Source organism: Thermobia domestica, chromosome 8 (genome assembly GCF_964235325.1).
Source record: "Thermobia domestica chromosome 8, izTheDome1.hap1.1, whole genome shotgun sequence".
Lineage (NCBI taxonomy): Eukaryota > Metazoa > Arthropoda > Insecta > Zygentoma > Lepismatidae > Thermobia > Thermobia domestica.
Window position 1 is genome coordinate 287,924,920 of NC_137461.1, and position 144,179 is coordinate 288,069,098.

Below are 144,179 nucleotides of genomic sequence, written 5' to 3' on the forward strand. Positions count from 1 at the left end.
AATACTATCAACAGAGCTGCCTTGCTTATGGATACACTGCGCATTAAGTGCTCCAGGGTAGTGACGACATTAAGTGACGTCATGTCCTGTTGCTGTGGTTATGTCAACTTAAGAACTCCCGACAATAATATAAGAAATGGTAGCCATTGCTGCCATTGCGTAATGAATTCGTTTTATGTAGGAAATATTTTTTTAAAAAATATGCGCAGAAAAACATTCATTGAATTAGACATTCTCTCCCCTCCCCCACTATAGTACCACGTCCATATGCAAATCATTTTTGCTGCACACATCATGTATACGAACAAGAATTATGCTTCTAGACCACTTCAGTGAAATATATCTTGTGTTATACGGGACCGTCCCGAAAATAAATGTAAATTAACCAAATTTGATCCCCTCTTCCTCTATAAACAACAAGTACACATACAGGTTACTATCATGTAGGGGACTACTTCGCATTGCTTCACATACCAATTTTTATGGATGTACCACACAGAGGGGAAGAATACCCGCCAAAACCTGATGAAAAAAAAATTGATGAAAAAAAAAATCATCCTCCCTCTCTCGGCCGTACATACGTACCCCGTATATACATAAAATGCAAGTGACGGAAAGCTTTATCTCTCAAAAATACTTTGGTACCAAATCACCTTTCTAGCTTAATTAAGGACTGAGCTATTGATGTTTGTTGTAAAAATAAATGTAATTTACGTCAAAAAACTGAAACTCCAAAAATTGGCTAACTTTGTCCCCTCCCTGCTCCCCATAATAAGCAAGAAGTACAAATCAGGGTTGGCAAAAACCATGGTTTTTATTGAAAAAAAAAATTGCTCTATATATTCATATCATATATGGACAGAAATAAGTTTGTTTCGCCTTGATGTTATTATGCAACTACCGGGTTATGCTGGAAGGGATCACATAAGCTTAAAGCGGAATAAAAATCGTTTCTCGAGTTACATCCCAGAGAAATTGTCCTCCATTTGAACTCGGAACCAGGACTAATTGGCCACAAATGCGATACGTCTGCCGACTCACTCACGAAGGAATCCTGATAAAAATACGTTGTACTGATCTTTACATGCTTCTTAATATAACTGTCAAGAGTCATTTCAGAAGGACAAAAAGATAAACAGTTGCACAAGTGAAAGCATTATACAGAATTACATATGGACAATTTCAAAGTACTACGGAGTACAGAAGAACTAATTTAGTTCGAGTTAGTTAACAGCAACTTTTATTGGTCCAAATTAAAGAAATACAACGACTTAATTTGCATATTAGTAAGAAAAGTGAATAAAGATACGAATTATTTGAGTCCACTTTGGCTCAGACTCATTTATACATAAATAAATAAATACCAAAGAGACTTCTCATTTCACTAAATGTCTCTCGTGGGGTCTGACCCCCCTCCCCCCACACAAAAAGTACGGCATTTCGATGTATTTTATCAATAGTAAACATTAAAACGAAACAATATTTAGAATTTTTCTTTGATTGCAATTAAATAAAAACAATAATAACAACTACAAAAAATCACAAAACAAACATTTATAAACTTATATATATATATATATATATATATATATATATATATATATATATATATATATATATATATATATAAGTTGCTTATGCAGTATAATCTTTTTGAGTAATGAATGGGGAATTTAGGTCTGAATATAATACGAATAATATACGGGAGTGAAACGTGATAACCCACAAACGTGTGTTCATCAAGATTTTACAAACACTTACACTTTTAGGAACATTTTTCGTTTTTTGGTTTAAACCAGCCAACCCTGGTACAAAAACACGATATTACCATGTAGTAACCTACTTCATTGCTTCATGTAACAATTTTTATGAATCTATCCCCCAAGAGGGGGAACGGCCCCGAAAAAACTGTTGAAAACAAAACAAAACAAAACAAAAAAAACACGATATTTACCCTCCTCCCACATACATAAAATGCACACCAGGAAAGTTGCATCTTTGAGGAATAAATTAGTACCAAAACCATCTTCCAGCCTTAATTTGAGGTTTAAGACTGAGCCATTGAGGTTTAAAGCCCTGACACAGCAGTTGAGTCAATGGGAGTTTAAAGATGAAGAATGCAGACGACCAGTAGAACGTAACACAAAGAAACTAAACTACATATTCTGTGAACGGAGATCGGGAAAATCCCGATTTTTTCTCCAGAATTGAACATTTGGGCGGATCGAGATTAGGGAAGTTCCCGAAATTTGATATAGCGGTTGAATATAGATGGCAAGCAGTACCTAAGAGTGTAAAAATGTAATATATATGCTTATGTAGATTATTGTTTTAAACAAAATAAACGTTTTAAACATGTTTTTTTCTTGTTTAAAACAAAGTACTTTGTTTTAAACGTTAAAAACGTTTTAAACAAAAAAAACATGTTTTAAACATAAAAAAACGTTTTTTATGATTTTTTTTTAAAAAAAAAAACATGTTTTTTTTCAACCCTGTTAAATATAGAGTTTTAACGCTAAAAAGAAATCAAAATTTCACTTTCAATTGGATGTAAGAATTTCTTCCTGTTCCACTCACTCGTATAGTGAAGACTGACATGAATTCCTAAGCTTCATCCGAAATTCCAGAAAATTTGTTCGGCAGAAATCGTTATTGTTGACCTTAATTTAACAGTTTAGTCTGATACAAATATTTCGTGAGCCACAAAAAAGTCCCTCAGGACTCACCAGTGGGTCGCGACCTATTTATTGAGATTCGCTGCAATATATTATTGTTTTGATGAGAATCAAAGTGTTGGAGCCCAGGAGAAGAAATAGTTTCACCAGAAGGAGAATGGCAAATGCTATTGCGAAGCAATCGGCATAAAAAGTCCAGATAGAGGAGAGGGAGGAGTCACAATGCAGGTTAGAACAGAACTGTCGCCGGGTGTTACGACGAGTTTGCGTGGGAATATGGGTTGTGGTGGCTTGGGTGCTTTGATAGGTCAAGTTGGCATGGGATCGACCAATTAAGGTTAGTAGAATATGGTCAAACCAGGGCCGGTTCTAGACATTTTTTAAGTGTAAGCAAACAACATTTAGGCACCCCCACCTAAAGAAAAGTAAAAAGTTGTAATGGACAAAAATCTTCAAATAATTGTTACAATTGCAAATTTCTTCAATATCTGTAGTCTCCCTGGGAATATTGACGAAAAATGGCGAAAGTATAACAAATTGACTGTAGATAAATACTCAACAAAGTTCCAATTATAATAATAATATTTAATATTAAATAAACACAAGATAGGCCCTATATACCTAAGATGTAAAACTTTATTTTCACAAGTACAATTGAAACATGAAGTCGAAACAAAATAAAACTCGCTTTAAGTCTAACCACGGGCGGGTCCAGGACGGACTTCTGGGGGGGGGGGGGGGCTGGGTTGTAATACTGCTACTTAGAGCTACTGTTAAAGAGCTTCGAACTCTGGGATGGGTTTTATTTATATATATAAAATAAGAAAGTGCCCTCTTCTGGGGGGGGGGGCGATAGCCCACCTTGGATCCGCCACTGAGTCTAACATTAACACAGGTTGGATTTTAACAAAGAGGTATGCTCTTATACCTCATTAAAATCATATTTACATAATATTTTCGAGAGATACGATTATGGTAATTAGCTTAATTTCTCGTTTTGTTCGTTACTGAAAAGTTCATGTTATTAACACACACTTCTAGCTTTTAATTTGACAGAATCTCTTATTATTGCATCCGTATCCATTTTATTGAGTGTTATTTTCAATGGCCATCGAAGCTAATACATTTAATGGTTCTTGAGATGTGTGCCTTAATACATATTTAGCCTAATTTGTCTTCGATCCAGTAGCGGAACTTAAAAATCAGGTCCCCCGCAAAAATTCTTTTTGGGCTCTTTAGGCCTATGAAACAGTTCACTTCTTTCATGTCTCTTTCCAACATTTGAAAATAGGGCAATGAGTAACACCATGTAAACATAAGCAGTAGCGCATCCAAGAATTTTCTTAGTAGCCTACAATATGCAAAATAATTTTGTATATTTGCTCCCTTGAAATTGTTCTAATTTTCTTAAAAAATAAAAGTTCTGGGGGATTCAGACTCTCGGACCACCTCCGTCGGTGCACCCTGAACACATGTAACTAATAACCGAAACTCTACTTTGCATTAGGCTATTACCAAGTGTTGAACAATATCGCTTCATCTAAATTTAATACGAAGAGAATGGATTGATAATGATTGTTACATTGTTATAATAAAACGAGCTATAATGTATACGGTGCTTTGATTGGCAATGAGAGTTCTGAGGGGAAAAAAAAAAAAGGTGTTACTTATATTCCTAATGACCTTTCGATTACAATTTCAATTTCGATTATAGTTATTCTTTTGAGCTATATACGCATACACTGTGTGGGAACTAATTGTATTCAAGCACATTTTGAAATACTTTAAATTTAACTCACACCCGTAACCGAAGAAGCCTATCTATTCCATTTTAATTTAACAATTAAATTACGGCAATCAAGTAAAATAAACTTAGTTTCAAAATTTTGTTGACTTGCAAATGCTTCGTTAACAGTTACTGGTATTGACAACTCACCCACCTCAACATTTCTATGATTATCATTTTCGAAATTTTGTCCAGTGGTCCAAAGAAACTTTTTCGAAGTCCTAAGGTTCAACTCTTCGTACTTTTCCAATCAGAACTCCGGTTTCTTGTAGCACCAAAACTATTGCTGTTTTTTTTTTTTCTGTTTATTAAAAGATAAAACTATTACCTGAAAGAAAAGGTTGTGAGGAGAAAAAAATAACATTTGATTTATTTCTGATTCGTTTGTTGTGTAACAGAGGTTACAAGTAATTTGAGATCAGTGACTGAACTACTCCTGAGGTACTATATTGTAATACTCGGTTTATGTTACTACAATAATTATTTACATCATACATACAACTGTAGGCAGTCTATTAACTTATATATACTGTGCTGTTCGTCTTATACTTGTACCAAACAAGATAAAGACTTGCAAGACCAGATATAATATGTCTGTAATCTAGTCGTCGGTGTAAAGAAAAGTGTGGATTACATAGCACAAGTAAGAAAACCAGTCTATTTATAAATGATACCAAGCTCAGGATTTCCACTCAAGAGCAATACAAAATATTGTGCAACGAAGTTGGAAAGTACTAAAAACTATAGAATATAAGATACAAAATAACTTCACGTAACGGAAAAAAGACAAACGTAACTGTTACGGTACTTGCGTAAAATAATTAACAAAAATAAATATACTCCATCAAGTTTAAGGCCAGTTTTAGACGAAAGCATTTATCGTAGCAGATGTGCTGCCAAAAATCTCGTATAATATTGTATGGCATGAAAAGTATATTGTGCTTTTACATGGTAGCATTTTGATAAGCATTTTGTCATGACGTAGCAAACAAATCACTGGAGAAGAGCGCAATTATGGCTCCAAACTAAAAACAGATATTTCAGTCACTATTTCTTCTAAAGCCCGTTTTTGCATGTGGTTATTATGATACAAAGGACTTTTAACGGTGCAGTTATACTATACAGATCCATAGATTTTAAAATTTACAGAAGAAATTTCTATTGTTTTAATAGAGTAGTGTATAAGTAATGAAAATATGGTGTGCACTTACATCTGAGATGCGTATTTATGTGGAAATATAGAAATTAAAGTCGAACCTGAAATGCACATAATTTTCAATAAGCTGCCATAAAATTTTGGCAGGTCTGTAACTTCCCCATTTTGTATCGAAAACAGAACCCAACCATCCCCATCGGGGCTTCTAACCCATTCCCACTACTTACTTCTCCTACTACTACTAGTACTACTACTACTATTATTCTTACTACTACTACTACTACTACTACTGCTGCTTACTACTACTACTTACTCCTCCTCCTCCTCCTCTTACTACTACTACTACTACTTATACTATGGATCCGTATAGTAAAAATACATGTTACCACCTGTTAAAGTGAACCTGCACCGGAGAATGCAAGAGCGCACCAATAAATGAAACGAGAAAGTTTTTTAAAAATGAATTTCAGTATATATCCGTATAGTGAAACTGCACGCTTTAACTTTGTACTAACAAGGATGTTCCTTATACTTTTTTAATCAACATAATAATAGTATCCCTACTCTAACTTTTTTCTTTACTACAATTCAATTTCCCACACATCGCTTCCTTTTAACACACCACGGCGCTGCAATCGGAGCAGAAATGCTGGGAAAAATGCTACGAAATAGAGCAGGTTCTATCGACAAGAAATGCCATAGGATATGCCATGGCATGGGAAATGCTATAGAATTTGCCACTTTACACGGTAGGATATCGATGATACGATTTTTGCTACGAGAAATGCTACGATAAATGCTTCCGTCTAAAACTAACCTTAAAGTTTGTTTCTAGAAGATTGAGTACTTTGATTTTAATCAAATATTCTCGTTTCATATACATCAACTGGATGGAAAAATTTGTACAGTATCCAGTTGTGTATTATCTTCAGTTATGTAAGAGGTAAAATTTTGTCTATTTGCTCGTAGCTAACATACTTTTCATTATGTTCATCATGCTGAAACAATGAACCACACAATTTTAGAAATGCCACCTGAACTTAATCATCTTCACATCCAGTCTTACAGATGTCTGCATACTTATAGGCAGCTTTACTTGTACCGCCACACTTGAAACCAAAGAAATGCCACCTGAACTTCATCATCTTCACATCCAGTGTTACAGATGTCTGCATACTTATAGGCAGCTTTACTTGTACACCGCCATACTTGAAACCAAAGAAATTAGGGATGGTACCGAGACCGAGACTAGTCTCGGTCTCGTCTCGGTCTCGTCTCGAATTATCGAGACGAGACCGAGACCGAGACGGACTTTTTTATACCGAGACGAGACCGAGACCGAGACGGACTTTTAAAAACCGAGACGAGACCGAGACCGAGACAGACCTCTATAAATCGAGACGAGACCGAGACGAGACTTAGGTCAGTCTCGAAAGTCTCGGTCTCGTCTCGAATATTGATATTGATAGATACTAAAATTGCCTTCACTCAAAATTTGTTTCGTTGCTGTGTTAGATAATATGAGAGCGGTCGACTGATGTACATTGGCGTATTTAGGGGGTGGTTATCGGGCTCAAACCCCTCCCGAAATAAATTTGTGATAATTTTTTGCATTGCACGTACAACGCAAATGTTTCTTACTGGTTCCTCAAGCCTCTCCAGAAACTAAATCCACTGCTGATGCAAATAGAATTCTCTCTCTCTCTCTCTCTCTCTCTCTCTCTCTCTATATATATATATATATATATATATATATATATATATATATATATATATATATATATATATATGGTCGCGGTGCCGCCCAGGTCCGCCCTGCATAGGTTCCCGGGGCCCAACTTTAATTTTAAATGGAAGCAAGGGGTGAGTGGTACCTCGTTCGATAGATCTTGAAAAACTAAAAAGCGTTGTGGTAAAAGATCTTTCATATCGGGCACTGTATTCAAAATGGCTGACAAGACATGTTGCCTCTATCAGATACAGTTAAAACGTGCTGTACCACTAATATGAAAACGGTTGAACATAAATGAACCGAACAAAAACTCAAATAGAAAATGTCATGTGGCACATCGATTGATATTGTCGCGGAGGCTTCCAGGGCCACCCTTCGTGGGGGCCCAGGGCGCAACCTCAAAATTGTAAATGGAAACATGGGGTGAGTGATACCTCGTTCAACATATCTTTAAAAACTGAATAAAGATTTTTCAGAGCTGTTGCAAAAGATTTTTCATATGGGTCACCGTTTTCAAAATGACCACCAAGACATGGTACCTGCATCAGGTAAAACGTCCAGTATCACTAATATGAAAACACCAGAACAAATATTCGAATAGGAAATCACAGAGGGTATTTATCATTCTATAGCTCGGGAATGTTGCAACAGCCGAAAAGATGATTAGAGTGAAAGTGCCATAATGGAAAGGAAGAAATTTAACTCCTAGAAATTTATCCTAACCTCACTCCGTAAGTGAGTGAAGCGGGAAGGATCGGTGAAATTGCAAATGAGAGCCTTAGTTTTTGCAAATTGTATCTACGAAACAAAGGTATTTGAAATGTGTTTTAATAAGAGATAAATGTCTCTGTAATGGGATAAAGTATGTAAAATTCTTGTTAAATGGTACCTTCCATCTTGATTGCAGGCAATGGTTTGATGCAAAAATGAATCAACTGAAATGCGAAACCAATTTGTCGAACAATGCAATTTTAGAACAATGTTTACAAACGTTGGTTTTGTTCAACAGTCGTCTGCACATGATATTGGTTCGCTTCTTTTCCTTTATGTCTTCTTGCATGTGATAGAATATGAATTTCACTGAGATGTCCACAGTTACATTCCGAATAACTTTCAACGGTAATTTCAGTTGTGATCCTTAGTAACGAAACGGTACATACTGATGCAGATATGTTCCAAAAATCTTGCACGCATTGCGTTAAATTATCAGGGGCGAAGGGGCGGGCAAAATGTTGTTAAACTTGAATTTCGCCGTATTTTTTTCACCTTATTTCACTTTATTTTTATTCATTATAGTACCAGTCATTTGTACACGCAAGTGTTTCAGACAAACCATATCTATTGCAAATAAAAGTGAGGTTCTCATTTGAGATTTTACCATTCATTCCCGCTTCACCCACTTACGGACAGAGATCGGAAAGATAATTTTCTATCATTTCCTCTTTTGCATAATGTTAATTATACTTCAATAATCTTTTTCTCCGTTGCATTATACTCGAGCCGTGGAATGGTAAATACCCTCTTTCCTATACGAGTTTTATTCTGTTCATTTATCTCCAACTATTTTCATATTAGGGGGCTAGTGGTACTGGACGTTTTATCTGATACAGGCACCATGTCTTGGCGGCCATTTTGAAAACGGTGACCCATATGAAAAATCTTTTGATACAATACTGTTTAGTGTTTCAAAATTTATCCAACAACGTATCACTTGACCCATATTTCGGTTCAAAATTTCTAAGTTTGGCCCCCTTGAAAGGCAGCCGTGGAGCACTGCGAGAACATTAATCGACGCGCCCCATGCCTTTCCTCTTTCACTTTCTGACTGTTCGTTTACCTTCAACTGTTTTCATATTAGTGGTACTGGACGTTTTATCAGATACAGACACCATATCATATTGGCCATCTTGAATACGGTGACCAATATGAAAAATCTTTTACCACAACGCTTTTTACTTTTTAAAGATCTATGGAACGAGGTATTACTCGCCCCATGTTTCCATTTAAAATTTTAAAGTTTGGCCCTGGTACCCCATGAAGGGTGGCCCCGGGAGGCGCCGCGACAACACCATTCGGTGTGCCCCATGGCATTTCCTATTTGACTTTTTCTTCGGTTCATTTATGTTCAACCGTTTTCGAATATCTCCGTGGAAAGATTAAATATATACATATATCCGTGGACCCAGTATATGATCAAGGGAAGGGCTAAACCATGGTTTGCCGCTTTATCCAGTGTAAAGGAAGTAGGATTGAAACTCATTTTATCCAGTGTATACCTGAGCGTTAAGGGGAGCTATAGTCCCTATAGCCCTCCCGTATGATCTGCGAAATATATATATATATATATATATATATATATATATATATATATATATATATATATATATACTAAAAATGCTGAAATTTTGTACCAAGTTGGGAAATTCTTCTAGATACTCTGCAATATCACTAGATAAACAATGTTGCTAAAAGCAAAATAAAGTTGTATTTTCTCAAATTGCGCTACGTAAAGTATTACATATTTCTAATTTAGTTATTTAACAAAACCACAATAGCCCATACATTATTTAGTGTAACAAAGGACAACACAGTATCATTAACATCAACATTTTGGAAATCTATATATATAAAAGAGAACGCACAAATCCTTTGTGAACTCATCACGCTAATACGGCTGAACCAATTTCTTTCATTTTTGGGGGGTTATTAGGATTTGGACCCTAGATGGTTTTTATCATATCACTTTAATTTTTAATTACCAGTGTCTTGAGATAATTGACCATTCAAGTGTCCATACGTACAAATCCTTTGTTATTAGTTCATCATAGGTAAAAATAAACGTATTTATATGCAACCCGCATGACCATGTGACTCGGCGGGTTAACATAAATGACAGGTGATATAATGTTAACATTTACTGGAATCTACTATGGTTTTTATCATATCACTTGAAAGCGAAAAAGTAAAAATTATCTAATTAACAAGGTTTATTGCGTTCCGGGGTGACCGCAGCGAAGCGGGGTGAACGCTGCTAGTCTCTAATAAATGGCATGGACGGTGCAATGCGCATCAACTGTATCTTAGCTTCAAATACTGTGATCATGGTATAATATATTTCGAATGAATGAGGGAACAAAGTTACAAGAAACGAAAAATTTAAATGTTTCTAAAGACTTTACTTCGAAAACGCGCTGACATATCACGTCTCATCATGCAGATGCTTCCAAAAGACTTAAATGCTTATAACGCCATTTACAACAACTATTATTTCACATCGTTTCAGAGATACCAAACACATTGGTAGTGATTGTTATACTGCTTAAAATGACGTATTTGTATTAAATTTTTATAATGATTATTGCTTTCCTTTGCTTCTATAACATTACAACAATAGTTTTTGGTGGTTTTAATTACAACAAGTCGCAGTTACATTATTTTAAGCAGCGTTGCCCACTTAAATAAATTGCTAAATATTATTCTAAATATGTACAAATAACGTAGATGAACTGCAAGATATTTTAAAATTACTCGTAGTTTGTTTTATGGTGCAAGAATGCTTTCAAGAGAAGACGTGTTTCATAGTCTTTGGGCTACTTATAATGTTAATGTTTAAGTCTTCGTTCCAGCAATACATGTAAATGCAAATTGTAACTGAAATTAAATGTAACTGATACATTTTCAGTAACACTAGTTGTTTCCCCTAAGCCTTAGGCCTGGTGTACACTTCAGATTAAGACCGTGTTTAATTAAAAGTTCTAATTACACACTAAATACATTTCACTTGCTTTAGTTTGACCACCGATCACATCAAACTCGACCCATACCACATAGCTATATGCAATTATTTAAGGACTTACAGTTAGTAATACACAGTGTTCACTTTTGTTTTGTTTTGTTTTAGTTTAACGTCCCACAGTTATGCTAGGGCGGCTAAAGGAGACGTGGAGCTAATGATTATAAGTGGAATCCGAACCACTTCGGTCGTTCAACTTTACCCCTACCGGAAATCGAACTCGAGACCACGCGAACCGAAATCAAGAGTGCTAGCCGCTAGACCAAATAGGGGATCTCACATTATGTTGATTTAAATCATTCAGTCAGTGCTGCCAGATTCGAAGATTAAAAAGTAGCGTGTCTGTACTCCGAAAGTAGCGAATTCAAACTATTTGTAGCCTAAATATATAGATATGAATACTGATGATGCTAATGAAATAATTTAATATGAGCTGGAAAATGTGCTGGACGTATTGCAAGAAGAAATTATGATCGACGGACGAAAACAATTCTAGACTGGACACCACAAGACAAAAACAGCCTAGGAAACCCTCGCATACAAGAAGGTGTGACGAAATCAAGAGCCACTGAGGAGTAACCTGGAAAAGAATTGCCCAAGTTAGATAGTTGTGAAGACTTGGAAAGACCTTCATCCAGCAATGGATTGATAATGGTTGATTATGATGGTGGTGATGATTTTATTATATCTAAACCTCGGAGGTAAACTAAACCAAGTCATAATTTCGTGATTTTACAGAAGCGAAAAACTGGTTCCTCAACTAAGACTATCTATATAACTTTTACTAGGTAAGGTAGGGTAAAAATGGATCCAAAATTTAATGAAAGTCGTAGAACGAAAAAAAGTATTTTTGACTATTCAATCCATCATGTTGCAGCAAAACTACGAAAATTAACACAAAAGTAAACTAGAAAGTTAAGAATCACTTGTTTTGGCGAGCGAGAAAAAAATAGATACAGATAACTCGAATTACCTATATACTTATATAATATGTATGTCCATGTTTCGCAAGTAATTTTTAATCAATATAAAATTTCAACTTAAGGAAAGCAAGATTAGTTTTCTCGAATAAAGATTGCATGCACCATTGAGAGCTCAGGAATAAGATTATTCTATGTTACGGCACTGGATATGTGCTTACGTAATGCATTACGACCTTATGAACTTGTATAATAAACAGAATGCACTTAAAATGAGACGCGAATTATGCGAAACATCGGACTTTGAATCTAACTTGTTTTGTGATCCAACTCGAGACCTCACATAGCAAAGATGAGTGTAATAGCTCCCACCACAAGGTTCAGGCCGTTCGTGTTATAAAGTGTCAATTAAACACGGAGATGTGAAATGGTAATAAAGCATTTCATCAATTTCAAACAAAATACGTATATTGTACTAATAATTTACCCTATTTGTTAAGATAATGAACGTTATATTCTGTTTTTAAAATGACAGTCAAAGCAGAATGTATTGAATAATAAATGAGAAATTGTAAAGTTTCAATTTCGGTACGATTAAATACATTCGTGCTGCTATGTGTTACGTTATCCGTTAAGAGGTATTGAACAATTCTGATTCAAAGGAAGGAAATAAACTACTGTATAGTACTGGAGTTAATTTAATAGAGTTTAATTGTATAGGCAGTTCTGACGCTATATGAGACAAAGTCTATTGCTGAAAGTGAAATATGGGTTCTATTAGGGTTTTAGGGTGATATACCCACTGATCGTGGAACCTGGAATATGCGCATGGAAAGCATTAGCACTAGCAAATTAGCTATGAAGAGGTACACCATATCATAATTCTAAGTCAAAATGAAAGGAAAAAATAAGCGGAAACGACAGACTGTACGAGAATAATACTTTCACTATTTTAATTTCACACTATTTATTTCGAGACTTTCGAGACTTTCGAGACGAGACCGAGACTTGGTACTCGAGACCGAGACCGAGATCGAGACAAGCATCTGTTGACCGAGACGAGACCGAGACCGAGACGGTGATTTTTTACTCGAGACGAGACCGAGACCGTTATTTATCAACCGAGACGAGACCGAGACTGTACAAAGTCTCGTCTCGTCTCGTCTCGATACCATCCCTAAAAGAAATGCCACCTGAACTTCACCATCTTTACATCCAGTCTGACAGGTGCCTGTATACTTATAGGCAGCTTTACTTGTACCACCACACTTGAAACCAAAGAAATGGCACCTGAACTTCATCATCTTCACATGCAGTCTGACAGATGCCTGTATGCTTACAGGCAGCATTACTTGTACCGCCACACTTGGAACCAATCAGAACATAAGTTCCTGGCTCATTATTATGTGCTGCAGGTTTTTCAATTGATAGCCCAGGGAATAGCTCGTTTGTATGCTGGACAATATGCGACTATCATAATCGTCATCAATGTAAACATCTCTATAGCTTAAAAGCCTTGGAGATGTTTGTATGGCTGGTTGCTTCGTCGACCCCAAAGAAACATGTATTTTGATTAAGTTGGACGTTGGGGTAAGACCAACGAAAATATTATTTTCATCCATTTTGTCAAAGTGATGGAAGTCCTGTATTCCAATAATATCAGTAGCTAACATCCAACGTTTGTTCAGGTGGAGGCAAGCCATTTCTTCAACATCAGCTTGAGACACGAAAAGCATATTAACAGTTTTAGACAAATTGACATCATGTTCATAGAAATCTTGTGCAGAATTAATTTGTGAGGCTTTATTATTACGTTCTGAAGGATTTATGTAACTAACAAACCTATAGTTTCAATTGTACATGAATTTACATCATTCTTTTGTGTAACGGAGGTTACATCATGTCAGTGTCAATTCAAGACAAGTAACCTCCGTTACACCTTTTAAAAAGGAAATATTTTATATATAAACCAGTTATTGTAGATGAAATATTAGTTATGTCTTCATTATTACTCTCCATAGGTTTGGTGCAAATAACACACTTATGTTCCATTTTACTTGAATTTATCAATATTTGTTGTAACGGAGGTTACATCGTGGTGTTACTCATCAGAACCTGTACTCATCAAAGTTTAACATAATACCTGCCTTGACGATAGTCATTGCTTTCTTGAAAACTACAAGTGTGCTTCTTTCGTTCCTCCCCAAAATATGTTACTTTACTTCGTCCACTAAATTCATATAAACTATCCAAATTCATCATGTCTGAACGAAACTTTGATAATGCGCGAACAGTTTCATTAAGTGATACAAATATATAACAAAGAGGTATAATAAATACAGAAATAAGTTGTTTTTATACAATATAAGAATGATCAATTCCAGTGTGACAGGATTATTCTTCAGATTTCATATATACATTTCTCGTGAAATTCCCACTTTTCGTGGAACGGCTATTTCTTTTACAAAGCTGTTTAAAGTTTTACTTTTCGTTTAAAAAAATCTCCGAGACCGTATGGAACAGAGAAACTATAGTTACTAGCTGGACATGAGCAGGAATTTATTTCGGAAGGTTCAAATTCAATATGAGGATAAATTATATTAAAATTTGTTAAATAACCTGTAAAATAAGAGTAAATTTACAGAAAATGTGGGATTTCTCAGGATCCGGACCTCTACGACCCACCTTTGTGTACGTTTCTGTTTACTGGCAATTTACAAAGTATCAAGGTATATTTATTATAGATTTAGTATATGCACTAGATGTTGCATAAGCAGCTACCCTCAGCCGACCTCAAATTGACTGACATTTTTCTTATGCTAATTTGAGAGTCGAAGACAAGACCACAATAAATAAGGATGTTATAATATAGAGGATCTGCCCATATGTATCTTCATCCTATTAACTCAATGAAGCCAGGAAACAACCGAGTATCGGGACGTGTGATTGGCTACTTTTATTTCCCCCATGCCTTGATTGTTGGCTCAAAACATTGCGACCTTATTGGGCAGAGTGAGCAGAGTAAGGGTTGCGAAACCGTGACGTATGGCTTCAAGATTTTGTTGTATACGCAGGTCCTCTATTTTATAACATCCCTGATAATAAAATCAACAGAGCTGCCAACCGCACAACAATGTATCTACCTATAACATAATTTGATCGCTGGTCACATTCCGTCACGGTTTGCGTCAACGTAAACAAAATTTGTTATGATTACGGATTAAAATCTATACATGAGGTTAGGACATAAAGTGGTTGCGAGATGTCGCATGTTCCTTTAAGAGTAATTTTCAGTTAGTCGATTCAATTGAACTGACGTCACTTTCAACTCAGTCGACTGTGTAAAGAGGATTTCGACTGAAGCGCCTGTTGGTCGAAGGCGACAAATCGACTAACTAAATTGAAAGATGTTCTGTTTTCTGTAGTACATTAAATAAGTTCGACCAGAGAAGGCGACTAGGTTGCCTAGTGGAAGTACTTCACTAGGGTACATGCAGTTTCACGAGGAGGTGAAAAGTTTCTGGCTTTTATCCCTTTAAATTGAAGTAAGCAAATAAAATGGTTGGCATTTCAAAGCCTCATATCTTAGTATGTTACTGTTAAAATCAATTGAATCTTAATTGTACAACATCTATCATTGCAGGTAGAAGGAGAGATGGAAGAGACACGAGGAAATTTCATGTCACCTTAGCTGAGGGCCGTTATGAAGTTTTTATGGCTCCAGGGAAAGTTTGCACAGGAAATTCATATGGAGATATGCCAAATACTGGGAGAGGAATGTCCCTCATAGAGTCATGTAAAATCCTGAATATCACGTTTTAAGACTGGCCATTTCACGGTGGAAAATGAGCCCCGACACGGATGCCCATCAACCTCAACAGACCAGGAAACATTCGATGCTGTTCTTGCGCTGATTCTTAAAGACCGTCGAAAATCCGCCAAAAAGATTTCTCAGATACTGGACATATCCAGAGAGCGAGTTGATTATATTATTACCACAGTTCTAAACATGAGCAAGCTTTCAGCGAAATGGGTGCCGAAACTTTTGTGTTCGGATCAAACGAAGGAAAATGTCGAAGCATCAGTAGCCACCTTGATGCATATCAGTAGCCACCTTCCCCGGCCCAAAAAGTTCAGTACCCAGAAATCGGCCAAATAAGGCCTAGCGTCCGTTTTCTGGGGGAAAGATGAGAATATAATGGTGGACTACCTACCGGAGAGTATTATGCTAGTCTTCTAGACCAGCTGAAAGAGGCAATTAAGAGGAAACGCCGTGGAAAGCTCATAAAAGGGATCATGATGTTGCATGATAATGCACCCGTACACAAGTCCAGCATTATTGCTGTCAAATTGACTAATTGGTCTACCACCCACTTTACTCCCAGACCTAGCGTTTTCTGACAATTCATTGACACCAAACCTCATCGTGAACGCAACTGCGAAATAGATAAAGCAATGTTAATCTACCCTTAGAAGTACTACGATAGACACATACATTACTTCCCTAACAGTACAATTACCTGGCAGGGATATACCTATCATGTTCCCTCAGGTACAAGGGAATGTGTCCAATATGTGCCTTATGCACCTCTGAGAGAAAAATCACATGGATGGCTAGTGATTGTTACAGTCTATGCCCGCCCCTAGGCACATGTCTGACATGTACCTGAGGAACGTGCCTAGTATGTTCCAGGTATGTTCCCCATGCCGTGCCAAGTGACGGGTAACTAAAAGGTAGCTGAGACCTAAATGGCACATGTCTAGCACATCTTGTGCTGTTAGGGTTACGTCAAAATAAAATAATAATAAAGTAGCGGTAGCAGACCGTGATGTAATATACATACTCTTTTCACTCAGACGTAAAAAAACAGGATCCATGTTTACAAGCTTTATAGCTCTAAAATTATCTCTTTCATTCGTCTGTTCTGTAATGCCTTCCTGGAGCCTGAATAAAAAAAAATCGTCACAAAATGTTCCCGTAGCTTCATAAACGCCCTTATTGGCATTCTTTATCTTTTCTCAAAGACTGCATATCACCTCAACTTAGGAATATGATCCTTGTGAAATCTATGAATATTGTAGTAGTAGTGGCCCGCGTTGGCGCGAATGACTCATCCTCACTCTCTTTTATGACCGGGGTGAAAGGTCAATGACCTGGCCCGGGGTCAATGACCTAGGGGTACCTAGGACCACCCCCTCTAAATTTTGGCAGGGGTACCTTGGCCCACCCCCTAAATTTTGGCAGGGGTACATAGGACCACCCCCCTTAAATTTCGGAAATTGCCAAATCTAAAAATTTGGTATGGTAGCCTAGGACCACAGTATGTACCTCTATCAGTATTGGGTGTCTATGTCGTTCCCTTTTATGGGTAAAAAATTGCCAAAAATTCAAATTTCGGGGGTTTTTGACCTAATTTATCCCCTTTGATGAGGTATTATTACCCTATATAGTTATATGGGCGTATACAGGGGTCCATTAGCTTTCATAACATATGGGTATATTAATGCACCCCTTGAAAAATTTGGGAGGGGTACCTTGGCCCACCCCTTAAATTTTGGAAATTGCCCAATTTCAACATGCGGTATCATAGTACAGGACCCTAATATGTATCATGATAAATTTGGGTGGTCCACATCGTCCCCTTCTAGGGGTACAAAATTGCCAAAAATATAAACGTAAGCAATACGTTATACCACGTGTTTGGTTTTTCGGCCTAATTTATCTCCTTGGATGAGGTCCTATTACCTTATATAGTTATATGGTCATGTATAGGGGTCCATTCCCTTTCATAAGACATAGGTATATTAATGCACCCCTTGAAAAATTTGGGAGGGGTACCTTGGCCCACCCCTTAAATTTGGAAATTGCCAAATCTAAAAATTGGGTGTGGTAGCCTAGGACCATAGTATGTACCTCTATCAGTATTGGGGGTCTATGTCGTTCCCTTTCATGTGTAAAAAAATTGCCAAAAATTCAAATTTCGGGGGTTTTTGACCTAATTTATCCCCTTTGATGAGGTGTTATTACCTTATATGGTTATATGGGCGTATACAGGGGTCCATTCCCTTTCATAACATATGGATATATTAATGCACCCCTTGAAAAATTTGGGAGGGGTACCTTGGCCCACCCCTTAAATTTTGGAAATTGCCCATTTTCAACATTGGGTATTATAGTACAGGACTCTAATATGTATCATGATAAATTTGGGTGCTCCACCTCGTTCCCTTCTAGGGGTACAAAATTGCCAAAATATAAACGTAAGCAATACGTTATACCACGTGTTTGGTTTTTGGTCGATTTTATCCCCTTTGATGAGGTGTTATTATTCTATATAGTTATATGGTCATGTATAGGGGTCCATTACCTTTCATAAGATATGGGTATATTTGTGCACTCCTTTAAAAATTTGGGAGGGGTACCTTGGCCCACCCCTTAAATTTTGGAAATTGCCCAATTTAAAACATTTGGTATTATAGTACCGGACCCTAACATGTATTATGATAAATTTGGGTGGTCCACTTCGTTCCCTTTTAGGGGTACAAAATTGTCAAAATATAAACGTAAGCAATACGTTGTACCACGTGTTTGGTCTTTTGGCCCAATTTATCCTCTTGGATGAGGTTCTATTACCTTATATGGTTATATGGTTATGTATAGGGGTCCATTACCTTTCATAAGATATGGGTATATTTGTGCACCCCTTTAAAAATTTGGGAGGGGTACTTTGGCCCACCCCTTAAATTTTAGAAATTGCTCATTTTATATATTTGGTATTATAGTACTGGACCCTAACATGTATTATTATGATAAATTTGAGTGGTTCACCTCGTTCCCTTTTAGGGGTACAAAATTGCCAAATTTTACTACAACCACGTGTTTGGTATTTTGGTTCAATTTATCCCCTTGGATGAGGTCCTATTACCTTATATGATTATATGGTTATGTATATTGGACCATTCCCTATTATAAGACATGGGTATATTGATGCACCCCGGGAGGGGTACCTTGGCCCACCTCTTTATTTTGGAAATTGCCCAATTTAAACATTTGGTATAATAGTATAAGACCCTAATATATATTACTATAAATTTGGGTGGTCCATCTTGTTCCCTTTCATGGGTACGAAATTGCCAAATTTTAGTACAACCACATGTTTCGTTTTTGACCTAATTTATTCCCTTGGATGATGTCCTATTACCTAATATGATTATATGGTCTTGTATAGGGTCCATTTTCTATCATAAGACATAGGTACATTGATGCACCCCGGGAGGTGTACCACAGCCAATCCCTTAAATTTTGGAAATTTTTCAATTTAAGCATTCGCTATCATAGTGCATGACCTTAATATGTATCATGATAAATTTGGGTGGTCCACCTTGTTCCCTTTCATGAGTAAAAAAAAAAATTGCCAAAATATAAAGATAAGCAATATGTTGTATCACGTGTTTGGTTTTTTGGCCCAATTTATCCCGTTTGATGCGGTCTTATTACCGTATATGTTTATATGGTCATGTATATAGGTTCATTTCATAAGACATGAGTACATTGATGCACCCTTTAAAAATTTGGGAGGGGTATCTTGACTCATCCACTCAGTTTTAGAAATTGTTTAATATAAGCATTTGGTATCTTCGTACAGGTCTTCAATATGTACCACTATAAATTTGGATGGTCCACATCGTTCCCTTTCATGGGTAAAGAACTACCAAAAATCAAATTTCGGAGGTTATTGACCCCTATTTAATACGTTATATGGTTTATTACCTCTATATGTTTATGTTCTCTTTTAAATTTGGGAATTATCAAATAACAAAATTCGGTAAACGTTTTCTAGGACCCATTGGTATTCCTCTTATGACCAAATATTCAAAATTTAAAGGTTATTGACCGGCTTTATTATTGAATAAGTACAGGATTTATTACTTTTTCATAAGACACAGGTGTATTTGTGTACCAATCTTAAATTTTGGGAGGGGTACATTTCTTATTGTCATATCAATAATTGGTAATTGTTCTTTGGGTAAATCATTATGATCACGTGATCAGTTATTGACCTATGATGGGATTAGGAGTCCAGGACATTGGTACATTTAAACTTTGTAGGATAATTTGAGAATGCGTCATTGGTATTGATTATTACACCCAAATATAAACGTAAGCAATACGATGTACCACGTGATTGATCTTGATGAGGTAGTGTACAGGGATACATAGCTAACCTTATTGAATCTTATGACTCATAGTCTTAAGGGAATATATGCTACAACACTGGCAAAGTTATTGTTGATGCAATTTGATTGGTTGATCACTTTCTTTCGTGCAATCTGATTGGCTGATCACTATCTTTCGTGCAATCTGATTGGTTGCTGATTTTCAAATCTTTGCTGCATTCAGTTTTAAGTTTTGTTTAACATTTAAAAATCTTGGTTTCGTTCAACATTTTGCACTCACTGATAAATATGATCAAAACCGTTATTTTAACTATTCGATTAACAAATAAACGGTTTTGATCATATTTATCAGTGAGTGCAAAATGTTGAACGAAACCAAGATTTTTAAATGTTAAACAAAACTTAAAACTGAATGCAGCAAAGATTTGAAAATCAGCAACCAATCAGATTGCACGAAAGATAGTGATCAGCCAATCAGATTGCACGAAAGAAAGTGATCAACCAATCAAATTGCATCAACAATAACTTTGCCAGTGTTGTAGCATATATTCCCTTAAGACTATGAGTCATAAGATTCAATAAGGTTAGCTATGTATCCCTGTACACTACCTCATCAAGATCAATCACGTGGTACATCGTATTGCTTACGTTTATATTTGGGTGTAATAATCAATACCAATGACGCATTCTCAAATTATCCTACAAAGTTTAAATGTACCAATGTCCTGGACTCCTAATCCCATCATAGGTCAATAACTGATCACGTGATCATAATGATTTACCCAAAGAACAATTACCAATTATTGATATGACAATAAGAAATGTACCCCTCCCAAAATTTAAGATTGGTACACAAATACACCTGTGTCTTATGAAAAAGTAATAAATCCTGTACTTATTCAATAATAAAGCCGGTCAATAACCTTTAAATTTTGAATATTTGGTCATAAGAGGAATACCAATGGGTCCTAGAAAACGTTTACCGAATTTTGTTATTTGATAATTCCCAAATTTAAAAGAGAACATAAACATATAGAGGTAATAAACCATATAACGTATTAAATAGGGGTCAATAACCTCCGAAATTTGATTTTTGGTAGTTCTTTACCCATGAAAGGGAACGATGTGGACCATCCAAATTTATAGTGGTACATATTGAAGACCTGTACGAAGATACCAAATGCTTATATTAAACAATTTCTAAAACTGAGTGGATGAGTCAAGATACCCCTCCCAAATTTTTAAAGGGTGCATCAATGTACTCATGTCTTATGAAATGAACCTATATACATGACCATATAAACATATACGGTAATAAGACCGCATCAAACGGGATAAATTGGGCCAAAAAACCAAACACGTGATACAACATATTGCTTATCTTTATATTTTGGCAATTTTTTTTTTACTCATGAAAGGGAACAAGGTGGACCACCCAAATTTATCATGATACATATTAAGGTCATGCACTATGATAGCGAATGCTTAAATTGAAAAATTTCCAAAATTTAAGGGATTGGCTGTGGTACACCTCCCGGGGTGCATCAATGTACCTATGTCTTATGATAGAAAATGGACCCTATACAAGACCATATAATCATATTAGGTAATAGGACATCATCCAAGGGAATAAATTAGGTCAAAAACGAAACATGTGGTTGTACTAAAATTTGGCAATTTCGTACCCATGAAAGGGAACAAGATGGACCACCCAAATTTATAGTAATATATATTAGGGTCTTATACTATTATACCAAATGTTTAAATTGGGCAATTTCCAAAATAAAGAGGTGGGCCAAGGTACCCCTCCCGGGGTGCATCAATATACCCATGTCTTATAATAGGGAATGGTCCAATATACATAACCATATAATCATATAAGGTAATAGGACCTCATCCAAGGGGATAAATTGAACCAAAATACCAAACACGTGGTTGTAGTAAAATTTGGCAATTTTGTACCCCTAAAAGGGAACGAGGTGAACCACTCAAATTTATCATAATAATACATGTTAGGGTCCAGTACTATAATACCAAATATATAAAATGAGCAATTTCTAAAATTTAAGGGGTGGGCCAAAGTACCCCTCCCAAATTTTTAAAGGGGTGCACAAATATACCCATATCTTATGAAAGGTAATGGACCCCTATACATAACCATATAACCATATAAGGTAATAGAACCTCATCCAAGAGGATAAATTGGGCCAAAAGACCAAACACGTGGTACAACGTATTGCTTACGTTTATATTTTGACAATTTTGTACCCCTAAAAGGGAACGAAGTGGACCACCCAAATTTATCATAATACATGTTAGGGTCCGGTACTATAATACCAAATGTTTTAAATTGGGCAATTTCCAAAATTTAAGGGGTGGGCCAAGGTACCCCTCCCAAATTTTTAAAGGAGTGCACAAATATACCCATATCTTATGAAAGGTAATGGACCCCTATACATGACCATATAACTATATAGAATAATAACACCTCATCAAAGGGGATAAAATCGACCAAAAACCAAACACGTGGTATAACGTATTGCTTACGTTTATATTTTGGCAATTTTGTACCCCTAGAAGGGAACGAGGTGGAGCACCCAAATTTATCATGATACATATTAGAGTCCTGTACTATAATACCCAATGTTGAAAATGGGCAATTTCCAAAATTTAAGGGGTGGGCCAAGGTACCCCTCCCAAATTTTTCAAGGGGTGCATTAATATATCCATATGTTATGAAAGGGAATGGACCCCTGTATACGCCCATATAACCATATAAGGTAATAACACCTCATCAAAGGGGATAAATTAGGTCAAAAACCCCCGAAATTTGAATTTTTGGCAATTTTTTTACACATGAAAGGGAACGACATAGACCCCCAATACTGATAGAGGTACATACTATGGTCCTAGGCTACCACACCCAATTTTTAGATTTGGCAATTTCCAAATTTAAGGGGTGGGCCAAGGTACCCCTCCCAAATTTTTCAAGGGGTGCATTAATATACCTATGTCTTATGAAAGGGAATGGACCCCTATACATGACCATATAACTATATAAGGTAATAGGACCTCATCCAAGGAGATAAATTAGGCCGAAAAACCAAACACGTGGTATAACGTATTGCTTACGTTTATATTTTTGGCAATTTTGTACCCCTAGAAGGGGACGATGTGGACCACCCAAATTTATCATGATACATATTAGGGTCCTGTACTATGATACCGCATGTTGAAATTGGGCAATTTCCAAAATTTAAGGGGTGGGCCAAGGTACCCCTCCCAAATTTTTCAAGGGGTGCATTAATATACCCATATGTTATGAAAGCTAATGGACCCCTGTATACGCCCATATAACTATATAGGGTAATAATACCTCATCAAAGGGGATAAATTAGGTCAAAAACCCCCGAAATTTGAATTTTTGGCAATTTTTTACCCATAAAAGGGAACGACATAGACACCCAATACTGATAGAGGTACATACTGTGGTCCTAGGCTACCATACCAAATTTTTAGATTTGGCAATTTCCGAAATTTAAGGGGGGTGGTCCTATGTACCCCTGCCAAAATTTAGGGGGTGGGCCAAGGTACCCCTGCCAAAATTTAGAGGGGGTGGTCCTAGGTACCCCTAGGTCATTGACCCCGGGCCAGGTCATTGACCTTTCACCCCGGTCATAAAAGAGAGTGAGGATGAGTCATTCGCGCCAACGCGGGCCACTACTACTATTGTCAACCACGGCAGTAGGTTTGTTCTTTCCAAAGTCTGTATTGCGGGCGCAGAGCTCTAAAAACTACTGACAGAAATGAGTGTTATTCAATTATTAATTTAATTTGGTTTCCAGTAATTGCAAGCAAATATTCCAGGGGTGTCATTTTGAACAGGACAGGAGGATGTAATTCCTCTTCTCTTTTGACTCTTCTCATATTGTTTAATCAAATGTATAGTAAAACACTGATACAAAAAGTAAGACCCTTATGTTGGCGGACAATCTTCTCTCCCATGAACAAAATCCAAAATGACGCTGCTTTTAGCAACAAGCTTATAGAGTTACGATAAGACATTACAATGTAGAGCGCTTACATTTGCTTTCAAGAGTCGAAGGGTTGATCCCAAGTCATGTACCTTCATAGTGGACGACATTGAGAGATATATATTCAGATATGGAGACAGAGAGGGATGATTTACATATATAAGTTTAGAATTGGAGTAAAATGATCGGACAGCATTCATACTATGACGAAATTTTTGATTTTGTGAAACAGAGGAAGGAAATTTTCTGAACTGTAAGGATCATATCATGCAGTTGTTGAATGAAGGTGGAGAACTTGTTTTAGAGCATCAAATGATTGTGAAGGGAGAGAAAGATCTTAAGATCTGTCAGGCACGTAGCCAAGGGGTGGGTTCGGGGGGTCCGGACCCCCGCTTCGGATCCAGAAATGAAAAACATTAAGGAAGGATAAGACAAAAAGATCCGAGAAAAAGATGAATCAGCGTCAAAAATATAAAGCTACAGCAAGTGTTTGGTTACTCTTTGTTATGAGGAGCTTTGTGTGGAGGAAACGGGGAAGATCAAATTAATAATTGATATTATTGTAACGGAGCATACCGGATTCCATCTATCTCAATGGATAACACAGACTCTCAGGTTGAACTTAAAAATGCCCAGAATCACCAATAATATAAGCTATTTTGAATTTCGTGGCAGCACTAATCCATTTTATAAGATGTCTTTACTCCCGAAAAAGATCTCATTGCTATCCTTGACGGCATTAAATGAAAATAAGAAAAAGAAGAAGAAAGAAGGCAAGTAGAACAGAGTTCAAATGACTTCGGAAGACTACGTATATCTTTTTCAATACTTTTTAATATTCTTTTACTCAAGATTTCTTCATAGTTTTTTTATTATTAAAATACTTACTAACTTATCCTCATTTTATTGTCCTAAGAAACCAATATGGGTATGTTGCCAGTAAAATAGTTTAGATTGATAGATCCCCTGGTGTGTATCCACAGTATTTCATGTTGCAGCCCTCCCATTATGAAATCCTGGCTAAACGAACGAATATAGGTTGCCAGTAAAATAGTTTAGAATGATCGAAGCCCTGGTGTGATAACCACAGTATTTCGTCACGGACCCCCCTATTGCAAAATCCTGGCTACGTGCCTGGATCTGTGGAATTAAGATTTTAATCGGTTTGAATACCGATCGTCATTATTTTTTTTTAGCTACGCTCATGCTGTGCATTCCAGAAGTTCAATTTTGAATTAAATGTAGTCTGTCTTGCATTCTTTGAAGAAGGGAAAGAAAGACATTAAAGACATTTACAAAACTATGGGAACATTTTGAGACAATTTTTTTTATTCATGCTCTAAAAAGTCAGTTCAGTACAAACGAATGAAAGAGATGGTTTTAGAGATATAAAGCTCGTAAGCCTAAACATTGTTCCTGTTTTTTTTTTTTTTCGTTTGAATGGAAAGAGTATATTACGTCACACAGCCTGCTTTATACAATGAGTGAGTTGAAGGGGGCGGGTTGGATTGAATACCAGGAGCATGAGGTCGATCGAAACGTGTGTTTCTAAATCTTAAGCACACGGCGCAAGATTTTGTAAGTAATTGGACTTAAATTTTTGTAAAATTTTCTACGCCGCGAAATGAACCAGAGGTCAGTTTCAGCAGGACCTCATATAGTTCTGATTCCCTTAAGTTGTAGGGCTCGCTTCATGCAGTGCCGCTTCTGAAGGGAACGCCAAACTTAAAGCAGATCAAATCCAAATCTGTGAGTGTTGACACCCTCTCCGAAGCAAAATCTGAAATGACGCTACTGGTTTCAATTAATGATTTAGGATTTAGATTTATGGACTTTCGGCATCTATGGCCATTTAACCCGTCATGTTTTGACGGATCGGTGAGCACACTATCCGGTGAAAAGGAAGAAAGGAAACGGCCTGGGACCTATAAGTTAGGTACCACCCCAGCATTTGCCTGGCGTGAATGAGGAAAACCCAGGGAAATATTCAGTGTGTCTGGTCTGAAAAAACGTTTTACACTTTTTCGACCGAGCGGCCCCACGGGAATCGAACCCAGGATCACTCGCAAGGATAGCGAGAGTTGGTTTTAATTAAAGTTGTATTCGGAAGGAAATGGTGGTATTGGAAGCTGAAAAGAATATTTTATTGTCATTACGTTTTACAAGTAATATGCAACGTCCAATAGGAGTAAGTAATAGGACTAAGTGATATTGCTTATAGAAGATTTATGTTACTAGGAAAATTTTGAGGAGGTGACTTTATATTACTTTCTGTTTCTCACGAAACGGGAAATATCCCGTCTACCACTGTGATAAAACGAGTCATTGGAGAGCTTTATACTATGTGTTTTGCCACTGTGGTGCGATATCTGTCACGTGAGCAGAAAATGGTTTGTGACGTCTAGTAGGTTAAGTTGTATGAGTTTTATGTTCCATTATTGTGATTTATTTATTTTCACTTTAAATACTTTTTATCGAATTAACTTATGCAGTTTCTTTAATGCTTCGGACATTGTGCCAAGGTGATTACAGTGCGTATCAATGTTATGGAATGACATAATCTTTATCATAAAGTGGAGCGATATTTGCAGGTAATTATGAATGTTTTCTGAGTTTGTGTATACTTCCTTTGTCTAGGGGTCAAACTAGACATTTTGCATGTTGCTATTATTGTTGTCATTGACTGATTACATACTGTGAAAATTGGTATTTCATTTGGGTGATCAATAAACATTGAAGACGTGGATTCAATGATTGGCCATGTGAAGGACATTGGCAGATTGTAAATTTATTGTCTTAATTACGTAATCTCATAGCAAAATGCGTAATTTTAGATTATCAAATCGAGATTAGAAGCAAGGATCAGTATAGACTTACAAACTATGGTACCTCTTTGTATTTCGGATAGAAAGAGATGAAAGGGCTGATTTCCCCGAAAGCATTTAATGACCTAATCCAAAGGAAATTCCATTTTTAATTTATAATTTTTATTAGTTTATGTCATAGATAAAGTATGTTGAACAGTATTTTGCTTGCTATGCATATGCCACTTATTTGATGGAGGAATTCCAACAATTTTCGTAGTAAGGAACACCACCAGCACAAACACACCAGTTGTATGAAGAGCGACTATATGGCATGATAGTTAACAAAAGTGTATCCTGATCCATCTTAGTACATGAAAGGGCATTGTATAGCTAGATATACAGAAAGCATCTCATTAACGTTATAAGTAAATCTTCGTTTACGGACCCACCATTACTGACGCGCCTCCTGCCCCTGCAGATTTCCAACTTCGTCAGTTGAGCCGGATTTATGGAAAACGAGCTAATAGTGACTATCTCGCACCAGATTTATTGAGTAATCATCATAAAATCAAATCTGGAACTAGAGAAGGTAATGTAATGGAAAATAGGTAAGCAAATTTCGGGAATTTTAAGGCTTCACAAGAAAGTACTGGAGTATCTAATAATTTGTCATTGCGACTGGAAGTGCTGAACAGTAACGCGAAGAGAAAATTGGGGAGGCTCTAGGATTATTCTCGAGGCGAGAAAGACAGAATTTTGATAATTAGATTGGAAACGAAAGAAAGAGTTCTTTCAATTGAAGCGGATACGACCAGTTTCACACTTTTTCGAGACGAGATAGTTTCAATTCGTGTCTCACAAGCAACCTCAGTTAATGTAAATCGAGAATTGTTAGACTTAGGGTTGGTGTTTATTTCTGCAGCTATGAGGCATATGCACTATTATTACTACTTAAAAAAAATTGAACTAACTGTAAAAATATAAAAATTTACAGGAGAAATGGAGTAGTGGAACGCTTTCAAGTGTTCAAATTCAGATCTTATCTTCGGCAACATTGTCGTCTACGCTCATACTCACCGTCACTGAAGTGCCTGTTCCGTACAGATGCAAACGCACCCAATCGGCTACTTTCTGCGCTGACTCAGTTGATGCAATTGGTGTTTTTTAGTGGCAGCGTAGCACAGTTTGGTTGTGTTTTGGAATACATGTTAAGAATAATCCGTTAAATTTTTAAAAAATTCCGTGAATATTGACAATATGCGTGCAAACATATAGGCCCTGGAAATAATTACTTACTCTTCTACTATATGCAATTCATCACGAAATTCACTCGTAGTAATATTGGAAATGTTTTCTTAGGGTGAGTTGCATTCATCGCTGCGTATTTACTTTACGAGGACTTCGCCTGACTGTTATAAATATGCATTCGGACTAAGCATAAAAATGGTTTGTTTCACTCGAGCAGATGGTTCTCTTAAATAGAAAATTTATAGGTAAAAATCGATGTGAAACATTTTCCGTGAAGGAATGAGAGTGTGAATATAAGTAATTACTGTCAGTGCACAGCATATTCAAATGAATTTTAAGTGATATTGAAAGGATTGTATGTGTAAGTGTGCTTCAACTAACCTCGTTTATACGTATACCCTCCGTCGCTGACGCGCCTACTTCCTACGGACACACTCCCTCTCTACCGTTCGGACCCCTGCTGCTGCGCTCTGACTCGGTTATATAGCGTTCTCCTTTTTAGTGACCATCTAGCACGAGTTGGTTCGTGTTTTACGCACTACTCTTAATGCCGTATTTCGCAGTGTATTTATACTGAGCCCTCCTAAAGTCAATCTGCAAGTAGTAATGGAGCTCCTGATTTAGCGTATGCTCTGCTAAAAGAAATACAAAGCTCTAACCCGGGATGTATGTAAGCAAAATTTTACTAGCCCAAGAAAAAAAAAAATACTAGCCCACATCCCACAATGGAAATCATTTACTTACCTTCTGTATTTTAATAGTTATATTAAAAACTCTCTCGCACCGATGAACCAGTCGTCCCGGGCGAGTGGTTATTTGCATCTCTGCTCTAACCTGACCTGAAAACGTAAGAAATGTGTCAAAATATGGTAGAACCGTCTGCTCGAGTAATGCTAAATGACTGCGAAAGTACTAACCAACTTGTGCTTGTTGGACACTAAAAGCGAGAATGCTATCTAACCGCGTCACGAGAGGAGCGTAGCATGGGGGCCGTGGGGTTTGCGCGGGGATGCGTCCACAGGGAGCAGACGATTCAGTGACGGATTGTGTGCGATAAACGAGGATAGTGCAAAAACCTTAATATAACATATGTTAGTGCACTTGTAATGTTTCACACTTGTAACGCTATACTTGTAAACATAAAATATAGGCTTTGTACATCGTGTAGGAACACTCCATCGTTGGAAATTAGTATATATTCGTGTTTCATGTGCATTCATTCATTTTAATCTTAGTATAAGGGGCACGGTGGCTCAGTGGTAGGGCGCTTACCTATGGTGCGTAGGGTCCATGGTTCAATCCCCATCCAAGTGAATTTGTGGCTGGACAACATAGTATTCGTGTTTTTTTCTCGGGGTACTCCTGTTTCCTCCTTTATTATCATTCCACCAATTGTTCCACCTTTCTTTACTTGCATTCCTAAAGGGCATAATCATGGAACGTTAAACTGAAAAAAAAAAAAAAAATCATATAACCCAAGTATAGGCCTAGCAATAGTTTCATACTTGTAACCATGAAGTACATGTTTCCTACATTGTCAAATATTCTCCCGACTGTGGAGTTTAAGGTTGGTTTAAAGGGACAAGTTTTGCCGATAGATGGAACTACAGTCTTCGTATCCCTCTCATGTTTTTTTTTTATCTTTCACGAAAATTCACGATTTCTCTTACAATTTTCAACCTACAGACTTCAAATTTTTAGAAAAGGAACTTCATAATTTATAGAAGGCAATAATCCGTGCTGATATTTTATTTAGAATTTTCTTCATTGTTGAAATGGCTTGATTGTTGAAATGGATATCCGAACCTTTAACAATCGAACTGTTTCAACAATGAAGAAAATTCTAAATAAAAAATTGGCACTGATTGTTCCCTTTAATAGGTTATGAAGTTTCCTCTCTAAAAATTTGAAGTTGGTAGGTTGAAATTTATAACAGAAAATTGTAAATTTTCGTGAATGGTGAAAAATACATGGGAGAGATACAAAGATTGCAATGACATCTATCGGCAAAACTTACACTAACCTTAATGTCGTACAGATTCCTCTTTCATGTGCATTCACTCATGTTAACCGTAAAATTACATTTTTTATGACGGATTATCCTTAATTAGTTCCGGAAATAGTTCCTTTGAAATATTTGCTACACAAAGAACTTGGGAAATGAAGTTACTGTTTGTGACAAAAATGAGGACGATAGATGTCAGTTTGTGTTGTGTTAAAGCCAACTTTAAATCAATAATTTTGAATGTATAAACCGTAAATAAAAATTCAGTAAATGTTCACATATGATTTATTTCAAGTTGATTTAGTTTGTTTTTCTTAACTCATTGAACACGGAAAAAGAATAGAATGTCATTTATGTGGTGTGTGGTTATTGTATAACAGCTTCTCAGATAGCAATGTAAAAAATGTATGTGTATCACTTTGTACACAATGTTAACATACTACATAATGCTGATGCACATAATTCTCTTATTCTAACTGACAATTTTTCGCTAGCATCAAGATTTCGGATTTGGATATGGAGAGCTGTAAATTTCCATGTTTACGACCAGGGAGAATATCCATTCTTCCGCCATATAAAAGCTGAGGATCTCGAATTCTCAGTAGGAGTTTCAGGAGAGTTTTAGGAGAATAACCAGCTAGAAGCCGTCTTAGACAAGCGGAGTCTTACACTAAGTCCTACTGGCAGTAATTAGGCCTCAAGACTTCAAAAAATTCATGTAGTAACCATGTCCAGATTCCAGTAGTTCATTAATAGAAATGTTAGTGAGAGAGAGATTTATGTGGTGTCACATTCACTTAACAGAATTTTACTATTATTGGGTGTTTCTTATGAATCGTTGAACAATAAGGCATAAAATTTTGGTATATGGTACAGAATAGGAACATCCTTACCTGCAAACATCATGGAAATTGCATTGTGATGGGGTGGGGGGAAACTGCATTGTTTATTTTCAATCGTTCCACATGGAATTCCGAGGGGACGTTTTCAGAGAACGTAATGACACTGTGTACAACTTGTTTAGTTCCATAAGTTTAGGAAATTTAACTCCGAATAAGTGAAGAAATGGAGGGCACACGCGGCATGAAGGATTTTTTAGAACTGGATTTGGGACAACGTTTCGAATAGTGAAAGTTCCGGAACTCGTTGCCACAGGGTTAGATATGTTTACAATGTTTTCGAGCGAAATACGGGTTGATACTGCAGCTAGTGTACTGTATAGTGTGTTAGTTATTACTGGAAGATAAGGGTGGCCCATTTTAATCTTTCCACGAAAATATCTCGAAAACTGTTGAACATAAATAAACCTAACAAAAACTCAAATAGGAAAAGCCATTGGGCACATCGAATGGTGGTGGTGTGGTGCCCCCACCCTTCATGGGGGCCCAGGGCCCAACTCTAAAATTTTAAATAGACACTTGGGGTGAGTGAACCTTTCGATACATCTTTAAAAAGTAAATAGCGTTGTGGCAAAAGATTTTTCATATCGGACATCGCATTCAAAGTGACCGCCAAGACATAATGTCTGTATCAGATAAAACGTCCAGTACCACTAATATGAAAATGGTTGAACATAAATGAACACGAACAAACACTTGAATAGGAAATGCCATGAGGTGCATCGAGTGGTATTGTCGCGGTGCCCCCCAGGGCCGCCCTTGATGGGAGCCCAATTTCAAAATTTTAAATGGAAACATAGGGCGAATGATACCAAGTTCGGTAAATCTTTAAAAGCTAAAGAGCGTTGTGGCAAAAGGTTGTTCATATGAGTCGCTGTTTTCAAAATGACCAAAACATGGCTGCCTGTATCAGATAAAACGTCTAGTGCTCGTAGAATGAAAACGGTTAAAGATGAATGATCCGAACAAAAATTCGAGTAGGAAATCACAGAGGGTATTTATCATTCCGCGGCTCGAGGATGTTTCAACAGAGAAAAAGATGATTAGAGTAAAAGTGCCATTATGCAAAGCAGGAAATCTAATTCCTAGAAAATTATCGCTCTGAACGGTGAAATTTCAAATGAGAACCTTAGGTTTTTGCAAATTGAATCTTCGCTAGAAAATGGTCTGGAATGTTTAAGAGATAGATGTGTCTATAATGAGAAAAAGTAGGTAAAATTCGTATTAAGCAGTACCTTCCATTTTTTGTGCAGACAATGATTTGATTAAAAATGAATCAACTGAAATGCGAAACAAAATTGTCGAACACTGCAGTTTTAGAACAATATGTACAAACTTTGGTTTTGTTCAACTATCATCTGCACAATATTGGTTTGATTCTTTTCCTTCCGTGTCTTCTTGCATGTCTGACCAGTAGTGACAATTATGGGGCTGTTGAAGCCGCCAGTATTTCGGAATGTTGCTTCGTCAGAAAATATGGCATATCTCAAAAACCTGAAACATTTCTATGCATATCACGTGCCCACTGACAAAACTCTAAACGGCGTAATATGTCGTTTGAAGTAAGAACTCGAGTTAAAGTGAAATGATATGCACGATATTTAACCTTTTTCAAGAGTCTGAGGGGAATTATTCTAAGTATCCCTATTTCCCTTTTAATTAATCGGCCACCAATATGAGGAGTGTGAATTGCTGCTAAAATTGCTATCATTCGTGTATCATCATTATAGTTGCGAGTCGAACTTTCACACGTCAGGCGTCCCTCACGGGCTCTTACTTCAATATTTCGAATAACTGTATGATTCGGTGACCGTCGATTAGGGTATTCAGTTTGTAAAAAGAGCGACTTCACGATAATTTTTGCGAAATTCACCCAAAATAAAGAGCATATCGACAATTTCGTTTGGAGTGTTATCAGTCATATTTGTTCTTTTACGACAATATATTAAAGAAAGTCAATAAAATGAAAGTAAGTTGTAATAATATGTAATAATACGTAGAGATAGCAAGAAAAATAATAAGAAATAGAGTTCGACATACATTTACATTTGTAACTAATCTAAACATGTATTCTATTTGTTAGGTCGGAAAGATGCTTTTCTAAAAATTAGATTTCCTCTTTGTACTACGTCACTTTTACTTTAATCATCTTGTTCTCTGTTACATCATTCTCGAGTCGCAGAATGATAAGTACCTTCCGTGATTTCCTATACGAGTTTTATTCTGTTAATTATTCTCCAGTTGTTTTCATGTTAGTGGTACTGGACGTTTATCTGATACAGGCAACATGTCTTGTGGGTCATTTTGAATACGGTGACCCATATGTAAAATCTTTTAAATTTTTTGCCACAACACTTTTTAGTGTTTGAAGATCTATCGAACAACGAGGTATCACTCGACCAATGTTTCCATTTAAAGTTTCGAAATTCGACTTTGGGCTCCCATGAAGGCGGCCCTGGGGGTCACCCCGACATCATCATTCGACGTGCCTCATATAATTTTCCTGTTTCACTTTTTGTTCTGTTCATTTATCTCCGACCGTTTTCATATTATTGGTACTGGACGTTTTATTATAATACAGGCACCATGTCTTGGCGGCCATTTGAATACGGTGACTCATACGAAAAGTATTTTACCACAACGTTGTTTAGTTTTTAAAGGTCTATCATGAGGTATCACTCGCCCCATGTTTCTATTTAAAATTTTAAAGTTGGGCCCTGGGATCCCACTGCGGGGACCACGACATCATTTGATGTGCCCCATGGCATTTCCTGTTTTAGTTTTTGTTCAGTTCATTTATGCTCAACCGTTTTCGAGATATTTCCTTGGATAGATTAAAATGGGCCATCCTGTATATCAGTAACAGATTTTTATATCGCACGATTCCTCCATAGGTGTCAATTAGGGATGAACAAAATTTTATATATATATATATATATATATATATATATAAACCGGAAACTAGTTTCTAGACAAACACATCCAGTTTTCTGCAAAACTCGTTCAACTTCTCACTAAAACAGTTTTTTATCTTTTTTTTTTAATTACTGAAATCGATGTGATTTTCGCTGAAGCCGGTATCTTTTTCTTGTCCCTGTAGCAGGGTTGGCTGGTTTAAACCAAAAAACGAAAAATGTTCGTAAAAGTGCAAGTGTTTGTAAAATCTTGATGAACACACATTTGTGGGTTATCACGTTTCACTCCCGTATATTATTCGTATTATATTCAAACCTAAATTCCCCATTCATTACTCAAAAAGATTATAGTACAAAAGCAACTTTTGTTCTTTTTATAAGTTTATGAAGGTTTTGTGATTTTTTTTTATAGTTTGTTGTTATTGTTATGTAATTGCAATCAAAGAAAAATTCAAAATATTGTTTCGTTTCAGTAATGTTTACTATTGATAAAATACATGAAAATGCCGTACTTTTTGTGTGTGTGTGGGGGGGGGAAGGGGTCATACAAACCCCACGAGAGGCATTTAGTGAAATGAGAAGTATCTTTGGTATCTATTTATGTATAAATGTGTCTGAGCCAAAGTGGTCTCAAATAATTCGTACCTTTATTCACTTTTCTTACTTAAGTCGTGTGTTAACTAACTTGGACTAAATTAGTTCTTCTGTACTCTGCAGTGTTTTGAAATTGTCCATATGTAATTTCTGTATAATGGTTTCACTTCTGCAACTGTTTATCTTTTTGTTCTTCTGAAATGACTTCACAGTTATATTAACAAGTAGGCCTACGTAAAGATCAGTACAACGTATTTTTATCAGGAGTCCTTCGTGAGTGAGTCGACAGACGTATCGCATTTGTGGCCAATTAGTCCTGGTTCCGAGTTCAAATGGAGGACAGTTTCTCTCGGATGTTAAGTCGAGAAGCGGTTTGGATTCCGCTTTAACCTTATGTGACCCCTTCCAGCATAACCCGGTTGTTGCATAATGACACCAAGGCGAAACAAGCTTATTTCTGTCCATATATGATATGAATATATAGAGCAAATTATTGATACAAAAAAAAAAAAAAAAAAAAAAAATTAAAAAAAAATAAATTAAAAAAATAAATAAAAACTGGTTTAAACAAAAAAACTTTTTTTTCAATAAAACCATGGTTTTTGCCAACCCTGCCCTGTAATACTCATTTTCTAACAAGTTAATGAAGAAGAAGAAGAAAGTTTGTTTGAGGACAACCGGATTTTGGTAGAAAACCGAACAGTTTTGAAAACCCGGTTTTTGTGCCAGCCACTAAACTCCAGGACTGGGCCGAGAATCCAACTGGGATCTCAGACTTAAGGGTCTTCACTACAGCGAAATTAAACCACCGCTAATTTTAGAGTTTTTCTGTAATATCTTCAAAATAAATTAAAATATTCGAAAAGCAGGAACGTAGTGAACTAGGCAATACAATTTTGCATGTGATACCGTTATCACTACTAATCTATCTGCTTTCGATTTGAAACTGTAGCATTTTTTGCGGTTTCTGTAAATAGCGGTATGCCAAAAGCAGATAGTTGAGTTGTGGTAAAGGTATCAAATGCAAAATCGTATTGTCTAGTTCACTACGTTTCTGCTTTTTTGAATATTTTTATTTGTTTTCAAGATATTACAGAAAAACTCGAAAATTAGCGGTAGTTTAATTTTGCGGTAGTGAGAACCCTTAATGTGCCGATGCATTAACCAGTATGCTACCCAGACGTTCCTTCAACAGCCGTACATTCTATCGCTCTTGATACCGGTGCTCAGCTACAGAGACCACATGCATCGTACCACTATTTCTGTTGTGCTTGGACTTTTCAGTGTCTACATTACAGAACACACCTATCGTTGAATTCAAGGTTGGCTGGTTTAAAAATAAATAAATAAAAGTAAGAATAATACAGAACGTGTGAACTTCGTGGTGAAATTTTTTAAAATCTTTTCTCATACATCACGAACACAGGAAACGTGAATGAAAGTTACTTATTGAAAAGTATTTGCTGTATATGTAGGCCTATGAGTGATTCGAAGCCAGTGTACTTAGATTATTCGTATCTTTATTTACTTCTTTTATTGATATGCAAATTAAATTTAATCTTCCGTAGTCTAAATTGCGAATTTATTTTAATAATGTATGTAACTCTGTCTGGTGAAATCACTTTTTTTCTTTCTTTCTTTTGGTCCTTATAAAGTGACTCCTAAAATATCGACAAGTACGTAACACCAATATAGCGTATTTCTACCAGGTATAAATCGGTAGACTCGTCGCCTTTATAGTCAAGGTGTTCGACCCTAACATCAATCTGCGTTAATAGAAGTAGTTTCACTGCTCAATAACGACTCTAATATTTTAACCCACACTGTTGATCGAGAGATGGTTTTGAATACTATTTTTCAAGCATTTACACGTTTTTTAGTTCGATTGATAATGATGCCGGATACTATTAATTACTTGTGTATGCACAGTTATTGTATAGTTCACGTCTTATTGTGTTAATAGCGCAGGTGTAATGCAAGCAGTTTCGAATTCTTTATGATTTGAAGATTGACATACTGTATCCAAACACTAAATGTAGCCGGTCCCTTAAGCGATAGAACGTTTTCTTTCACTTCGTAAGATCACAGATTCGTTATCAAGCCATTTGAGTTTTGAGTGGATAACTTTGTGTCTGTATTTCTTCTCGGAGTCTTTCTGACTGTTTCGCATTACTCCAACGTAAATTCCAGCCCCCTCATCATGATATTTTCTTTGGTTTATAGAACATAATTTTGAATGATTGCTCTTCAACGTTTTACAGTGTTCGTAGGTTTCTTGTTTTAATGTCTGTCGATGTCATGTTTGTAACTGTTTCTTACCTCTTGCAGGCTGGAATTCCAATAGATCCATCATTAACTGTTTTTGTCTATTCTGTAAAGAAAATTAGCCTAAAGAATTCCCGGACCAAACTAATTTCAAAGAACACTTGTTACTCTTTTAGCACTTCCATTACGATTATTATCTCTCCACTTAATATATCGAAGAAAGAAAGAAAGAAAAAAAAAAAAAAAAAAAAAAAACTTTTTGTGTCGATTTTGCTCTCAAGTTTTAAGCAAAAGTTCTGCTAGAACTGTAGCAAGTGTTCTGTGAAACTAATTTAGTTCGGGAATTCTTTGGGCAAAATTTCTTTACAGGACAGACAAAACTAGTTAATGATGGAAGTATAGGAATTCCAGCCTACAAGAGGTGAAGGAACGGTTGCGAACATGATTTTCAGGCAAGTCGAAATATCAGCATGAACTAAAAAGAAGAATAACAAGAATGCAAAGGTAAGCACATTACTATACGAGGGACATTCAAAAAGTTCCCGGAATGTTGTACTTTTGGCATTGGTATGATACAATCACAATAAATCTTGTACAGCACAGTCGGTAGGTTGCCGAATAGTGAATATGACAAGTGTGAACAGGTCATAACAGTCAGTTTACGAGTAGTCAGGGTGTCTATCGGTCACGAAAGTCACGAATGTCACGAAAAAGTCACGAAATCAGAAAATGGTCATGAAAGTCACGAAATTTAGCTTTTGGGTCACGATTTTTTTAAACTGTACAAATGTAAGTGCAGATTGAAAAATTTTGTGCTATAAAATGTCAAATTTCAATAACAGAAATGTCTATCGTCGGCTTTAGACGCTACCAAATCGCAAGCAAAGTACGTTTCAATCGCATGAAGGAAAATTCGACCTACTTCGCACCCAAATTCGCTCTTGAAAATACTAGGAAATTTTATGATTTGGTAAAGAAAAGGTCACGAAAAAGTCACGAAATTTCATTTTGGAATTTTAGTAGACACCCTGGTAGTGTACCTAAACGGAGAAATATGTGGTGGGTGATCAGTTGGTGCATTGTCGCAGTTCGAGCAACGCGCAAACATCTAGTTTTTATGCAAATTGGGAACATCTGCTTCAGATACCTACTTTTTGATAGCCTCAAAGTCAGTTTACGGTGACAATCTTTTAAGGAAAACAGCGTCGGTACCCGTTTCGTCACTGTAGAAGATATCAAAACCAACACAATGGCAGGAGCGGTGGAGGAAGTGAATGTATTCCGAAGGTGATTGAGTAAATGTGTAATTATATTGTGGTAGTGAAGAGCTACATTAAAATTTGACTGCCCCTCGTATATTAAGATGAATCCTTTAGCTTCTGTCAGTAATTAGAATCCTTCAGCACTGGTATTTTATGAAAGGAGACCTACGTCTCCGAAATACTACTTCGGTTGTTATTCTAAGCATGGTGGTCCCCTGCAGGGATCAAATTCGGGACCACACACATCCCGAACATGAAACTCTACAAGTTATAACAGCAAAACCAAATATATATTTGTTATCGTGATATACGTCATTTCCTGCATGTATAGGGCATATGAGTATGTTGTGTGTATATGTGTAAAGGAGAGCGGATATCTGATGCCAGTAGTTTACTCTAAATCCAAAGTGAGCTAGTTTGAAGTGGATATTTGTGTGCATGTGTGGTTTGTGACGTGCCTGACATTGTTTACTACTACGTTTTTGTGTCGTATTTTCATAGTGCTTATTTGTTCTGTGGTTCGTAACGTAACTTAACGATTTATTTATATACTGTTATTCATAGTTATTACGAGGAGAATACCTTTAAAATTTTGAAGAAGAAAATATTTGCGTTTGTTGTTAAAAAAAATAAATAAAATAAAGAACTGACCTGATATTGACGTGAAATTCTGTGTAGTAGAAACATGAGATTTTCGGCATACTATACATATTCTCCCTATGCCTCGACTAGAGATACAAGGACTTGGAAGAAAATGAGCTTTTTGTGAAAAAGAAATCGAAGTTATTGTTGTGCGTTATTCTTTTTTAATGGAAATATTGGCTTTTATATATATATATATATATATATAAAATCAAAGTTTCGGTTTAAAGATACAACAGTAGTTTGTATCATTTCTGTTTGTCTTTTTTGTTATCTGAAAAAATAATTACTGTTTTCTGAAAAGTCAGTGGAGAGCTTTTGTGAACTGGACATTGAATCTCTGGGTTTCATAGGCCATGAAGTTAGTTATTTAGTATTCTGATTTAAAAATAAATAAATAAATAAATAAAAATTAAAAAAAACGGAGTAAAGGAATGGCACGATGTGTTCTCCAACTCCAACGTATTGTTTGAAGTTAGTTTGTAGAATCCAAGAGTAAATTATTACAATAAATTTATTCCATATTAAAGATGAATAGTTTTGGCGATTACAGAAAATATAATAGAATGTATCCATAAAATTATCAGGAATAACTTCAACATAAACTGAACAACAGTTAATCGTATGCTTCTAGGACTGAAGGAGCTCATGTGGTTCGGATTCCACGTTAATCAGTAGGTTCCGTCTTGTATAGCCTCGCTGCTGGAAGGTACGTTAAAGTCCACTCCGCTTCTAGACAAGCCATACAGAAGCTAATCCGTTTGAATTGGAATGAATTGAAGTTGGTGCTTACCTAAGATGTTCCACTCTGCCATCATCATTCACTGGTATGGAATGTTGCATAACATTGCAGTTTCCACTGCAATAGACTTCGTTGCGGCTGTAGTGTGGATATTGTCATACTCCTGCTTGCAGACTTCCAGATAACATTTACCGTACGAACTCGTAGTTTGAGAGTCCAAAAACAGAATAATATCTCTACTCTAAACTAGAATATCCTCGAACGGAATAGCATGGATCTCAATTGCAACAGCCATGTTGGTAGAACACCAGGGATGTTTTGGCTGTGTAACATGAAAGTTTGCCTTGGTACAGTTCCACACGATGGTTGTCATCGCTTCATAATGCTCGTATTTCGTCTGATAGTGGTAATAAGCAGCATTGATTTTGACTTTTTTTTTTCTCTTACGAATCTTGAGCTTCCCTTTATAGCAAAAGGCAACAACAATGATATTTTGTATTCACACATAAATTTACATCGGTCCTTTTCATGAACACCTCTTTGAGTGGTGGCTAGAACCTTTCCACAGTCACTTCGGTAGATCTGTCCTTCGTTCGTTCTTTTAACAAATTTCCAGCGGCCATCAGATAGAGGGCGATCGTACAGCGTCTTGCCTTTGATCTTTTACTCCACAATATGCCATGGTGTTAACACATCCACACTTACCTTGCGGACAATTCGCAGCCTCAATTTCGCGGTTGGCACGATTCACTGTTGATTGAGTTCTGTGTAATAATTTGGCCACAACATGCTGTTGTATTGGATTCTGACGAACCGTCATACCATGAATCTTTATTGACACCCTCTTTCAGCGGTATTCCATCCTACCGCAAAAAATTGTTATGACTCTAGTCCGGGTATGCAAACAATGCTGGAGTTAGCATGAAAAAGAGCTGTGACGTACCGTACCCTACTCAAAAGCTTTTTTTAATTTTTTTTTTATTTTTCTATTTTTTCTTAAATTCTGCTACACAGCAGCTTAGAGACTGATACCTGTGTATCCAGATTGTGTGCCGGGGAGGGAGCATACGCTGAACAAATATTTACAACGCATTTATAAAAGTCTTCAAAAATTTGTGGATGAGAAAATTCTTTCGTACGCTATTCCCAGCGTTTTTATGTTCAGATGTGTTGTCACGGACTATCGGTTGAAAAAAAGACAGACAAAAGAAACGGTTCTGTGAATAAAATAACTTCTTCAGCGGTTTAAGCTTACATCATTCCTAAAATAATGTCCTCATCCTCGAATTCGTATATGAAAGGTGCTTATAATCGTACTTTCTTTGTTCAAAGTTCTCTCTGTAAGCTTGAATTTTTTGCAACTCAAGAAACACGAATAACTAGGTATATATATATATATATAACTTCGAGACTTTAATAAGATTCTGGTTACTAAACTCAAATAGCACAAATGATATATTGAGCGGCATAACTTAATCTTGCAAGCAAACAGATAGTAGTACTGTAGTTCGAAAGTAATTGAAGTTACCAGCCTCGGATCGGACTACAATTTATAAATTCAGTATGAAATCGTTTTGTTAATTGTGGTCTCTAGTGCAGAACGACAAAGCTTGTATTGAAGAAATAAAACATAAAGCCTAAAGAGTTACTTTTTCTGTTATTTTTATTGCTTTTTTTTTTTCCTCATCTGTAACATCAATATATTGCTGCTATCTCTAAGCCTTGTAAGTGTTGGTAGGTGTGGAATGAGGCCACAGGTGTTAAGTGTTTGAGGTAATGACACATGCATATGAATTGGTTGCTAGAGAATAAACTGTGTAAACAGTTAGTTTATATAATGGAAATAGATTCGAATGGATTGAGTGAAATCTAGATGTATGTGGAATATTATGAAGATAATTAACAGAGTTGCGGTTGTTACAGATTAAGAATAAAGGTATAGAATAATTCAGTAATAGGTGTGTATATTTTCTAATAGTTTTAACATTGGCGCAGTCGATTTCGAACAACGCTATTTAACTCAGATATTATGGCATCTTTTTCGTTTTCAGAGCAAGATCAGAGACATGATATTTTGGTGAGCAACTTAGAAATCACGTACAGCAAATGGGCGCATCGCTTTAAATTTCATTCTATGAAACAGAAAGAGAACCAGAATGTCATGCAGTTTGCAACGGAGCTCCAGAAGGCTGTTTCCGCGTGTTCATTGGAAAAATATCAAGAGCTTGCATTATGTAATCAATTGATTTTTGGATTATTAAGCAACCGAATACGAAGTTTGTTACTTTGTAAGGACAATTTAACGTTTCAGGAAGCAGTACAAATGGCTTGTGATTTGGAGCTTTCTAATGCGCAAGTTACGTTTAAGCAAGTGCAGAATAATCAACAGGGGGTAACAACTGTTTGTCAACGGTGTTTACAAGTAAATACAAATCAAAGAAGGAAGTTTCCATGCAGAAGGTGCAACAAATTTCATGCTTTCCGTAACTGTCCTGCATATGGAAAACAATGTTTTTCATGTCACGGAAATAATCATTTCTCGTACGCCTGTAGATACAAAACTTTTTCGAATAGTGCACAGCAGATACAGCAGTTTCAAACAAACATAGTGCAAGGGAGTGACGATAATACTGGTCAAGTTAGTGATACCGACATCACTTCTAAAATATTTTTGCCAGAAAACAAGAATGATGTACATTTACAACAAAGAACGGAGCATTCTATTTTTGGTTTGGATGTCAAGGAAACAGAAGTAAAAAACGATGTTAAAAGTTTTGAACAGGACAGTTCAGTAATCAGCCACAAAGAAGGCAATCAAGAAATAAATAATCCAGAGGTAATTGAAGAATTACAGTCTAAAGAAGAGGGCGAAGTACAAGACAAGGATGGAGATATTACAAAGTATGAGAAGAAAATTAGAAAGAAAGGAAAGAAGAGTAAGAAATTACAGGAAAACCAAAAGACACCAAATAATCCTGAAAGCAAGTATAGTTCGGTGGAGGTGATTAACAAGCAGGATACGGTAGACGAGATTTTCAAAGGAACAAACGAAATGGCAGAGGAGGGGGAAAGGAAAGAAGAAAGAGAAGAAAACATAGGGCTAGTAAGTTGTAACTGTAAATTCGAATTGATGCGATGTTTGGCAGATGAATTGAAAAAGAGAGATGACGTTTTGGAACAAGTTAAAAAACGAAATGGAACAATAGAGCAATTGGTTATTGGTGAATTAAAGAAACGTGAAGAAGGACTAGATCAGTTGCGAGCTGATATGGTAAAAATAAAGAAACAGCTGGATGTACATGCAATGAAGATTGAGAATTTGGAACACAAGGTTGACTCGTGGTACATGCATTTAGACAATAGATTGAAAGAAGCGAATGTACGGTGAAAAGAGTTATGGAACAGAAATGAACTCATTAGTTTTGTTAAGTTTATCTGTGATGCAGAATGTAATTGGAATTAGGTGCTGTTAGGTTACCTATTCTATTACATATTCAAGGAATATTAAATGAGTGCATAGAAGATAAAGTCTATTTACGTAAAGAGGGGAGAGTGTTGGTAGGTGTGGAATGAGGCCACAGGCTGTTAAGTGTTTGAGGTAATGACACATGCATATGAATTGGTTGCTAGAGAATAAACTGTGTAAACAGTTAGTTTATATAATGGAAATAGATTCGAATGGATTGAGTGAAATCTAGATGTACGTGGAATATTATGAAGATAATTAACAGAGTTGCGGTTGTTACAGATTAAGAATAAAGGTATAGAATAATTCAGTAATAGGTGTGTATATTTTCTAATAGTTTTAACAGTAAGTTACCGGATTTTGAATGATGTGATACCAAGAACGGACAGTCAGTTTCCTGTAAGAATTATCTTCCATGAATTTTGGCCACTCACATGCTGTCAAATGAAGGGTAAACAGATAGTAGATGGTCCAGGTAGCACAGAGGACGTTTGAAAACGTAGTTCCTGCAGTTTTATCGTAATATGTAGAAGTTACCTGATGAAAACAGTGGAACTGTTCACACCATGCGTCACAATTGATTCATATGGAAACCATTTCAGCACTAATATGGCCTCAGCATCCCAGAATACAAATGCCAAGTATTTTCTATGTATGAAGCAAGTTAGAGGTTTATACTGAGGGCTGCTGCTTCAGGAGTGTCAAATAATAGAAGAAAAATATTCATAAACAAACACTGAAAAAAAAAAAAAAAAAAAAAAGAACCGTCATAGAATTCCAAAAGCTCTTTGTGACGCGTTCTTGTTTTCGTGTTTGTTAGGTGAGATCGTGTGGCACTCACTTTTGAGCATAGATGTTTCTCCATTTTCAGACCTTTCGTGCTTATGCCATGGATTGTCGCCGTCCCTGCTTCTGTTTTGTGCGGAATTGTTCAAGTGCAAAATATTTTTTATGTATAATGATTTCGGAAACTTCTCAAAGGGGCAGGATTTGAGAGATGTTCGTGGCGATCTGAGGCCCGTGAGAAACTCATATTGTAATTACAGTGAAAACTTAAATAGCGTCCCACATTGTGAGCAGCGTTGTGATTTTGCTGTTTCAGCGACATCTATCGTCTTTATCAACTCGATTATCCTTTGTGCTTGATGCGGTTGAAACGGAAATCAAGATATTACTTAAAATTGGGATTTTATCAGGTAGGTTCTTTTGTAGTAAGTTCTTCTTCTTTTTCAAAGTAAAATATTATAAACTAGAAACACTACAGTAAAAGTTTAAAAAATATTTATGAATAGTGCAGTTGTTCTTAAATAACGTAATTTTATATTTTACCTAATTGGCATAATCGTATGATATGTACAATTGTAGTTTCATAAATTTTCACAAGTATCTCAAAACAAAAACTTTCACGTAAGAGCCCCCTGCCCTTCCTCTCCCGCCCTGAAATGATCCTCATAGTGAGGTTCTTGGAAAACCACGAGAGTTCTATTTATGAGAGAGACTTCTTATTATCTCGAACCACGTTTTCCCGAAAATTACTTCTTGTAGGATTCAATTGAGACTGTAGTTTAGGTAACCGATCTCGGTCTTGTCCGTTTGGATCTGCACACTTGTTCTTTCTAATTTACCAGGAGATAATTATCCGTCATTTTGGTGGTGATGAAAATTACCATCTCTCCTATACATTAAAAAAAAAAAAAAGAAAAAAGTTCTTGCTAACAAAATCATTATATTTGCTGGATTTTCACGATTATTTGGATTTTTATTTGAACATTTCCTATGTCAAAAAAAAGATTGACTGCAGTTTAAGATCCCTCAAACGTACGGAGTGTATACAAAACAGGTCCTAGTGCTTAAAGTGGATCCGAATCACTTCTAAGAGTTTCTTTTTGAGGGAAAGACATTTACCGGAAATCTAAGTCAGATCCACACGCATAGAAAGTATACGTGTATGAACCACATAGCCACGAAACGTACAGTGTTAATTAAAAAAAAAAAAAGGCATTACGAGACAAGTATCAGTAAAAGAACAACATACTTACTTAATTAAAATACTCTTTAATTCCGTTTTATACCTTCTTTCGTCAGTAATGTTATAGTAATAAAATACAAGTTGTATGTTTTCGGACTTCCTTTTTATGTAATGCAAGATCACTATGCTGATTCGAAAACTTATATAAGAGGGTAGCAATTATTTTCACTTTTTTGTTTGTTTGTTTAATAGGCGAATTAACTATCAACCATGTGTCTGTAAGATAATATTGGAATGCAAAATAATCTGCTACTGCAAATAAGGAAATTAGATAATGAAAATAATCTAAGTACTAAGAAGGAATCAGTCAGTGATTTGGTATAGATTATGTTTGCAATTATTAAACTTTTTTTTTTTTTTTTAATGAAAGAAGAAACGTAAATAGGTATAGAATTTAAAAATACACACACACACATGAAGAGAGGGAGTTCGTATCGCAGTGAACTTTTAACTGAAACAGTATCAAGATTGTAGTCCACGTCAATGGGGAAAGTATGTTATCACACTTCCATTGTTTACCTATACAACACAGCTAATGTAGTGCTTTTTAGCAAAACAAGATAGGATTTATTACTGAAAAGAAGAAATTGAGAATGTGAGTGTGAAAGTATTGCAGGGAAGAGGTGTCCAGATACCCATGGGCCTTCTTTCTGTGTTCGATTCCCGGTGGGAACTTTTCCTTTAGGTCCACCTTTCACAAAACCTTGTTGCTGAAGAAGGACGTTAAACTTCAAATCAACCAATTGTAAAATGAACTGAAATCTTTGACATTCATCCCACGATTATGCCCTGTAGGCTAAGGGAGACAGAAGATGGGTGAAAGTGAATGATAAGAAAGAATTGGTGGAATGGTAATGTAGGAAGAAACGGAATAACCTCGGGGAAAACTCACGGACACAAGGTTGTTATCCACAAACTGTCTCCCATGCATGGGATCGAACCTGGAGTCCCTAGCACCAGATGAGCGTTCTGCTACTGAGTCACTGAGTCTCCTTAATCAGTCAATTGTGTTGTACTTCAAGATCTCAAGAGTGGATGGAGCGTATTTGTGTAATGTATCGATTAACCCACTGGCATGGTTAAGTTAATGATCCGAGTTTAATTCTCGATCCAGATAGAGATTACGGAATGTGCACGTACAGATTATACGATGGAAGGAAAATTCCGGTGATTCCTCCATTTTTTGATAATACGTTGAGAATATTTCTTAACATTTTCACTGTGATACATCTTAAATCTAAGATTACGTCTACAATTTTTTCTTTAAATGGAAAAAAAATCAGCTTAATTTTTTTCAGTGTTGCCAAATTATATTTTTCAGTATCTTCCCGATAAGGGTTATTCATTCAGCTATGTAATGCTGCAGCAGGGTAACTTTGAAATTCGTAGAAGCATGTACAGTCAGCGACAAAAGTTTTTTTCCCGTTCGATGAAATTAGTTTCGTAAATAATTTCAAAATGGAAGGACAATTTGAGTATAGTTTTCAATAAATTAAAAAGAATGTAATTTTCTGAACGTTTCAGCCATACTACCGTTATTCCGAAAATAAATTTTACCCAACGGAAAGAACTTTTGTAGCTGACTGTACAACGGAACTTGGCACTCTTTTTTAGTTGATATTGATTGAACCATATATTTCCGTTAATTAAGTATCTATCTACTAATTAGGTTAAGTAATTGACGTGCTTGACAAATTGGCGAGTTTTCAATTGAAGCAAGTGCGTAAGTTTGGTGAGTTAGGATAAAATATTATTATTATTCAGGGTGGCCACTCACCTGGAAAACCTGGAAAACCGGGAAAAGTCAGGGATTTTTTTAATTCTGGAAAAGTCAGGGAATTTTGATGAAAAACATGGAATTTTTACTCGGGAGAAAATTTACGTTCTGCTGTATTCCTAGCCGTTTAGCCGGTTTATTTATATACAAAATAGCTTTGGTCGCTGGGGGCTTCGCCCCCAGATTTCTCCTTCCTTCCAAGTTTCGTTTATTTAGCTCTGCTGGTTTGGGCTGCTCATACTTTCTTCATATTCTTTTGTCATTTAGTGCTGCCCATGAATTGAGCTGGAGCGAAATCGGGACCATTTTGTAATTAACACACTTGTTTAGTTCGATGGCTGCTTGATTTCCAGAATTCGCTCGGGGCTGCGCCCCTGCATCCCGTTTTGGTGGTCACGTGATTAATATAAAGGCTGAACGATAGTTGAGTATTTCTGCCGGAAGAGTTCCGAATGTGTGTCGAATTCCACAAAATGTGTGGAATTTTGGTTAATGCGTGTATTTCTATGTGGAATCAAAAACTGTGTGGATTCCACATGCATTTGCACTCAGTGGCGGCAGTACTTTTTGCGCCACACGATTAATTGGCCATGCTTTTTTACAGATATTTGACCTTTTGACCACCAATTTGAAGTAATGGCATTCCCCTCCCCCTAGTTTTTACACCCAATTCCGCTACTGCATGTACTATTGTTCTAAAAAAAAAAAAAAAAAAAAAATCAGCTTCAAACAAATTTTTCTGATTTCTTAAAAGCACATTTTAATAGTGCTCATTTACTTCAGTTCCGTTGTTTTGTTACACAATATTTCCCATCTATGTCGACCTGTTCCCCGGTTGCATAACCACCGCACGCCACTGCTGGCACGACAAAACCTTTGGGACCCGGACCTACCTAAAGTTGTTAATGCCGGCTTTCTAGACCGAAGTCCGCTACTTCTTAATACAGGTAGCTCCATAATTGTCCTCTCCATTCATTTGTGACGTCAAAGAACGATAGCATAACCTTGTACTGCAATATGACAGAGGTTGCTAATAAGCACACCTGGTGAAGGTATTGTATATTTGTTGTTAAATCCGGAGAAATATTTGATTGCAAATTAACGAATAATAAGTAGATAATGAGTAGAACAGTTTCTTGATTTGAATTTTGCAATTTTAAACCGATTTTATGTAAATTCTGTAATGGTGTTTTTCCAAGAAAATAAATTTAAGAATTATTGACTACTTATTTTTTAAACATATATTTGTTTAAAAAAGAAATGAAAATTTCAGTCAAGGGAGTTGAGGATTGTCGCAGGGTGCGGGCTCCACCTCCATTGGCCATTTCCTAGTATGGGCCTGGATCAAAATACCATGTTTTCGAGTAATTCTTTTTCTTAACACATGGACTTCTTTGCCGTATAACTCACATGATTTGTGTTTAATAATGGTTTACGGGTTTGCAGGGCCGGCGACAGGGGAGGGGGAATAGGGGACAAATGCCCGGGGGCCTGGAATCACAAAAGAATAATTAAAAGCAATAATTTTACTGGAATTTAGGGGTTCGTGTCCCTGAGTTCTGGAAAACCGGGAAAATTTCTGGAAAAGTCAGGGAATTTTGAAATTCCAAATGAGTGGCCACCCTGTTGTTGTTATTATTATTATTATTATTATTATTATTATTATTATTATTATTATTATTATTATTATTATTATTATTATTTGAATCAGTTCATTGAAACAGTCATGCTTTCCTGTACACGATTTGTACCATTTCAGATGTCTTCCATACGTCGTTATCTTGTCAGTTGTATTAATATGGCATACTTGGAGCTAATTATCTCTATTCACGTGACAGGAATATTTGCCTTTCCCATAGATATTCTGCAAGTCAAATCGGATTGCTTTGGTGCGTCCGTACGAAACGAGATAACTTGTCTTAAAACTTATTTCTGCGAGGCAGCCATTTTGCTTTGCGGAGATTTGATTATCATTCTCGAGAAAGACATTGGTGTTTTCTGTAGTCTTCAGAGTAAGAAAGAAGGAAGAGGCTTGTTGAGCATGATGCAAGCAAGTAGACGGATGTCATTAAGCCAGTTGTTAGGAGAAGCTGGAGACAGGACTTCTGTAAACTTGGTATGTGTTTCATTATCTTGACAGTACAGGGACATAGGTTTGATTCGAGATCAGGTCAGTTTTATAGCGAGTAATGGCATGTATGTTGTTTGTGTGTGGAAGAAAGTGGAGGGAGAGAAAAAGGAAAAGGAGGGGAATAATGAAGTTTCTTATTTTCAGCACTTCCATTTTTTTTAAATCTCTCCCTTGAGCTTAAGACGTGATTAAAATGTAATTATAAAATTCCTAGTAACATGTGACTCCTCTGATGTTAAACATGTGAAGAGATCCAACAGGTATGAAAGAAAGTACCAAGACATACTTTAAGAACGTCTCAGCGTTTTTATCAGGAAATGGAATCAAAATTTGGAATTCGTGTCATTCAGTTTTAGAACATTATTGTGAAAAGCCCTGATACTAGTCCAATGGATTTCTCTGGCCTTGGTCTGTCGAAGAGCCATCTCTAGCGTTGGCGTTCGCGCTCCCTCGCTACTCACTAGAAACCTTGCAGGAAGGAGTGAGACTGAATTTCTTTAGTAGTCGCCAAAGTTTGCTCCAATCAAGCGATAATCCACAGTGCTGGGAATCCAATAGAACATCATTGGTATTGGCGGCAAAGCTGCTCGCAAAATGAGTAACTTTCAAAATCGATAAATATAAACCGAACAATCTACTGCAGTGTTGAATTCCGACTTTTGTTCAAGAGGGGGGAATAACAATTTAAGGGGGGCTCTGTTCTAGATCGCAGTAGAGCAGCAGGAATCTGCCGCAACAAAACTCGCGATTTGTTATTGTCTGGTCGGTTGAAATAACCAACATATTGCCATTTTTCCCTAACTAACGTTGTAAAGCGTTTGTGAGCATCAGTATCTAATTTTCAAGTTTTTATTTAACTTCGACTTTATACGAGAACGCGGTTTATTAATTAGAACAATTAGATTGGGTAAAAGAAGAAACTTATTGATTGTCTTTAAAAAAAAAAGAAAAAAATCTTTGCTTTTAAGACTCTTTTATATTCTAAAAAATTATACAGGAAAAAGCAAATATTTCAATGCATGTGGATAGATATTCTAGGGGGGCTCATTCCCCCCTTGAACATGTCTGAATTCACCACTGATCTACTGTAACGACGATGGGAGCAATTAAGGGGGTGGCAACTAACATGCAACTGCTCTCGTGCTCTGTAGGGCTAATGAGTTTAGTAGTTGATTTTTTTTTTTTTTGGTTAATTTTGAATATTACTAAGTTGTGTTACAATTGGTAATATATTTCTTCGATTGTACTACTTTGTTCCAGTTTCCTTTATCAGTTATATATATATATATATATATATATAGTAATCTCAACATACTAGTTACACGCAAGCTCGCAACATCTCAACATGCTACTGCTCCGTATCACAACAAAAGGCAGGGCGGCTCAGTAGTTGAGCGCTTACCTCTGGTGTGTGGGATTCCTGGTTCGATCACCGCCCAAATAAATCTGTGGTGGACAACATCGTATCCGTAGTTTTTCTCGGGTTACTCCTATTTCCCTCCCACATTCTCATTCCATCATCATTCATTTGTTTCCTTTGGCCCTTCAGGGCATATCTGTGAGACGTTAAACCAAAAGCTTTCATTTCATTTTTTTTTTTTTTTGCACCACAACAACAAGTCTCAAACAAATGAATTTAAAAAAAAAAATAGCTTCCCATGACTGAAAGTATTTGAGAACAAGATCCTGAGACAAATATTCGGACCCAAGAGGAACGGGAATGGAGAATGGCGGAAACTTCATAACGAGAAACTACATAATTTATACGGTTTACCACACATTGTTAGGGTCGTGAAGTCTAGGAGGCTTAGGTGGGCGGGTTATGTAGCTAGAATGGAAGAAAGTAGAAACGCTTTCAAAGTCTTGACTGGAAGACCAATCGGAAAACGACCATTAGGAAGACCTAGGCGCAGATGGGAGAACAGTATTAAGATGGATCTCGCAGATTGGAATACAAAGTAGAAACTGGATGCAGTTAGCTAAGGATAGAAGTCAGTGGAGAGCTTTTGTGAACGCGGCATTGAAACTCCGGGTTCCATAGGCCATAGAGTGAGTTAGTTAGTCCCATGATTATGTTCCGAGACTTAGGGAGACTGATGGTGATGATAAACGAAATAGTAGAGTGAAGAAACCCACGGCACTGTAAATGTCAACCACACAGGCCACCTAGCTTGAACTAAAATCGAACAGTAGTGGCGTGTCGCGTTATAATTCATTAACTGAAAATCAACGAAAACGTCAAAAAGCGCCCCATACCGAAAGGGTTAAATCTATGTAATCTTACCATAAGTACTGTCCCGAAGTTTTAAGTACATCGACACAAAATAGTTAAAGATATTTTAATATCCTAAGAACATGAGCTACATGGATGCATTATGAATCAAAATCACAATCAAAATGGCCACCGTTAGCATGCACACAGTCCTTAAATCTTTGTAGCCATTCATCAGTTGCATTACGCAACAAATCTACTGGAAAATCTGCAGCCACCTTCCGAGGAGACCGCCGTAAACTTTCAATATTGGGATGTCTCTTTTTGCGAGCCATGTCAAGACGGTTTAGATCCGGACTTGCAGAAGGCCAATCTGAAGTGGAAATTAAGTCCGGAACATTTGCCTCCAGCCACTGCTGGGTTGTCTGTGCATTGTATGCTGGGGCTGAGTCCTGGTGGGAAACTCCAGTTCCGTCCATGGAAGAGGGTATTGATGATTCGTGACTAGTTTCTCAAGCACTGTTTCCTGGTGCACTTTGGCTGACGTTTAGACTCTCTATTCACAGAAAGGGAGCTCTGTTGTGCCTTCGAAGCTCACACCCCACCATCCATGACTGAGGCAGGATGCTGACCTCTCTGGACCCTTGGAGCCTTTTCACCAGCGTCTCTAGAGGATGTGGCATGTATCTTGTCATTTTGAGCATTGATAATCTCTTCAACATTAAAAATATTTTTATCAGTGAAAAGTATTCGAGGGTGCCCATTTGCTGCGTAACGCTTAAGTAAGCGCTTTGCTTTTAGGAGCCTTTGGCCTTTCAGTTCATTTATCAGATGATGTTCTTTGCGTTGTTTGTAAGCATCGAGTCTAAGGTCACTACTTATTATTCGAGACATAGATATTTTCGATATCTAGCTCACGAACCATAATTGACTGTTTCCTAACTGGATTTCGTCTGTTACAACCTTTCACAGTTCCAGTCTCAACAAAGCGCTGGATAGTGCGGTAAACTTTTTATTATTATTATTATTATTGTTATTATTATTATTATTATTATTATTATTATTATTATTATTATTATTAATTTGCAGCTTCTGGAGAGTTTTGAAAATTTTCCCCGGTGATTCGCCTACCTTGTGCAACTCCATCACAGCCATACGATTTTCGTACTCGCCCTATTCCATCGTGAACACTTTCAATTGACACCTTTACACTTCTTCAGCTCTCCCAGCAATGACTCACACTTTACATTACTGCTCTTGACGTCCCTCGCTTGTACGGGTAGGGGGGGGGGCGTACAGACACCCTTAAAATATGGGACAGTATTTATGATAACGCTAGGGTATATTTAATTTTGTACACTGCTTCTAACCTTTGGCTCGCACTCTATTGAATATTAGACTAAAATGTAAATGAATATCTTAAATTTGAGGAAAACAAATACTTTTGAATCTAAATTTACAATAATTCTCATCCGTTATTTGTTACATTAGCAATCGTCTGTTAATACTTCTTTTGAATCTTATGTTCTTAATTCCTGTTATTCAAATCGAAGTAAGTAATATCACATTCACGTTAAGTTTGTGGACTCCTGTTTATAAAATAAGGTTGTGTCGGCTGTTGAATGAAGTGTATCGGTAAAAAATTAAAAGTTTATCGCAGCAGGCTAATGGAACAAAACTTAACTAACGTGCTTTTGTATTATATATATGACTTACCACGCTAGGTTAGTTTCTACTCTTAGTTCGTTTGAAACTGCTTTGACATCGGAGCTGTTCTGTCATGATTAATACAAGATCCTGGTCTATCAAAGATGGGTAATTTAAACACCATAACAAATAACTTTGAGCGAGAAAGGTTAAATGAACACTTTCAATAACAACAGCTGCTTAGATTTTTTTTTTTTTTTTTATGATCACGTGTCGAGTTCGACAATGATGAGGTTCATTATCTCAGTTGATGCTGAGCCTTCAGAACTGAAAAACCTCTTTTGTTGCTGCATAGTTAACTTTCGTGTTTTGGGCGCGCAAGATGCAGGTTCGATTCCCGGTGGGAGCTCGTGGTTTGGATCTCACATTAAGCTATAGATCCACATGTAGCGTTGGTGTCGAAAAGGGATAGTAAATATATATATATATATATATATATATATATATATATATATATATATATATATATATATATATATATTGTAGTTATGGTTGTTTTTTCATGGTTTTAGAATCGTCTGACCTTGGTGTGTTAAAGTCTTTTGTTTGAAAAAGTATCACTTCTTGTTGCTTGTAGATAATGCCAGTTCTTGTCTGCGTGTGACTCAGTCGCCTGAAGAGTCTAGCTTTATGAAAACTTAGCATGTTTTTTGCAAAGCAACTATTAAGTCGACCAATAGGTTGTTTCTATAGAATATAAATAATGATAAGAAAAAGGAGGCTATTCTGACGTTACATTTCACTTTTGTATCTAGAAGCGTTTTGTTTGTTTGTTTTGTGTTCAGTGTTTGAGAATTCCGGTCAGTTGAACTTTGTCTGAGGAAACAGCTAATAAAAGAAACAGGACACACAAAAGTGGTCATTCTTTTGAACGAAATTTATTTTAAACCTTAATTGACTCTCATGTCATTATTAACTAAACAGAAAAAAAAAATCATAGTACAGGACTAGCATAAATGATTCATTCATTTTGAAAAGGGCATATTTTCAAAAGTGTTACACGTACACACATGAAATATATATGAAAAGAAGTTTATACACCCTCTACAAATGTTCAATATGTGTCCCTTTGGTGACACGACACTCGTTCAGACTATATTCGAGCTTATTCATACATTTTGTAACATAGTCCTGTCAATTGTTTGCACTGTTAACACTGATGCGTTCTTTGAGCTCGACTAAGGATTGCGGTAGTGGGGATACGTAAACAAGGGCCTTAACGGTACCCCCACTGGAAGAAGTCGCAGGGCGTTAAATCAGGGGATCTGGGAGGCCAGGGGAACAAAACTAGGTCATTCTCACCAATACGTCCAATCCAGCGATGCGAAAGTTTATTAAGGATTGCGGTAGTGTGAATAGCTACGTAAACAAGGGCCTTAACGTACTTCCACTGGAAGAAGGCGCAGGGCGTTAAATCAGGAGATCTGGGAGGCCAGGGGAACAAAGCTAGGTCATTCTAACCAATACGTCCAATCCAGCGATGCGGAAGCTCATCATTTAGGTAGTCACGAACTGGGAGGGGGACTCGTGCTGACACCTGGAATACATAATATAAATTTCGTGACTTTGTGGTTCTTTTCATATATCTTTCATGCGTTTACATATAATAATCTTTTCAAAACAAATGAACCATTTATGTTAACCCTGTATATTTAATTTTCAATAACCCTCCATGTAGCGTAAATTGAATTGCAATAAAGGGTGCACAACTCATTGAGCTACTACAAAAGATGTAAATGTGAAGCCATAATTTACTGCTTTAACATGTGTGTACTGTTCTGACGATATTCTCTAACACTTGCTGGAGCGTTGCACGTGAAATGTTGTCCACAGTTCATTGAATGTTGGTCTGTAGTACTTCCAAAGTAAAATGGGATGTGCTTCTGCATAACATGCCGCGGTGATTTCGTAACTTAAAACTCCTTACGTGTTCTTCCAGAATGGTAATTCTTTCTCCCATTGTGTATACCGTGCTGCTGTGGCACAAGGTCCTTGCCTCAATTATAGCCAGCTGTTATGGAATAATCCTTATAATAAGCATGTCTTAGTCTGTGCGTAGCGCTCCTGATCGTAGATAGTCACTCTAATAGATGTCTCTGCTTGCGCTGCCTGCCTTATGCGAATAGATGTCGCTAGGGTGGTGGTAATTCGCAGATTTAATTGCGACTTAAAAACTACATTGTTTCATTGCAGATTTAATTGCAATTAGAAAACTACATTGTTTCATTGCAAATTTAATTGCAACTTAAAAACTACATTGTTTCGTTGCAGATTTAATCGCAACTTAAAAACCAAATTGTTTCATTGCAGATTTAGTTGCAACTGAGAAACTACATTGTTTCATTGTAGATTTAATTGCAACTTAAAAACTAGTTTCGTTGCAGATTTAATTGCAACTTAAAAACTATATTGTTTCATTGTAGATTTAATTGCAACTTAAAAACTACATTGTTTCAATTTATTTAGGGTAACGTGGGGCAATTAGGGCAACAAAGCGTAAACCTTACATTTTAACTGCACTACGGAAGTTGTGAACAAGAACACCAGAGAGTAAAAACGACTGTTATATTTATTTCATTCTACAGAAACAAATAAAAACAATTTAAGTATGAAAATTTTACAAACATACCTTAAAGCTCTTAGACCTGAATTTATTTAAATCATGTGCAGTCCCTGCTTATTGCGGAAAATGTAAATAGCCTATATTGTCAGCTACATTAAGAGATTTGCTAAAAACACAACGTAGCGACGTCTCCGACAAAATCTGAATCAGGGTATATTGGATGATGTTTATATGAATGTTCATTTTCATTGTCTTCTGTTATAAATGGTCTATATTCATTTAGGATAAAGAGGGCCAAAAAATCCACTTTTATTACCTAAACATTAAAAAAAGAAAAAAAACATGCAAGTATCTATATCACATAGTTTACAAAGACATCTAAATCAGAGTTCCAATAAGGATTGTTTTGATTCATTTTCGTCTTCAAATTTTATATTCTTGCTAGAAGAGAACGCTAATTGCTAGTTTTTCGATAATTACTCCATAAATAACAAAATGAGACAATTATCACCCGTGGTAAATGATGTAATCTATTGTAACAACTGATGTGATATTTTTTTATAGTGCTTTGGAACATGGCAAAACCATTACATTTTTAAAAACTTTTATTTTTTGGCTAGATTAAAAATTAACATCAGACAATATGTTATAAAATTCCCGTCTCAGCAGGTAATTTTTTTTTATTGCTTGCAGCTGCTACTAAAATGTTAAAAAAAAAAAAAAAACAGTTGTGTTTGTCCTGCGTAGATGTTATGCCAAAGAACATATATTACTGAATTAAGTTTTAAAATTGAAACACTTAGAAATTATAAGCCCGTGCCAAAAGTCCCGCGCTTCATCCTATTTGAAAATCGAAGTATAATTTTAGGTTATTGGTCTGCTCGGCTTGTGGGAACAACAATAAAAACTGCTACAATACTAGTGATAAATATTTGCGTAAGTGACTTTTGATCACACTGTATTTAGTATAAAATAGACCATGATAAATGTAGCATGGGGATAACATTGTAGAAATCGAAAACTAGGTTTATATGGATTTTTCACAGTCAAAACCATTATTTTCTTAAGTATAACATGATGTACACAAAATAATAATTAACTGTAACACGTAATAATCAGTGGTAGTGTTCATCTCTGGTGCCAGGGGTCCATGTTTCGATCCCAGGCCTTCCGAGCTTAGTGTGGAGACTCATCCAGTCTATTGATTTTTCTCTGTATTTTCCGTTTCCTCCTACCAGTAGGATTATTCTAACTTTTGAAGTGAAAATTTGTCTCGCTATAATTCTGGCACATGCTATGACAGTAGAAAATTGCCATCTTACCATACAGGATGTTCCAAAAGTTTGCAAACTTATCCATATACGAGGGTCATTTAATTTGAAGTGGCAACATAGTTGTGAAATGGAATGTAGTGAATCACTCACCTCAAGAAGCTTACAGTCCTTCGATGTAGTCTCCGCCAACCTGTCGAACCCTTCGCCAGATGTCTGGTAACCGTTGAATACCTGTCAAAGCGCCACTTTGTGAGAGAGTGTTGACAGTGCACTCTAAGGTACGAACAATGCTCGGAATGTCTCTGAAACGTTTGCCCCTGAGAGGTTCTTTCATTTTTGAGAAAATTTCAAAATCGCAGGAGCTCATATCCGGGGAGTATGACGGATGCTCCAATACCTCCCAACCCCATCGTCGTAACAGAGCCTGTACTAAATTGGCTATATGGCATCTGGCATTGTCGTCTAGGAGAATTGGTCCAGACTCCAAGAAGTGTAGACTTTTGCGCCGTAATGGTGGTCGTAAATAATGACTCAGGTATGAAGCATTGACGGTAAGGCCCGGTGGAACTTGATGTGACAGGATAATACCTTCGTGGTCATATGACATTATTATCATCAGCTTCACGTTTGCTGGCTCTTGTCTAAGCTTTTTCGGTCGTGGAGATTCTGGGTGGCGTCATTCACTCGACTGACGTTTCAATTCAGGCTCGTAGGATCTTCCTCACGTTTCGTCATTTGCAATATTGCGGTGCAAGAAGTCATCACCTTCCTCATTGTAACGTTGAAGGTGTAGGCGCACACATTTCCACCTATGCCAGGGGTACCCATCTGGCTGCAATTTTTCTGATGCCAAGATCTTATGCTAGCATGCGGAGCACTGATCCGGAAGAAATGTTCAGCTCCTGCGTCAATTCACTGCAAGTCCAGCGCGGATCACCGTCAAGCCGTGTCCGTAGTCCTGCAAGATGAATTTATTACGTAGCCGTTCGCATATGCCCTCCACCGTGCATTTTGTCTGTTGACTGTCGTCCCGCCTGAAATGCTGTAACCCATCTCGCCACTGTCCGATACGGTAGAGCAGCTTCACCACAGGCCTCTACTAATCCTCTGTAAATCGTCCTAGCATTAAGCCCTCGTGCCACCTGGAATTTGATAAACACACGCTATTCTGCACGCGTGAACATTGCGTGAGGGCGGTATTTCACACAACAATCACTTTAACAATGTCTACTCGCCACACACACCGTAATATGGGACCGCAGCAGGGTTTAACAGACTCGTACACATCCACGAAGTACACTACGTTCATCATTTGTCTCTTGTCCACACGACACTCCCAATCATAACAGTGTTGCCAGTTCTAGTTAAATGACCCTCGTAAATTCGTCAGTGTACAAAATGTTAAAACCTGTGGGTAAAGTACGGGGGAAGAAGAAGAAAAAACAACACAACCATGAAGACCTCGGCGGCCTTATTAAAAATCGCCATCTTAGACTTGGGTCAACTTCCTTAAATTGCCATCATACAATTTTCTGGTAGCGCGTGGTCTGAGAAAGCGGAATTATTTTTCCTCTGCCTTTATTTGTAACAAAATACATCGAATTTTTGTTCTTAATTTTGTTATTTCTCAAATAATCTAAGTGTAGGACACAATATTATCATTTAACAAAAAAAAAAAAAAAAAAAAAAAATCGTATGCCAGTTAATAGATGTCACTCAGCAGAATAAAATGATGCACGTGAGTAAATCCTCATCCGTTGTTTCCGAGAAAATCGAGAATTTGTTTTTATTTTTGTAGAAGTTTAAAAAGTGATAGTGGACAGTCAGCGATAAAAGTTCTTTCAGTTTGGTGAAACTTACGGTGGAAATAACGGTGATATGGTTGGTATTCTGGGAATAACGGTGGTGGTAACGTACAGAAAATTAATTCCTTTTCATTTACTGAAAACCACTCAAATGTCCCACCAGGGGTCGCGGTGGCTCAGTGGTAGAGCGTTCACCTCTGGTGCATGAGGTCTGGTTCGATCCCAGCTCGCGCCAAGTGAGCTTGTGGTGGACAAACACCATGTGCGTGGGCTTTCTCGGAGTTCTCCCGTTTCCTCCCATTCTTCATTCCACCATTCCCTTCATTTCTCATCATCACCATCTTCTTTAGCCTAACCGGCATAAGCGTGGAACGTAAAACTTAGATTTGATTCAATTTTGAGCATAAACGCAACAAACGTCTAGTGTTGTCAGATCTGGAAATTAAAGAGCACTAAAACAACAGTTGAACTAGTGTTGAACGTGTTAGTTTTAGTAAAACTATTGTTCATTGTAAACAGAATACTCAACAAACAAATCTTTTTATTGTATTATACAGAGTATTTTAAAACAACACCGACAACGTTTGGGAGGTGATTCCTGACACCAAGGTAAGACCAAAATATAGACCAACCTGGGTGCACATATGTTTCCTTTCGGAGTTATAGGCTGCCGAAAACATGAAAAAACGAACTTTAAAGGTCCATAGCTCCAAAACTGAGACTACCATAGTCGGATCAAGACTTCACTTCGGAACTGATATGCGCGCTATCCAAAAATACATATTTCAGAATCCTAAAGTACTCACGCGACAACTTTTATAGAGGGAGTTTGGGTACGGGCATATAATTTGAAGTACTCACCAACTGTCTTTGTAAAAATTATTGGGGAAGTACCGCAGGATTCTGAAACATGTATATTTGGCTAGGGCACATACTAGTTCTTAAGTGAAGTCTTAACCTGACTATGGTAGGTCCCATAGTTTTGGAGCTCTGGACCTTTTTTTTTTTTTTTCGGCAGCCTATAGTTGCGAAAGGAAGCATTCGTGCATCCAGGTTGGTATATACTTTTTGTCTTATCGTGGTCTCAGGAATCACCTCCCAAACATTGTCGGTGTTGTTTTGAAACTCCTTGTATCACGAGCGGATCCAGGGAGGGGCGATCGGGGCGATTGTCCCCCCTAGAAGAGGAGCCTTTCCTATTTTATATATAAATAAAACCCTTCTCAGAGTTTGGAGCTCTTAAAAGTAGCTCTAAGTAGCAAAGTTACAACCCATCGCTCCCCCTCAGAAGTCCGTCCTGGATCCGCCCCTGATCTGTATAAAACTAATAATTTGTGATTTCATATACGAAAATAAGAAAGTAGTTATAGCCTGCAGATAATTTAAAGCAGGGTGGAAAAAAATCATGATTTTTTTTCAAAAAAATCATTTTGTTGATTTTTTTGATTTAAATCAAATCTTTTCCTTCGTATAATACAAGTCGCGAACTGAAGAAAAAACATTAGGAATTAGTATTAAATGTTAATTATGCTATTTAAGTGAAAGTATTGGGTTTTAATTTTTAATTAATTCCCAATCGTTAACCTATTTCAATCCCAAACAATGTTTCTTAAGAATTAAGGAAAAAGTACAGCAATGTATATCAACATGACACTTTTCTTTTCACGAAAGTTACTGATATTTGGCAGGGGCATATTTTTAAACATTTGGAACTAGCTAGCGGCACGAAATACATATAAAGTACATAAATTTCGCCTAAATTAACTAACTAATTCTAGTTAATGGAACCCGGAGGTTCAATGCCATGTTCACAAAAGCTTCCTGACTTCTATCCTTAGTCAACTGAATCCAGTTTCTATTTTGTATTCTTATTTCTGCGAGATCCATCTTAATATTGTCCTCCCATCTGTGCGTAGGTCTTCCTAATGGTCGTTTTCCGATTGGACTCCCAGTCAAAACTTTGAAAGCGTTCCTACTTTCTTCCATTCTTGCTACATGTCCTGCCCATCTGAGCCTCCAAGATTTGATGACCCTAACAATGTTTGGTGAACGATATAAATTATGCAGTTCCTCATCATGAAGTTTTAGCCATTCCTCATTTCCGTTCCTTTTGGTTCCGAATATTCGTTTCAGGATTTTATTCTCAAATACTTTCAATCTGCGTTCTTCCCTCAGCGTAAGCGACCATGTTTCACAACCACACAGCACAACAGGCATAATTATCGTATTATATATTTTAAAGCTTCAAATTCCTCGACAGAATTCGCGACGATAAGAGATTTTGAACTGAATAATAACATGAATTCCCTGCTTTTGGTCGATATTTAATTTTGGGGGCGCGGTGGCTCAGTGGTAGAGCGTTCGCCTCCGGTGTTTGGGGTCCCTGGTTCGATCCCAGCTTGCGCCGTGTGGACTTTGTGGTGGACAAACACCGTGCTCGTGGGTTTTCTCGGGGCTCTCCCGTTTCCTCCCACTTTCTTCATTCCACCATTTCACTCATCTCTCATCATCACCGTCTCCTTTAGCCTAACCGGCATAACCGTGGGACGTAAGTAAAACTTACAGATTTCATTTCATTTTTTCGATATTTAATTTCTTCGTGAATATCGTTTTCTGATCCTATATATTAGCCGATGGCAGAACTTTCTTTGTCTTTATGCGATGAGTTTTTGTAAGTCAAAAATTTTCTGTAGGAATTCCAAAGTAAAAAAAAATCAAGATGATCAGTTCCAGCAGAAGAAACACTTGTGATTGTTAAAAGTATGCTTTATGTGACGTGAAAAACAGATCAAATGCGAGTTGTCCGTGCATTTAAGACATCTATACATAGCAGGCACGTTTTTATACTTTTCTGTTGGCTATTTTATTTCTTCTAACAATTTTTCCTGCACAGGCGCGGTAAATTTTCTGCGATCACATCGCAGATCGCGGCATGTTCTGCAATGGGGTCAAGTATCCACTTTATCAAAAGTATTATTCGATATTTTAACGCATCCAAAATTTGTCGTTTTACGATCCCGAGGAACTTCTATGTATTTAGTACATAAATTTCGCCCAAAATTTTAAAATCTTTTTTTTTTTTTTTGTTTCGCAGAGGGGATCGGACCCCTCTAAATACGCCCCTATTATGTGGAAACAAACAAATAGACGTGGACACAAGAGAGTTTTCATCTTAAATGTTCATGGTGATTTCCCCGTTGGAATAGAAATTTTAAAACCCTGTGTTACAAAGAGAAGAAAGCAGGGTTCATCCGTTACCTGTTCAAATGGGATTTTTCCTGATCGTTCTCTACATGATACTCGTTTTCATACTGTGCTTACAAACATTTGAGTCTCATTGTATTATGATTATTATCTTCCATAATTGAAATAACAGAAGAGAAACGGGATTTTACTTACTTTCACTTTAAATTAATTCATTTCGGAATTTGATTTAAATCAACGATTTTTATTTAAAAAATCAAGTGATTTAAATCTTGATTAAAATCGTGATTTAAATCAGACTGATTTAAATCAATCCACCCTGATTTAAAGTAACCCAAGAAATAGCGTGTTGCCCAATTTGAAATTTTAATAGCGAGGGCAGTTAAAAAATCTTCGAACCCGCTACTTAATAGCCCAGTCTGATAACACTGCTCTGCACTTTGTTGCCAGATATACCTTTAGATGGCAATATTTGAGGATTTAGTTTATGCTTATTTCTCGTTTTGTGTTTTAGGCGCACTCATGCAGCAGCTCATTAACCTTAAGTGAATGTTTCAAGTAATGTTCGCTTTGTGATCTATGAGTATCATGTGGATGAGTGTTTTCTCAGGTGAATCCTCAGTGTTTTCCTCATTATCATCCCAGATATCACTCTGTGTCTTGGCTACCGTAACCATGAAATGTTATGTTTAACATGTAATTTCTGGAAATATGATTGATTAATTCAACTGTAATTTTACATACTATGATACTGTAAGCTATAACTCTTATGAGTGAACTCTGACCTAAAAGTGTTGGCCATGTGCCATTTGTAATCTATAAGAAGATTAATTTCCAACGATATGTCTTGGTATTTTTATAAAGTCACGAATGGCTGTTTCTAACAATTTTCAGTCGTTCGAGTCCGGGGTTTGATAGACTGTAATGCTGAATCATGTCGATATGGTTTTGTAGTAACAAAACTACCATATCTTAGTTTTTGTAGCTGCTTGTAGTTCGTGGTATGAACTTTAATGTGACATGTGTTTGATAAACCGGCATGGATGTTATGATTTCATAGTGAAATAATTATTTAGAGTTTAATTTATAGTTAATAGCACAAGTATACACCCATTCTGTTTAATAAGCTCAAATTAGTTTTTCAAAAACGTAATACAAAATTGATTTTCAAATTAATTGTATTAAAGTTAGTTGACAGTAATTTGTTAAAGATTGCTTGGCAGTAATTAGTTGCAGAGTATTTATGACTATGCAATATAAATGATCTTACGTGTACACCAGTCTCATTGGTGTTTGACCTTGAGCGCTGCACTTACGTCCGTCCACCAATCCACTTCCAGTGGTGTGCCAGCGCTGCGTTGCTGCAGACATATTCTTAATTAAATGCAGAGAATCTGTATATACTAAGTGCAATAAGTATGTGATATTTCTTTTTAGTATGTTGTAGGTACGATTAGTTTTTCGATGGCTACTGATCTTATCCGTAATCTTAAAAAGCCATAGACATTGGGTTGATTCATTAGTTCTTGTCGTTTGGAATCAATGAAACATTTATTATTTGAAGGTTGAACTAATTAGACAATGGATCAGTGATGCATTACCCCGCATTGTCTACAATTTATTCCCAACGTTCAGGTAGTTGGTGGATGCTTAGAAGTTAACAGTTAAATTTTGCAGCTGCTTAACGTTTCCGAAGGATGTGCCACGGATCTATTCAACAGGAACGAGAAAAGATGGTAATCTGTAGGAGCCACATCCAGAGAATATACCGGATGAGGAAAACCCTCCTATTGAAGCTGCTGAATAGCAACGGTTGTCATATATGCCGCTTGAAGTCTAGCATTGTCTATGTGGAGAGTAATGCCATATCTTTATTGGGCCTCTTTTTCTTGAAGTGGTGCATAAACATGTTGGAGTTGATCACAGTATCCAGCAGCAGCGATGTTACGATTACGGGGTAGGAGTTCAATGTGGACAATACGTTCCATGTCCCACCAGATGCAGAACATTGTCTTCTTGGGATGCAAATCCTGTGTGGGACATGGTATTACCTTTGAGTTTGGGTTGACCCATTCCTTGTGTTTATAAGTTCATGTACACACAGGCACCATTTCTCATCTCTGGTAACAATACGTGAAGGAACTGATGTTGGCGACGGGATTCATGATAGCAGATAGGCAAAGAACCACGTTTAGCAATATATTGGTTCTTGTTCTTTGCACTGATGATTTCGCACCCTTGAACCCTTTCTTGACCCTTTCCAGTTGCTTGTTCATTGCCCACGTTCGTGCCCTATTCCCGGGTGCTTTGACGTGGATCACGTTGATGTCATCAACAAAGTGGATTGGTGACCAGAACGTGGGGCAGATCTTAGGTCAAAATTTCTGTCACCTCATTTTCGGGTGGACTTTTCAGAAATTGCATCCTCTCTATAGACTGCACATACTTGTTTGAATGCCTCTGTGGCCCTAGAACCTTTGTTGAGCTCGTACAGGAGAACATTCAGAGATAACCCTTCTTTTCAACTTGACAAACTATACTTCAGAACCTGAAAAACAAAAATTGATAAACCCCAGCTGTACCACAAATAGTGCTATACGTTACGAATAACAGAGCTACAATTTGGTGTACGGAGCCGCGGTGGCTCAGTAGTAGAGCGTTCACCTCTGGTGCATGCGGTCCCGGGTTTAAACCCTGCTTCCGCCAAGTGAACTTTGTGGTGGACAAACACCGTGAGCGTGGGTTTCCTCGGGGTTCTCCCATTTCCTCCCACTTTCTTTATTCTGTCATTTTACTCATTTCTCATCTTTACCGTCTCCTTTAACCTAACTGGCATAACCGTGGGACGTAAAACTCAAAATTTTATTTCATTTCATTTACAGTTTGGTGTATTTTGCAATACTGCTGTCGTCACTGACGTGACAAAATTCCTGAAAATGAAGGGCACGAATGAATGAATCAGCCCAGTACTAACAGGAAGTGGTTGCTACGAGAGAATAAAATAGCTATAGGAAAAAAAAATTGCTCATATTTCTTCTTACATGATCATAACCATCCTTCTTTATTCCATCTATTTTCTTGTAAAGATTTCTGTCATAGTAGCATTCTAGTACTTCCTAAGTTAGCACCTTTAGTTTCTTAAAATAACGGGCGAAGTCAGCAGAGAGCTTGTCAATAACGTTTTAGAGTCTGGAAAATATTAATTCGAAGGGAATAGTCACAAGAGACACGTCTTATCAGATGAAGGAACGGCTGATTGTTTTTTTTTTTTTTTCTTTTCTTTCAAATCTGCAAGAATTAATTTTATGAAATTGACTGGAATTTTTGTCATCCTTTCGCTACCTCTTATCTATTTTGCTCCATGTAGATCAATATTGAAACCAGAAGTTCGGATTTATATCATTTCCAGTTTCAGTACCGAGTTAATGATGGGGATGAAATGTATTTTGGAGACTATTAATCGATTGCAGGTAACAAACTTATTATGTATTAAGAGGTCTCATCCCGGCGAAATTAAAGTACCGCTAATTTTACAGTAATTATGTGATATCTTCAAATAGATAAAAGATAGTCGAAATGTGGAACAAGAGCGCACTAGCCAATATCATTTTACATGAGAAACCGTTATCACAATTCACTTATCTGCTTTCGATTTCGAGTCATTTTGAAAATCGTCATTTATTTTCGCGTTTCTAAACAGCTGAAAACGGAAAGCCACTAGGTGACTTGTGATAACAGTACCTCACACAAAATAATATTGTCTAGGGCGCTCTTGTTCCATATTTCAATTATCTTTTATCTATTTGAAGATACCATATAATTACTGTAAAATTAGCGGTATTTTAATTTCGCCGGGATGAGGCCTCTTAACCGTTTTTAGTTTATAGTGATTAATATTAACATCGGAAATGGTTGATTTCTGTCACTTCCCATGGATGGATCACCTCCAGCAATGCACTCGATTCTAACCTTTTGACCCTCTTCATTCTGATGAAAATTGATGTTGATCCAACAAGTATAGGGTGGCGCGTATTGTATCTACCAATTGCAGTTGACAACCCTGGCCAAATAACGCGTACGAATGTTGCGCATGCGTGCATCGCCGAATAGGAGAGTATGAGGCAATTAGTATGTCATGGAGCGGTGGTCTGCGCAGACGCGAATTGCTGCGATGGAAGCCGTTATCCGAACTGGTTCTGTCATGGAAGCTCAGCGGATACTGCGACGGAACACTTGTGATCGCCATGTGGCTGTACGTAAGAGGCACAGTGTAGTGTTTTAAGCCAGCAGTCACAAGGCTGGAGAAAAAGTGTTCGAACGTGTGGGAACCTGGAACCGAGTGTACGTATCACTTGAACACTTCCCAGATGTTCAGCACGGCCATGCACAAACATTACAACTGTTGCGACCTTCATTGGGCCACTTACTGGGTGATTTGAAGTTGCAGTCAACTGCAAATGGCCCAAGAGTTGATAGACATTAATAGATTTAATAGGTGAAACAGATTTGCCAACCGTACTGACATTCTTGCAATGAATAACCGAAAACCACTGTTCTTCCAACAACCGCTGATGTCCAATGTAGCAAACTTTTTCATGACTGGATATTGTTAATAAGCAGAAATTCCGGTTTGGTCTCAGGAAAATCCACGACGTTCACATGAGAAGCCCCAGGCGAATCCAAAAGTTGTGGTATGGTACGCAGTTGACATATGTGAAATTATTGGTCCGTATTTTTTTGGGGGGTAAGGGTGACACCGGACGTGTAGGAACTGTATAGATGCCAACCACTACTGCAAAATATTACAGAATTCCCTTATTTCGGAATTGCATGCAAGAAGGTTGCTGAATACGTTTGATTTCAGCATGGTGGTGCAACTGCACACACAGCACGTCAAAATATGACTGTACTCGACAAACGTTTCCAAACCGTGTGATATCCCACTTTGGCGATGTAGCGTAACCCCAGATTTAACAGCTCCGGATTCTTCCTCTAATGCAGTGGGGCCCGTGGGGGTCCACGATGTCTAAAAATTGAAATGTGTTTTAATAAATGAAACTCAGAGCTGTTATGCAAAAAGTAATTTTAAGATTAAGAAACTGCAGCTGTGAGCAGTACGAGTACAAAACAACTATTTATCATTTCCAGTGCTCTAGGATTTCATTGATTCTTCAAGTGAAAAACTTTCTGCTAAAATGCACAAAACACTTGTAGGTCACTTGAGAGCATTAGGTGCAAATTTTCGAGAATATTTCCCTGTTCCACAACCTGGTAAAGGTTGGAATGAAAATCCTTTCACTAATATGGAAATCCATGACATACAAGATATGAATCTCTAACACCGAACAAGAGCAGCCATTGGGACTATCCTGCGATACTTAATGGAAAAACATTTTCAAAGAAAATGAACTTTGTAGGTTTTGCTTGCATGTGCGTTGTATGAAGAGCTATCTAAAAATGCATTGCAACATCTGATACCGTTCACTACCATTTACTTATGTGAGCAGACGTTTTCTGCTCTTTGCAGTATTAAAATCTTAAAGCGAAATCGTCTTAATGTGGAATCGAACCTAAGATTAATAGTGACAAAACTTATTCCAGATTTCAGTGAATTATGGAAAAGCACAAAGAATTTCATTCCTCACATTAGTGATCCCACATTTGAGAACATTGTTTATCAAGTGGATTCCCTCAAAGAAAGAAAGACATTGATTTCCAGTCTTGAAAGTTACTGTATTTCCGATTGAAATTTCGTTCACTAGGAAACAACCATGTATCTTTAGAATAAATTACTTATTGCATTATTTTTCTTGATCTTTTTCTTGTCAGTGGTAATTCTAATTAGTATATTTTTGAATACAATGTGAAATTTCAGATAGCTGTGCAAAGGGGTCCGCAGATCACTTTCCGAATGTACTGGGGGTTCGCGTTATCGAAAAGTGTGAGAACCACTGCTCGAGGGTTATTTGAAGTGAGGTCTTTGCCTGTCGTTTGCAAACAGTTCACGAACTTAAAACTGCCAATCGCCATGAAATAAGCACCATTCCGCAGGATATATATTAAGGTGTGCTATGGAAGCCTTCCCATGCCACATTTAGCAGTGCCTCTAGGCGAACGGGGGACATTTGGAGGAAGTTATTTTCAAGGTGTAGTGAGGTCTGTCGATATGTTACATAGTGTAATAATTGCTAGTTCGTGTACGTGTATTTCATAACTGTGTTAAAGTACTACTTCATTCACCATGTTTCTGTTATATTTGAATACGTGCCACCCAGGGGCGGATTAAAGGAGGGGGCGAGGGGGGCGATGCCCCCCCCCCCAAGAGCCCTATAAAATATTAGAATTACACACACTGCCGCTTGTAGCTTACCGCCACACGAACGAAAGTTTGGGATCGTTCTTGCATTCTTTCAAAAGAGGGTTAATTCTTTAAATTCTATTTTAAAATAGTATCTATCCGGCATGACGCTTTTACGCTAACGATAACTCGAGTCATAATATCAGATAAATCTCAGGAAGAAGGACGGTGTTACTTGAGGCTAGGACGTCTGGAAAACTATCCATGGCTGGTTTTTTCCCATAAGGAGAGGGATCTTTTCTGTAAATATTGATCACTTTTTGCAACGGGTTTTTTGGGGGGCTATCAAAGAAACGTGCCCCTCCAAACTCTTGGAACTAAACCTTTGAAGAAATTCGCTACTTTCTACGGTATTTTAGAAACTCACAACAAGGCACAATATCACATTAACGCTCTTGAGGTCGGAAAAGCGTTTCTGAGAAACTACTGGGAACCAGTAAAATCAGTCGAGAATCAAATCAACTCGTCAAGAAGACAAGTCATCCAAAATCGCGACAGACTGAAATTAATGTTGCGGAACGTGATATTCCTTGGAAGGCAAGGCATTGCTTTTCAAGGCCACAGGGACGATGCTGGTGCGGATAATTGACCTCAGGTGGTGACGGTGCAGAAACTACGTTCAACGAGGGCAATTTTCGAGAACTGCTCAAATTTAGAATGCCTTGTAGTGACGAAAGCATCGAAAAGGACCATTTTTGCCAATAAAACCACAGAAAATGCCCTCATTGAGGGTTGTGGATGAGAAATCACGCCTATAAAATTGTCAATCGAGTACGAGAGGATCAGCTTTATTCTATTATGTTTGATGAGACTACGGTCGTTTCGCACACATCTAAGCTGTCTTTGATTCTAAGGTACGAACACATGGGTGAAATAAAAGAAGACTGCTTCGGTTTCATTGATCCTCCACCAGCAGAGCTGAAAGGTGAGGACATTGGTTCGAGCTCGGAATCCGAAGACGCAGAACCGCCCGAACTCTCACTGACTGGAGGGAAAATTGGAGAAACTGTTCTATCTTTGCTACGAGATTTCTTACTCGACCCGAATTACTGCGTTGGTATTGGTACAGATGGTTGCGCGCCATCACGACCTCACAAAGTCGCCGGGCAGTGCAGGAGATCCAGAAGGAGGCTTCAAACGCGCTGCACTGTTCATATTGTAGTCACAGTCTCAACTTGTCCATCTTCAGGTCGTCGTCAGTACAGTGCGTGAGGAACTGTCTGGAAACAACGAAAGAGATCATTGCGTTTTCCACCGCATCTCAAAACTTAATATGGTCCTTAAGCTTACGGTTAGTGGCCAGTTGGAGACTTTGTGTGAAACGAGATGGGTTGAACGGAACGACGTGGTATTACAATTTCACTTTAAATTTCAATAAATGAGGCTCTACAGTGTGTTCCAAGTGGTCCGAGTTAGATACAGCAGCCAAAGTATGGGCACTTTCTTCTGCCATGCACGACAGCGAGTTTATCGTAACTATTACTTGTCTTCAGGGTGTTCTCACGATAACCCTCCCCTCAATCGACTTTTGCAGAAGACAAATTTAGACATGAACGCAACGTCAGATGCCATTCAGGACACTATCGCAGCATTAAACAAGAAGCGTTCAAACAACAAAGAATTTAAGGCAACTTTCGAAGCAATGTCCAGAATGGCTGTTAGTGTCGACGTGCAGATTCAAACTCCTCATCTCACCCAAAGACAAACACATTGTATGAACTTCAGGGCAGATGACACGACATCTTACTACTGAAGAACTATTTACATTCAGTTTATAGAGTCGGTTGTTGAGGATCTCAAAACTCGTTTTGCACAGGAAGTTTTCAATGTATACGGACTCAACATTTTATTGCCAACACGCGCAACTGATTAAACTCTGAGCAACAACTTCCGCATTCTAGCAGAAAGATTTTACAAAACTATCGGAACTCAAGAAAAAATGCTATTTTCCCTCTTTAGTTCTGAATTTGCAATCTGCACTTCTAAATGGAAGAGAATTAAAGAAGAAGGTGGAACTCTATCACGGACTGTCTTGGAGGCCTTGACCACCAACGACGAAGATCTTCACCTGACTATTCGAAAACTGCTGCGCATACTTGTAACCCTGTGGTACGGATTCCACGTTAATCAGTAGGTCTCATATAGCTTCGCTGCTGAAAGGGACGTTTAACTCAACATCAACTCAACTTGTAACCCTGCATTCGAGCATGGCCAGTGCAGAACGATCTTAATCCACATTGCACCGACTGAAAACGTGGTTGCGATCTCGTTCTGGCGAAAAGCGGCTGAAAGGACTAGCACTTTTAAATGTCATAGGGACATTGTCGTAGATTGCAACAATATTATATCGACAGATACGCCTTGGGTGGTATTCGCCGAAAAGCGTGTTTTGAGTGTAACTTCTAAGTTCTTTTGTCCCTTTGTTTAATTCATTTTACTAAAATACAGAAACATTATGAGCGTTCTAAAAAATATTTAACCTGATATTTTTTCTAGCAAAATATTTAGTAAATCATAGCCACGACCAGACCTATAGACAGAAAATCTTTTCGGGGGAGGGGGCATTGTGGTGAAAATTCCGCAGCAGTAATATATTGTACCCTCTTTTCCTGAATCCGTTTTACCTTTCTTCTTTTTTTTTGGGGGGGGGATTTCGGGAAACATATCCAACTCCACAACGAAGAGCCCCTCCCTAGACGTTTGGTTTAATCCGCCAATGGTGCCACCCTATAGTTTTTGACTTTTTTTTTCTTTTGTCTCCTCGGTGGACACGGATAGAGTAAATATATAAATGAAATTTTGGTAAACCAAACTCCTTAGAAATAGATACATTTATAGATACCTTTGAAAAAATGTCTTTCCACAAAAACAAAATTACAATAAGTAGCAGCTCTGTGTTGAAAACTGTTTTTACTAAATAAGGTGCATTCTGATGTATTTTTTTCTCGATATCAAATATTTGTTTGCTGAAATACTTATAAAATTCTTTATTAAAATTACATTGTAACTTTTTTGTTTTATTCTATTGCAGACAAATGTCGCCCTCGTGAAGCTGAGCAAAGGAATCAACAGGCTACGGTAATTAGTTGTGATGCCGTGGAACTTCCAATGTGAGACTAAAACCTTGTTTATAAAGGCTGCCTCCATGGAGGAGAGCAGTTGTAAAAACATCAACTTGTGAACATCATGTATCCTCAGTGCCCCCTGCCACGCCATATTACAGCGCTGTACCTCACCACAGTTATCAATTGCTTCGTCCTCTTCCATGTAGCGCTGGTCGGAGCGGATGTCTTGGTCTACTCCCAGCAGACCCATGAACAGGTCGATGGGGTGGGATTCGCAGACATTCCAGCCAGGTTCGGGGAGAGGCTTCCTCTCGATGGACTCAAGGTTGGTACAATAAGGAATAACTTAATACGAAATTGTAGGCGTCCTTTGTTTTGAGGATATTTTATTTCATGTCAAAATTGTACTAGAAATTGAGTCGTTCCATATTAAAATGAACCCTGATAGTATTTTACTAACATTGATTACTTTTCAGTAGTTATTAAATTATATATACAGGGTAGATCATTTATCGTGATATCTCCTTGTAACTGTTAAACTAATAGGCAAAACCCGTGAAAATACCGACTAGAGAATATTGTTTGACATACTCCATGATACCACTAGGTTAACAGTATTGTCAAACTAACATAAAGTTATATTTAAAATGACACTACGTACGTCAGGTTATTGCATGTTTGTAATTCTGTATGTTAAACGAAAACTTACAATATTAGATTTGTTATTCAGTGTTGACCCCATGTATGGTTATATGTTTAAAAAAAAAAAAGTTTGAGTCAGCGTCTTCAAATTAGAACAAAAGGGGCAATAAATTTATCCAGGCGCTTCAAATTAGAACAAAAGCAATAAATTTATCCAAGCGCTTCAAATTAGAACAAAAGGGGCAATAAATTTATCCAAGCGTGGGCACCTTTTTACCATTGCTCGAACTGTAGTTATCTACAGGGTTTGTCAGGAAAGTATTAGGACTGTTTTTTTTTTTTTTTTTAATCTCAATTTTGAAACCGATTTAATAGTTTTTAATATATGCGCCTTCTGCATCAACACAGCGTTTCCAGCGATTCTGTCAATCACTGAAGGTACCCTGGAACGCAAAAACTGGAATGTTCTTCAGCTCCCTCGTTAAGGGCTCGTGAATGACCTGGACCGAGCCATGGTGCCATCCATTCATGACTCTTTTGAGTCGGGGGAAGAGAAAGAAATCTACAGGAGCGACATCGAGGCTATAGGGTGGCTAGGGAAGTTGTGTGATGCCGTGTTTGGTCAGGAACTCCATGACTGCAAAGGCGGTGTGCTCGACACATTGTCGTGAGGAAGCTTCCATGATCCAGCGATTGCTGAACGGACACGGGCGACTCGTTTTTGGCAAGTTTAAGTGTTCTGATATCATCCGCATACTTAATCACTAAGTTCTCGTCATTTTTCGACGTTGAAGGGCGTCCTGACCATTGCTTATTTTCAACTCTTTCCCCCGGGAACAATTTGTGCCACTCAAAAACACTTTTTCAACCTATGACATCTCCCATAAGCAGTCTGGGTCATGTCATGGGTCTCACTCGCACTTTTACCCAGTTTGACACAAAATTTCATCGCGTAACGCTGCTCTAACAAACGATTCATTGTGGAGATGATGACAAGACATTTGAAAGGGATTCACCTTAAACTCGATCTACACTCCGTGAAGGCTTGGAGACGACTGGCGGCGGGTAGCTAAGACCCCACCACCACCCAACCAGCACAGTAACATCCCCCTCCGTTTTGGCTGGGAAAAATCAGTCCTGCTACTTCACGGATAAACTCTGTAGTTCTAAGGCGAATTAAGTGAAGAGTTTGTGCTTGCTACAAGCTCTTAAAATTAGTAATCACCTTGAAGATTATATTCACGTCTTGTTTTCAGGGTATGGTAATGTATGCAGATCCCCCAAATGCCTGTGTTCCCATCAAACCACCCAACCGATCCATTGACAATTTCACAGGGAAGTGGATAGCTCTTATCCGGAGATATGATTGCAGTTTTGCGGAGAAAATACGTAATGCACAGAGCTCCGATTATGATGCTGCCATTGTTCATAATGTCAACTCTAGTGCCATTGGTAAGTAGCTAAGCTGTTTTCCCTGCCCTTCAGTGTTATTATATAATATTTCTGTGTAGAATTGGCTTTTTAAGATTTAAGTAGGAAAGCGTGATCATGCATAAGTGAAATAGTAAGAATGTCAATTTGTTGGATCGTTTATTCTGTTACAAAGGGACACTGCGACAAACACAACTCGTCGGTTACATTTAGTGCATTGTTGCCGTAGCAAAACTCAATTCAGGGTTCGTACACGTACTGAAAACTGACTTATTTTTTTTGTAACTCGATAGTCGATGCAATTAAAACAGTATTTGGATGTTGACCTAGTGTTAGTCATAGTAGACTGGAATATCTTGGTATATCGAGGCAGCATTTAAAAGGATCAGACGAACTTAGTTTTATCAGTTTTTGTCAAGAATTTAAGTTTCCTCCATTTCTTAAGCTAAAAACTAACCATCAGAATGTTGAAAGCGAACGCAAGGAATACATATACTGAAGAGGCAAACGTCATGGGATACCTACCTAATAACGTTTGGGACCTCTTTGAGCATTGAGGAATGCAGCATCTCGACTAGACAGACGCGATAACTCGCTGGTAGTTCGATGGACGGATGCAGTCACGCAGCCTCGATTGTATTCCAAAACTGGGCGGTGGTTGCAGGTGGAGATCTTGGGCACGAATGACCCGTTCGATGATATCCCATGTATGCTCGACAATGTTTATGTCGTGAGCCTTGGCGCCAAATCATGTGTTACAAGTGGCTAGAATGTTCATCAAGCCAAGTAATGCACCATTGCAGGCCGGTGACTTGGCATATTATCACTCTAGGAAGCCTCATTATTGGCAGAGTGCAAGAAGACAAAAGTAGGATATAGATGGTCACCAACCAGCTGAACATAGCGATGACCGGTCAACGTCTGGTCAAACTATGGTATGTAAACATGCCCCAAACCATTACGAAGCCACCAACAGCTTGGTGAGTGCCATGTTGACTGACAGCTTTGATCCATACGCCATACCTAGGCCCTACCATCTGTGCGTACCACCACTACACATTGCCGATTATGTAGACCCAATTGATGTGTTCCCAAGCACACGAAAATCGCCACTGCCATTGGCCAGCAGTTAGTAGCGTCACTCATGTTGGTCTGGGGCTGCAGTAACCCATTGAGATCAAGTTGCGTTGCGCTGACTACTGAGATACGTTGCTGGTACATCCTACATTAATTTCTGCTGTCATTTCATGCACTGATGCTTATATGCTTGCCCGGCTGAGTCTGCAAAGATGTTGCCGTTGTAGCCAACACGTAGGCGACCACTGTATGGTTCTAATACCTCCAATGCTTTACTCATAGGCTGTGCTTGATACTGTGGAGCGAAAAAGATTGTGTTCGGACGAATTCCGAAGTCGCATTCCCCATCCGTCTAGCACCAACTACCATCTTGCGTTCAAACTCCTATAATTCCCGTCGGATTGTCATCACTATAGTACACAACGTTTCACTGCATTCACAAAAGTACAACTGACATTACTGAAACTGCTTCGCGCCGTTTGACTGGTTTTCCATTATATTCCTGCACTGTCAACAAGTTCCCCACCGCAGTACCACGACTTTTGGCACTTCGGTGAATAATATAAAATTTTATACTTTGATACATCGCAAGTTAAACAGAACTCTTTCCTTCAATTAAATACGCCTGGGTCTTATGAATGAACTTTCGGTTTAATTCCTACTTTTAATCTCCAGACTTTTGTTTACGTTTCAACAAAGTCTCCATTTTATTCACGCATTTCTCCTATCTTTCTGGAAGCTTCAAAATAACATTGCAGTGGAACCTCATTCTACCTGCTCACATACACTGATGCACTGCTTTTTGTGCATCTCCCGTCGTCTGGTGGCGTTGCAAACGGCCAAAATGTTAGTATTAAAAACAATATGGTAATTTATCATAGAAAAATGTATGGAAAGACTGTGGATGATGTCCTTCAAATTATATTTATACTGTATCGGTCTAAGTTAAGACGTAGTTTCCTTGATTTTTTAAAAAATAAATTAATTCAAAGAGTGTGTTTTTCTGATTTATGGGTAACTTAACCGTGTCCGTTTTATTCTGAAGAGACTTGAAATAGCAGTTTTATTGCTTTCTGGATCCCTGAATTTTTCAGTAACAGCTATTCTGATCCATTGTTTACATTACTCATTTCTTTGCTCACAAAACATGATAGTGTGTGTTTGAATTAACATGTTTTATTCATCTGATTGGCAACAGATTGTGTTTGTAACAAAATTTGAACTTTTTGTATAACCAATCCCTTTTCTACAGTCCTTATTCAGTTTTTTAAATAGCCTCAGCCATTGATGCCAGCGGCACATAAACTTTGGGGGGACAGACTGCCAGGGGACTGTGGTATATGTCACATCCCTCAGGAATCCGGGGATCTGGGGTCTTTCCCCGGAAAATTTAGAAAAAATTAGTCTTCGTACATTGCATTTTAAAGTATTTTTGACTTAAAAAGCAAACAAAAGTTAAAAAAAACACACACACATTTTACAGTTTGTTCGTTTATTCAAGCCGTAAAATTCAACCTTGTTTTACAATTTTAGTTAAATAATACCAAGTGTATGTCAAAAAACAAAATAATGATAAAAGGTAGTATGAAGTGAATACTCAAAACAGGTTTCAGGCCTACAAGCTTACAACTAATGTAAATGAGGCTCGATAATCAGGGTGTCTATCGGTCACGAAAGTCACGAATGTCACGAAAAAGTCACGAAATCAGAAAACGGTCATGAAAGTCAACGAAAAAGTCACGAAATTTAGCTTTTGGGTCACGATTTTTTTTTTTTTTAACTGTACAAATGAAGTACAGATTGAAAAATTTCGTTCTATAAAACGTCAAAATTCACCACCAAAAGTGTCTATGGTCGGCTTTAGACGCTACCAAATCGCAAGCAAAGTACGTTTCTATCGCATGGATGAAAATTCGGCCTAATTCGCACCCAAATTTGCTCTTGAAAACGTTAGGAAATTTTATGATTTGGTGAAGAAAAGGTCACGAAAAATACATTTTGGAATTTTAGTAGACACCCTGATAATGTATAGTAGTTAAAAAAAATAGTTGAAAATTATGTAGTTTTAGCTAAACTAAATTCGCTTTGGTGCTCACTATCTAAACAAAAACAAGTTTGCTACTGTACAGTTTATTCCACCTTCAGCTTCAAACTGACCAAAACCTGACTGCCTTTCTTCACAATTGGAAACAAACTTTAGTACTACTTTTTTCATATCCACTTTGTCTAACATTGTTTTGTGAACGTAGGAAAGTGCTACATGGTTGAGCTTCTTTCGGGTCATAGTTAACCTAAAGTACAGGGTTTCCATAAAGTATGGACGGATTTTAATTCTCTTATAATTTACATAAAAATGCTCATATTGAAATCAAATAAAGTGCAAACGGTAGCGGGAGGATTAAATTTTTACCTGTAATCTGCACCAGCTCAGTTTATTCACCGCCACACCTCCAACTGGGCGCCACTAGGAATCGACTTCTGTGGGCTGTTGATGATGCTTTCCCTTACCCTGCTCACTGTTGCAGGCGATGTTGGCGGCCTCCCACTTCGAGGACGGTCCAGGACGCTTCCTGTCTCCAAGAACTTAGCATGCCACTTTCGGATTGCACTCTCAGTCGGTGCCGGCTTTTTGAACTCTTTGGTGAACTTTCGACACACCAGAATTGGTGATTTTAGCTCTGCGTACCACAGAACACATTGCGCTTTCTCTTTCACCGACGCCATCTTTGATACGGTAACAGTGTTGCCAACAAAAAATTTAATCCTTCCGCTACCGTTTGCACTTTATTTGATTTCATTATGAGCATTTTTACGAAAAATATAAGCAAATTAAATCCGTCCAGACTTTATGAAAACCCTGTACTTGAAATATTGTGTGGGGGGGGGAAGGGGGGCAAAAAACCGTTTTACAAATATTGGAAGGGACATGTCTGCAGTGGGATTAATGCCCGTGGCCTCAGCTGAGGTTTTATATTTTCAGATGCAGATCTCAGTCATCTATATCCAGGGTTGGCTGGTTTAAACTTTTTTTTTTTTTCAAAAAACCAACTGGTTTAAACCAAAAAACGAAAAATGTTCGTAAAAGTGTAAGTGTTCGTAAAATCTTGATGAACATATATTTGTGGGTTATGGCGTGTCACCCCCGCATATTATTCATATTATATTCAGACCTAAATTCCCCATTCATTACTCAAAGAGATTGTACTACAAAAGCAGCTTATGTTTTTTATAAGTTTATGAATGTTTCTTTTGTGATTTTTTTTATAGTTTGTTATTATTGTTATGCAGTTGCAATCAAAGAAAAATTCTAAATATTGTTTCATTTTAATGATGTTTACTATTGATAAAATACATCGAAATACCGTACTTTTGGGGGGAAGGGGGAAGGGAATCATACAAACCCCACAAGAGGCATTTACTGAAATCAGAAATATCTTTGGTATCTATTTATGTATAAATAGATCAGAGCCAAAGTGGATTCAAAATTGATGTGCAAATTATGTCGTCGTATTTCTTTAACTTGGACTAACAAAAGTCGTAGTGAACAAACTTGGACTTCATTAGTTTTGTATTCTGCAGTATTTTGAAATTGTCTATATGTAATTATGTATAATGTTTTCACTTGTGCAACTGTGTATCTTTTTGTCCTTCTCAAATGACTCTTGATAATTTGACAATTATATTAAAAGTATGTATCAGGAGTCCTTTGTGAGTGAGTCGGCAGACGTATCGCATTTGTGGCCAATTAGTCCCGGTTTCGAGTTCAAATCCGGAGGACAGTTTGTTTCGGATGTACAGATGGTGATCAGAAAAATGGAAACACCTGAACTGCAACTTAACCAGATTAATTTGGTGTCGGGCCACCTTTCGACTTCAGAACAGCCTTGATGCGACGTGGGATGGAGGCATAGAGGTCGTGAATGGTAGCAAGTGGAATTTTACACCATTCCTCGTGCAGGGCATCTGCCAGTTCTGTGAGAGAGGATGGAGGTGGAAATCGAGTCGTGTTTCCAAGACGGACCACAGATGTTCAATTATGTTGAGATCTGGGGATTGGGCGGGCCAGGGGAGGTGTTGAACTTCATCCCGATGTTCCTCAAACCACGCTGCAACAACGCCAGCTGTGTGAATGGGTGCATTATCATCCTGGAAGATGGCGTCATTGTCCGGGAACAACATCCGGACCATAGGATGCAAGTGGTCTCCTAAAATTGCGACATAATCGTTGGCAGTGATTCGTCCGCTAAGTGTGACTACAGGACCCAATGAAAACCATGATATGGCGGCCCACAGCATCACGAGCCGCCGCCATGTTTCACAGTTGGGCGGAGACACTGCAGATCATAAGCTTCTTTGGGCGTTCTCCACACATACTGCAGATCATAAGCTTCTTTGGGCGTTCTCCACACATAAACACGGCCCGTGGTTGGGAATAGGGTGAAGGATGACTCATTCGACCATATCACACGTTTCCAGTCCTCAACGGTCCAAGTTGCATGGTCGCTTCACCATTTGCGGCGTGCGAAAGCGTTATGGTCCCTGATGAGCGGTTTGGCCCGTGCAACACGACCCCGTAAGTTCATGTCATGTAATTCGCGGCGGACTGTGATTGTCGAAATAGAGTGGGGGAGGTGCTGATTGAGTTCCTCCGTCACTTGCTCCGCAGTGGCACGACGGTTCTGCGTGACAATGCGCTTTAATATCCGGCGTGACCTGTCACTCATGATTTTCTTCCGCCCACTGTTCCGCTTCTCCGATGTGGTTTTCCCGTGTGTTATGTAGGCCGTCATCACCTTCGACACTGTCCCACGCGACACACCTAATACAATAGCCACTGCCGTCACACTCACTCCACATAACCGCGCACCAACAATTTGCCCTCTTTGAAAATCTGAGAGGTCTCCCATTTTACACTACCTCCGTCTGCTGTAGCCACTGGACACTGCTGTTCCACTGCGCCTGACGTAGTATGGAGACCGACCTAACACACCACCACCAGCGGTCCGGCGCTGCGGGCGCCACGACACTACTGTTAACCCATACATCTGACGTGTTGCTAATAGGGATGGCCAGAACCGGTTCTTGGTGGAACCGGTTTTCGGGTCTGAACGGATTCGGTTCTAGAAGATCCGGTTCCGGAACCGTTTTTTCGGATCCAAATCTGGAACCGGTTCGTCGGATCCAGGTCTAGAACCGGTTCTTCGGATCCAGGTCTGGAACCGGTTCTGAAAACAGTACCGGTTCCTCGCGGAACCGGTTCCGCTGGAACCGAAACTTTGTTACCATCCCTACCTAAACGCAAGCTGCTGGCAAGCTGTGAACAGTATGCTAGATGAAATGGTGGAAGCGACAGGCAGGCTCCCAGACGGCGGCAGCTTGTCTCATTTGGCTAAATAAACTGGGTAACTGGCAAACTCATTGGCTAAACAGGCAAACTGGCCAACTCATTTGACTAAACACCCACTGGTGGACCAATTTTTTTTTCTGGGGGCACAAGCGGGTCTGGGCGGGGAAGGCACAAGCGCATGGTCCTCTTTGCATTATTTTTGAAGGTGAACTTTGTGCCGTAGGTCTGGAACCGGTTCTTAAGATCCGGTTCTGGAACCGGGTTTTTGGATCCAGGTCTGGAACCGGTTCCTAAGATCCGGTTCTGGAACCGGGTTTTCGGATCCAGGTCCAGAACCGGTTCTGAAAACCGGATCTCCGAGAACCGGTTCCTCGCGGAACCGGTTCCGCCGGAACCGGAACTTTGTGGCCATCCCTAGTTGCTAACTACAGGTGTTTCCATTTTTCTGATCACCATCTGTAAGACGAGAAACGGTTTGGACTCCCTTTAAGCTTATGTGAGCCCTTAAAGCATAACCCGGTTGTTGCATGATAACACCAAGGTGAAACAAACTTATTTCTGTCCATATCTGATATACACAGAGCAAATTATTTAAACAAAACAAAAAAAAAAAAAAAACTGCCAATATCACTAAATAATATCATTAACATGTTGATATTATCAGAACTTGGTTTGTACTCTGAACTCTCACTTATCAAACATACTGGAATGTTTTTGTCCATCGTTAAAAAATAAAAATTTCAGCAGTATGGCAAGAGCAAGATATGATGACTTGAGGGAACGCAAAGCAGTACTAATGTAGTAATATTTTATTGCTTCATTTTTAAACAGAAACAATGGATGCCAATGCAACCGAAAGGATAGGAATCATAATCCCTTCAGTGTTCGTTGGAGAAGAGGATGGTTTAGCAATTCGAGATCATTACTTATATAATGATGGGTACGTATCATTTAAAAGCTTTATGCTATTAAAATCTCATAGTAATTATGATAAAAATATGTTTTGCATTTACCACTAACTGCGTTCTTTATTTTTGGTTTGATTCACAAATCATACAAATGTGAAAATGGCAACAACTGTACAGTACACACCGTGGCTCAGTGGTGCAACGTTGACTTTTCGTGCAAGAGTGTTCGGTTTGATCCTAAGCCAGGTTAGTTTGTGATGAACAGTATCGTATTCGTGGGTTTTCCCTTGGTTCTTCCTTCTCGTATTCTCATTCTACTAATTTCACAATCGTTCACTTTAAGGCACAACCATCGGACGTTAAACTAGAAGTGTCATTGATTTCAGTTGCACAGAGCAGTTTGGGAACTAGTGCCACTTCATAGATTTTCAAGATAAGGAGTTCTTTATTTTCAGTTTTTACAGAATTTAGTATTTCATTGTAAGAGTTTTTCAAGAGCAGGGAAGTCGGTTATCACGATTTGTGACATCATCCTTCAGCTATACACACACGTAGAAGTGCAAGATAATACAGGATGATCTATTACAATTAACTTATAAATAATATATCGAATGAAAGAACAACTCAAACAGTTTCGTACGCACGAATGCACATGCATTGCATCCTCACTCTGCAATTAGGAAAACGTTAGTAGCGTAGACGGCGACTAGTGAGCAGAAAGCTTTTTATGTTTTACATTTTGCAAAGACAGAATCTGTAGTTACAGTGCAACCATCTATGTGAAGAATTTTAAGGAGATGTTTACAACTACGTCCTTATCATTTGCAGTTGCTACCAAGAACTAGAGCCTACAGACTACGGTTTACTACCAACTTTGCAAATGAAAAGTTGCTGCATGACAATGAAGATTTTCTGGATCGTATAGTCTTTAGTAATGAATCGACATTTCACTTCAGTGGCGATGTGAACACTCATAATGTTCGCATCTGCGGGTCAACAAATCTCCAAGAGATGATATAGTTGCAATGAGACTCCTCTAAATTGAATGTGTTTTGTGCTTTATCCCGTCGGAAAGTTTATGGGCTTTCTTGCCTATCGACTCGATGTGTGCCATGTGACGAATGGTGTTCGCATTGAACACTTGTAGCAAAAACTGTTTGAGTTATTCTTTCATTTGAAGTATTATTTGTAGTTGTACGTTAAATGTAATAAATACTACAAAGCCTTAAAACTTTGAAACACCCTGCATTTGGGAAGTAAAACTGTTTGCCAATAAGTGACTCAGTTGTACTGATGAAGAAAGTGAGAACTACCGAAACCGTCTACGGTAATTAATAAAGGGCGCAATAAGTGGTAAGTGCAAAACTTACTTTTATTATTATTAATAACCGAAGTCAATACTATTTATAAAAGACAAACATATCAGTTAGTCACACAAATTTCTAATAGTAAAGATCACGCTAATAGATATCACTAACTGCACGAACGCGAATAGATGTTACTAGTGTGCAATCAAAGTGCAGTTTAAAAACTATTGTCTTGTCTTCTTCACCATCAATGATGTTTTAATAGGTGCATCAGCTTTATTAGCCAAGTATGCTATAAATGCGTGTGACTTGAATTACTTATTCGAAAATTGAATTACTTGTATTAAAAATTGTAAAGAAATTTACAAATGGCGAAGCCGCCATTTCCAGTTTTTGGCCGACTTTCAAGTCGAATTGCCTGTCATATATAGTAAAGAAAATGTATTAGAGTAAAAATTGTAATTGTACAAATTCAAGATCAGGAAAAAACAGTTCGTCAAAGTCAGTTAAAGAAATCTATAGTCACAATAGGGCAGCGTTTCCCAACCTTTTTCAACTTGCGGCACACTTCAGGGTAACCTGAATTCTCGCGGCACACATATTATTATTATTATTATTATTATTATTATTATTATTATTATTATTATTATTATTATTATTATTATTATTTGAAAATATAAAATACTGTAGTATTTTTTCTGATTACTGACATCCTTCTCACAGAGAAGAAAGCTAGACCACTGTTTTTTCTCCGTGGTAAATCATTATGCTTATTTTTCATTTTAATTTAAAAATAGAAAACAATTACAATCAGATATAGGGCTCAAGTTGTTAAAAATACACTTTTTTTTCGAAAACTGTATCCAACCTTTCATTAAGAAGGAGGATCACTAAATAACGAACGAACAAACGAATCTCTTTTACTTTTAAAACACAAATATAGGTAATTCGTATGCATGTTTACTTTGCCGGAAGGATTGAATAATATTTTAAAATTTCAAGTTACGAAATAGTCTGCAACAATAAAGAAGCAATAATAGTCATAACAATGATAACAAATACTTTTTTTTCATAATTAGAAATGTACAGAAAAATGTTCTACAGAAAAGTAACACAGTATGAAACTTTAAATTATAGATTCATAGTAGTAATTTGAAATACAAATATACCTTTTTCTGTATGTCTTGCAATTTGATTGCTATAGAATTAATAATTTTGTTCCGATTTCCTCGCGGCACACCAGCGACCCATTCACGGCACACCACTGTGCCGCGGTACGCCGGTTGGGAAACGCTGCAATAGGGTGTAATAATAGTCAAAATCATGAAGGAGGTCCAACGGGAAGAAGACGGCCAGTCACCCAGATACTCAGGGTGTAAAAGTTGGAAGAAGTGAAAAATAAATAAAATGAAAACGGGTAAAGTAGTTGTAGATGAATGTGGATGTTTTCATGAGCATTTGTAAAAGTGTTCGATGAGACATGTTCACTTTATCCACTTCCCTTCGGCAGCTCCAAACCTAAACGTCATGTAGTGAGTAACACAAGAAGCAGGAACTAAAACATATATATATATATATATATATATATATATATATATATATGTATGTATGTTGTGATGTTTAATTGGTATTCAAAACTACATTGTTTCAGTTTCATGATTTCAACATAGGAGAAACTACATTGTTTCAATTTCAGGATTTCAACATAGGAGAAACAACATTGTTTCAATTTCATGATTTCAACATAGGAGAAACTACATTGTTTCAATTTGATGATTTCAACATAGGAAAAACAACATTGTTTCAATTTGATGATTTCAACATAGGAGAAACTACATTGTTTCAATTTCATTATTTCAACATAGGAGAAACAACATTGTTTCAATTTCATGATTTCAACATAGGAGAAACTACATTGTTTCAATTTCATGATTTCAACGTAGGAGAAACTACATTTTGAATTTCACGATTTTAACATAGGAGAAACTACATTGTTTCAATTTCACGATTTCAATATAGGAAAAACTACTATGTTTCAATTTAAGGATTTCAACGTAGGAGAAACTACATTGTTTCAATTTCACTATTTCAACATAGGAAAAACTACTTTGTTTCAATTTAAGGATTTCAACGTAGGAGAAACTACATTGTTTCAATTTCATGATTTCAACACAGGAGAAACATTGTTTCAATTTGATGGTTTCAACATAGGAGAAACTACATTGTTTCAATTTCATGATTTCAACATAAGAGAAACTAATATTGTTTCAATTTCATGATTTCAACATAGGACAAACAACATTGTTTCAATTTCATGATTTCAACATACGAGAAACTAACATTGTTTCTATTTCATGATTTCAACAAGGAGAAACTACATTGTTTCAATTTCATGATTTCAACATAGGAGAAAGTACATTGTTTCAATTTCACGATTTCAACATAGGAAAAACTACTTTGTTTCAATTTAAGGATTTCAACGTAGGAGAAACTACATTGTTTCAATTTCATGATTTCAACACAGGAGAAACATTGTTTCAATTTAAGGATTTCAAGAAAAAACTACATTTTTTCGTTTTAATGATTTCACAATAGGAAAATGGCCGTAACGATATTTAGATTTGCTCATTAATATGTATGTAACCAACCACACGTTAATTGTGGGTGAACTAAACTAATAAATAAATGAATTACTGTGTTCAGCGGGTCGAAAGTTCGGGCACAACGATTGATTTATTTAGTTCAACAAGTACGCATAGTAATTGTTCAGAGAAATTATGTAATACGGAAAGAATTTGAGACTTCTGTCGAGATGCAATTGTTGTAGATTTGATTATTTAAGTAAGATCTTCGTTCAACCTCGCATTATCTAAGTACTTTTTGTAACCGGACCACCAAGGGGGTCATTTTGTACCCACTTGTTAAGATTATCTCGCAAACGAAACAAATTAGAAACTATTACCAAAATCTACAGTGACTGACGTGAACAGTAGACGGACAGCTATTTATTATTGTACCATCTAGGAGTTATACTTTTAAATGTCAGTCACATTCTTACTAACGGGAGGGTACTTTTGTGCTCACCAACTTAAAATGGCAAATTTATGAGATACACTAACGTTCAGTTTGCAGCACCGTTAGGTATATGCTTTAGCTAAACATGTTGAGCAATAACTTTTTTTTTTTTTTTAATTTTAAAGAAACAGTTACAAGAGTAATTAAAAAAACAAAACACACATTATGGTGGGCACAAAGCACTTCCTCTCCCTGCGAGGGTTAAGGATAGAACAGTTAATAGGGATAGTCAGTAAATCTGGATGAAAAATCATATCAAAGGTTTTTCTAACTTGGTTGCTTCCAACGAAATGAGAAACTTTAGTTTTATGTAGTTTTCGTGAAGTTGAGATATATCGTTATTTATAATTGTTCATTGGAATGTCAATTATTCCGAGTTTTACAAATACATAAAATTACTTGTTTTTTGTTTTTGTAGGTACTATGTTATAATAAATGACGAACTTCCATTCAACATAAACACTCATCTTCTGTTACCATTTGCTATTGTTGTTGGTATTTGTTTCCTGATTATGGTTGTATTTGTGGTAAGTAAGACTTTCCGAAATAAATTCATTTTAGTATTATATAGTGTTAGTTAAATAAACAAGGGAGTATCGTTTCACAGTGTAAAACTAAGCCTTTCAAATTAAGCAAATTCAATACTCAGACTTGAGATAGTGCATCTACAGAAGTTGTTTCCAATCTATGGTGGCGATTTCAAACTGCACGTAAAATAAACCATCTCGCCACCATCGCGAGTGCTCTATTTGGTGGTCTTGCGTCTGGGCAATTGCCCGACAGAGAAGTTTCCACTGTAGGAGACTGTCACATGTCATGTCAAGCCGCAACCACTCCTTCTGACAGGCTTTCCGTAGCCGTTCAACGGTGTGCGGGGTCTCTGTGAGATAAGACTCGTTTCAAGAGGCCGAAGGCGCAAAATTCCATCTGTGACGCATCAAGGGACTTCACTGGAATATCTGTAAATGAAATGGCACGAATTCCAGTTTCTGCTGCCAGTTGTTGCAGGAAGAGGTGTGTTGAGCGAGATGTGCAACTTGACGCCTTGTCTTGATGCATCCACACACGATTCCTGTTCCTCCCGTAGAGATGGGGATTGGGGAATGTCATGGCGATAAATGGGTGTCAGGGCAATATCCTGATAATATTCCGAATTCACCTTCGTACTTTTGGCTACACGATGTAAGGTCAGCTTGCCCTGGTACGAGTATCCAGCAGCGATCGTGAAACTTGTGCCAGACTTTCCTTGCATTAAGTGAACCGTCTTTTAAAGTCTCTCACATCTGTCGATCAGTAAAAAAGTGCACGTGGTGGCTTGTGACAGTAATCCAGATAAATATATGCCTCGTCCAGTGTTACAACAAACTTCAACTTTTCACCGGCTAGGTACGCTCATACAGCTTTCGACAGTTGGTGCGACATTCCTGGATGTGTTCTGGCAAGAGCTTACGAACATGCCCCATCCGTCGCTTTACCAACCTCAAATTGCGGTGCGTGATGGTATCCACTGTCTTCAGTGATGTTTGTAGTCGGTTCGTGATACTATTCTGTGTGAGTAGATTCTTCTTGGTGACCAGAGCCCCGACTTCTCGAATTCTAGCTCGTGTACGGCTAGTGGCAGGTCAGGGGTTGGCCTGTTTCTGTCCCACAGGAATCATCCCACGCCTCGCCTTACCTGTCCCTTTCAACACTCGCAGTCATGGGAACGAGTTTTTTTTTTTTTTTTTTTGGCCAAAGTCTCTATCACTCTCTTTTTTTGAAATATTAGTCTACTAAGTCTTTTTTTTAAATCCTTACTTAGTCATATTGTTCGGATTGTGGCCAATGTACTAGAAAATGTCAGTAATTAAATAAAAGAAAATAATAATAATGATAAATAGAAAATGACATAAATACAAGGTAATAAATATGTGAAAGATTACCTGAACAATGGACTGGTGTACGACGGTACTTCTTGAAGTATATTCCATATACAAAGAAAAGTGTTGTTTTGGACAAGCAGTCTGTGAGGAAAATTGTAGATCTACTCAAAAAGCCTGGGATGTTAGCTCAGTTGCTTTTTATATTGTCTTCTGCCAAGTTATATGAGAAATTTACACATCGTTTTCAGAGTGAAATTCCGCTGGTTCATATTTTACACGCAGAGTTATTGCACGTCATTAAAACCATCGCAAGCAGAGTGTCTAAATGTGCTGCTGTTAATGAAGTGAAGTCAGCGTCAAATGATTGGACCAATTGTAGGTTGTTTGAATCCGATAATTTACTGTCTTTAAAACAAATTGTCATTTCAGAGGAAACAAGAAAAGAACTAACTAAACTACCAGAAGTGAATGCTCAACAGTTCTTGAAGAGACAAGCACATTATATTTCAGGTCGTAAACATTTGGTGCAAAATACAATGACTAATTCTGTTCACATTAAACGAACATTGGCGTTTCTCAATCCTGAGGCTAGAAAATCACAAAGTAGCTGCAGATACATCAGAACTGTAGCAAGAGCACTATCTGTAGCAATGCGAGATGATCAACTTGTTGAGGAATGGAAATGTCTGCAGCTTGAGTATGAACCTGCTGGAAGTGAAATTACTTCTTCACGTATTGACAGTTACTGGGACCTTTTTATGGGACTTAAGAAGGCGAATGGTACACCAAAATTTCCTCTAGTAAGTAAAGTAATAAAAGCTGCACTCTGCCTGTCCCATGGAAATGCAGATGTTGAAAGGAGATTTTCAGTATCAAAAAAATGTTCTGACAGAGGAAAAGACTCTTATGTCTTGTAGAACCTTAAGCAATATTTGATTGTGAAACATGCCTTAAAGTTTTATGACAACAAGCCCCATCTCGTTCCAATTTCTAAAAAGATGATTACTTTGGGTCAAAATGCTCATAACAGTTTCTGGAGGAACAGCGACTAGCCCAAGAAAGAAGTGCACACTTAGAGAAGAGAAAGAAAATTGAAAAAAGCAGAACAAAAACTGGAAAATGCAAGAAGTGCTAAGAAGAACATAGAAGAAATTGAAAGCCAGCTTAGTGAAAGAAAGCGGAAGTATAGTGAGACCAAAGAATCTGCAAATTCTCTGCTTGGTGAAGCCACAGATAGACTTCGGAAGGCTCTTAAAAAAAGGGGACCTGAAGGAGGCACAAATCGCTGCTCAAGGGATGTTGGAAGGTGTCATGTTATTGAAAGGAGAGGAACGCAAATTGCACAAGGACATTCAAGCTCTTCAGAAAAGTGTTGAAAAGAAGATAAATGCTCTAATCACATCATTTTTTAATGCATAGTCAAAGAAGAACTGAAATTTCTGTTGGAAGTTTTTACAGTTGACTTGTCATTATATATATTCAAATATTAATGCCTTGGATCATTTGTAAAGATTGGTAGATAGATAAATATATTTTTTATTTCTGAACTTAACCGGCGTCTATGGTAGGGGTATCACTAATGGACAGTCAGAGAAGTAGTAAAATTTATCGAAGTGCAATGGTTTTGTTATATATTATGTTGCATATATTATATATAATGTTCCTGAGATGTCAAATCATAATGTTGTATCTTTGAAAAAAAAAAACAATCCCCATCCAGGTCAAGAAATAAAAGCTTTGTTCTGTTGAAAACTTTAGAGCTGAGCTGTCCCTAAGCTTTCTTTATATATGTTCGAAAATTAAAAATGTGTATAATCATTTGTGAAGATTGGAAAATAGATAAATATATTTTTTTTATTTCTGGTATTAACGTGCATCTTGATAGGGGTAAATCACTATAAAAAAGTGTTGCATTTTCTAACTTACGACTGAAATTTGATTTGTGAAGTTCCTTATCAGAGGCAGGTTGGTCTACAAAGTCTTTTTTTTTTTTTTTTTTGCTTTATTTAGTCGACGAAGTCCCTTTTTGTGCTTCATTTGGTCTACAAAGTAGCTATTTTCAATGTCATTAGACGCTCCGATGCCTGCACCCGTGATATGGCATTTTTGGACACACTGAATCCATGCTCCTTGCACAGTTTGATAATCGCACTATAACTGTAGTCCACGTCGAAAAGGGCAGTTACGTAACCCTCCCAATAAACATATACTTTCGGCGGCATTTGTCCCGATATGCCTTTACCACATCTGTGACGCACTGTCAGTGGTCCAACGTGCCCACACGACTGGCAGCTTTCTTCTCTTCCAGCTTAGTGGCGCTGCAAAAAGTGTGTAATTTCGTCACCATAGATCCGAAACAACCTCTGTATAAGTATTGGTTGCAATAGAGTAATAAGTTCAAAGATAAAACCTCTTCCTCGAATCCATCCATATGAAGAAGCCATTAATAACTATCTCTTAGTGTTTTTTATTATTATTATTATTATTATTATTATTATTATTATTATTATTATCATCATCATCATCATCATCATCATCATCATCATCATCATCATCATCATCATCATCATCATCATCATCATCATCATCATCATCATCATCATCATCATCATCATCATCATCATCATCATCATCATCATCATCATCATCATCATCATCATCATCATCATCATCATCATCATCATCATCATCATCATCATCATCATCATCATCATCATCATCATCATCATCATCATCATCATCATCATCATCATCATCATCATCATCATCATCATCATCATCATCATCATCATCATCATCATCATCATCATCATCATCATCATCATCATCATCATCATCATCATCATCATCATCATCATCATCATCATCATCATCATCATCATCATCATCATCATCATCATCATCATCATCATCATCATCATCATCATCATCATCATCATCATCATCATCATCATCATCATCATCATCATCATCATCATTATTATTATTATTATTATTATTATTATTATTATTATTATTATTATCGAAAATAGCTTATTTCAAAAACTTCGGTTTAAATAGAGGGCTAAGGGAGGAGATGAAACCTATTCGTGGGACGGTGAATCGATTGTAAAAAATCGCATTTTGGTAGCATGCACTATATTTGCTCTACGGAAATAAACATTGAAACCGAAAATAGTAGTAAATTTGAACCACTTCCAGTTTGAGTAATGTTGTGGATAATCATTTGTCTTCAGACGCTGAATGCTTTAGCAAGAGAGAGAGAGAGACTCGTTATGTTATCGTTTTCTTCTATGCCAATAATGTTGTAACCGGAAGTAATAGTAAAAATGACGCACTTCTGATTTTGGTAGAATGTTATGGATACTCATGATGACTTGAGACGCTGAATCAATTGATAAAGACCGCGTCTCGATATCTCGTACCGTTTTCTCTTATGGAGCAATACCTCCGACCCGGCCAGCTGGCGATTGTAGACACAGGCACTAAGACAAGGGGCGAGATAATTTTTGGACAAGCTAACATGAGTTCCTCTTACATCCATACACACACAAAAATTTCGGAGTGGGGAGTGAGTTGAACATAGTCACAAAGAGACCACACTGTGGCTATGGACCTGCTTAGGAATGACAAATTATTGAATAGAACATGCTGCCCCAGCTTCAGCCAACGACGCCTTTGGTGGTTTTGATACTTTGTTCAAGTGAATAGCAATCATACAGCCGTGTGCACCAACGAAGTTTAAACGAGCGTTCACTCAAACGCGTTCAAGTTTAAACGTGATTCCAGAACTTTTGTTACACCATTAAAAGTCGAAGCTCAGTACATCTCGTTTAAGTAAATTTCGATCAATTTGTAAAATCGACTCTGATTGGTTGTCGTCTTTTGTCTCTAATCTTCGTTTAACAAAGTAATAAATGAAGAAAGCATACCGAGTGCCGGTCTTTTTGACATTTGAGATTGAGTGCATAGCGTTGTGAGTAGTCTAATTTCAGTGATCGTAATTGTGTTGAAAAAGAATAATGAAACCACGAGAAAAAAAATCCGAACACGAAGAATGTATTGTAATACAAACACATTCTTAAATGTAAACAGACTGACTTGGATCAACGAAGTTTAAACCCCCAAGTTCGGCCATTCAAGCTAAAACCAAGTTTAACCACCATTTGACCGAGACTTAACCTTGAACGTTGTTCATGCAACAGACATTACTTGGTTATGACCCTCGTTCAACAGTTGAACTTCGTTAGTGCTCACGGCCGTTAATAGAAAACTACTTCATAAATGGGGTAGTTCCGTATTTTTATTTAAAGAGAAATTTGAGGTAATTTAATGTCCTTTCTTTGTGTAACGTGGTGCTTTATATGTATAAATCAGTCTTCAGTTGAAGAATTACATAAAAATAAAATTCATTTGTTGTTATGGAATGTCATCACGTGACTGACTTCCGCATATCGGGCCCTGATTTCTCATGCTGGACGAATGCTCTGCCAGTAAGTCATCACTGTTGTATTGTTTGCTTACTCCAAAACTGACATTGTGTGATATACGGTATAATACCTAGTCTATTCATTGTTCGTATTGTATAAATACGTTTGTTTGTCCTTCCAGATTGTAAAATGCATCAAAGATCATCGTCAACAAAGGCGACATCGACTGCCATCATCGTCTTTGAAAAAGATACCTATATCACGCTACAAGAAGGGAGATCCTTACGAAACATGTGCGATTTGCTTAGATGACTATCAGGAGGGAGAAAAGCTGCGAATTTTACCTTGTTCACATGGTAGGTGCATTAATGTAGTTTTATTTTGTTTGTAGAAATTATTTTCTATATTCATTTTGTTATAATTCATTTCTTATACTGTCCTTCATTGTGTAAGACATTTTGATCGTTAATAAAAGTAAATAGTAAAAGATTTAGAAATTCGTGAAGTGTTACGACAAATACTGTGAAACATAAAATAAAGTTATACATACACTCCGACTTTTCAAAATCAGCTTGAATTACTGAAGTACACTAAATAGTGATAAACAGAATAAATAAGTGGATTACTGGAGCAGGATTCATCTTGGAATCTCTTCGGCGTAACCAGTGCGCTACCCACCAGTCCGCTCCCAAAACAGCCATACACTCTCTCATCCTTGAAGTCGATGATCTTTCATCCTTTTATTAATATAATGCATTAAATAGTGTTTATATGATGAGTAATAGAGACAGATAAGGAGGTTCGTCTGTTTAGGCATAGGGTGTCGAGCAGCGCCAAAGATCCAGAAAATCTGAAAAATTGATTTTGAAAGGAAAAAAATATTTTGAAATTTTGAAAGGGAATCACTACCTCTCCCCAAGTAAATTCAAGTCATACATCTGTGATTAAGTCTCGGTTCAGACGAGCAGAAAAGTCTGCTGCGGGCCCGCAGCAGAAAATTTTGCTGCGAACCTGCGCGAGCCGGAAATACATTCGTTCTTATCATTCATGCTACACTAGCTGCGGACCCGCAGCGTGCAGAAATTGAGTTGCGGGGACCGCTGGCTCGAAGTGGTTCCACGCAAGGTGTAGCGGATCGGCAAACCATTACTGACAATAAGTTAAATCACACGAGCAGACTGTCCCACGTGTGCAGAAATGGAAATCGAAGAACTCTTTATGAACGAAATTCAAAAATACCCCGCGATATAGTATTTAAAGTGTGAAAAATATCGAGACAGAAATAAAAAGCGAAAGGCATGGAACAAGATGTGTAAGACAGTAGGCCTATGTGAGAAATTTAATAAAAAAAACAAAGAAGAGAAAACAGCTTTGATATTCTCACTTTTTAATGTGAGAATCTAATATTCATGTTGTGTTTCTGGTGGCATAGTAACACCTTAAAACTAGAGTCAAGATATCGTTAAGTCTTAATTGTTTTGTTTTTCGTTTGTTTGGTTTTCTTTTTGCTTTGTTTTGTTTTTGTTTATCAATCCCTTATCTATGGTTGTCCCTGACTTTCCCTTCCTTTTCCTTTTTTCTCCCTTTTTCATTTACTTATAAAATAAAGAGTATGAAAATAAAAAATAAACATTCCCAATGATGATACCTCTCCTGTTTTGAATGTTCAAGGCACCGGCTGAGAGTTACGCGGCTGAGTGAATGTAATAGTAATTTCATGTAGTATTCACATTTGATTTTCGTTTAGCATCCCTTTTGAGAAGCGAGGCTATGAACACTTTATTGTGATATTAACAATATTAATAATATACAACAAATAGGTTTGGAGAACGAGCCTCTATTGTTAATGTAGTTCCTTGATGAGATTTCTTATATCACTCACTCCGGCTGACAATTTGTCGTCCATTGTTAACGTATTAAATTTTAAAAATATTAGATTTAACACAAAAATTAGTTGAAAATCAGGATTCTCATAAGGTTAAAAAAAAAAAAAAAAAAAAAGAAAGAAAGAAAGAAAAAAAGGCATGTTGGATGCGTAACAAAAATATTATTGGTTCTCGTATAATTGATAATATTGTGCACATCGTTGCTATTTTAGAGATAACAACTGAATGTTTCTAGACATAAAGAACAACTTAAAACTTTGCTATGAAATTCTACCTATGTAGCTTACAAAATAATCAGTCCATCTTTTTCTGTTTTCGTTTGCTGCATTGCCTCCTTGTGGTATGCTACACATATTGGGAATTTTCTCAAATCCTTTCATAGTTATTCGTAAAATATTTGAACCACCTTCCCCCTGATCGCATTTCAATAAAAGTGTAATTACAAAACCCCATTAGATATTGTATTTTTGGCATAAATTTTGAACTCCCCTATCCACTTAGACTGTAAATAAATAAGTGGAAATTTTGATATCTAAATGACCGCCCTTCCTCTTTTAACAGTGAAATATACGAAAACCTTGAAACATGTTCCATTGTTTTTATGTAAGAGTTCATATTAGTAGTTCACATCTCCAATTTAAGCGAATCCTCACATTGGACATTTCTAAATATATAAAAGGAAATTTCACTACTATAGGGGTGAAATGAAATCTTTGAGTTTTACGTCCGACAGTTATGCGGAGTGGGCTAAAGGAAACTGTGATGATGAGAATGAATGAAATGGTAGAATGAAGAAAGTGGGAGGAAACGGGAGAACCCGAGAAAACCCAAGCACACAGTGTTTGTCCACCACAAAACCCATTTAAAGCGAGCTAGGATCGAACCAGGGACGCTACGCACAAGAGGTGAATGCACTACCACAGCCACCGCGACCCCATTACTATAGAAATTCCCCTTGTCCTCTTCAAGAGAAAAAATTCAAAAACGCTGAAACCTCTGCTCCATTATTTTAATTTAGGGGTTTACATTCCGAATTTTACATCTCTAACTGAAATGAATTCTCACATTCGGCTCTTTGTGAAGAAATAAAGGGAAATTTTACTGTTACTGAAATGCTTCTCTTACCCCCTTAGGATCGGAATATTTGGAAACGCTCAAATAAGTGTCTAATTTTTAATTTAAAGTTACCAACTTATGTCAAAAAATCGAAATTAGTCACGCGATAGTGAAACCACGCTAGTGGACGCTAATAACAACTGAAAATGTCTATGAATAGGTCCCTGTATGTCTTACTTCCTGCATTCATACAAACGATAGTTAGTTAACATAATTAGCTTACATTTAATGTAACAGCTAACATTTGAATTGGTGGTATCGGAAGTCTTATGATAGACGGTCTACTTTAATTTTATCACTTAACTTATTTTCGTTACGAGATCATCAAACGAAGTGCTGCTCATGCGAAATAAAGAACTTCTCTTCGTCATTGCGTAAATCAATAAACATGGAAGACAACTGTAGCTGAAAATAAAATAAACTTTTTTTTATGTTGGACTGAAACGCCCGCGCGAGTCTGCTGCGGGCCCGCAACAGACTTTTCTGCTCGTCTGAACTGAGTCTATCTAGTGCACTATGAAGCATGTAAACGATAGCAAGTATCATTTTCTATAATAACTTAAAATGTACATTCCATAAATTGTTTTCTACATAGTTTTAAACTATTAAGACACTAGATATGAGGCTCCGCCTACATAATTTTAATATACCCTTTTAAGTTACTCATATGTAAATGTTGTTTCAGACTAGATACTATTTTTCTGTTCACCATTTAAGCTTATACAACTGGATATTTTGTACTATATTTACTACATGGCGCGCTGTATATATGTATCTTCATGCGTGTAAGTCACCCTGCACTCTACAATATATCTTCCCATCCCTGTTAGATTGTGTGAGCACTTGATATATCTCCCCTTCTCAGAAACATATGTGCAGGTGAGATTTTTTTTATCTATGCTTTACGCCCCCCTCCCCCTCGAAAAAGAACACCAGGTATTTTGGGGATGGGGAAAATTCTCACAACCCTGTTCTTCAGGGAGTGGACTGGCTAACACACTGGCACGTCAAGCCAGAAACCCGGGTTCGACTCTCGATCTAGTCGTTTTTTTTTTCACTCTTTGTGCATCTTATTCAACTGTTGTTTTTATTTTGTAATGCTCCAATGGTATTTGACAGTAGTTAAGAACTGGAGTGAATGAATTATTTAAGGAATTTAAATAAAATAAATTATTTATATTAATGCTCATGATATTTTCTTCCTCAGCATACCATACTAAATGCATCGATCCATGGCTGACACGGAATCGAAGAGTTTGTCCCGTATGCAAGAGGAAAGTGTTTGCCCACGATGAGCATATATCAGACAGTGAGAGTGACAGCGAGGATGAAATGGCACCGTTAGTTCGACCAAGTTCTTACGGAACACAGGGCGGTACATTTGTTCAGCAGCGGGTAAGTGTATGATTATACTATGATATTCATTGTGTAATATATTTTTAAAAATATCACACACTTAATAACATTCTTTTCCGCAACTACTTGAAAAAGTTTACAAAGAATATGAAAATTAGTGGTTATGTTTCTGAATGAAGATTGAGGTGATATCTAGGTACGAGGGAGAATCAGAAACTAAAGTTACAAGGCCGATATTTCTGGAGTTTTGTTTGTTATAGAGGAATAAGAAGTGTGCGGTAATTTTAATAGATGGAGTTGGCAACTGTGCAGAGTTGCAGCCGCCCGACACCTACGGCGCTTGTAGTAGTTAAACACAAATGGCGACTCGTTTGGAAAAGTGGTCTCGTGAAGAAATCCGCTCATGTGGACGAAACATGTAACCACGGCTATACTGTAAGATCTTGACACGATTGCGCGAATCAATCAGGAGGAAACGGCCAGGACTTCTCGCCAAGGGTGTCATCTTTCTTTACGACAACGTGAGCCCAGAAGACCACCACGCTGTTGAAGCAGTTTCGCTGGGACATCATGGACTACCCTCCCTACAACCCGGACCTAACTCCAAGTGACTTTGACCTGTTTTCACACTTGAAGGAGCACCTAGGAGGCCGTCGCTTCGCTTCCGATGAGAAGGTGAAACACTTCGTGACAACGTGGCTGAACACGCAAGGACAGGACTTTTACCAGGAATTTTCAAACTCATCCCACGATGCGATAAACGCCCCAACCGATATGGATACTATGTCAAAAATAAGCTAATGTATCTCCTATCTGTTGGCTGTATTAGTTATAACATGTTTCACTGCAGGCTTTGTAACCTTATCTTCTGATTTCTCCCCGTAGAGTGTGTACATTACTTTAAAATTCTCCTGCACACAAACGATAAATAATTGTACCTTACTAGTTCATCAAAGAGTTGATTTTAGTTTAGCATCCCGTTCAGCAGCGAGGCTATATGAGACGTGGACCTAGTGATTAACGTGGAATCCGAACCACATGAGCTCCCGCCGGGAATCGAACCCGGGTCTCCCACGCCGAAGGCGCGTATGCTAACCGCTGAGCCACGAGGGAGCTCGAGTTCATCAAAGAGCTACTTGTCTGTCTGTGAAACGTAGGATGATAACAAGTATATTTAAGATCATCAACGGTTTTGTTAAGATTCGTTTAATTTCATCAGAAATAAGTCATACCAATTACTTTTTTTTTCTTTAACAAAAATTTAAATGCAAGTTTTGATTATTATTATTATTATTATATTTCTCACCCAGAGAATACCCACGTATTGTCTTGTTAAAAACAATCTCTACCATCCGCTCTATTGTTAAGTCCGGTGAACAAATGTGAATCATATCTGACTGCTTAAGGAATCCAAAATAATGTCTATATCGTAAATTATTCGGCATGTGGAATTAAATGAAGATCGCAGAGGACAAAATTTCATATTATTATTATTATTTTATTTATTTATTTATTTTTACCAAAAGATCAAATTTCCAATTGTTAAAGTATTCTGAATGTTGCAAGGATGTGATCACATGCCATAATTCATTGTAGTATTCCAAAAAATGAAATGAAATCAAATCTTTGAGTTTTACGTCCCACGCTTATGCCGGTTAGGCTAAAGGAGACGGTGATGATGAGTAATGAATGAAATGGTGGAATGAAGAAAGTGGGAGGAAACGGGAGAACCCCGAGAAAACCCCGCACACGGTGTTTGTCAACCACAAAGTTCACTTGGCGGGGGCTGGGATCGAACCCGGGACCCCAAGCGCCAGAGGTGAACGCTCTACCACTGAGCCACCGCGGCCCCTGTAGTATTCCAAAGTCTGCTTCTCGAGAAAAACACTTTCAGTGTTCCTTTATATAAACACTTATTCTCTAATATTCATAATCCTCAGAAGTAAAAAAAAAAAAAAAAAAAAATGTACTTGCAAAGAAGTAATTTTTGTTTTGTACACAATAGAAACGAGTAAACTCACTACTTATATACAAATAGTTTATGCACCATACGCAATTGGTTCCATTCAAATGTCTTATCACCATACTGTGACTGAAGTCTTTGAAATTTCGGCTAGTTTTATGCCCTTTTTCATGAAAAACTTCATCACCACATGCTTGTACACATTCATGCTGTTGTCCGCCATCTTGAATGACGGTCTCCGACTAACGCGCAAAATGAGTCCCTTCTACCAGTAATAGACAGTTGCCAGTACTTACAGCATGCAGTATTTTCACACATATTTAATTTTAAACCTGTAAAGAAAAGTTTTGTATTCAACCACGACTTCGATCGTTTTCAGTTTCTGGGTTGTTTCGGAAAAGATCAATAACTGTTGAAAGGGTGAAACAAATATATTTTTGAAGTCCTTCCCGCTAAGAATTCTGATACGCAACTACAATATGACATGACTGAATATTGATTGTGTGTGTTTTGTAGGAAAACCCGTTCCAGCGAGTGCAAAGACAACAGGAGACCTCATCATCTGCTTCCAGCCATTCTGGAGAAGCTGAAGGCTACGAGAACGCATCTTACGTCTATGAAAGAGAACAACCACGATTAGGAACAGAGAAACCTCGAGCGGAACCATCATCCGAAGAAACTTCGAATTCTGACTCCACTTATGGTTCCCCTATGAGCTCAAGCTTCTCTCAGCAAAGACGATCACAAGACGCCGAGAAAAGAGAAGAAGCCACTGCTGGTAAGTTGAAGGAGACTAAAAGTTTTCGATATTAAGAAAACAGTATGCGAATACATAACATTTTTGCGTATTTAGCTTAATTCTTGTTGTATATGGAATTAATTATTTACTAGAAATTAGAGAAAACAATCAGATGTACAAAAGAAATAAACTGTAAGGTTTTTTCTTAATTGCTTCATCAGATAGGAAGAAAAGTGGCAGAACGTTGACGTTTTCTAGCTACTTTTCTGCTAGTTAACGTTTCTTGTCTCTTCTCGCAACCCCTTCCCTCTCTATCTAATGAAGCATTTAGCGAAAGAGCTTAACATTCTTTTTTAGTCTGTGTGGTTGCTTTTACTATTTTCTAGTGATATGCTGGGAAATTGTTTAGTTTCACGTGTGCAGACTTGTTGACGGGGCATAAAGATCACAAAACGCCGTAATAAAAATATTTGTCATATATGCATTTTGCTTCTGTTTGCGTGATTGCAGCTAATCGTAGGAAGGGTTATCGCATATAACGTATGTGTTTCTATCACGTTGGATGGTAGGAATGATGATCTAGTCTCAGGTCATTTTGGATAACTACGAAAGAATGCAGTACGAAAACAGCGTGATTCCACAGTGTTAGTTAATAAGAATAAGAGGAATAAATTAAATCAGTTTTTAGATTGGGAAAATACTATGAAAAGTAGATACGGACGATCTCCATTCGTGATAGGCCAGTGAACTTTTCTTTTTCTTTCTTGCTGCAATACTTAATTGCCCTCTTTACTCAGTTCGTGATCTCTGCAGTCAGAAGTTAATTTCTCCCTCTCTTTCTCTGCTCCGTGGTGTTTTGGTTTCCTTTTTGTCTTTCATTCTTCTTCCTTCTGATTTTTTTTTCCTTCCTTCATATTCATTGATTTGAATACTGCATTTAAAATGAAATGGAACAAAACCACCAACACTAAACACACAAACGTAATTTTTGTTATGCTCATGACATGAATTTTCTGTTAGTGGTGATGCAAGGTTTCTGAACTGGTGGTGGAGGTAACGCCCTGTACTTCCATGACTTCGGCGCATACAGGAGGCCCGGCTTTATATCCTAGTTTTCCCCATTCATTCATTTGACAGAGACTGCATTTGGACGAAAGTAGAGCGAGCATAAATCCGTGTCTACCGGGAAATGAATTTGGGCTATTCGGTTGTAAGTAAACACGTTATCGACTGTTGCATCGAAGTTCTATAGTAAGTTAGAATGAAATGGAATTATGAGTATGAAAACATAATCAAACAGGATTGAATTGGAGGGCATGGTGAAAAGTTCTTGGCTTTACTCAGAGATCGCGTTGATACAATAACATTCTGTATTTGTTATGGTGGTGCATGTTTCGCAATTAACGTAAGTCAAGGGTCAACTTGATCTTCTGAATGTTTTTGTTTATTTGATTTCTGAAAGTAGACGTGTTTTCTGTGTGTTTCGTTCAAGTGGATAAACTGGAATGCCATGCCGTCATAAAATTCTTTGTTGTGGACGGTTTATCGCCAACGAAAATTCAATCCAATTGATGAAGCTTTATAAGAAATCTGTCCCTTCATGGGCGGCTAAATTCAAACACGGTCGTACTTCCCAAGATGATCGATGTGAAAGATATCCCAAAATTACAACCAGATGAAAACACCGAGAAAGTGCATAATACGGTATTGGAGGATCGGCGATTAAAACTATATGAAATAACTGATGCCATAGACATGTCAGGAGAAAGAGTATAATACATTTTATATGAAGAATTACGTACGAAAAATATTCGTGAGAGATGGGCGCTGCATTTGCTGAATGCTTACCAAAAACAAATGCAGAACAAATTTCTCAGCAATGTTTGGACCGATTGATTTTGTGCTGTGGATGAACCGTTGGTCCACCACCACATGCCGAAAATGAACAATAAAGCAGTGGGTGAAACCCAGTGGCCCTTCACAAAAGGCAAAATGTGTTTCATCTCCCAAAAACAGTTACTGCCAGTTTTTGGCGTGCATGGGGGATTCTTCGTATTACCTTTCAAAGAGTTAAACTACGCAGTCTTTTGGACCAGCTGGATTAAAAAATACGTTAGAAGAGGTATGGATTGCACCAAAAAATTTGTCTTTCAGCAGGACAGGAACTAAGAGATTCAAGATACAACTTATTGGAACATCCACCCTGTTCAACAGCTTTGGGGTCGTCTGATTTCCACGTATTTCTCACATTTTAAAAAATTGTAGGTGGAAAACATTTTGAGTCCAGTGAATAGGTTATGGCAGCCGTAATGGGTAGTTTGCAGACCTTCCAGAATCACACTTCAGATATGGAATCCACTGGAGAAACATTGGTGCACTGACCTAAAAGGGACTATGTAGAAAAGTAAATGCATTTTTTATTTATACAAGAATTTTAGGAATGATCCAAAAAATGGAACAAAAGATTGCGATCTTGGGCAATAATTAATTTTTGGATAATGGGCTACAGAATTTTTGAACGGCCCTAAACCGAGTTTTCATACATTGTACGGAATAAGCACATCATACTAAGTTAAGTAATAGTTTGGCTACACTGTATGTAGTTCTCCAGATAAAAGGCGTACAAGAAAAATTTTGACTGCAATATATTGGATCTTTTGATACAAAAATAGTCTTTTAGTGCCAGACCAAGATCTTTCCACTTTGTCGTTTTAATAAAAGTAGATTATATAACAAACCATGGATGTTACATTCAATTTGCAAACTTATTACTCAGCAAGGAGGGGCTTTTCGAAAAACATTTGATGTAAATAATAACATAATGAAGGCTCAATCCCTTGGGCTTCACAGGAGCGCATCGTTGAAGCGTGAATCACGAAAAAAAAAAAAAAAAAAAAAAAAAATCGACATGTTCTCCACGTAGGAGTGATTACGCTCCACCAATGCATGCAACAGAAGTGCCAATATATCGATCACCATGTGTAAACTAATAGAAATAAAAGTTTTTACGTACCTTGTGCAAAATTATTATATGTTACTCGTGCACAAGGTACACAAAAACTTTTATTTTTATTATTATGCATAATTTGCGTTAACAATACGAAACTTCTTACTTTATGTAAACGCTCATTTTCTCTGTGATTTCTAGTTATTATCTACGAATTAGCTTATATTTTATAAATAATATATAGTAAACTTGATTTCCGCAATATAAAAGTATCCCATGAAATATATATGTATCTTAGTTCTTTATTCGCATAGCATGTTTTACATGTATAGTAATTTCAACATGCTAACTAGCTACAAAACGCACGTTGGTTTTTTCACCTATGACGATAGATAAGATAAAATGTCCCGCGTAGCGTAGTTGCTAACGCTTTCGTCTTTGATGCGAGCGGTACCGGGTTCGATTCCCATTGGGTACACGGTTGAAAAAGTGTAAAAGCTGGTTCAGGATAGCCATCCTGAGTGGGGCTTTCCTCATTCACACTAGGCAAATGCCGTGATAGTTCCTAACATATAGGTCCCAGGTCGCTTCCTTTCTTTCCTTTCGTCAGATAGTGTGATCGCAGAGGGGCGTCATTCCTCATACATGACGGGCTAACATAGCCATAAATGCCGAAAGTCTAGAAATTTAATTCGTAAATCTCTAAAAGATAAAATGTCCAGGAAATGTTCAAAACATTCATACTCTCTCCCGTCGCTCTCGGCAGTGAAACACCAAAAGCGACTAAATTTTAAATTTCCGCCAAGTTACCTAAGGGAGAAGGGATTCTAAAACGTTATGGAAACAACGGACATATTGCTCCTTCCGGATTAATCAACGAAACAGTCTTGAAGCATAAAATAAGAATGGAAAGCCCTAATGGCACTAATCAACTAATACGCTCCCCGGCAGTTGTCATAAAAACAATAAAAAAATATCACCGCCAACTGTATTTTTGGGGATGTTACCTTCAGTTGAACTTCCCTCTCCCTTCGGTTTACTGACGACCTGGAACACCAACAGTAAAATATGTTCGAAAGTTGTGTAGGTGTCCAACATACAAAAGTTAATTTAAAAACATCAGCAGTAAAGTAATAGTGTTGCTATAGTGCAGCCAAATTCCAAGATAGACAAAATGGCCAACGTATAGAATAATTAAGAATGTATGTCGTATGGGAAAATGCGAGTTCCAGGCAAGAGGCCAAGTTAATAGGTTATACTGTACTGTTTTGTTTTGCAATAATTCGAATAAATGGCTATTCTCTGTTAGAAATCTTTGTTGTAGAAGAATTTTAGTAAATCATAATAAAATATGTAACTGGCCAGTTCTTTCAGAAGTTGAGTGAAGAAGAACCAAGATGAACCGTGAATTTTTCAAGACAGGGTACAATTGTAATAAAAATTCACTATTTATCATCCGTATTTATTGTACATTTTAAAATATTATTTTTGTCTTCTTATAGCATCCACTGATCCAGTGTCGTACGTAACGCTAACGTCCTCAGGGGATCATTCCATTAACAGCCACGCTGACGACATCGTTGTCCATAGTGCAACACAGTCCAGTCCTGTTACACATGCTCCAGACACATCTTTGGGTCCGGTCGAGATCGCTGTTGACATAGCTTCTGCTCGCGGAGAGCCACAGCCCAGGGTGGAGGCGCAAGACAATAGCGGAAGGCAGAATGATGTCGTTGTGTAGGGCAGAAAAGTACAAGAAGAAAAAAAAGTAACACTGGGACAGAAACATTGTAACCTCAAAAATAAGATTAGTTTAGGTTGCTTTAAATACGAGAAACTTGCCAGTTCGTATGCGTAATTCTGAAGTTAGTGTTGATTTCGTGTGCAAGGTCATGCGAATGTTGTTTTGCAAGTGATCTTTTTGTTCTGTCGCAAGAGGAGAATGAGGTACAGAGTAAGAAACAAGATTTTATTGTTGCAAGTAGGTGTATACTGAGACTAAACGATGTCTTATTTATTTTTAATCTGTAAGTAAAAAGGAAATAAGTAAGTGTATCAGCTGGAAGAGTGATTTATATACATTTCAGTTTGTTTTAAGTTAATTTACTGCAGATAACTACTTGGTTTTTATATGCATGATAATCTGCTGAAAAAAAGAAACGCAAAACTATTATTTTACATAAAGAAGAACTTGTTCAGAAATAATTTTGAGTTTTATGTAATATAAGTGTATATAGATACATAGAATATGCACTATTTTTAGTGTAGTGACGTGGTATGTATTGTGTGTGCGCGTGAAAACTTGTGATAAAGTATCCTTTAATAAATTGACCAGAGGATAGACATTTTCAACATTAATTTTTAGTTGTTTGCTGTTACGAAGAATTGAAGTCCAAAAGAAGGCATTTGTTAAAGACTGTAGAATACTTTTCTTATCAAGTTCGTTTTGCTTTTATTTACGTGAATAGGGAAATATTAAATCATGTTATACTTTAGTTTTAGCTCTAAATATGCCCGTGCGTGCTTTTCATGTAATCTCAGTTTTTTTTAAGTATATCTATATGCATTAGTGTACAATTACTATTATTATTATTACTATTATGTAAGAAGGAAAGTAAAGACCATTAGGTCTGAATACAGGTAAAATAATATAGAAATTACAATTTCGTTGAACAAACAATTTATTAAAAATTGTGTGGGTAGGATTATCTCTATTCGGGTATTTATTAGAAACACAGTATATGCTTAATTACAGATGTATGATAAAAAAAAAAAAAAAAAAAAAAAGGATTTAGAAAACAATATTCAAACATATGGCGTGCGCAAGCTCACTTCAAATCAAACTATCAGTTACATTTCGTAAAATACTGGATTGGTAAAAACCGATTTGTAGCGTGGCGTCGCTTCTTGTCTACCACAGAATTGTAGTCTGACCTAACCGATTTATTACATTGTTATACAGTGCATTTGGAAAGTAACTATGCACTACACACACACACCATCCTTCTGACTCAGACAAAGCAACTGCAGTGTAACCAACTGCATACAACATTGTAAGCAACTGTTAAATAAACATTGCCTCCGATCAATTAAACATTGCCTCCGATCGCATCGGTTGGAAAAATATCACTGTATAATCGTGTCCATTTTGTACTCGTGCAGGTGCATAGTTACTTTCCGAACGTACTGTATTTGTTCAGATGTTCGTATGCAATATGATTTAATTTTCTTAACCTTTTACACAGTTTCCTGTATTTTCAAACTTTTTACTAGTAATAACTATAAAATCGTTCTTATAAAACGGTAGACGTAATTCCTTGCGGTTTCGTAAAGTAAGTAGTGTTGAGTTTGCCGTTGTGCATAACAAGATAAGGTATTGTAAATCAGAAAGGCATTTTTCTTTCGTACGTACGTTACACATTCGATTTTTCGTACAGAAAATTCATTGGACTGAAGGTAACAAGCGTTCCAAAGTTATTGCGCTAACACAATCCAAGAGCGTGGCGTAAGTTAACAGATCTTGAGTCAGAAATAGACAAACAGTGTTTAAGTAGATTCGAGCTAATGCGGAGAAGCAATACGTTTGTATGTCTAGTGATTCGTTCTGGCGAATGAACATTCAGTACAATTATTGCTCAGAAAGCTGACAGTGTAGTGAAGCGTTATTTCTACTTTGTGTCTTAGATTGTATGTTTGATAATACTGTTACTTTTATATAAATTTTAAATAAAGTGCAAAAAAGCTACAGTAAAAATCTAAGTTATAATTTCTTTAACTAGGCTGTTGTTTACTGAAGATTCGTGATTCTTTGAGAAAGAATCGGTATAGTGAATCTGACTGAATAATGACACATAATTTGAGCAAAGCGCATCTCAATTGCTACGGTTTACTCACTGTTTCAATTGTTGATTACATGTTTGTCATACTACAAGGGTATCAGCAATATGAGACGAAATATAAATGATGGTTGACTTCAGATTGTGTTTGCTTGCAAGTAACTTCTATATTATTTTGCCTTTTAACTACTTGATTTATATTAACTAATTACCCAATAATATATAGGTATGTATACATTGTGTACTACTTCATTTTTATATATATACACACACCGTGTGATTGTTGGTGAAAATGTGTCCGAGCGTGTGCGTTAAATTCCGAAGCGTTCAGGGTTTGTTTAAAGACATGTCGTAGACAGTGGTGCTTCTCTTTATAAAACTGCGTAAAAATAAGAAAGAAATAAAGTGAAGAAACAGAAATAAACTGAGTATACTTCGATTTTTATTAGAAATAAGGGTGTAGTTGTTGTGTCTTCTAAGTAATTATTATTATTATTTTTTAATGTACGTCTTTTCTGTGATACTTATTTTATATGATTTATGGCTATTAGAGAGACTGACGTTATAATCAAATCTCGCTTGAGTGCAAATTCTTTCTTTAGTTCCATAAAAATATTTGCCAACCCTTTCGGTGAGAAACCGACAGATGAGCGTTATTTGTAACCTGACAGTTAACAATTCATAGAAGTAAGAAATGTAAAGCGTTTTTCCGTAAAGTAGTAGGACTGAATTTTTTCAAAAGATGTATTCAGTTATGCCTCTTCTGCGTCAACACAGCGTTTCTAGCAAATCAGCGAATCACTGAAGGCTCCCTGGAACGCAGAAACTGGAATGCTCTTCACCTCTCTCGTTACGCCTTTTGAATGGCCTGGACCGAGCCGTGCTGCCGTTTCTTTTTCATGACCTTTTTCAGTTGGGGGAAGAGGAAGAAGTCTGCAGGAGCGGCATCTGGGCTGTAGCTGGGGAAGTTGTGTGATGCCATGTTTGGTCAGGAACTCCATGACAGCAAAGGCGGTGTGGCTCGGCGCATTGTTGTGATGAAGCTTCCATGATCCAGCCATTGCTGGACGGAGCTCCTCCGTGGCTAAGCGGTTAGCGTACACGCTTTAGGCGTGGGAGACCCGGGTTCGATTCCCGGTGGGAGCTCATGTGGTTCGGATTCCACGTTAATCAGTAGGTCCACGTCTCATATAGCCTCGCTGCTGAACAAGACGTTAAACTCAATCAACAACCCATTGCTGGACGGATGCGGGCAACTCGTTTTCGTCAGAGTCTGACCAGGAGGTCCAAACTCTCTGTGAACCACTCCTTTGTGGAGATGACAAGGCTCCTTGAAAGGGGTTCACCTTAAACTCGACCTACACTCCGTGAAGACTTGGAGACGACAAGCGGCGGGTAACTAAGACCCCATCCCCACCCAACCAGCGCAGTAACATCCCCTCCGTTTTGGCGGGGAAAAATCAGTCCTGCTACTTCCCGGATAAACTCTATACATACCAACTAACAGGTATGGAAATACGACATATACAGCAAATTCTGCTAAGTGGTCACCTGTTTATGTTAACATACAGATGTAGCGATCGGTTATTACTATGTAAATTAGCCACTATCGTAAATTCGCACTTTCTTTCTTTTAATGAAACCAAGAGGCCAACCTGTGCAGGTCTCATTGTATTTATCTGTTAATTTTAGTGCTTTTTGCAAGACGCACAAGTTTATTTTGCTTTTTTTCCAACCTCTAAACTCTCTCTCTTTGAAAAATAATGTCCTGTTAATTTGCTGTTGCTTTGTCTTTGTTTTTAATTAATATGTAACCTTTGTCCATATCATGATATTGTTGTTGGAGAAAGATTGGTTAAGTTCTTTTTTAAATATTCGTGTTGTTAAGATAATTCCTCATAACAGTTCATATTTTACGAAAAAGTATAATTAAACCAAAACAAAGTTGTATCAGGCCTGGCCATCTTCCATGAAGCATTTTTTTCTTAACACTTTCGAATGTATTTCTATGTTTTTAAAATAGTACTTTGATAGAAAAGTTGATGCTACGTAAAAGACTTAACTGGGCATTTTGTTGAGGCTGTTTAACTAACTACAAAATCTTGGCTTTAGATATTTATTAATGATAATGCGTTATTATTTTATTATTTTTTGTTCTGAAATGAAAAAAATAAACTTTCCAGGTCTTCTAATTTCTTCTTCATTGTCATTTTTCAGTGTACCTTCGTTTGTAAAAATGAATTTATGCTATGTATATACGAGACATATCCAGAAAGTAAGTTTCCCGTGCGTCCCATAGCTAGGAAACTGTATGGTGCGCGAAACGACTGCGTGCACGTGAGAGAGAAGGTCCTAGCATAGCGTATGCGCCAGCGGAACTTCTCGAGTGCTCTCAGTAGCGTCGTGGCAGTGGTTCAAGATGGAGTTCCCATTCCAGCTCTCGCCGCGTGTGAAGTGAGAGCAGTGATAAAAGTTTTTGAATGCACAGGGAATAGCGCCGATGGAAATCCATCGTCAGTTGTATCGTTGCAAAAATGTCAATGCTGGTCCATGCGCCTTGCTTTGTGTTCTGGAGTCAGTTGCTGTGTCATCCACCTGACACACAACTTTTTGAACAACAGGCGCTCCGTGACAATGGTGTGCAATAAGAAGCGGGAATTACTTGCTCATGAAGTTAGGATCGTAGATGTGGCACAGCTGATGATGGATTTCAATCTGCGCTATGCCCTGTGTATTCAAAAGCTTTATCATTGCTCGCAGTTCACACGCGATGAGAGCTGGAATAGGAATCTCCATCTTCAACCACTGCCACGACGTTACTGAGAGCACTAAGGAAGTTCCGTTGGCGCATACGCCATACTAGGATCTTACTCTCTCACTTGCACGCAGTCGCTTCGCGCAGCATACAGTTTCCTAGCTATGGGACGCGTGGGAAACTTACTTTCTGGATGCGCCTCGTACAAATGATTTGTTAAGTATTACAATATATACAAAAAATTTATTTTTTTGATCAAAAGCAAGGGACAACTAAAATAACCATGACAAGAAATTAGAAACCTTGACCTTTCCTTTAAATTGAATGCGAATACTTCTTTATAAAAAGGGATTGAGCTAAAAGCTTAAGAATCAGCCAGCTATTAGTTAGCAGTCTTAAGTATAAAATACATATAGTGAGAAAAACTTCGCATCAGTGCCTACTTGATTTTTTAAAAATCTTTTCTTTTAAATCACAAATATTTTTTAATTTGTTCCTTATTTAATGTGAAAGTTATGTTCGAATTATGTTAAAACGGGCCTTAGTTGTTAACAAGAATTGAAATTTTTATTGTTTATAAATAGAATTATAATATATTTCAGTTTAAATGTATAGTAATATATATAAAATTTGGTTTGTTTTTGCATTGTTGTTGTTTTAAAAATTATTTAAGCCGCCAACATCGAATTGACAAGAAAAGAAAGAAATCCAAAGAAAAACTGTGAATTATCGTTACCAAAATTTTCGAAATATTAAATTAAGTAATGATGATAAATTATACGGTAAAATTAAAATTTAATATGAAATCATATAGTTCTTTCATGAAATGTGTTTATTTGGTTATGATACACAAAAGCTAACAATTTGTTTTGAGAAATAAGTGGAATTAATTAAGAAGTGTAATGTCAAAGTGTGATCGTATTTTACGGACCATAAGACGCACCTTATTTTTTAAGCATTTTTTTAAATACCGTAACATTTTTACCATTTTTATTATTAGATTGCAGGGTTGTCCACTAACAGATCGACTGGTTAGTTCCGTCGTCGCATGTTAGAGTCGCTACGGTTCGCATTGTTTCCAGTTTTTCGCAGAGGTTACGGTCTGTATATTCTAGTCTGTGATTCTAGATTTATGATGGCGGGGCGGGAGGGAGACGGTGTTAGCAAGCTTGTGAATCCCCGTAACTCATATTCGTCAGATCGGTGCACTGCGGCTGCCAGTTTAATCCAATGTTGCCAGATAGAGATAGGTTTCCCGCGACATCGAATTTATGGCCATTTTTAAAACTGGCGGCAATTTTAAATCAAACCTTGGACATTTTTATATTAATTTCGAGTATGACACACACCTAAATTTTGGAGGCAATTCCTCGAAGAAAAAAGTGCGTCCTATATTCCGTTAAATATGGGAACAATCCATATTCGGCTGTTCGGCGAAAAAGGATACCGTTTAATTTTATCTACGTTTCCACTACTGTTGGTAATATCACCTTATCGCTATTAGAGTGGAGAATAAAAGTGGTGTCCATCAATCTGGCGCTTACTGAATATCCGACATTATCTGATGAAAATTTATTTTTCAGTGCATCGGTTTAACAGTGATACTTCTATGACAAATTTTAGGCTTGTTCGACGTTGAACATAGTGTACAAAAATCAATAACTTTCCACAAATCGAGTTCTTCAATGCCTTGTCGGTGAAAATTGACGAGAAAATGTACGTACTTATGTACGAAGCCTATGCACTGAGGTACAAAACCTGCGACTGTTGGTTAATAGCGAATTCTCTAAAGCGAACAGGGGGCCACGGTGGCTCAGTGGTAAAGCCCTTACCTCTGGTGCGTGAGGTCCTTGGTTCGATCCCGGCCAAGTAAGTTTGTAGCAGACAACGTGTCCGTGGGTTTTCTCGGGGTACTCGCGTTTCCTTCTACTTTCTCATTCTACCAATTCCCCCATCATCATTCACTTTCCTTAATTATTGCCCCCCTTAGCCTAAGGGGGGATAATCATGGGGCGTTAAACTGAAATATTTCATTTTTTGTAAGGTGAACTACTGCTTTCACCAGTCCCCCTAACACCCTTTAATTTAGCATAAGCATGTTCACGTAGAGAGAAGAAAAAGAAAACAGTTCGTACAATAGTTTCTTTTTAAGTTGAACAGCCAATATTTCTCAAAATAGATAGTTACTTGTGGAATGCATTGTATAAAATCATCCGTTCATGGTTTATAATAGTTTATACCTCCTGGAAGCGATAGTGCTTAAAAATTTCCATAAATGTCTTAAGAAATTAATGTCTGTGCTGATTTTTTTTTTTTTTTCACTCATTTATTTTGCCCTGTGTAAATGTTCATGTAAATAAGTATTGCTTCCATAAAGACTGAGCGATCCATTAAATTGGTTGAAATTAAAAGATTGGTCGCAGGACAGATTAGAACAATGCTTTTGTTGCTGTTCGTTAGAAATAAGTTTTCTCTGTTTTTTTGTATTGTAATAAGTTTTTCGGTAGTTAGACAGTTAAAGGAACGCAGGAAATAGACTTTAATGATAACAAATCTGTCTGTCTACTTTTTTTTTAATTACTTATTTTTTTCTTCGTTGAAGAGTATTTGATATTCGACTACTTAAAAACCATTCTACGTCAAAGTATATTTCTTTTTTTATTATAAGAAGACTACTGTTTATCTAGTTGTTGCAGAGGAACAGCCATATTGAAGATAAATTGTTATTACGATATTCAACTGTTGCCATGGTGTATCAGATTTTCACTTTGGCGTGCAATAAATGAATATTACAAATAATTCTTATCCATGTTCCATACTAAATTCCATTTTGGTAATGATTTTTCCCTTTATAATTACAAGTAACAAACATTTAGAGAATTTAACCTTTAGAGGACGGCCAGGGATTTAAAAACAAATCCCTTTGTAATTACAAGTAACAAACATTTAGAGAATTTAACCTTTAGAGGACGGCCAGGGATTTAAAAACAAAATCATAGACCTTCGCGTTGGCGGCCTTAGTAGCTCCTTTTCCTTTCTGTGACCAGCAACCCTGTTCGCTTTCGTAGCCCAGACATTGGATGCAAATATATATATATAATAGTATGACGCTAAATTTGTTGTACAAAAGCAGAGGTGTGATTCCTGAGAGTAAAACAAACAAAAAAGTTCCAATAAACATAGGGCGAAAACCCCATCGTTTACGTGTTATAGACTGCTGAAATCATGAAAAAATGAATTTTAAAGGTTCGTAGCTCCAAAACTATGGGACCTACCTTGGTTGGGTCAAGATTTCACTTAGGAACTAATATGTGCCCTATCCAAAAATGCGTGTTTCAGAATCCTGAGGTGCTTCCACAATAATTTTTATAGAGGGAGTTTGAGTACTCTCCAACTACCTCCATAGAAAATGTTGCGCGAGTACCTTAGGATTCTAAAACATGTATTTTTGGATAGAACACACACTAGTTCCTAAGTGAAGTCTTGACCCGACTACAGTAGGTCCCATAGTTTTGGAGCTATGGACCTTTAGAATTCATTTTTTCATGTTTTCGGCAGCCTATAACACGTAAACGATGGGGTTTTCGCCCTATGTTTATAGGAACTTTTTTCTTTGTTTTACTCTCAGGAATCACTCCTCTGCTTTTGTACAACGAATTTAGCGCCATATATATAAGAGCGAGGCCCAATAGCAAGGGAGATAAAAATTCGGAACATTATACCTCCTAGTCACCCTGCATATTTTTTTGCTATTGGACTGTAGTTAATCCCATGTTGGCAACCCTACGACGCCCCTGATTGTCCCAGGAACATGAACTATACCTTGTTGGAAAGAATATGGTACACATATTCCAACGAGGTAACTTCTGTGCTTTCCGCGAGGCAAACCCGTAGAAGACGACGAAGAAAATCAAAAAATGAAAGAAAAATGTTTTTTGACTTTTGGGACTCTGGCCACACTAGGAGAGGAAAAAAAAAAAAAACACGAGACCAGACATTGGGTGCAAACATATAAAGAAATGAATGACCTAGCTAGGTTTAGTACCAAGGGAGAAAAAGATTGGGAAGAGATTGACACTTAAATCCTCTCTCTAGGTTAATTAAGAGCTAAGCGAGAGAAGTTTAAACTTACGTCTCTGTATCAGACAGAGCCGTCCTCTAAAGGTTAAAACTGTTTGTCAGTGTGTCTGCTTTTAGGCCAAATGTCGAAATTTAAGGTTTTGGTGTCGGATTTGATAGAAAATGATCTACCACTAAAGACGTAAGGTCGAAAAACTTAAGGTTAGCCCAGTACTCAAATAATATATTAGAGAAGTTAATTTCAGGTTTATGATAAATTCCTAGGTAGCAGCACGAGCGAATACACCCAGTTGGACAGTATTGTGTTGGTTTGTTGGGAATACCGCTGTTATGTGTGTGTGTGAATCGTCGTATCTCTGTAAATTACGGTCTTTTGGAAGCTTACATTTGTGTCTTTTCCGTTATAATTACAGCCAAATAAGTAAGCAGTGTATGGCAAAATGTTTCTCTATGTCAAAGAAAGAGGGTCAGCTTTGTGTAGGGTAGTACAACCATCAACTGCGACCATAGATCGCATAATTGTGCAAGATTTAGAAGATCCGCCAAATGACCTCCCATATTTGTAGAGGGCGCTATGTAAGTGGCGGCAGAGGGGAAATTAATCGATAGTGGTATATGTGCCATTTTCAGTAGTCGCAACGATGTGGCGCAGCGAGCATCGTGCGTTTGTTATGGAGAAGTATATTCGTAATGGTTGTTCTGTGATTACTACTCAGCGAGCATTTCACATTCGGTTAGGACTTGGCCGACATGATTCTGTTCTGGATTTAAAAAAAAAAAAATCAAGTTCGGATATCAAACTTTAGAGCAACATATCCTGCATTAAGAAAGAAAATTGCCTGGCCGACCTGTTTAAGTACTGAGCGCCTTGAAGACTGCTGGATGGACGCTTTCACACGTGATACATTATCCGGCATCGTTACGATATTCCATTGCGACTACTGAAAATGGCACGTATACAGCTATCGATCCGTACCTCCACCGCCGTCGTCGTATCCCCACCACAGCCCACACAGCGCCCTCCTCAATTACAGAAGGTCTTTTTGGCGGACCCTGTACGTTTGCTGAAGAAGTACGGCTCGAATTCATACGCTCCACCCTTCACATTATAATGGAGAGGAAGACGAACAGTCGAAAGCTAACGAACGTTATCTTGCAGGGGACAGATGGACGTTTGTAGTAACTGAACGAGGGATGAGTATATCTGTCAAAATATAACAAAAAGATGAGCCAGCCATCTTCAGAGGTTGCTCTGACTAGATACATGAACCCCAGATAGCACGAATACTTGCGGCAAATTTTTGCTTCGTTTAGTGGAGCAAACAATGAAAGTTTGCGAAGGCAAAATTTCTTAATATTTATTAAAAGCTTTCAATATCATCTGCAAATTTTCGCTGATTTGTAAAAATAAATTCACCACTGCAATTAACTTGCATCTTTTTTGAAAATATAGCGTTGAAAGTTTGCCGTCGCAAACAGTTTGCTACTCTGTAAAAAACTTGTTTCGAAAAAGTTGCTGAAATCAAATATGTGATGATATTACCGAGTGCGCGCGCATCGTACCCAGAATTCACTGCGCTACATCAACTGTGACAAAACAAGCGGGAAGTGAGAATCGAGAAAAACCAATGCACCAGAGGACTCCAGAATAAACTCACTGGTCTCTTATCAGATGTTTTTATTGACCCAGGCAGCCTGACGTTATTTTGTGAATGTGTGTGAGAGTAAGTACAGGGATATGATCGTTGAGTAAGTAGATAAATTGCGATATCCTTTGTCTGTGCGTTTATCGTTCGTAAGTTTCTTATCTTTGGCAAGTAGCTCAAGATGTTTAATGCTTGCCACTAAGAAAAGACGGATCCACATTATAAAAATTTTGATGTTTCATAAAGTTAGGTTTCAATTTATAATTTTGCAGCAAACATTACCTGATACATTTGCAGCAAACATGATCTTGCGATCGTGAAAACACTTTCTGCAATGTTGCTGCAAACCTTTTAATATTTTCACCAAATTTATCAGCTCATTTTCGGAAATTTTGTCAAAGAAAATTTGCACAAAATATTTGCAGCAAAGTCCTGGCAAACTTTGTTGCTGTGCAGTCGCAAACATTTCGTTTGTATTGGCAGATATTTTCATTTTCTGAGGCAACTTTGCTGCAAACTCAGCCAGCGTCAACTTCGTTATTTGCATTGAACTTTCGGCAAATTTTCTAATTTGAAAAGGCAAGTTTTTTGCAAACTTTTTAGTTTGCCTTTGCAAATTTTTAAACATTTTAAAAAAAATTTTCTGTGCTATCTGGGAATGTATAAAGTTGTAACACGGCTTTATAGTTGTTTGTGGTTATTGCTATAATGGCAGACTAATGTTGTTGATATACGACAAAATAACATGTATGAAGCTTATTGCCAGACGGATATGTTCGAGCCACTATATCGCCATAATATTCCATTCTTGTATGGTAAAGACACATCCCGTGTTATCATTCTCCAGGACAAAGCATCCAATCATACGACGGGGTCCGCGGTGTTGTACATGGAGCAGATTGACGTGCAACGGGAATCTATGTAATCCCTTTTATAGCCATTTCTGTGAAATCCTTCATAGATTTATATAAAAACTAGGTTGCCATGCTGCAAGAATCTTGCAACCCAATTCTTCTAATTCACTGTTTACACAGTACGACTTTCTGAAAGCAAGAAAGATATCTTTACCCATACAGCACTGCACTCGAGTGGACAAATAGTGAACCTCCTGATTAAAAACGTTTATTTTGGTGCGCTTTCCCTCTCTGTCCAAAAGAATCTGTCGTTTCGGAAGCGGCGAAACTAGTTTCTTCTTTGTCAGTGGGAGGGCGATAGCAGGTAGCAAGCAAGACGACCAAGAAAGTTGCACATGGTTGACTCCTTGCAAGATGAAAAAAATTTGCATGTCCGTTTCAAAACAATGTTTATATATGGAGAAATATTGCAGGGTTGAAAGATTTTTTTAATGACAGCTACAAGATCCTTGCGGCTTGGCAACCTAGCTTAAGTTTCCGTTGTTGAAACTAGCGTTGCTATGTGGAGTCTTTGGGAAAGTTGGCAAATTGCTTGAGGTCAACCTCTTCCTGTGGAAACTGAGATGCAGGACGATAGCTAATAGACAAGGCTTCCATATTGAGTACAATCGCTCGTTGCAGCGCGGTATTTCTTAAGCTGATAAGGATACCAATTGCATGACCATAAACCTGAAACCACTTTATTTGAAATGCTAATCTGCTTTCCTTCGACGGGTGGATTCAGGAAGAGTTCTAAGAATATACGAATATAATTCTCTTAATTTGAATATACGAAGTTTTTTTTTTTCTTGCAAAACAAAATAGAATAAACTATAAAAAATCATAATATTTCACTTTCTCTACCACTTCAGTTCAAAAAATAATGCATTGTTTCAACTGGAGTAATTTATGCTGTGTGAAATTGAGGTAAACACGAAACGAATAACTTAACACTTAAGATGAGAATAGATCAGATTTTAAAATTTATCAGTTACCCAATGAAGCCACGTTGAACGTTCTCTCTTGTATGAAGAGAATATCAATAAATGGATGTGTATTTTCTCTCACACCCAAAAGCGAGCTTTTCCGTCTATTAATAGACTTTTGAAAGGAAAAAAAAGTGAAAGAACCTGGCTATTAGGAGTAATATGTCACTAAACTCTGAACTATACGCATTTTTTCCATGATATAATACGGTATTAAAAGAGAATGTTCTCAAACGTTGGTGACACAAAGTTGTTAAAAAAAAAAAAAAAAAAAAAAAAAAAAAACATTGCAAATAAGGAAAAGATGTTTTAACACGAAAGAACAACAATAGTTGATTATTTTTTGTGTAAAAGTAAACCAACAGACTTGGGGGTAATTAAGAAAACTGTTTGTCTTAATTGAATGTTTATTTCTTAAAGGGAGCACGGTGGTTCAGTGGTAACCGCTTACTTCTGGTGCGTGGGTTCCCTGGTTCGATCCTCAGGCACGTAAGTTCGTAGTGGACATGTTGTCTGTGGATTTTCTCGGAGTTCTCCCATATTTTCATCCCACCAATTCCTCCATCTTCTCCCTTATCCTAAAATGCATAATAGTGGGACGTTAAAGAAAGATGTCGTTTCTTAATGTTCCACGTCTATGCACCAGAGTTTAGGTAGACAGTGAATGTATGGATGATAATAGTGAAATGACAAAGTCGGAGGAAACGGAAGAACCTCGAGGATACCCACACACACATGTAATCCGTCATAAAGTCCTCTTATCGGGAGCTGGGGATCGAACCAGTGGTGATTGTTCTACCACTGAGCCACCACAGTCCCGACAGAATTGAAGATTTAGATCCTCTACTGCAAATAAAAATAAGCATCCTCGTGTTAATTCGTGTCCTTTTTGTTATTTTGCGGATTATCTGTAGTTGCGCGATACCTAATTCTGCCTGTAGTAGGTCCGACTCGACTAAGGTAGGTCCCATAGTTTTGGAGCTATAGACCTTCAGTTTATATATATATACTTTCGGCAGCCTAAAACTTTGAAAGGAAGCATTTGTGCACCCAGCCTGGTCTATAACTTTTATCTTAGTGTCAGGAATCACATCTCAAACGTTGTCGGTGTTGTATTTTGAAACACCCTGTATATTACAAATATTGTTAAGAAAGAGGTCTTAAATATCGCACAAAAGCAAAATAACTATGGATTAAAAACTAGTTCCATTAAGATCTGAGATGGTGAAAGATATCACTGCGCTAGAATAGTATGCGAAAGTTTTGACGGGCATAAGTATAAATTTATATTGATATTATTGAAGATTAGAGAATTCAATGGAGCATCTGAAATCGTCAAAGAGGTCGGCATAAAGTATGCAAGCCGCCAAGTAAAGATTTGGAACCATTGCACTAGACGAATATCGGCATGACTTTGTTCTAATTCCTGTAGCATTGTTGATTAATGGTACGCAAAGTAATTGTACTCAGGGACGCTAAGCCCTTGAAAAATACTAATGGTCTCGATTTGACATATGCTTCTCTATAGTTCCATATTGTGTATAATTCACTTATGTGAGCCTTTGGTTTCAGAATTCAATTATACATTCGGTTTTGCGAATTTACAGGTAGAGCAGTAGAGCAATGTCACGACTCAAGTCAGTAGAGCAGTGATCTGAGTATTTGTGCATTTCTTTGACTTAATTATGGTGAACATGGGACCAGATAATCTTGAAAGACCGAAGTTACTATCGAGTTACTGAAAGGTGGCCTCTGACAAATAGCTGCACATGTTGTAAACAAAACGAGAGGGAGAACTGTACGCCAATCACAGCAGTATTCTTTCACGCTGTTGCTAGGCAACGAAGGTCACTGACCGCGCTGTTGCCGGTAGTTGAGGACTTTTTAAACGTCTTATTTTTGTCGCCAGAGCTGCTGTCTCTGTTGCGGAGCGTCTGGCAACAGCGCCTCCAATACTCGACGTGCTATACCCAACTGTCAGAAGCCACCTTTCCTTGCGCACACAATAATACTATATTCTCCGGGCACAGAGGTTCACTGGATGTCAAGAGCTTGTCACCTATTTGAATAAATCATGACCTTTTGTTGTTGTACAGACTTCAATACGACGGGAAAAGCAGCGCATTGTTGTATGTGGAATAGTTTCACAAATGGAGAAAGTGCGACATCAGCTCAGAATACGCTTACGACTACCATGGTTTATCAGTCTGGACGCCTGTCTTCTAGCATGAAGCCTTCCACTTTAGCAATGTTGCTTCCTGTGAATGCAGTGAAAGACTGATTAGACGCAGAGAATCGTCAACACTGGTTATCGCCTACTTGAACTTCTCAGACTATCCGTTCAACTTTTTTCGACTCACGCAATTATCACTGTATTTAATTGTCATGCTGCGATGAATTTCTTTTGATCTCACCCTTTCATTCGACAGAGACCTAATAATATTTTGACACTCCATAAGCTATCTTGAATAACAGTTTCCTAGTATCCCGTATGTGATGCCTGCGTTCTAGCCTCAGCTATCAATAGCTCCGGGACGCTTCCACAGAAAATAACGTAATATTTACGATCGTACCTTACTTCTCATACAAGTTTTCCAACGACCCTCAAAATTCCTTGGATCAGGCACGTAGCCAAGAAGGGGGACGCTCAGACCCCCCCTCCTTCGAAACCAGAAATGAAAAATTAAGCAAGGATGAAACAAAATGAAACGAGAAAAGAATCAGCGTTAAAAATAACAAGCTACAGCAAGCTTTTGGTTACTCTTTTTTATAAGGAGATTTATATTACTTGCAATACATGGTGGCGAATGAGCGGGATATCCTGGAAAAGTCAGGGAATTTGAAATTTCAAGAAAAGTTACGGAATTCTCAGAATTTCTGCTACAAGTCAGGGAAATTTCAAGCTTTACAAAGCATAGTGTCGTTGTGTAACAACGTGGACATTTTTTTTATCATAATTTTCGTCATCGCTCTTCTCCAGTATCAAACATGTTATTTCAGAAACAGTTTTCTACTGCTCCTTTAACCTGTTATTAGGAACAGACAGTAGTTGATGGAATAATGAAAACAAAGAAGTTATGTGGAAAGAAAGTTCTGTTATTAAAATAACATATCCTCACTTTATTATCCTAATAAACCAATCTATGTTGCCAGTAAAGTAGTTTAGATTGATCGGGTTCCTGGGCCTGCAATATTCCATGTCATGCCCCCTTACCCCCCCCCCCCCCCCATATTACGAAACCCTGGCTAAACAAACCAATATATGTTCCAGCAAAATAGTTTAGAATGATCGAACCCCTGGTGTGGTGACCACAATATTTCATGTTACGGACCCTTTACGAAATCCTGGCTACGTGCCTGCTTGGATGGAATAAAAGAAATGAGAAAACACAAAAGCTACTTAACCAAATCGAACCTTTCTATGCGCATACTTACCTCAACAACGCTACAGCTCCCATGGATAAATCAGTCAGATCTTCCGCAACGTAACCATCTCTTTGGAACATCGCACGACTCGATGTAAACGCTAAATAGATTAACTGTATCGAAACTACGGTCTCTATTAAAGTTTAGTGGTGGACTCCCAAACCTTAACCAGTATGCATTTAGTAGAAGGTATATGGAATTATATCCGTTATACACCTCACACATTAGTTAATACAGGTACGCTTAAATTCTCCATATATCTGGTGAGTTAACCACTAAAAATGCTTCAATATGCGATAGGTGAGAATCGTACGAAAATTTCAACGCAGACGCTGCTATAGTCATATCAGAAACAAAAATTTTGAGTCAAATCTATCACTTCACAAACGAGAAATGTTAAGGTCATTTATATAAGGGGCAAATTTGCAAGTATAGTAATAACGTAGAAACAGCGTACATATTATACACCTCATATAAGATGTCAAAGGTATTTTAAAACTAAGTAACTTCCCCGCTTTAAACCTTGTGCAGTCCCCACTTTCCTGAAGCCCCTACCTTTCATTGTAAGCTTAAAAAAAAAAAAAAAAAAAAAAATCGTGCAAGCATATAACAGAAAAACAATCAAACAGAATAAGTCTATTCAAGGTATGAGAAATTGATTTTACTCTCAAAACATCACGATCTAAACATAAAATGCGAGCCGGCCTGTTCTCAATCTGCAGCATAGAACATATACTGAGATGCTGCATCACCAGTAGCAAGGATAAGAGCAGTAACATTATTTCCGCTGGAGCAGCATTACCTCAGCACGTGACTTTTTTTCTTTTTTTCTTTTTTTTTTTTTTTTTTGCACAAAATGATATAAGCCAAACGATTACTAATAACGAAGGACAATAGTGCATTTTGTCCGAAATATATATAGTTAATCACTCAATTTATCAGAATGAAAGTAACACAGTTCCGGGCAGGGACGTACGCAGGAATTTATTTCGGAAGGGGACTAAAGCTCTTTGGGGAGGGGGTCCAAATACAATTTGAGGCTAAATTATATGAAAATTTCTAAAATTGCCCCTAAAAGTAGGCTATATTTACAAGACGTGGACCTACTGATTAACGTGGAATCCGAAACACATGAGCTCCCGCCGGGAATGGAACCCGGGTCTCCCACGCCAAAGGAGCGTACACTAACTGCTTAGAATGGAGAAGATTAGCTGAATCGAGCGGAGAAACGAAAGAGAAGGTGTTAGAAATGGTGGGAGAGAAAAGAACAATTTTAGATATTATTAAGTGTGATTCCATTTTAGATCGTCCAGGGTGGTCCACACGACTGTCTCAGATTTAGTTTATTTTGTAAAATAAAAAACTGCATACAAAATTATTAGACCCATATTTTTTTCTTTTTGCTGATTTTTTTTTTCTTCGATATACAGACTTCCAAAATAGCTGCCCTCCTCTCGGATTCCTCCAAAAACTGAAAATGTCACATTAAAAATTATATTGTAGAGAAACGAGTGTACTTAGTAACATAATCGCAATAGCAGGAAGAGTATAAAGTTGTATGTTTCGGTGGAGAGCTAAAATTCGTATATTGGTCCAATAGGAATCGCGCAATTCATTCGCAATGTTGCCAACTTTGGTGAAATTTTTGCTAACTTCAAATTTTTTTTTCTGTCCTCACGAGCAATATCAACCATCTGCTTCTAGCATCGAAATCTACTCCATAATGTCTCTTGAAAATGTAAAGGACTTACGTTTCTGGTTATTACATCCTACGTTATAGCATGATGAAAAGCAGAAAATTTCATTAAGACGCCATATTTGGACGCCATTTTCTCAAAAACCCCACCTTTTAAAGATCTGAATTTTTTACATGTATTGGAGAAGTACCTAAGTATTTAATATCCGTTAACCGTTCATGCGGCTGCAGCCCGCAACTTTCGCAATTAATTATTGAAATTTCGATTTTTGTACTTGTAATGTAAATATTTCCTATGGACATTTAGATCCTATACACAAGGCGAATTGAAAGAGAGTATGAAAATTTTGAGAGATGAATCCTGACATCGTGCGTTATTGATAGTTTGTGTGATTCGGTGTCATGATCATCATCCTAGTGTTCTCTGGAACCATGAAAATTGTTTTCACTAGTAGCATGACATCGTAATGCACTAAATACAGTGTTTGTGTGAATAACAATGGGGAAGTCCTATTACAGTAAGAACCGTATTAAATGTGTTGATTATACTAAAAGCCATACGAGAATTGTACACAGAAAGAATTCTAGACAAAAATTATATCTTGCGGTAAAATATATGGATTGCCCAAACGTACTATTAGGGGAGGATGATCATTTGTGTCCTGTACACAACGCGATTTGAAAGGCAGTATGAAAAGTTTTGAGAGGTGAATCCTTCACCGTAGTCTAGGTTTCACCGATAGCGGCCGTTTTAATGGCGACACATTCATGTTTAGCATGTTAACTGTCTGGTTAATGGTTTCAAATCTGCATTCAGAGGAACAAATTCTTGTTGGTGCATAATTTCATATTTACACCTTCTTCCGTGGTTACCAATATCTCATGTATATTCACGTTGTTCACGGTAAATATTCAAAGCACCCTTTACACAAATAATCATCCTCTCCTAATACTACGTCTTGGTAGACGCGCTGTACGCAATACATATATTTTACCGCAAGATAAAATTTTTGTCAAGGAATTCTTTCTGTACACAATCCTCTTATGCCTTTCAGAATAATCAATGCATTTAATATGGTCCTTACTGTAATAGAACTTCCCCATTGTTATTCACACAAACACTGTAACTAATGCACTACAATGTCATGTTACCAGTGAAAACAATTTTCATGGTTCCAGTGAACACTAGGATGATGTTCACGACACCGAATCACGTAATAAAATGTTTTGTGGTTGCAGCAGAACTTCTTGAACAAGTCCGAACTTGATGTGTGGAGTTGCGAGAGGTTTTGCAATAATAAAAAATAAATTTTATTCTTGTTGTTGTTGTGTTATTATTATTATGACAACTTACACAGACGTAGTTTTTATTTGACATTTTGGTTTTACTAATGATGGCAAACATCAGGTGAAATTAACACTTAATGTTGAAAACTATCAATAACGCACGAGATAAAACATTTTAATGAAATACATGTAAGTTTTCGAAAACTGTGGTGATGTGGGGAAAATTGTGCTTCATGGGATGTTTACAATCGTTAATGAATACCAAATATCAAATAAAAACCAGATAGTGTCATTTGGAAACAAACGTTCTACCAAGTTGGCAACACTGTCAACCGAATTGCAACGCACGTAAAAATCATATTGATACAAATCAACTTTCTGAACTTTATCAAAACTTTGATATTGCTTGTGAGGACAGAAAAAAATGTTTGAAGTTAGCAAAAATTTCACCAAAGTTGGCAACATTGCGAGTAAATTGTGCGATTCCTATTGGACCAATTAACACACAGTTTCTGATTTAACGCGAAATATATATTTTATTTTCTATTGTCCCGGGCTGATTTTGGGTCCCATGTTGGAAACCCTGTAACTCGAAAACGAAGCGAAATTCGACCCATGTTTATGGGAACTTTTCTACTGGATTTAATGTCAGGATTCATCTCTCAAAATTTTCATACTCTCTTTCAATTCGCCTTGTGTATAGGATCTAAATGTCCATAGGAAATATTTACATTTCAAGTACAAAAATCGAAATTTCAATAATTAATTGCGAAAGTTGCAGGCTGCAGTTGCATGAACGGTTAACGGAGATTAAATACTTAGGTACTTCTCCAATACATGTAAAAAATTCAGATTTTTAAAAGGTGGGGTTTTTGAGAATATGGCGTCTTAATGAAATTTTCTGCTTTTCATCATGCTATAACGTGGAATGTAATAATCAGAAACGTAAGTCCTTTACATTTTCAAGAGACATTATGGAGTAGATTTCGATGCTAGAAGCAGATGGTTGATATTGCTTGTGAGGACAGATAAAAAATGTTTGAAGTTAGCAAAAATTTCACCAAAGTTGGCAAAATTGCGAGCGAATTGTGCGATTCCTATTGGACCAATATACGAATTTTGGCCCTCCACCGAAACATACAACTTTATACTCTTCCTGCTATTGCGATTATGTTACTAAGTACACTCGTTTCTCTACAATAAAATTTTTAATGTGACATTTTCAGTTTTCGGAGGAATCCGAGAGGAGGGCAACCATTTTGGAAGGCCGTATATCGAAGGAAAAATTTTTTTCAGCAAAAAGAAAAAATACGGGTCTAATAACATTGCATGCAGATCCCATATATAAAAAATAAATGAAATCTGAGACTATGATGGGGACCAATTGTGGTTTGCCTGGACGATTTGAAATGGAATCGGTCATTAAGGAGAGGAAGAGAAACTGATGGGACATCGGCTAAGAAGGAACTGTATCATGAGGGGCGTGCTAGAGTGTAAGGTGGCAGGAAGGAGAGGGAGGGAACGAAGGAGGCTACAATTAATGGACGATAACAGAGAAATCGTACGTGAAGACACAGAGGTTAGTAGAAGACCATGAAGCATGGAAGCTTCTGAATTGCAGCAAGTGACTTGCCAATAATGGCAGAATACCTATGATGATAAACGTAATACATATTCCAGATTAAGTTTCTCACATATGTTGATACTACTGTTATCATCATCTTTATATATCCGTAGTTCTTCTTCTACCTTACAAAAATAACATTTAACACCTCTGAGTGTCACTGCGATCAATGCAGCTCGCGTATCTGTTATTTAGAAATAGGAACTCTTTTTTTGTAATATAGTATAACTCTTACTAAGACAATATTTGTTATTTAACAGTAAACATCTATGTGTAATTCGATGTCAATATGAAGCCCAACAAAAATTCTATTGACGCTGCAAAGGATTCTATTCTCACGAGCTTTTCTGTTTATAGTCCTCGTATAAACGTATTTTCAGAATGTTTTGTGTCTTCGTAAGACGAGATTAATGTTTGGTTTGTGTGTGTGTGTTCTGGGAATCTTCTTCGGATGATTACTTATTTTAGAATGATTTCGGCAAGAACCGGAAGGAAGGATTCCCGAAGCAAATAAAATGAAAAGTTAGCAGATGTTAGTCTTAACAAACCATGTGTCAGATTTCATCTTGTTAAAGCAATTTCGTTGTAAAATATTCGTAATGATTTTCATCGTGTAACGCTACAGCTGAACGTGAGATCCGAACCACATGAACTCCCGCTTGTAATCGAAATCAGATCTTTTAAGCCAAAGGCGAGCGTGCAAATCGCTTAGCCACTAGGGTTATCTTAGTAGAGTATGTAAATCTACGTTAATAATGCTGTTAGACCAGCAAAATAGGATAGGTTGCTTTTTGCAGTGATACAAGTCCCAAAAACAGTAGTAAAAATTTCATTCTCGTACAGCTACATTTGTAAACATAAAACACAGCTTCAGTACACTGCGCAGAAATAATCCACCAGTGGGAAATATATAATAGTCCTCTTTCTTATGCACTCAGTCACTAGCCGTGCTATAGTACTTGTTATGGTTTGATATTAGTAACCCTTCACGCGTTTACTCGAGCAGACGGTTCTACCAAATAAAATAATTATATGTAAAATACGATGTGAAACGCTTTTCGTGAAGGATTGTGTGTGAATATAAGTAATTACTGTCAGTTCATAGCATATTAAAATTAATTTTGAGCGATGGTGAAAATATCGTATGTGTAAGTGTGCTTTTCCATTACCCTCAATTATGTGTACTAACCCCGTTGGTGACGCGCCCGCTCCTTACGCACGCACCCCCTTGCTGCCGCTATGGCTTCCTTGCTGCGCTCCTGCCCTGACTCCATTAGATAGCACCCGCAGTTTTTAGTGACCACGTAGCACAAGTTGGTTCGTCCACACTTTCTTTATATTGAACCCTCCTGAAGTCAATCTTGAAACAATAATGAAGCTCCACATTTAATACATGCTCCACACACACACACACACACACACAAAAAAAAGTTAAATTAAATTTCTCAGTTCTACATCCCACCATGGTTATACCGGCGAAGCTAAAGGAGACAGTGATGAGAAATTAATGAATTGAAACGAAAAAAGTGGGAGTTGGGAGAACCCTGAAAAAACTCACGCACACGCTGTCTGTCCATCACAAAATTCACTTGGCGCGAGCCGGGTGTGGTAAAAGAAATAGAAAGTTCTAACCTAACCCGAAAATATCAAGAATGTGTCAAAATTTGGTAGAACCGCCTGCTCGGGTAATGCCCTATACATTTCTAAAATTTAAACACAAACAAAACTACTTGCTGAGCAAAACAATATATTCACATAAAAACCTACATACGTGTTACAGTTTCGCCAACTAACACGTATGTAGTTTTTTGTGATTATATTGTTTTGCTCAGCAAATAGTTTTGTTTGTGTTTAAGTACATACAAAGCAAAGCTTCTAAAATTTACCGCAGTGTACAAGAATACTCCACCTGAAAATCAGTATCCAATATAGTAGTATTTCATAGTTGCTCGTTTTAATCGTAAAACTGCCATCCTTGTGAGACCATTTACCTACCAGCACCAAAAAAGGCCGCAGGCTATGCGTTGTGCCCTGGCGGAAAAGGCTGTACACACACTCATGTGTGTCTTCAAGAATAGCATCTACTTTGATATAGAGAAATTGGTATGAGAAAATAACGGCCATTTTCTCCATATACTGTACAATAAAATCAAATAGGAATTTACTCTCCATGCAGACTAAGAATACAGAAACAAATTTATATGACACTGAAATTCACATATCTGCATGGATATATTGTCCCACTTAGAATAGGTAAAGCTGAAGGGTACCAACACAACAGAAATAACTGCTCAATATCTTTTTTAACCAATTACCAAGTAATGCCCTCCAACGTATACTTCCTTGGTACTTACTTACCAATTGCATACAAATTTATGCCTGCGATCTTATATGACATTAAAAAGATTACTTGAAAATCGCGTTATTACAAGTGCTAGTGGTCACTACAAGCTGACACTACATCTTTTGCGATACAAGACAGGGCGAAGTGATGGAGACTGTCTCAGGCGAGTGAGCGATAGCGGGTGTGCCCATAACGGAAGACAAACGCGAAAAAAATCGCTTATGTTTAGCTGAAGGGGTACAGGTTAGTTTATGTTATGTTAGTGTAGGGGTCCAGCATAATTTTCCAAAAAATGAAAGACTTCTGCTTATTTCTACTAACATTAGGTTAGGCTAGCGTGCAGGTGTAGTTTTGGTGCACCACTAGAAATAATTGTTGAAAAATTTTAATTCGTTCACTATTTTCCTTCTTACTGTCTCCTAAAAGACTTGCACTGGACATGAAAATATCTCACTTGGGATAGATAAAATTCAAGGAGGCCACCAGAGATAATTGAAAAATTACAATTCTTTTTCGATTTGTGTATAAATACGGTTTCCGGATTATGGCATAAGAACCACACTGCAAGAGCACAAACCAACCTGCGGTAGGTGGCCCTTAAAAAGAACGAGCGGTACCTAAGGCAAGGACCTACAACACAGGTCCCCTTTCCTACTTAGCTGTGATAAAGACAGAAAATAACGTACCCTGCGGTGCTCTAACCCGCCTTCATTCCCTAACGCTCGCTCTGCATTTTATGTGAATTAAATATTAAAGTTTGGTACAGAAAAGAACCAACCTAGCTACTAACCTATAGAGGGGGACCTGCGCATTTATTCCGAAGTTGGGCGTCCGCTTTCGCCAAGTTTTTTCGCTGTTATCTCCTTTCCAGACTTTCCGCAATTTGTTATTAGGTTCATTAATCCGTGCTCTTCATAAACTTTACTCGTTAAACTTTTGCTCGTTACCAGCGTATTGCTTCACAAATGTTAAAACTGTTAGTTCATAGCCCTTGTACATTCACCATGTTCATAACATAAATGCTAGTTTCTTTCCCACAATGGGACTGTTCGGTTACCTTGCGCCAAGTAGTTCCTTCCGCTCGCCGTATAGTCCCATGTTCATAACCGCTTATATATACCACATAAACAGATTCTCCGAGCTTTTTTTATATATTATCAAGCACACAAACGATCAAATTATCCATATCTTTCCTGTAAATTTTAAAAATTTTGCTGGAAACGTACGCCCAACTCTGGAATTTAACCCGGGGCCTGTATTGTAGAACTTCCCCGGTATCGAACCGAGTCAGAGTAGAGCGAAGCGAGTGAGCCCCGAAGAGAGCAGGTGGGTCAGCGATGGTGAGTATAAGCGTAAGCGAGGATCGTGAAAAAGAAATGGATTTTGGCAAATATGCGAATTTCAATAGCACCTGGCATATTCCACTTATAAAACATAAAATACAGCTTTTGTATACTGTGCAGAAATACACCGCTGGTGAAAAATAACATCTAATAGAGTCATCTTTCATACGCACTCAATTTATCCACCGTAAAGCACTTGTAATGATATTACACTAGTAATCCTACAGTTGCAAACCTGAAATACAGCTGTATTACTTTGTATAAAATTTTGTCGCCTGCAGAAATGTTCCTTATGAATAGGCGTGTACCTTTTCATACAAAGCATTCAATTTCACCTGTAAATCTTCCAACATGTGGTGCGCCAAAACTACACCAGCACTTAGGTTAGCTTAAATTAGGTTAGGTCAGATTTGGTTACGTTATGTTACGGTCTAAGTACTTGCATCATCCATTTCTTCCGTAAATTTTGTGTTCTTTACGTGATTCCGGACCCCTTCTGCTAAACATACTCCAAAAAAATATGTACCAACCTACATTAGATGGATACAAGCTAGTTTTGCAATTACTTAGTTATGAACAATACTTGCTTGTGGTGTTTCAATGTGTCTCTTGCCCGTGGTGTGATCTCTGCCTACATAGATTCTGATTTTTCTGTTCATTTGTGATGAGATTTCACCTGTGAATTCTAGAAAAATTCCTCATTCTTAATCTGTACTCTACTCTTGTTATTCTTAACTATCCCGACGTAATCAAAAGGTAGTATTAGAGGTAAATTTCTAGAACAAGTGACATTCCGAACTTTGCTCAAATAGAAGTATTGATATATTACAAAAACAGGTGATCCTCTATGCACAATATAATTTATTCTATATCTACAGAGAAAAATAAACAATTTTGATATTAAATGTGATTGGAACTACTAAACTCGCTGAAGCATTGCTTTGGAGAGAATTTTCATTTATACAATAAACCAACCACGTTTAATTACAATAACATTTTGTTGTGACCATAGTATCTACACTAAGCAAAACAAGTCAATTTGCCAATCCAAGGTCACTAGTGATTTACTTTCGTAATCGGTATATGAACCCACTATAATCCGCATAATTAATACACCACTTTCCCCTTATTCACCTGCTTCTTTCTTCCTTCCCTGCTGTTTAATGCGATAATCTGAAAGGGCTGCCTTAATCGCATCTTCCGCTAACATTGAACAATGAAGTTTTACTGGCGGGAGACACAGTTCTTTTGCAATATCAGTATTCTTCAGTGACAAGGCTTCATCCACAGTTTTACCCTTAACCCACTCTGTTGCAAGAGAGCTAGAGGCAATTGCAGAACCACAGCCAAATGTTTTAAACTTAGCATCGACAATTTTTCCATTTTCGTCTACTTTTATCTGCAACTTCATTACATCACCGCAAGCAGGAGCACCAACAAGTCCTGTCCCGACAGAATCATCGTTCTTATCCAATGATCCAACATTGCGAGGATTTTCGTAATGATCAATCACATTTGCATGGTAGTACAACACTGGAGTACTCTGTGATCGTGCCAAAACTAATCTATTTGGAATAGCCCTTGACAAGGCACGGTATAAAGACATAACTGAAAATTACTTTACGATTGATTTCTTGAGTGTAACTTTCCACCTTTCACACTGACAACTGCGTATCTACGAATACGAATGTCGTCTGTCTGTCTACTAAAAGCATGATTGCCAGCTCGTACTGAAAATATTAAGGAGTCAACATTATTACCAACTCTTACGTTGCTAATGTTGTAAAATGTAGCTAAATTCAACTTAGAAGGTTGATAGTCGTTCTTACAGGAAAAGTGTTGCAGGGGGCACTGCTGGTACTATTTTATTTATTACTATATTATAGACGTATTGTTTTGGTCTCGTCCGGGGGGCACTCTCAGAGCTCCGGACAGAAAGTCCATGTCTGAAAGAAACACTGGACAGAAAGTCTCTAAAACAGATATTTACGGAATTGAAGCCTGAAAACGATATATCTTTTTATTTTCATTCTTTTTTTCTATGCGAAACAACATAAACTAAAATGTATACCACATAAACATAATTAATGAAGAGAGAAAACAAGTAAAATAATTTAATAAACACTGAGGCTTATTCCGTGCCAGTCTTCGCAAAATTCTGCGTACAAAACCCAACGAAAACTATAAAAAGTCATAGCTCTTATATTAAATATCGCACACTAAATCGCAAATTTTATCTTATCTTGACGCAAATCATCAAGAAATGTGCCCGATTGTCTCCATCTCCATACTTCTCTTCTTTGGGGTTTACTCATGTTAATTTAAAAACAAGAAGGAATAATTTCCTGTTCTATTCTTATTTCTTTTTTAAGGGAAAATAAAAAAATGACAAGTGATACCTTTAGTCACTTCAATTTAAGAACTAAACTGCACTATGCACTACACAGCACACTGCTATCATGGTAAAACCGTGATTCGAAATGCCCTAATTCAGTGATGGACAAAAAACGGCTTGCAGTAGAGACACGTCTCTCTGAAAGTTTTTATCAGTCCACTACATGATGCCTAATCTTACGAATGTAAATAAGAATGGGGTTTCTTGGAAACAGTTGTAAAAGGAACTGGTCGATACTTGAAAAAATAATTTAACTTCTGGGAATCAATGCATCCCAGTACGAACAAGATTACGAAAAACTTTCATCTTAATAAAGTTTACAGTAGTATTATCAGCATCGTCAAAACTAACATTCTTATTTCTTTTTTCTTTTCTTTTTCTTTTTTCTTTCTTTCTTTCTTTTTTTTTTTTTTTTTTGTAATATGTTGAACCACTTAAGATTTTTTTCCTGTTTTCTTTAGCTTTCTTGTAAGAAAATTGGTCCATCACTACCCTAGTTCGTTCTTCTGTTTGGACGAGCTCTCTAATGTCAAACCGGGTAGCGTACGCGCTTTTGTCGTTAGAGACCCGGGTTCGATTCCTGGTGGAAACTCGTTGGTTCGGATCAGACGTTAAGCTGTAGGTCTATGTCTCATATAGCCTCTGCTGAAAGAGACACTAAACTGGAAATCAAATCAAATCTGTTTGGAAAACAAACGTGCAATAATCACCCACAATAATTTTTTTTCTCGCCCTGTCCCGAATTGTAAAGTGTCAATTGAAGTGACGTACTATTACCATTCATAATACTGCTTGTAGACGATCCAAGAAAGCTTGAACAAGACTCTTGTTCAAGACCATTCAAGACTATTTGATGAAAAAGACATCAGCACTGACGTCATTTTTCTCTTGAATTCAATAGTTTCGTTCAAGAAATTTCGTTTCGGTCCTGTTCTAAACAATCCAATTCAAGAGCATTCAATAGCCAATCAGCGTTCGAGTTTGAGTGCAGGAAAATACAAAACAAGTAAGATGGCGTCGTGAGACAGAGTTGAAGTTGAATAAATGTCTTTTCGTTACTCTTTTCCATAATTATATGATATTCCAAGTGTGTATTATGATAAACAAAGCTAATATTTGCGCCGGAAGATATCGTTAGTATTTTTTGTTGATAATATTCACGATTTATATAGTAATAATCCTTGCATGCCCATAACTTTTGTTAAATTTGGAGGCAATGGGAAGTATAAGTATTAATTTGAGCATTTAATATACAAGAATACCGGGTGTAAATTAAGAAAGAAGAGTCCATTAAATAAAAAAATATATAACTGATTTTTCTTGATTTAATAAGACGTTTTGTACTGTTATTAATCTCTGATAATATCAAATAATTGCGTACAGATTGATAATATGCTCACAAACTGAAGTATCCTGGAAATGATTACATGTTATCCTACTGTAATCTAAGTATTTTATCACGAAATCCACACGTAGTATTTGAGAAGTTATTTCTTAAGGTAGAGGTTGCTTTCACGTGTGCAGATTAATTTTACTAGTGCTTTCCCGTAAGGTACAAATGTGCATCCTAACATATGCTACATACAAGACTGTGCAAAAATAATAATAAATAAATAAAATCGAGATGCTATTTAACAGTGTCGGGGCAGGAGCATTGAAAGGGGTCCACGGGAGAGTAGTCCGTACGGAGCAGGCGCGTCATCGATTGAGGTTATAGTACAAGAATAAGAATAATGTATAAATTAGAATAGTGCAACAAACCCTTGACATCGTATTCATTCATTTGAACTGAACTATAGCTCTTGTAATGATTTGATACTGGTAACATTAAACTTCTAAACATAAAATACTGGTTTCCTACATTATGCAGACGTTTCGACAGTGGGAATTATTACGGTATCTCAGATAATTCTGCTTCATACAAACTCAAACATTTTAACAGCAAAAATTACTATTCGTTTGACGGGTTATTCTTAACCAGTACCAAATCAGGGATAAATTTGTGAAGAAAGTCTGATGCAGATATGGGCGGTAAGTCCTGTAGCTGAAAAATATTATCATTGTTTCGTTTGGTTTTATGTGATTTCAGCCTTTTCTTTAAACAGTCTTCGATGCAAAGCATAAATAACATCAAAAGGCAGTCCTTGCCTCGTGATACACACAATTTTAGGAAACTTCGATTTTTTCTTTCTGAGTGTGGTTCTGTCATCAGCACGCCATTTGGAGAATCATATTTTTTTTTAAAAAAAAAAGCTTAGTGTAGGGAACTATTTTATACCAAAGCAGCACTTTACTTTTTTAACGTCACCTAACCTAACTCGTATTTAATGTAAAAGGGACAAACTACTTAGTAAAAATTCGATGGGATTGCTGCAAAATCAATTGACCTGTTTTCTAAATTATTTAATATAATCTATTAAATTACAAATGCCTGCAGAAAGTTAAGAAAAATATGCTAATATTATAGCTATTCATGCGCAGGTCTGAACTAAATCACTACGCAGTTTCGCTTTCATTTGTTTTCATAGTTACAGTCTCTTGTTTTGGACTGCCATCTATTAACAAGAATATAAAACAGATTCAATACCTCTATGATCGTGTAAAAGTTGTTTCAAGTCCGTTCGAGACTCTTGTTCAAGTGTCTCGAACAATACTCCTTTGAACGTGTAAATTTGAGGCATTGAATGGTCTTGTTCAATCTTTCTTGGATCGTCTACAAGCAGCATAAGAGATTATGTTGTCAGTTGTAACAAGCCACCAAATTTGTTTCACATGGAGTGTTCAGATGGCGACGTTATGAACCCTACAGATTATTTCCGAATAACCCAGTTTCATTTACATAATGATTTGAGTTCATTTTGTTCATCAATTTTTTTTGACAATCCCTTAATAAGTAATATCGATTAAAAAAAAGAAGAAAAGCACTAGGAGAACCTTCAACTTCGTCGCTCAGACATTTTAAAGGTTTCTTTTTTTTTAAAAAAAAAACATTAGTCGCTTTGTAAGAATTTTGTCGCTATCTGTCTCTCGAAATCCGTACGATTTAGAGACCTGTTACTAGGCATGGCAATGCTTGATGTAAAGTCTGAAAAGATCACAATAATCAGATCGTGGGGAGTCTCTCCGTTACATTATTCGCAAATGCAGACAATAAAGCAGCGTAAATGCTAAAGCAAGAAATGGTGAAAGTCAAGCTAATACCGATTATGGCAAACTTAAACGAACATGTTACAATGAGCGCCAATAACCTTAACAGGGACGGCGCTAAGGGTGGGCGGGGGTGGGCAACCGCCCACCCGATGGATGGCCTCGCCCACCCATCCGCCCACCCCAACAGAACAGGGGTGTCATTAAAGGGGGACAGGAGGGGGCAATTGCCCCCCGCAAGATTTTGAGGAATACATATACTTTATCGATTATCTACTAATATACTAGTGCAAACTGTGAAAGTCTTATGTTGTTGGTGTTCTTGCCCCCTCAAGCGAAGTCTGAAATGACACCCCTGCAACAGAAGAAGAAGAATAAAGGTGATCAGTGCCGGATTTCGGTTTGATGGGGCCCTAAGCTATTGAAGATAATGGGGCCAATTTATTTCTAGCATTCTTTTTCAGCGACAAAATTTCGCCTTTTCTGTTTGAATATATGCTATATGGTAATTTATGGACCTAATACATATCTATTAAGTAAATACGTTTTCGTGTATATTTCGTTAACTTAACTTACTGTTTTGAATACATTACAGAAAAACTGTAAAATTTGTAAAATTAGCGGTAGTTTAATTTGGTACCAATAAAGTCCCTTGCCGATCTTTTTGCACCAACTATGATCCACGCTCCACGCCATGCTTCTACAATATGTGGAGACCGCATCATTTCTCATTTCAAGTTGTTTCTATTCGGTTTGGTAAAGTTTGAAACGTTTCCAGGGATCTGTGTAAGTAAATACAGTCTAAATATCATCCAGGGTTGGTAATTACTGCCTGAAGCTCAACTAATCGTGTGAGCTTTTTCCAGGTCAGGTTACTGGAGTAACTCAAAATGGAATGCAACCCTCGAAGATTACTCAAGGTGTAATACGACACAAATTCGCTGGAACCAGAGGCGAACTTAGAAGGTTTAAACTGGAGAAGGGGCAACTAAAACCCAGATTATGATAGATATATCGTGAGTTTACTCTGAGTGATTTCAAATGCAAAATCAACATTTCTTTAAATTGAAAATTGATGAGTTTACAGTATAATATTGTTTCAAGAGATTGGCTGGGTCGATTGATCTCATCAGATGGGAATCGCTGTGGTAAGTAACCTTTTCTTAAAATGGTCCCAGGTTCGATTCAAGGTCTTGAAATATGCGTTTATGGTTGTTCTGTGGTAGGGATTCAGAGTTTTACGTAGCGTAGCGGCTATGACCAGAAGAAGCTTGGCGTGCTTTCATGATGATACGAAAAAAAAAGTCCAATTATGGCTGGCCGTTGATCTGAAACAAAAAAAATGCACTAAAACGGATCGTAAGTTAGTACTGTCTGATGAAATAAAGCTTGATTAAACTTCATTTCAAGCAATATCAATGTCTCGGTCTGGCTATGGCTTACCAAACGGTTCATCTCTCAAAACTTAGTCCCAAATATTTCTTCAAGACAATTAAAATTTTAAAATCAGTAAACGGCTATGGTTAAATATTTTCAAGAAGTTTGAAAATTTCGAATTATTTCTTTTGTTCGAAACTTTAACTTTCAGTTCGACAATTTTGGTTTGAAATTTTAGGTCCAAAAATTTGATTTGAAAATTTCGTTATAAAAATTTTTTTAGTTCAAAAACAGGTTGAAACTTTTAATTCGAAAAATTTTAGTTTCCACTTTCTAGTTCTAACATTTGGATTGAAATGTTTTGGTTCGAAAATTTTGATTCCATTTTTTCGAAAAATTTTAGCTTAAAATTTCTAGTTCAAAAATTTCAGTGTGAAACTGATTGGTTTCAAAAATTTGAATTCGAAAATTTTAGTTTCAACTTTCTAGTTCAAAAATTTGGACTGAAATGTTTTAGTTCGAAAATTTTGATTTCATTTTTCGAAAATTTTAGTTTAAAATTTCTAGTTCAAAAATTTCAGTGTGAAATTGTGTGGTTTGAAAAAATTTGAATTCGAAAAGTTTTATTTCATTTTTTTTTGTTCGAAAATTTTAGTTTCAACTTTCTAGTTCTAAAATTGGTTTGAAATGTTTTGATTCGAAAATTTTAGTTTAGAATTTCTAGTTTAAATATTTCAGTGTGAAATTGTTTGATTTAAAAAGTTGAATTCGAAAAGTTTTATTTCAAATTTTAGTTCGATGTTTATAATTCGAAAATATTGATTTCAACTTTTTTGTTCGAAAAGTTTAGTTTGATGTTTTTAATTCGAAAATTTCAGTTTGAATATTTTTGATTTGAAAAAATTTGAGTTCGAAAAAATTTAGTTTCAAATTTTCACTTGAACTTTTGTAATAACTGGAAAATAGTGGACTCAAAATTTAATCGAATAGTTAAAAACCGTTTATTTGTTAATCGAATAGTTAAAAACCGATAAATTTTAATCGAATAGTTAAAAACCGGATAACGTTTGGCGGTTAACCGTGAAACAATTCCCTCTTTGCACTCACTGAAAAATTTTGGCTAAAATATTTTGAGATGATTTTAACTAAACCGTCAATGTTATTTAAGATATAAATTACACGAACTAACACCAAGACCAAGAAGGTAACCTTAAAATATCGTGGTTCTCTCTTATCAAAAAGCTTAAGAGGAGTGCATAGGGGTATTATAGTGATCTATATTAGGGTTCTATACTATTATACCAAATGTTTAAATTGGGCGATTTCCAAAATTTAAGGGGTGGGCCAGGGTACCCCTCCCAAATTTTTAAAGGGGTGCACAAATGTACCTATGTCTTATGATAGGACATAGACCCCTATATATAACCATATAACCATATAATGTAATAGGACATCATCCAAGAGAATAAATTAGGCCAAAAAGACCAAACACGTGGTTGGGCAATTTATAAAATTTAAGGGGTGGGCCAAGGTACCACTCCCAAAAATTTCAAGGGATGCACAAATGTACCTATGTCTTATGATAGGGAATAGACCCCTATACATGACCATATAACCATATAAGGTAATAGGTCCTCATCCAAAAGGATAAATTGGATCAAAAAACCAAGCACGTGGTACATCACATTGCTTATGTTTATATTTTGGCAATTTTGTACCCTAAAACGGAACGAAGTGAACCACCCAAATTTATCATGATACATATTAGAGTCCAGTAGTATAATACCGAATGCTTAAACTGGAAAATTTCCAAAATTTAAGGGGTGGGCTATGGTACTCCTCCCAAATTTTAAAGGGGTGCACAGGCGTACCTATGTCTTATAATAGGAAATGTACATCTGTATATGTCCATATAACTATATAAGGTAATAGGACCTCATCCAAGGTGATAAAATGAGCCAAAATACCAAACACGTGGTTGCAGTAAAATTTGGTAATTTTGTGTCCCTAAAAGGAACGAGGTGGACCACCCAAATTTATAATAATATATATTAGAGCCCTATACTATTATACCAAATGTTTAAATTGGGCAATTTCCAAAATTGAAGGGTGTGGGCCAAAGTACTCCATCCAAATTTTAAAGGGGTGCACAAATATACCCATATCTTATGAAAGATAATGAACCCCTGTATACGCCCATATAACTATATAAGGTAATAGGACCTCATCCAAGAGGATAAATTGGGCCAAAAGACCAAACACGTGGTACAACGTATTGCTTACGTTTATATTTTGGCAATTTTGTACCCCTAAAAGGGAACATGTTTTCCCCTGTTTCGTCCTATCATTTCTCATCACCATCGTTTTCACGGGGGGACGTTACATTCAACATTTCCAAGAATTGAACTCGGGACGATTGCAAGGTATCCATGTTCACCCCTGAAGCGGAACAAATGGATCACAAAGTAGACCTACTTATCAAATTTAAGGAAATAATTTTAAATATGCCTCCATATAACGTAATAAGGCTCCAAAGGAAACGATAACTCCCAAAAAGTAAACCATTGTACTCTATTATATAACAAAAATGTCTCGTGAAAGATAATAGGATAAGTTAAAAACATCCAAATTTTAATATTTTTTATACTCATCAAAGAGTACGAGGTGCGATACTCCCCTCCCTCCCCCAACTCCTGATGTAAATCAATGTGATCTTATGTGTCCTGAGTGATCCCTGCCCCTGAGTAAACATAAGCAAAATTTCAATAGGTAATGCAATCCCGGGCCAAAACATCTCTAACTCATTCGTTATGGTCCATGTGTGGGGGGGTCCCAAAAGTGAAATAGGATCACCCGACGTCAAACAATCACATTACCTCAAACCAAATACCTCTACTTCATTCGCACCAGTAAGGGAGGTGGTGGCTCAATGGTAGAGCGTTCACCTCTGCTGTATGGGGTCCCTGGTTCAAAGTAGTTTTGTGGTGGATAACATTATGCTCCAGTTTCCTCCCACACTTTCATTCCTTTCTCATCGTCACCTTTAGCCTAATCGTGGAACGTAAAACTAAAGATTTCATTTGCACCAGTGTTAGTCCATCTCATCAAAGGGATAACAATCCGAACCGCATGAGCTTCTTCCGGGAATCGAACCCTGGTCTCCCACGTTAAAGGCGCATACGCTAACCGGTTAGCCACAAAGGAACTCCAAAGTTTTCGAGTTTCATATTAATACTAATTTATACTATTACTGGGGTCTACTAATTCATAATGTAATAGGTCATCAAGAAAGAGATCAAACCTTGTTTTGGTAATTTTATACCCATAAAAGGGAACGAAACAAGCCATCATAAGCTCCAAGCTAAAAATCACAGTTCAGTAACGTCAAACGAACATATTAGCTCGAACCAACTACCTCTAATTCATTCATACCAGTAGAGGTGCGGTGGCTCAGTGGTAGAGCGTTCACCTCTGCTGTATGGGCCTTTAGCCTAACCGGCATAATCGTGGGACGTAAAACTAAAGATTTCATTTGCACCCGTGTTAGTCCATCTCATCAAAGATATAACAATCTCCAAATTTTATGCCATAAAAGGGAACGAAAGCATTCGTAAACCTGTATTATTTCATAACATAATGAATCATCAAGATCATATTTTTAGTAATTTTAAAGAATCATCATGACCTCTGATCCAATATTCCCAATTCAATGACGTCATAGCCTGGCCAAGGTACCTCTGATTCATTCGTACCAGCGTGCATGGCCCCTGAATAAGCATAAGCAAAATTTCAATAGGTGACGTAATCCCGGGCCAAAGCATCCCTAATTCATTCACTATGGTGTATGGGGACCCAAATTGGATAATTAAAAGTTCGGCCAAGTGGGGCAATTACTACTTATATCTTAAGTAATGAATTGTATGCACAATCAAAACCTAGAGAAAATTGAATACAGTGTCTTACTGTGAAGGATGGGCACACGAAGCTTGTATCAATGCGGACGAACATGATGAAACGTTTATTTGAGATTTTTGTTCTTAGATTTAATAAAGCCGTGACCTAAGTTATTTTTTCTATGTTATTGTCTAATATAGTCTAGCCCTCTATATTTTCCGTACTCACATATTTTTCAATTGTATTCGGGGTTACTGTACTTGTTCGTTGAGTAATTACATATTTTTCTTGTAAAAGAAAACTTTTCAATAATTTGCATACCCTTTCAAAAAGTGTTCTTGCTCTCAAATTTATGAGCTTTTTCCACTGAAATAAATATTTGTGTCAATAGCAAATCTAGTTAGCATTTGATAACCAATTCAAGCAATACCATCCATATAGATGCTGAAAAACAAGTTAAAGCATTTTAGGGCCAGGTTTTGTCCGACTTTCCCCTATCTCATGAATGGAGTTTTTTCTGCATGCTCTTGTGCATTCTCGTTCATAATATTATGTTATGCGTGTTCTGGGACGCATTTCTATTTTCTTGCTATATATATTGAGAAAGGCCTGCATAGCTTTCCTTAAACATGGCCTCCTCCTCCCGAGGTTTTAACACGATTACGGGCTTGGTGTGTAGTGTCTGAAAAACTACTCAACCGACCATGTGTATATTACAAGATAACCAAAAAAATTTGCCGCTCCAGAGCAGTCATAAACAAAGAGCGATATCGTCTACGGTACGTACCTTTAGGTTTCGAAGTAGTCTCCGTCAGCACCTTTTGTCAACGTTCCTTCAGCTGCACAATACCCTGGTTATAAAACTTGGCGGTCGTAGATGCAAAGAAGTCCCTGAGTGCGTTCCGCAGGTCTACCCTATTTGCCGATAGATCTCTCACAGAGGTAGTTGTCGAAGTCATGAAACAGGTGGTAATCAGTTGGCGCAAGGCCCAGTGAATATCGTGCATATCACAATGTCTCCAGCCAAGTTGCTAAAAGGTGTCCGGGTCCTCTTTACCACATTTGGCTTGGCATTGTTGTGCAGGAAAAGCATATCCTTATGATTCACCAATGACGGCCCTTGTGCCTCAATGCACGGTGTACCATTTGTAACTGCTGAGAGTAGAGGTCAGCACTGATGGTCTGACACTTGGAATGAGCTCGTAATGCACTATTTGTCGACAATTCCATCATACAGAGAGTATAACCGTTCGTGGGACTGTCATAGAGGACCAAGTTTTCTCACCAGTGAGCAAGCTATCAAAGTTGGATGTGTTCAGGTGCCGAATGAGCAAGAACAAACACGAAATCACTCATTGTTCCTTCTTGGCTGCTGACAATGTGTGGGGTACTCATTTGCTTAACTTGTATGCTTCCCTATTCCATGCAGGTGCAGTCTGTTTCAGTGGAAACTTTAACTTTAAAAAAAAGTAAATAAATAAATAAATAAATAAAGTAAAATGAATTAAATGTTGTAATTGACTATTTGTGTTTTTGTACGATGTTCCCTTTCCTTGAGATTACATGCTATGTTGAATGTATCACTGACTAGTGACACCGAACCTACTGGGCCCGTATGGGCTCGTCATCAACAGTCTCTGATACACTCACCAAGCCAATCATCTACGGAAAATAGAACTCAAATCTGGCCCGAAATATAAAGCTTCCAAACTCTCTTCCATCTCGACTCACAGTCCGATATCCAGGCCTGCAGTTCATCATCCACATCCCATCCGGAAATAGGTTGTGAACCACGACTACAGACACAGGACACCGACCTACGAGTGGAGCTGGCAATGAGCACAATGAAGATCTTAATGTTGTCTGTGAAAGCCCTATCTGAATTTTTTTTAAAAAAAATCTCGAAACAGAATTTTGTAACTTAAAAAAAAAAATCCAAACTGAGATTTTGATAGAAACTGATAAAATGAGAAATTTTCTACAGATTCGGTTGTTTTCAACTCGGTCACACTAAGGAAAGTCTCTTCCCTGCATTTCACAGCTATTTCATTTCCCCAGTAAACTTATTCTGTACGTACTGCTCTTTGTTTTGATCATGCTTCGCATGCATACCAAAAACATCAACTCCATATTGCTACTACTTCTTAAAATTACAAGATAATTAGATTTTGTATTCGAAAAGAAAGATGTTTTCACGGCTAGTAAGTTTTATTCTTTAAAATATTCATGAATGTAGTGTTGGACAAAATATTCGATAACAGGAAAATCTTTACATTAAACTGACATACCCATCTAAGAAATATGATCGATTTCTATATCTTTCAGAGCCAAAACGTTCTTTACTTTTGCTCATATTCCCAAAATATTCATATTCCTTTAACATTCATTTAATATTCTTGACTTTCAGAACGTTGACATTGAATCGACACGCAAAAACAAATAAAAGGACACAATATAAATACAATACACTACTGAAAATAATACTTCACGGCCTACTGTTGTGGTTAGCTACTTTCACTTTTGTTTATATATTCTTTGGTGCTTAAACTTCTCTGTGCATAGAGATTGTGGCCGGCGTAGAGGATTTACGCTCTTCGCGACCTCTCTTACAGCTCGGACCCACTAAACAATCTAGCACAGGTAAACATTCACTTACATATTGACATACTTAAACCTAAATCCCTATTCTAACTATACTAACTTAACCTAAACAAGCATATATATATATATATAAAAAAATCACACATATATTTCATAAAGCACCATCCTTATTTTGTATTTATATTTTGTTTTTGTTTCGCTACCACATTCATACCGAAGACGCAGTGGTTACTTGCATTAGTGTCGCTCTGAATATATTGAGTTTCTTAAAAAAAAAAGAAGAAAAAGGTATTTACTAGTAATTATAAAAAAAACTGCAATTTCTAAACTTGATGGGTATCAGATTTAAAATATTACGAAGGTTTAGGCTATTGCCGAAAGTTCTCAGTTACCGGTACGCAAAATTCATGTACCCTTGCACTTAACAGTAGCCGTGAATCTGACACTTATTTACAAAAATCAACGTTTAGAATCATTTTGTTTCAAAACCAAAGAAACATGCCAAAATAAATAAAACTTAATTCCGAGCAGTGTTACCGAAAATGAATACTTTCAAGATTTTTGGGGAATCTAAAACATCTTTTCTTCACTGGGGGAAAATGTGTGTGTGGTACACACATTTTCTTGAGGTTACGACAATCGCACTGTACTGAGATTCTAGCTTTCTTTCCCCCCCCCCCATCGAATGAAATCACGATGTCACATTGCCCGAATCTGTATGTGTGCGGCGTTGAGGGAAACTTTACGCACTTAACACTTCATGTTATGGATTTTACACATACACCAGAAAATATAATCACACATATCTGTTCTCGAGCCAAGGAAATGTTAAAGATGCCAAATACCTGGAGTGAGTTTCACTTTCACTGGTTCTTACTTACTTGAATCTGCTTCTTAAACAGCGACTGAACTGATATAATAAAAAAAATTTCCTGACGACTTTCTCCACTTGAGTTTCCTGGGAAACTCTTAAATTGTGGTCTCAAAACAATTTCGGATACCAACTCCTGCAGCACCTATCCGGAAAAAGCCATCGAGCGTCGCTCAACTTCTTCTTCCTCGATGCCTGCACAACGACTCAATGTTTCCTCTCCGTCACCGTCTCCTCTGGATTCTCCTATGTTCTCTGGCTGACCGAGAACGTAAAATTTGCCAAGGAGCTCATTCCGTAACACTACTATCCATTTCATAAAGATAGGCCCCTGACTTCGAGGTGCTGCTGTGACGTCCAGTCAAAACTTATACTGCATTGTCGTACCTCGTTGGAATTGTTGGAATGTTGTCTTTTCAATACTTAAGACATACAAATTTTCTTTGTACTGTATAATGAGAAAAAAATAGAAATTAATGAAAAAGTGCGTATTTTTTCGTATTTTTTTGGTAAATCAATGTTTGTAGGACTATATCTCGAAAATGAGTTAACATGAAATAATTTCCTGTACAAGATATGTAGATGCATATATTACCTGCAAGTTCTGAAAATTTCATTACTCAACACGCAGTAATTTTCTTGTTATTCAGCAAAAAGTGAGACATCATTATCTCTGAATTGCGGCGGTGTATTAACAATCTGAAAAAACTTTTAGAAAGGTCTTAAAGAAGCTTTTTCAACCAAACTGTTTTAACTTGTTTTAAAAGATAAACAATCACAAATATGACATTATGATTTTCTCTGCTTTGTGCCCTTCGCTATCGCAGTTTATACGGAGTGCTACGTTGCCACATTTTCCTGACGCGTATACACTCTCAGCCGGACGGGTATTTAAACTTGTTACGCACTGTCCGTCACTTTTTAGAGATATTTTAAAAATGTAATGTCTCCACAGATTTTAAACCAATTTCTTAGAAATTAACAGGATATACAGTAAATGTACCAAGTGTTCAAAATTAGAAAAGCGAACTCTTATCTTGTTTGGATTTGCATGTGATGGTCCTCGAAAATTTGTTGCTTTTTGTCAGTTCTTCACTTATTGCACGCAGTACAAAATACACTTGCACAGAAACAAAAACACGCACAAAGTTTATTATATGATACAACCTTAGTTGATATGTAATATTGAGTTTACACTTCACAGAAAATCTGTTTTCAGATCTAAGAGCTCCAAGCTACATTAGAATCTGCCTTTGAATAGGAATGACGCGGTTTTTTTTTCGGTGCAGCCTCAGGTTTACTTGAAACAGAGTTACTATCTTGTTCACTCCCGGATACGCCACTGAGCACAGAATAATCAATGTCCTTACTATTAATTACTAACTCATAACTGTCTGAGTCAGAGTCATTCATCAGTTCTGCAATTTCATTATCGCTACATTTTGCCTCTTCTTTTTGTAATACCGCCGCTCGTGAAGAAATATCCACTTTTTTTTTTAATCAAAAAGCACAAGATATACTCACGAAAATATAAATGCCCGTTCGTCCGTCTCATTGCAATGAACCCATATGATATGAATGCGTGTGTAAGTTTTTGACGCCTACGAACCGAAAGGAAGTATTAAAGACTTAATCAGTGCGACGTGATTAGACGCAAATACAGCCCTCGTCACCTACTCATTGCATTGTTTTCTTTCGTTGAAAGAAAACAAAGGACCCATTCTGTACTGTACATTCGGCAAGGGAATTGATCGCAGAACTTGGGTAAACACGTGATTGCCAAGGCATATTTCTTTTTAACCTTTAACATGTTCGTAAGCTGGAGAGTGTGTATACTGATAGATCTTGAGGTAGAAATGGAGCAATTGTTTATAAATATTAGGGAAGATAGCAGGAGCAGCGATGAGTCAACAAAGTCATGACGAAAGTGAATGAAGTAAATAGATTAAAAGATGAGTTTTTGGATGTGTTACTTCAACGTTTTATTTCGATTACATTGAGATGTGTACACTCATGTCCAAAATTATTGTCGCATATCTATAACTGTCTTCTTGTAAGAATATAATTTGTTAATGATTTTGCAGGGTACTTTTAATACTGATACTATAGTATGTAGAGTCGGGAAATGTATATTTGTGGTAAATTTCATAGGAAAAGAATACGAAAATTAGCATGAGTAAAACAAAGTGTTGCTAAATTGATAAGAAAATTTTAGTTTCGTTTTATTGTTCTTATTTACTGCTCTTTTGACATGAAATTTTCCACATAGCCTACATGTCTTTGCCGATTATACACATACTAACATTATAAGAAATACCAGGCGAATTCGTTATCAAATTATATTCCTACAATAACATATTTATAGACATGCAGCAATAATTTTAGACATGAGTGTACATGCATTAATGTTTTTATGATGTTGTGAAAGGTTATAATAAATACTTTTTCCTGTTACATTCTTATGAAGTAGGCTTCGCGCTACAAGCTTCCTGAACGCGACAACACTGCACGACAGCGTTGCCGCACTTCCATTTACTGTATGCTGTTTCTTCATATAAGCGCGGAGAATTTAAAGATTGGGTTGCAACATGGCTCACCGCTTAACGCAGAGAACATGTTGAAGTAAACATATTTTTTAAAAAAATAAA

General features: G+C 37.2%; 2 protein-coding genes across 4 annotated transcripts; one reads left to right on the forward strand and one right to left on the reverse strand.

Moving 5' to 3' along the window:
* The first annotated feature begins 26,593 nt into the window (after positions 1-26,593).
* gzl (godzilla E3 ubiquitin protein ligase) lies at positions 26,594-106,795 on the forward strand. Of its 3 annotated transcripts, none has more exons than XM_081769940.1 (9): positions 26,594-26,865; positions 71,211-71,569; positions 73,143-73,338; positions 80,573-80,681; positions 85,450-85,558; positions 91,505-91,679; positions 95,533-95,720; positions 98,161-98,422; positions 102,833-106,795. In XM_081769940.1, exons 2-9 carry the CDS (start codon positions 71,366-71,368, stop codon positions 103,069-103,071), a joined length of 1,482 nt encoding a protein of 493 aa, XP_081626066.1. In that variant the 5' UTR covers positions 26,594-26,865; positions 71,211-71,365; the 3' UTR covers positions 103,072-106,795. The 3 variants fall into 3 exon arrangements, 2 of the variants coding, with proteins under 2 accessions (XP_081626066.1, XP_081626067.1); XM_081769941.1 differs by lacking the exon at positions 26,594-26,865 and adding an exon at positions 48,887-49,041; XR_014132817.1 differs by lacking the exons at positions 26,594-26,865; positions 73,143-73,338; positions 80,573-80,681; ... (3 more) ...; positions 98,161-98,422; positions 102,833-106,795 and adding exons at positions 31,725-44,315; positions 48,785-49,041 and having other exon boundaries at positions 71,211-71,370.
* Positions 106,796-128,089: 21,294 nt separating this feature from the next.
* Positions 128,090-128,948, reverse strand: IscU (Iron-sulfur cluster assembly enzyme). The gene has a single exon (XM_081769942.1). The coding sequence runs from the start codon at positions 128,850-128,852 to the stop codon at positions 128,373-128,375; it is 480 nt and encodes a 159-aa protein (XP_081626068.1). The 5' UTR covers positions 128,853-128,948; the 3' UTR covers positions 128,090-128,372.
* Between the last annotated feature and the right edge of the window lie 15,231 nt (positions 128,949-144,179).

Bases quoted from the DNA above. Each gene is read 5' to 3' on its own strand.
- gzl (XM_081769940.1), top strand. From the start codon at position 71,366: ATGTATCCTCAGTGCCCCCTGCCACGCCATATTACAGCGCTGTACCTC. The intron at 80,682-85,449 runs GTACGTATCATT...TTGTTTTTGTAG, and splicing joins CATTACTTATATAATGATGG to GTACTATGTTATAATAAATG. The intron at 98,423-102,832 runs GTAAGTTGAAGG...GTCTTCTTATAG, and splicing joins AAGAGAAGAAGCCACTGCTG to CATCCACTGATCCAGTGTCG.
- IscU (XM_081769942.1), bottom strand. From the start codon at position 128,852: ATGTCTTTATACCGTGCCTTGTCAAGGGCTATTCCAAATAGATTAGTT.